The following is a 144179-nucleotide window of genomic DNA, read 5'->3' as shown; positions in this document are numbered from 1 at the left end:
CGGTCCGAGGTGGAGCATGTGGCTGGCAGGATGAGGATGCCTTTGGCATTTGATCACCTTACCATTAATAGCACCAGGTTTACATGGGAGGATGGAAAGCTAATGGAAGGACAAAGAGTCGGCGCTGATCAGTTAAAGCTTTATCGACTACCTGGATGGACTGAGAGAGCGGGCTCCAAGACAACAGCGACAGGCGGGAGCTCCAAGACCGGAGAGGTGCGAGTACGGCAACGACGACTGTGAGAGCAGGTGCCGCGGACCCAGCAGCCGCAGGGACGGGGACGAGCATTGGACCGGCTGCGAACACCACCGAGGGCTAAGGGGAATTTGCCGATCCTGCATCCGGGGGGGGGGGGGGGCTGCCGAGCGTGAGGGAAAAGAGTACTGGTTATGGAAAGTATAATTTAAGAATAGTCTGCTACAATGTGTCTGGTCTAAAACTTAAGGCAAGTGATGTTTCCTTTATACATTTTATTAGTGGTTCTGAACAGGATATCGAATTTATTGTAATCAAATTTAGAGATTTCAAAATTCAGGTCAGTACGGCAACAATATTGGCTAGCTTTGGTACATTTATTGGTGGGCCTGTATTTTTAATAAAATTAAAATCAACTTGTGCAAAAAAAAAATACAATTTATATCAGTAGAATCTTTTACATTAATCCAGATAAATGACAGCAAAAAAAAAAAAACTCAATTTATTGCCGGTTTATTTAACTTACGAGGGAACAGGGATTATACTAGTCTATTGATTTTTTTCCGAACCTAATCAATTTAACGTAAACAATTTAGTAATTTTAGGTGATGTCAGTGGAACAGTTGGTTTTGAGCAGAGTATAACGAAACTAATGTTAAATGAATTAAATAGTGACCTTAGTGTTATTAAAAAATCGAAGGATTCAATTTTGAATGGGAAAGGGAAACGAATATTGGAACTATTCGATCATTTAGTATTAATTATTTTAAACGGACGATCTCCAGGAGATCAAAAAGGAGAATACACTTTTTAGGTGCTATGGGCTGCTCTGTTATTAGCTTAGTGGCAGTGTCAATAGACTGTTTACACCTCGTCCGTGACTTTCAAGTGGTTTCTCACCCCGGTTCTGACCATTTGCCAATCGAAGTAACTTTTGAAGTGAGTCACTTGCCGTTGAGGGAAGGGGGAGAGGGAAAGACCGCTACCATTGTTACCTAAATTGAAATGGACAGATAACAATAGTAGAACTTGTGTTAATAAAATAAATAGTATATTTATAGATTTTGAGTTGAGTAATGACAACCAAGAAAATGTATGTAGGATAACCGAAAGCATAATTAATGCAGCAAGTTTAAAATTAATACATAATCGATAGAATTATTTAAAGAACAAACAGCCTTGGTTTGATTATCAATTTTTAACATTAAGAAAACGCGTATTTAAGTTACTTAATATTTTTTGCAGAACAAACTCTAACAGAGCGTCATAAAGAAATATTTGAAATCAAAATAAACTTAAGCAAATAAATATGTGTAGGGACAAAAAATTGGATATCATAATAAAGTCGTTCAAAATATAAACCTAGTCAGAGATACAAGGAACTATTGGCGGGCGATCAATAATTTTAAAAGACATTCTAATAAGCATATATGGAATATTACACCTGAAGAATGGATAAAGCACTTCGAAAATCTATTGAACCATCCACTACTAGCCAGTGATGTCAGCTATGCGGAGTCGGCAGTAGCAGATTATTATTTGGACGTGGAATCCTCTGAAATTGAATTAAAAACTGTATTATTTAAAGCTAAGTCTGGTAAAGCCCCAGGCTTTGACAGAGTTCCCTATGATTTTTTCAAAAATGATCCACATTCGTTACTTACCACTTTACTAAAAATTTATAACCAAATTTATAAAGATGGCATTATACCAGGAAAGTTTCAAAAAATCCATAATATACCCGTTACATAAAAAAGAAAGCCCAAATGTGCCAACAAATTACGGTGGTCTCTCGTTTATTGATTGTATTGCTAAATTGTTTACTGGTATGTTGAATAACAGGTTATGTAATTGGATTGAGGAAAAAAAGGTTATTACCGAATTTCAAGCTGGTTTTAGAAAGGGTTATTCCACAATTGACAACATATTTTATTTAACACGTATGACAACTTTAAGTTTATCGATGGATTCAGGAAAGTTGTATTGTTGCTTTGTGGACTTCACCTCTGCGTTCGATTTTATCGATAAAAAGTCGTTAATATACAAGTTATCGTGTTTTGGAGTATCGACGCGGATGTTACAGACTATAAAACACCTGAACAATGGCATGTCTGCTAGTGTGTGGTGCAGGGAGGGGCTGACCCGTAGTTTTGCCGCACAGATGGGCCTCAGACAGGGCTGCATTTTGAGTCCGTTATTATTTTCTCTTTTTATTAACAATTTACCGGATGTTTTGGGAGGAGGATGCAGCTTTGGAGGCAAGTGAGTTAATGTGTTAATGGTCGCAGACGATATTGTACTGATAGCGCCTACAGCCGCGGGCCTCCAGCACATGATCTGCAGATTGGAAACTTATTGCGAAAAATTGGAATTTACAGGTAAATTTGAATAAATCAAAAGTTGTTGTTTTTAGGAAAGGGGGTAAACTGGGAGCCAATGACAAATGGTTATACAAAGGTAAAAGGGTGGAGGTGGTGAATGAGTATAAATATTTAGGAATTAGTCTTAATACAACTTTATCCTGGAAATTACATTTCGAAGAAAAATCAAAATCGGCAAAATTTGCAATCAGTTCAATTTGGGGGGGGGGATTATTAAAAAATAACAAAGTTCCATTGAGTGGTAAATACACGTGCTACAATACAATAATACGGTCTATTTTGTGTTTATGGCGCTCAGGTGTGGGAATGCTTTGAAAACAAGAAGATTGAGTCGGTTCAAAAATATTTCATTAAAAAATTACTCTCTCTCCCTACTAATAAGCCAAATTATGTTTTATATTTAGAAATAAAATTGGAAAAGTTGATCTTCAGTACATTAAACTATAATCTTGATTATATTTCTAAACTTTTTTCATTAGCTCAAGATCGGCTACCTGTAATTCTCGCGGAAGAAATAATCAATAAACGCATTTATTGGTACCGGGAAAGGATAAAGTTGGGCCGCAAGTGTGGTATCACTGTAGACCTAAGGATAGAGGTGAGGGAGAGAGTAGCGGATCAGCTGAGGAGCATGGTGGAGGGGTTGCGAACCGCGTGGCGCGCTGACTGTGTAGGCAGAGCGAGGACCTCTCTGTACCACTCACAGTACCTGACCCTCAATATCGACCTTGGCGACAGGTCGTTCCTCACTGATAACACAGATATCAGTATTATATCTTGGGCAATAAAAGTCAGAGCCGAACTTGTGCAACCGAAGCTATGGTTGCAGGAAGGAAACTTTACTTGTTCATTGTGCAACATGCATGAAAATGAGAACGTGTTTCACTAAGTTGCAGTCTGCCCGATTTTATCGCATATTAGAAAATATAATCTCAGATAATGTACATTATCAAAACATGAATATAACTGCTATTTAAACGGAATGGATTGGCAAAGTTTAGGGAAATACATGAAATTAGCTTGGAAGTATAGGTGGGAGCTCATTAATGAATTTAATTTTTAGATTCAATGAAATTTAATTATATTTTATTTTATTGTTTCATTTAGTTATTTTTTACATAACATTATATTACTACGTGGAAAACATACGTGTCTAAAAAAGTCTCTATATTTGCAAACATTCCAATTATTTTTGTTAATTATTTTATTTTTTTGCCATTATTAACATATTTGCTATTTATAAGTATGCATTGTAAATATAGAAGATCAACAGTTTATTTTACACACAGTTTATTCGTTTGTCCTACTTTATATATATATATATATATATATATATATATATATATATATATATATATATATATATATATGTATATATAAGGCCTATAAGAAAATGTGACAGGATTTACACACCAAGGGAGGTATGTGAACTAATAGCTAATGCTGGAAAAAACACTCAGGAACTATTACTCCTGTAGATACAAACATGATTGTTGGTTATTCATCTTGGTGGCCAACTACTTGACTATATTAAATGGTATAAATGGCAATAGCCTTATTTAATTTCAATAAACATTGAATCACAAAAAGTACTTGCTCCGCCAGGAGTCGAACCCGGATCTCTCACTTGCCGGGTGAATGTGTTACCATTACACCACAGAGCGCTAACTTTTTTCCGATTCAATTATTTTGTATTTAGCCATATCTGTCACATATGCGTTTTAAACAAGCAAACTAACATATGATCGGAAGACCAAATACCAGTCAAAACGACTTTTATTTACATTAAATTGTATAAATGGCAATAGCTTTATTTAATTTCAATAAACATTGAATCACAATAAGTACTTGCTCCGTAGAGAGTCGAAGCCGGATCTCTCACTTGCCGGGTGAATGTGCTACCATTACACCACAGAGCGCTCACTTTTTCCGATTCAATTATTTTGTGTTTGGTCATATCTGTCACATATGCGTTTAAATAACCAGACTAACATATGATCGGAAGGCCAAATACCTGTCAAACGACTTTTATTTACATTAAATTGTATAAATGGCAATAGCCTTATTTAATTTCAATAAACATTGAATCACATAAAGTACTTGCTCCGCCGGGAGTCGAAGCCGGATCTCTCACTTGCCGGGTGAATGTGTTACCATTACACCACAGAGCGCTAACTTTTTCCGATTCAATTATTAAATGTAAACCCGAATTACCGAGTGTCGGAGCCGTGTCAGAGAATATAACCGAATTAAGGACCCTCTCACAAGCCCTAGACACTCACTGCCGGATCAGTGTCTCAGAGGAAATAAAGTTTAATCCACAATAATGGTTTTTAACGGTTTTTATTATCTTAACACTAGAGAGAGTAATTTATTTTTGAAGTTTTGTTAGTACTATATCTTAAGTTTTGATTTATAGGTTGCAGACAATAAATTTATAGATTTCAAAACAGATTTTTACAATGTGGCTGGTTTTTCTCTTCTTTGTAATTTAGAGAACCATTTATTTGAAATTAAATTCGAAGAATTACTTCCTTATCAACCTAAATTTATAGGTCATAATAGACGGCTAAGGTGTAGTCATTTGAATGTGCAACATTGTGAACTTTTCTGAAAACAATTGTTGAAGGATAAAGATTATACAATACGATTAGTGGATGTGAGAACATCTTTTGGAGGTTTCATAGCATTTAGTTCATAGGTTTCATTTTCTGTTTTGACGAGGTAAAGTGGTTGAATGAATCACGAATTATTAGGATAACGTTTGAGGGAGTGTTAGGTTAATGAATTGTTTAGGAGTTTATTCTCTAGATTTGGGGGTCGCCTACATTTGTGTGGAGCACATTAAGTTTTAGCAGCCGAGAGGTCTTGAGAGTTCTGGGTAATGTACAGCGTGACAGTACTTCAGACAATGGTCATACTGATATCTTGTCTGGAACCATTCTCTGAATGAGTAACCAAGGCGCCTTGCGTGCGTAGTTACAAATAACGTTATATGATTTTTTTGCAAAACTGAAGAATGTCGTTGTTTCTTAGGATTGGTTAATTGCTAACGATGCTGAAATTTACGTAGAACTTCCCTTTATGCAGTATGCGTAAACCAGGAAACAAACATACGACCTATAGAAATTGTTGAACTGGTACATGAACCAGACCATGTAGAACTGTATATTGCGGGACTCGTTTCTGATACCAAAATTTTGTTATGAGTATATTTTAATATTTGTAAATCATCATTTGAGATGGGTAGAATCAGAAACGTTGAAAGATCAAAGAGCGGATTACGGTAGCTAAGGCATTTCGTACTCTCGTAAGAGCGCACCGAGGAGTACCATTAAAGTTATTAACTGATAAAGGTACTAATTCTGTAAATAACTTGTTCAGAACAAAATGTAAATTATTGGCTATTCTTAAGCTGCAGAGCATTCTTTTTAATCCATTAGCTAACGGTTTGTTATAAAGTCTATATTCCGTTATTTCCGGCATGCTGTAAAATTATGTGGAGGAACATAGTTCATATTGGGAGTAACCTTTAGTGCTAGTGGTCTTTGCTACGGAAGCGTCGTCATTCTACTTATTGCATGGAAGGGAGGTCAATGTACCCAATGATGATGATCTGGGTCGTACATTGCCGGAAGAAACTCCTTGTGTTGATTTGGAAGACAATTTCAAGAATTCTTTCACAAAGGTCACGAGCTTATCCAAAAGTCACAGAAAAATCTAGGCAGTATTATGACAAAGGTACAAAGATTATACACTTTGAAGTGGGCGGCGATAACGTTTTTGAATACCATGATGCAATAAAAAATGCACCAGAATCAAAATTTAAAATTGTTTGGTCTTGCAGACGGAAAATATCGTAAGTTGTTAATGAAATACAATAATGGAAGGCATAATTGTCGAAATGAATGTTAAAAAATTAGTGTCTTAGAATGTTAAGATCTAAGAAATCAAATAACAGAGAATTATGGAAAAATAGCGCAATGGGCAGAAAAATCAAGTGTTTCTAAGTAAAGCGGACACAGGAAGCCACACAGAGGATACTGTGGTGGAAGAGCTGTGTGGTTGCCCAAACCACTTTTCATTAGGGACCGTATGGGCGGTTTTTTTTTTAAATAAAGATGATCATCGAGATGTATTAAATGAATCTACTAGTAGTATTTAGGCACTAGCTGAGAGTTTACGACCAGTTCAGATTTTGCAACTCTGAGTTCTACCTCCTCAAAGTAAGGTATTTGCCGATGCTAAATGATCCCTGGGGTGAAGATTGGTCCCCGCAAGTTCCAGAAAGACGAAATGAGGAAGAGAGAGAAGAAGAGCACGTGAAAACGCAGCCGGAATCATATCATAGTTATTCTAGATAAAAAAAGAAGAATTAGTGCAATAATTAAATGTTTCGTTATTAAATTATTCAGACATTGCAGGTAATTCAGGATGTGATTATCAATCCATTTGAGCTAAAATAATATAGTATAAGTGTTATTGTTTTCATATGAGTTTTATTATGTTATTGTTACGCACAATTTTCAGAGTATAAACATATTAAACAATTTGTTATCATAATAAAGTCAAATTGCACCTATATAATTGAGATAATAAATCAAATCTGTATTTTTCAAACATATTCTTTAAAATATCAGTAAGTAATGAACAAATATTGTTAGTTTTTGGGGTAATTTTTTAGTATATTTTGAACGTTTACTTGTATTCTGCTTTCATAATTTCAGATTCTTATGAGTCACGACCATTCCATGTAGTAAAAGTCACAACAAACACAGTAGAGTTTCGGTGGGAAGAAGTGTGGAAAATTCCATCTGCATGTGCCAGAGAATTCGTTTTGTCAACTTTCAGCACAAATGGTTCTTTTATTGCGAAGAAGGAACTCGATTACAGTCATAGGAAGTACACTGTCGTAGATTTAAAGCCTTGCCAAAGCTATTCTTTTGAACTCAAGGCTTGTGGATGAGCATGGCAATTCTACAGTCGATTACAATGCTGTCAACGTAGTTACAGAAGCTTCAGGTGAGCCTCAACATTTATTCTTGGTTTGAAGGCAAATTTTACACCTTATAATCCAAAAATATGATTCGAAAATCTTACACCCTCTTATAAGTAAATAGGGTAATAACTACCAATACCAATACACTGTTTCAATGCATTTACATGGATTTAGTATCGACTTAATCAAAATTGATGATTTTGCTTTCTTAGTATACCGTATTTTAGTCCTTTATGTTTTGTTTGATAAATAATGAACTGTAGACTTGAAATTTAGTATGTAACCTCAGCAAAACCTGTTACGTGACGCTTGGTGTGCGCACTTTTGCCTCATTTAGCAAAAATTATCTAGAGAAGTGTTTTTTTTTTATTATTTATTTATTTTAATTTAATTTCATCTTTAAAATAATCAAGCTTACAAACACTGCTCTCAGTCTAATTTTTCTTATCTACAGTTAATCATATGTGTCCTATTCATAATATTATGTTGATTGTAATATTATTATTTGGACTGCACCACATGTACATTGACATAAATGTTTATTTACAGATCTTATGAGTGTCAGCAACCTCGAACTGGACCGAGTATCCCTTTACTCACTGTACCTAAAGTGGTTCTTGCCAGAAGAGTCGAGTGCGTGTGTGTCAAACTACACGGTGACGTTTCTCACCACCGACAATAATACTATGGGGACCATTACACCTAACAAATTTATCACCTGGACAGGTGAAAGTACCTGCAGATTGGATTCTGTTTCAGTTCAAATAATGAGTAAAGGACAACTAAGGGGTTTGTGTCCCAGCTAAAATAGACATCAGGCGAACATATGAAGGCTAGTATTGATCATAATCCGTCTTGTTATTTATTTATAGAATGAGACAACTGACATTCCATTCGATAACATTCAAATATTATAAATTTCTTAACTCTTAATCACTCATTATACATGTTTACCAATTATCATATAATCGCTATATAAAAATTATTCTGATGACTATTATTGCAGATGTGAGGTTCTTGTCGTTGAAAGGAAACAAAATATACAACTGGGTGCTCTTGACAAGTAAATCGTTCGTTTGTGTCACAAACTACAAGGTCATATGGTATACCCCTGGTTCTATTGCCATAACCTCTCCATTCACTGACCTCAACCGTAGTGTCTCTACAGGTAATCTGCTACCCTGCACCAACTACACGGCTGTGGTACAACTATGGAACGATCGCTTCAGACTTCAGGATCGCAGGAATTTATATCTTACAAACTGCATATGAAAGGTATTGAGTTTTATATAAGACTTGTCATTGTACAGTTTATACTTTATTCTGTCTCACCAATAACGGGGTTTAACGAATTTGATTATTTAGGACCTATCGTTTGACTTTGATTCCATTTCGTATTTACTTTAAGATCTAAGAGTTTGATGAATTTTCGATCCATGAAATAAAATAATTAGTATTAATATACAAATTTTCTTTGTTTTTTTAAGTGACACTTTGCTGGATAGCATCTCCAAAACAAGTTCAATATAAGTCAACACACACAAAGCTTACAATGATGTTATATTTCTTATGTGAATCAATAGTAAACGTAAAAAATTAACTAATAACACAACTAATGACCCGAGTGAATGTAATAATCGAATTATCGCGCATACAGCCAGATGAACGGAAGGCACTTATACTATTTTTATACAACTATTACAATCTCCGTAAAACTTGAAATAAGAACGACTTTAAGTCTCTTAACCATGGACACTGAAATAATAAGATCCAGCTAAATGTCTACTTATGTTTGAATAATACCACAGGGCTTCATATTACATCACAATAACTTTCATTCAGAAGAATACATCTTTCGATTTCGAAAAGTGTGTGGATAGCTGCTAGTTTTAAATACAATACATACCTTTATAATATAATTGTACAATCGGCTTTTTACTTGACCACAATTCTCTGAAGTTTAAAAAATTGGTTGTTAACGATTGGATTTGTTCATAATGCTGCTATCTTTACAGACCACTCATTTGATTAGGTGTTAGTAACATCACTTATGTGTGTTACATAATTTTAATACACTAGCGAAAATATTGAAAACATAATTATACGTTTTGTCCTCTATATCAAAGCACACGTAACAGTTTTTATGGTGAAAAACTTTAAAATTTCCTACAGCAAAAGTATGCCACAGATTCAGGAGTGAGTATATTTTTGAATTTTAGTATAGAAACAATGTTAGTTGTAGTTTTTATAGTATTGTAATAACTAACATTGTTTCTATACTAACATTCAAAAATTTACTCACTCCTGAATCTGTGGAATACTTTTGCTGTAGCAATTTTTTTAAGTTATTACAATACTATACAACTATAACTTTTATTTCAAACTGATACAAAGGAGTCCCAAAATATATAGAGTTGTTCCATGGACCAAAAGAAGCATATATTCCAGAGCATATTGCTGTCTTTTGATCCGCAAAGCATTAGGCTAATCCTTTAGACCAAGTATGTAGCGTAACTAACGTGATGCTTAACTTAATAAAAGGTAAGATGCCTTGAGTCTTAAAAGTGCTTAACAAAAATCTTAAAGTTCTGAAACCGGAACATTTAGATCAATTTCTCTCTGGACATACATAGGATAATGGTGGTTTCTGAAAAAACTACGATCGTAGAATTGTTGACTTGACCTGAATACAAATGTTATTAATGAGCCACGATCTTCTGGAAATGCCACTGATATGATGCTAATAGCTGATATTATTATTTACCTGAACAGTAATGTAATTGAGAAGATTTTTGTGTGTCAAATAGGTGTCTTAAATTACATTTAGTGACTTATTGTCAACATATAATACAGCTAGTGGTTATATTTTCAAACTCTTTGTAAAAGACCTACTTGTAACGACATTGGAACATATACGTAGCAAACATTTAAGGATTTTTAAGTTTAAGTTTTGTAAAAACAAATTCTTACTGAAACACACACACACACACACACACACACACACACAGAGAGAGAGAGAGAGAGAGAGAGTGAGAGAGAGAGAGAGAGACAATTTGACAATTTGACAATTTGTTTATTTTGCCTGCCGTGGATTGGACCAATGGTCCACTCTACCCCCACGACAGGTTAAGGATTATACATATAACAAGTTACAAAAATTGTTGTTGTGACAAAGCAATTTACCTTAAACAGTCCATTCTCTTCTTACACTTTCCACTGTCGTTCTCACTGTTTACACCAGATACTTTAACCAAAACACATGTTTTATAGTTTGATATTTTTCCTTTAATTTTATGTGTATCAACTAGTAATACAGTACTACTACTAATATCTTTGCAATAATGAATCTTTTAGCTTATTTTTAAAGCTAAATTCGGTTCTGGCCTCCTTGACAAAACCATTCAGTTGATTCATTAACCTTATAGAAGTTACATGAAATGACTTTGTATAGATTACTGTGCGATGTATTGGAAATTGCAGAATTATATTACTAAATCTAGTGCTTCTTAAATGTACATCATACATGCTTGTATATCTCTCAAACAAGTATTGCTGGCTCTTTATGCTTTACAATTTTATACATAAGTGACAATATGTTATATTCTTTTCTTTTCTTTCATTTTTAGCCAACCAAGTTCTTTATAGTACATGGTTACATTGATCATCTAGTCTTAAGTTATATATGTATCTTACACAGGCATTTTGGGCTCTCTGTAGTTTATTTAGGTGTTCCAAATTCAGATCACAATATGCTGCTGTTGCATAGTCTAAACAATGGGAAAATCAAAGATGATACTAACAACTTTTTGACATGTATAGGGGGCTTGAAACATAAATTTTTAAACTGGTATAGACATTGGTATATTCTTTTATGTACATAATTTACTTGATCTACCCAAGACAGCGTGTTTCTCATTCTAAGGCCAAGATTTATTATGTCTGTCTCAAATTTCAATATCTCACCATTAATCATAACAGGAAATAAATCATTATAAACTTACTTTGCTTATCAAACGTGGAGTACCAAAAATTACTGGCTTACACTTTGAGATATTAAGACTCAATCCATGGTCCTTACACCATCGATAAACATTACACAAATCTGCATTTAATAAATTGATAGTATTATTCAAATTGTTAACATCACACTTTATGTACAATTGGAGGTCATCCTGCCATACAGCATTGGAGCTACAAAACATTATGCTATCACTAATTCTATTAATTGGGGGGTGGGGGGGGGGGGGGGTGGGGGGGGGGGGGGGTGGGGGGGGGGGGGGGTGGGGGGGGGGGGGGGTGGGGGGGGGGGGGGGTGGGGGGGGGGGGAAATGTTTGCAAAACATCTAGTGCATGTTCTTTCATCTGTTGCAGATTGTATCCTACCCGACTTTGGCCGATTACGTACACTCCCTGTCATTTCAAAACGCTCAATAGTTTTTGATATTGTTGAAACACTTATGGGATTCCTTTCTGGGAAAGTGTCATTAAACAAATTACAAACTTCCCGATAAGATCTTTGGACGATCGCCATATCCTCGCATCATCAACAGAGTAATTCGTTCTCTTTCAGAAAATTCCATTAAAATGCCAAAATAAAAACTGAACTACTGTAATTAGATAAACTTGTTGACAGCAATGCTTCAGAGACACTGATTAACTCGACAGGAATGATATGAACCTTTGTCCATTTGTAATTCCCAAGCTTAGACCTGTCTAGTGAAAGCTCCATGCTCAACAAACTGAAACCTGTAGACCAGATGATTAATAACACAATAATGTTTCTCATAGGCTAGTGACCTTTGTCTCTTTAAACCTTCCTGCTGACTGGAAAACCCCAAGTACAGATTCATAAGTAATCAGAGAAAGTGACTCATAAGTTTTATTCATTGTAATAAAAACTGGTAAATTTGTACTAATGAAACCAGCTTAAAAATAAATTGTTTATTTTATTTTAATTGAACATTTAAAAAATGCTAAAAAAATTAGTGTAACACATTTTGTGGCAAGAACCATGTTAAAAATTACATTGTTGAACATCAGTAAATTTTCAATACTAAAAATGCTCTATTTTCTGATAGAATACTTCCTTTGAGATGCGGTTTGTGGCATTCAATTCAGTAAGCTATTACCTTTAAAATTATGTATCACAAGGTATAGGCTTCCATTAAGAATATTCACGATACCCTCGGCAGGACGTCCCCCGTTGGTGTGACATAACAAAACATTGTTCCAAAAAGTAGATGCCCAATCTCTATCACGATTGTAAGAGGTTTCAAATTTATATTTAAATTATTAAAGGATATATTTGGGTGTTTCCAGACATAATATACACCCTGTATTTACATATTTACAGGAAAACCTATTTACATCGACGAGGAGTTTTGTTTTGGCAGACCCTCTAGCCTACTGCCTTAGGAATCAGAACGGGGAGTTTTCCTGTCGCCATGAACATTACCATGAGTAGCTCGACTTGTTACCTGGAACTCCAAATGAGCGTTTACCGATGGCTCATTACCTAATCGCCGGAAATCACCGATGAAAGGATTGATCGAATCCAAGTAATTGGCAATGGTGTCAATAGTTCCAACATCAAGTGATCTACCCATGGCAATGTTCCTGCGCTCTTCGCCGTCGTCAATGTATAGGCGGCACCGGTTAACAAATTGGACGTCTCCCACCTTAGTAGCAAACCGTTGGCCGGGAGCGTCCAAACTGTGCACCTGATGGTACATTCTTCCTTCGATCTTGAAGAAAGAAAGTCCACTAGGGTGCCGATACCCACCAGAAATTTCGAGGGCGCAAAAAGAAAATAGGTCGTTGTAGGCGCGCGCTCTATTGAGGAAATGTCGATTTGAATAAAATGGTGCACTGAGAGGGGGCAAACGTGTTTACGTTGTACGCACCTTCACCACAACACCATTTTTTCCTATCCTTTTCTTCCTCGAACAGACGTGCTTCGCAGTGTGAACATACAAATATATCATCTTCAAAAAGGCAGGTTTTTTTTTCAATTTGTATGCATTTATGTCGCATAACAACTTTCCGCTCCAGTGTGCCATAGGCCCTTGTGCAACAATGTTTCGAGCAAGTGAGTTAGGTAAATGTCGAAATTCGCTGATCTTTGGTTTCATCAGACGAAATACCTGAACCCTGTCCTGACCTGCGCCGGCATGTCGATCTTCGTAGCGCCGAACTGCGGCTCTGTTAACCTCGGGATGTTTCTCGGTATAACGACGAACAGCGTCACGATTGGTTTCAGGATTTTTGCTGAGAGTATCGCTTTTTCGCCTCTCTCACTTGCTCTTCTCTAGTAGTTTTCAGTATTTTCGGGCGTCCAGGTTTTATTTTCTTGGGTCTTCCAAAATCTTTAGGTTTTATTGCGGAATTGTTAGCGGTTTCGTGCATTGTGAGGTTTTGTTATATTTTCACTGAATGTTGATGATCTAAATGTGAGTCTAGTAATAGAGTACTGTCTTACAGATCCATCAAGAGCAGCGTTGGACAACAACAACGAGGCCAAAGCAGGAAAAGTATCACACTGAAAGAGCCGTGCCAGGTTGTTGATATCATTTTCCAAATCATGTGTTCGATTTTCGTTTACTGGATGTGGATCAAATAGGTACAGTTGTTCCTGAGAGCGCCAAAAAGCAACTGTCACTGTTTGTCCAGTAAACAAAAATCCAATGTTTTGACTTTCCACGGCCATCAGAGATTCTAAAACATTGGACAGAGAGATAACACTTTCGCTTATATCCTCCTCTGTCACAGGATATAAGGCATCGTGCACAAATACATTTTCTTCAACGGCTACGGTTTGGCCCTGGATGGAGAATTCGGCTGGAAGTTCATCAGTGCACAAGTACCGATTTCCACCCACACGATTCTGATCTCTTAATGTTCTGTAAATACAGTCACCAGCGATGAGAATCGTATCGATGGCCGTTGAAGAAAACTCAAAACCAAGCGCCTTCCATACAAGGGCACAAGCAGAATTCGAAGTGCACTGAGCGTTTTTGCTCGTAGGAAATAACTGTTCGTCTCCCTGATGGAAGGAGCCCTTCACAACACAAGAGAAAGACATTGTTATGTTAAATAAACTGTAATACAAAATATAAAAGGAACTGTAGAGTTTGTAAAAAGCGAGAAAAGAAAACGGAAAGGAGAGCAAATTCGTATATGAATAGGTAAACCAAGAGGTTACTGTCAAGTGAAAAGAGATTAAATCTGAAACCAATAAGAAAGCGAGAAAATTTAAACAAAAAACGATGTTCACTCTTTCCCTATCTACTAATGTTGCTGGCACCCACCTTTTGCAACTGAAACCGTTCAAGGTAGGATAAAAAACTAATCGTGATTACTATCAACTTAGTATAGAATAACAACCAATAAATAAACGAATCAAAAACATATGAAATAATATAAAGGTTTTCCTAACAAGAGCCTGCCTATCTTGCCTTGTTACGTACCGTACAGAGCTAGCTACTCTAAAATAAACTTAAACTAGTAAGACAAAAATGAAGAGGAACTGTAGTGTTTTGTAAAAAGTGAGAAAAGAAATCGGAAAGGAAAGGAAAAATCGTATATGAATAGGGAGACCAGGATATTAACTGTCAACTAAGAAGAGATTGAATCTGAAACCAGTAAAAATGTCAGACAATTTAAACCAAAGGCGATGTTAACTATGTCCCTATCTGCCAATCTGATGTTGCTGACTGCGACTAAACCGTTCAAAGTAGAATAAAAGACCAATCGCGATAGTTATCAACGTTGGATAGAATAACCACCAAGAAATGAAAAGAATCAAAGAGAGGTGAAATAATATAAAACGTTTACTGTTCATAATCTGCCTATTTTGCTCTGTTGAGTACCGTACAGAACTCGGTGCTCCATCCCTTACTACCATCTTCTGTCCCTAACTATTGGTCAATTTTAACGTGTTTTCGACTCATTTTGAGGGGTTTAAAACAAAAAAATTCCGGTTTTCAGACTTTTCCCGGTGGTTTCACGGCAAAAGCCAACTACGTGCCAAATTTCGTGTGTTTCCAGCACTTCTAGAAGTACGTTAGAATTTGTATACGTGAGTGAGTTACACATGCGGCTGTATAGTATATTAGATGCAATAAAACCTTGCGGAATTTTTATAACTTTTTCATTAATTTTACCAACATCGTCTACTGATCTTTTACTTCTTTCTTCAAGTTTTTCATAATCTTCTTTTGTAAAATCTTTAAAATGTTGTTTATGATTCTCATAATTTTGGTTCAGTTCAACAAACATTTTAATATGATCATCTAATTGCTCTATTACGATAACATCAAACGGATAAATTCCCTTACTAACGCTGTTAAGTCTTTTTCCTTTAAAATCTAAGGAATCTTTATGATTCGGGCCATGTAAATCAACAATATCGATGTTTTCTCATAATTTTAGAGGTTTTAAAATTTGTTCTTTAACAACAACATCATGTTTGTGAATACCAGGTCGAACACCGACAATTCTTTTTTTTTATTAGCCAAACTAACATAATTCTTTTAGACTTTGAACGCTTCAGTAATTTTATCAGCTTTTTCGATATGAGACATTAAATTGGTAAATATTGTTTTGCACCACCTTAAAAAACTTTTTTTTATGTTTTTTATTTTATCAGCAACTTCATTTGAACTCATGTAATTTGCAAGTTTGTTATCATATTCTGCTTTAAAATCTTCAATCTCGACAGCAAACATATCTGAATCTTGAAGGTTTTGCAACAAATTTTCTAACTTGTTATCAAAAACTCATTTCTCAAACTACCAAAATTCAAACTATTATCTACATTTTGAACACTTTCTGTTTTAATTTGTGTTCCAAATACATCAAAAATATTTTGTGAATCCATATTTATTAAGCAATAATTTGTTGACAACTTCTTTAAAATCTTTACCATCAGTCAACTCATTCAAAACAAAAACACATAAATGACCACAAATTGGTGGATCTCTATAGTCTTGAATTTGCGAGTCAATAGTAGTAGTAGGGCGTTTGATTTTTTCAAATATTTAATCAATTTTATAGGTGGTTTGTCCTCAATTCTTCCATATGAATCAAAATAAAATGCATTTTTTTAATTTTTATAATAACAAACCCAATGTGTTCCACTCCCCATAATCGAGTCTAAATTCACAATTCCACATTCAAATTTCTTAACTTTTTCAGGTAATGTATCACGCATAAAAATTCCTCTAAAATGTTTAATGTTTTTGCAGATTTCTTCCAATTCTCCGAATGTTATTGGTTTGATTTCAATTTTTTTTTTACGTTTGATTTAACATAATTCAAAGTTTTTTTCATTTAATCCAGATCCTGTAACATCTTCCAACTCTTTATGTAACCAATTTAAAATATTTCTAACAATAGGAATCACATTTTTTTACAATTGGAGCAGCTTTTCTAACATATGTAAACAACATTTTTAACAACTGGAATATCTTCTCCAAGATCTAATACATTTTTCAAAAGTCCACCATTTTTAAGTTCTTTCAACTGGATATAAGGAAATTCTATTCTGGTTCCTTTATTATTTTTCTTATGTTTTTCGAGTTTATTGTATTGTCTACTTGTTAAAAATATCTTATCTTCGCCATTTTTTAGTTGATCTATTTTAAATTGAATACTAAAGAAGAAAATACCTGTTCTTCTTAATAGTGGATTTTATTTTCTCTTTCTGAGCTTTACTGAAATTTACGTTCACCTCCATTTATATAGCTAAAATTTCAAGTTCTCTTCGATAACCCCATTCCTAATTTTCTCTTCAAAAACATTGCTCCAGCTGTTGGAAGTGCAACAAATCTTTCACCTAAACTAGCATCTTTAGACAAAAATCTATCCATTGCTTCATGCTGCAAAATTTTATCTGCTATATGTCTGGAATTTGTGTCTATGATTTGCATAAAATATATCGTGTTCTATTGCAGCCTTATCTAATTTATTAATACCAGAATCTCCTCTTTTCATTCTTTTAACAAGCTTCGTGCCTGGTCCCAGATATTGATAGCCTGGTACGTGTAATTCGAGAGGTAAATTATTGATAAAATCACTCAAAAGTCCACTACCTTCAATCAAACTTGGAGAACTTATTTGAGGCAAAATTCGTTTTAAATATTTAATTCCATCAGGGTTTTCAATAATATTATTTCATCAAGTTTGTTCGAAATAAAATCTTTAATTGCTTTCTTTTCGTTCAAAAAATTGTTATTTCCAGCTTTTTTTGAGCATAAATTTAATATAATTAATAATTCCATCAAGTTTTGTCAAATCGTCGATATATCTGTATTCAATCTTATTATAACTGTATTTTCTCACACCTGATCCTTCGATTTGATCTTTATTTTCCCAAATTCCTTTAATTAAATTCATTTATTTTTTACCTCTACTTGACTTAGGTTTTTTAGTGGATGGATCATTATTTTTGTAAATTGAATCAAACTTCCATAAAATGTCTGTATACTTTTTCAAATTTTCTTCAGAATATAAATCATCTTTTCGAACATAATCTCCATAAACCCTGAGTTCCTTTATATGTTTTATCTTCAATAATTATATCATTATGTTCAAAATTAACGGGTAAATTTCCAATCATAAAACTTTTCTTTTTTCTATCCCAATACAAACCAAATTTATCATCTTTGCTCTAGGAAGGAATTTTTTACCAATTTCACCAATTATTATATCCGTTGTCCCAGGACCTATTGGTTCAACTATTCTAGAATCTTCAATGATTCGGGGTCTAAAATGGTGTAGAAGAAGGTAGTTTTGGTAATTAAAATTCATCTGGATTCTGGAATCGAAATATCAGCAAGTTGTCGTACAACTGGAACCTAATCCATCATATTTTTATTGTGATTTAAAACATGTGCAATTTTACCCATAACATTTTTTATTGCAGATGTTACAGGTTGATTAATTTTTTGAATAAATTCTTGTTCTTTTTCGTCAATTCTAATCTGTTTTTTAAATTCTTTGATTAATTTCTTTTCGATTTGATTATTTTGTTTTTGCTTCTTCAGAAGTTAAGTTCGCCATTTAATTAGAAAAATTTTGAAACGTGAACGTGGAACGTAAAAACGTGAACGTGGAACGTGAATACGTACGAGATTATTACACGTTTATATTAGAAAATTTATTCAAGTATTTACCATTTTTAGGCTTCAAAGTTAGATTAATAGTTAAAAAATCCATAGTCTTCTTTCCAAATTTTATCACATAACTCATTAAATTGATCAAAACGCATATCAGAACCAACACAATTATTGTAAATCTTTTTAGTGTAGTGATCATCTTGTTTAAAAATACAAATCATATTTAAATTATTTCTTATAACTTGTTTATCAACCTTTGAAAAACATTGAGAAAAAAATAAATGCAAGAGATATTTTTATGATGAAACATTAAAAATATTCCTCAATAACGTCTTGATTTTCTAAAATACAATCATCGAAAACGATTAAAGAATTTGGTTTACATTCGCTTAATGGAACTATGTCCTCAAAAGCATTATAAAAATGTGATATTTTTTTGCTTAAGTTTTTCTCAATATTTTCAAATCTTTGTTGTAATTTTTTATACGCATCTTGTTCTAAAGATTTACTAAAAACATATAAATTTGAATAGGGAATTAATCTATTGTAAATGAAATTCAATAATAAAGTTATTTTTCCACATCCACTTGAACCAACAATTAACAATCTGATCTGGTTGATCTTTCTTATTTTCTTCAAACGTTTAAAGTTTTATCTGATCTTTTTGCTTTAAAAATTTCTCCATTTAAATAACGAAAATGAAACTGTTCAAATTGACTTCAGAAAGCTCTAAATTAGTTTTAAACTTAGAACACCCTATTCGTTTAGGCGAAGAATCAAATTATTTTATCGGTTTAAGTGGTTTTTATTCTGATAATTTTGCAATAAATATTAGTGAAAGTTCTCCTTATTGTATAGGATTTAGTGAGAAGAACATAATAAAATGGTTTAAACAAAGGATATTATACCTTCGATTAAATAAAAAAATTCTTTTAAAAATTATCTGAAAACATTCAAACAATCAGATAAATCTTTAAACTTTGACGAAAACAAGTTTGAAATGCAAAAACATTATCTGTTTAACAAAATTGAAATAAAATCACTAGTAAGAATAATGTTTTCAGCAATTATAGTAGATTTATTACGGTTTGTTCAAGAAACTATTGAACCAATTCAGGTATATTTAGGAAATAAAACGCCATAATTTAGTAGACCGTTCGATGTAATTGAAGTACATTGTAATCCCGTTGAACCTAGTTTCGAAAATCATTCGAACATCTACACAAAGAATTGGAAATATTGTACACATTTTACCCAAATGTTGCTTATGGATAAAAAATCAGTGAAAAACCGAATGAAATCGATTATATTCCAATTAGAAAAAATATTAAAAGAATTCAAAAAATCGTTCTAACTATTCAAGGCTCTGAAGGAAATTTATTGAATAATGAGAGTACAACAACAATTTATTTAAGATTACAAGTTACTAATTAAACTATAAAACTTTCGAATTGTGATAGATTGTTTGTAAATCTCTTTTAAGATTATAGAATTGTTGAATTTCTCTTCCGCATACGCAATGAACTGGTCTAGCAAAGATTTCTCTAATACATTCTTTACAATATGCTTGTTTTGTATCTTAACTATAATGCCAATTGTTAAATTCAGAAATATTCTTAACTATTTTACAACGTGTGCATTCTTTCTCTTCCAAGGATAATTTTCCCATTTTATCATATAATTCTTTTCTATATTTCTTATTACAATCCTTACAATAATAGTATAATCCATCTTTGGTATTCTTATTTTCAGAAAATTCTTCAAAAACCAAATTATTGACATATTTGACATTTCTTTTGAGACTCCATTTATATAGATAACATTTTTTATAGCTTTGACTTTCTCAATTCATATTCGTAAAAACTTTCCAGTTACTTCTTCATTATTTAAATCTTTTATACTAAAAGTTACTGGATCTGTGTTATCAATCTGATAAATCACAAAGATTTCTCTTGACCAATTGTTCTTATATTTGTTCGAAAATGTTTGTTTTTACTAACAATTCTTACATGATCATTGACTTTAAATTTAGTTTTCGCGTGAATTTCTGGTGGAATATACTTGAAAACAGTTTCCAATACATCTTTGAGTTTCATTTTTATAGTGCTATGAAAAGTATTATTATAATCTTTTACTATATATTTAAGAATATCAATCCATTTAAAATTCTTATTAGTCTCGAAAATTACTTTCATTCTCTCATTTTGTGTTCTGTTATATCATTCAATAATGAGATTTTTCTTCATTCTCAGTATGATAAAGTTTTATATTATATTTTCTTAAAACATCATTAAATTCTTTATTCTTAAACTCTAATCCCTTATCTGTATGGAGAAGATTTGGAGCTTTGTGAATGATTTTAATTGCATCTTGGATTATATCTTCAAATGCTTTAGAAACATCTTTTCAATTTTTTCTCCTGATAGGTCTTGACCAAACATATTTTGAAAAAGTATCTATAATATTTAACATATACTTGAATCCATCATTTTGATCCGAATAATTAGACATTATAACTAAATCTGCTGCCCATAAATCATCAATTCCTAATGTTATAATTTTTCTCTTTATAAATTTCTCCCTAACAGGTGCATGGATTTCTTTAGCTTCAATCTCAATTTCTTTTTTATCTTTTAATTCTTTTTTAACTATAACTGGTTTTTCCTCAGGATTTTTTATAAATTTACTTTTATTAGTTTTGCATTTTGAACATTTTGCTGCAATTCTATATAATCCATTTTGAGTTTGAACAATTTTAGAATCTATATTTTTAGTTTTTTTCTTACACTTGTGACAATGTATTAAATTATCTTCCATTTATATATCAAAGTTTCCATCTTTGTTTAACTCTTCTAAAATATCTGTTTTAATTTCACCTTTATATCCATATGGTACTGTTTCGATCTTATTTTCTAGAACAATTCGTTTGTCATCTTTCGAGCTCAGTGCTAGTTTGTTGATTGTTATCATATATAATTGATGATTATAACTTCTAATGCACGTCATTTCTCTCAATTCTACTTGATCTTCAAATAGGCATCTCTTAAATTTATCCATATTTATTGTTTTATTTACAACACTTCTGTTAATTCCTTTACATCTAACTGGATTCTTATCTTGATATTTATATGAATAAATTTTTGCCCTTAAGCCACAAAATTCTTCTTACATTTCTCCATTAAGCTCATCTGTGAACTTACCAATAACTTTCTTATTTTTACCATCAAAACATTCATGATTTTTAGGATAATCACTTGTATCGAACTCATTTATATTCTCTTTAATAATTTTGTAAGGATCACGTTTCATTCTAGAAAATATGAATCAGTATCCATATAACATAGATTCAAATCTGGATTATATTTCTTTAATTTATCATAATAGAACTCATACATTAATAATTTCGAAAGATCAAAAACTGAAAAGCCAATGTAAATTGGTTTATTAAACTTTACTTTCTGCTTGTACATATGACTAGCAATAAAGTCTTTATCAAATATTTTAAAAGATTTACAATTAGTCTGCTTAGATTGTTTCATCGAAAATTTCTCGTTTCCTAATTTAATGTCGCATCTATTTCCATTGGCTTTCCAAAAACAGAATTATTCATTAATTTATGAAAATCTTTTTTAAAGTCACTTGTAGCTTTAGTTCTCATATTTGTATTAAAATCTATGTATTCTTTCATGAAAGGCTTCTGATCAAATGCAATAACTCTGTTCACATGTTTTAAAATAATTTCTTGTTCTAAATAGTAATTTAAATTTCTGGAATGAATAAAATATTCAGTTTTATTAATAAGAGTAGTACATAATTTATTTTTATAATGTTCTGGAGTAAGATGCAAATCCTTATGATATTCGTGTAAATTCTCATGATATTCGAGATCAACTTCTAAAATATATCCATAATCTTCTTCTCCTGTTAATTCTAAAATTGCTTCCTTCCATTCATTAGTTGAATATGTTTTTGGATCCATCCATTTGATTTCATTATAAGGTAATTTTTGAGAGAATGCCCAACCATATAAGTTATTTGCATCAACATATAATAAGAAGAGTTAAGGTTTCGATTCATCAAAATCTTTTAAATATTTGTTATTTGCTTTCACTTATCTTTTAATACATTGAGAAATGCCTCCAAGAATACCTTTTTCAGTAATCAAATACATATCATATTCGTGGATTAATTGAAGCTATATTTTTGTTATTTTTAACATAGCATCCCAAGCAAGACTTGGAGCAGTTAGATAATGAGCAGGGTCTAACTTATAACAATTTAAGTATATTTTCCGAAAATTTTCAAATATATCAGCGAGTAATAAAACGTCTTGAATATTATATAAATCTAAATAATTTCCAAGATTTTTAACTTTTAATTTATTCCAAACTTTTAAATAATGTTGATAATATTTATCAGCAATGTTCTCATCTGTTAATAATGTATAGAAATCTTGAATTTTTAATTCTTCTGTATAATCAAGTTTTTCAATATTATCAATGAATTCATATGGAAATATACCTTTTCCTGATAAGACTTTCAAATATTTCGTCTTCATCATTTGAATGTCTTTCTAAAATTTCATTCAATATTTTACCATCTTTTATAAAATTATTAGTATGTTTGAAATAATCTTTTTTAAGATTTTTTGCTAATTTTTCAATAGAAGAAGCCATGAATCTAAATGTATCAACAAATGAGAATTTTATGAATTTTCTAGGTTTATTACCATTGTCAAATTCAAATCAATAACCAGAATTTACAGAATAATTTATATATATATATTTTCATCAGTATTTGCAATTAAATCTACTACATTCCCATATTGTTTAGCTAATTCTTTTATATATTATAAATGAGTATCATAATAACTCATATTATGACAGAAAACTGGAATATTTGGAGGAAATTTAAGATTTAGATTATAAATACTATGCTCCTCTATATTTTCCTGTTAAATGACAGTGATCTCTTACTTTTATTCTTTTTTTAACCATTAAAATCCTCAGTTTCACAAATATGACAAATGTTTGTTGTTTGAAAAGAATTTTCTTCTTCTTCGGTTAAATTCATTTGTTTTTGTTTTTAGAATTATAATTTTTAGCTGTATATTTTGACAATTTATTAAGTCCTTCGAACAATTTCATAGGAACATTTACTAAATCATCGTCATTTTTGACTCAATAACATATTGGTTTATATTTTTTATTTGTTACATTTGAAAGTATATATAATGTGATTCCATATGGAATATGTTTTTGAATCTTCGTAGTTGTTGATTTTAAAGGACTATTTTTACATGACTCAAAATCCATATAGATTACATAAGGACGTGAAATTATATTTTTATGATTAAAGAATTTTTTAGTTTGACCTGGAAAAGGCATTATTGGTTTACATACTTCATGTTGTTTACAAATTTCTAAGTGATATTTTGAATCTCCAGAATTATAAAAATGTGTTAAACATCTTCTGCATATGAACTTTTTATGATGATTTTTTGATGCTTGAGAATTTACTAATTTATTTAAATCTGTTATTAAAAAATAATTAGATCTATCTTCATTCTTAACATACAATAAATCAATATTTAATTCAGCATCATAAATTTCTTATATCTGTAACGGAAGTATATTTATTTGTTAATCATAACTAAAGATATTTATTGACATATTTGGATACCTGAACTTAGGATTAAAACTTCTTTTTTCAAAAGCTTTTATATCTTTTAATGACATTGTATAGTCAAATCCATAAAATATTTCATCTCTTAAATAAATCTGATATTGTTTAATTCTTTCAAGATGAGCACATCTACAGCACACAGGTCTTTCTACAGCACATCTAATTGCATAAATAAAACAAAATTGATCATTATCATTTTTAAAATTAACACAAGCTTTTTTATTTTGTATTTCTCTAGGTAACTCAATATAAGAACCAGCATTTAAAGAATTATGTTTATTAAGTCTTAAAATAGTTTGTTTACATCTTTTTGAAGTCCATCCAGATCCTGCATTTGGTTGATTATTCTGTTCACGTTATGTAATTTTTCCGAATTGCCTTGAAATAAAATCATCAACACTAAAAATATCTTCTGTCTTTAATTGAAAATATATTGATGTTGATTGATGATTACCGTCTACTAAATCTCTTTCATATTCACATTCTAAACATATTTGACCTTTAATATTTTTATTTTCTTGCAACATATTTTCAATTAATCTCTTCAATTCGTCTCTTTGGGATTCTAAATACGGAGAAAGATCAACAATATTTTCATCTGAATTAGAAAGAATAAATTCTTTAAAATGTCCTTTCTTATGATATTGTTTGAATATCAATAATATTTTCTTTTGAATCTGGAAAATGTTTTTGTAATTCAAAGTGTTCATTTAATTCTTTAATTAATTCTCTTCTAGTTTTTGTACTAATCATTAATCCATTCTTCCTTGCTAAATCTTGAAGATATCTAGTATTTCTTAAACCTAATCGATTTGGACGTTTTTGAACTTTTTTAATATTATGTATTAAAGTTTCTCGTGATAGATCATCAATCTTTCTAAGATATAATTTTATTGCTATATCTTTTAATTTCTCAATATTAAAGAGATTTATATTATCCTGATTTTCTTTATATGAATTTTTTAATTCTTTTAATTTATCTGAATTTAGTTTTTCATAATTATAAATTTGATTATCCCTTGCCCATTCTTTCAAATAATTAAATTCATTATCTTTTAATTTTTTGTTTTCTAAGTGCTTCTTGGAGCTATAATGTCTATCAAAATGTTTTCGTTAGCCATTTAATACTAAAAAAAGTCTAAGTCAAATTTTACTATTTAGTAAAACACCTTTTTTATTTAAGAAAAATAATTTGCTAAATTCATATTATTCTCTTTCATTCCTTCTAATACTTCAAAATATACTCTTTTGAAATTGAAAAATCTCGATTTCTTACACAATAATCTTTATAATCATAAACATAATATCCTAAATAATTATACAATAATATAAATTTTCTATAATCATGAAACATCGGACATTGGTTTTTGGTTATCTCAGTTGTTGAAGTATAAACAAATACATTAATGCCAAAGTACTTTCTTGGAATAAATAATTATATTAAATAACTCTCCATTTAAATGGAAGAAATAATTATTTCAAAATGTTATCAATGTGGTAATAGAGGAGAAATTCTTGATAAAATATTTCTAGTTTGTAAAAATTGTAACTTAATAGTATATGAGAAAAAGATTAAGCAATGTAAAAATAAATTAACACATTTGAATAATCTGCTTAGAACATTGCAATATGGAGATAAAAAAGAAACAAAATTTATTAAGGACTTTAGATCTAGGAATAAGTCTTTTATATTATCTTATGAAGAAAATGAGAATGGCAATGCGTTATTTAAAGAATATGTTAGGTTTGTTGGTATAAATAAACATATTTATTATGATACGATATTACCATTACTCCTTAATTACTTGGGTATTGAATTTGATTTTAGTTTTGAACCTGAACTGTTGATGAATTTATATTACATTTAGAGAAAAGAAATAAAGAAATTGGTGTTAAAAATGATCTGTTCCTTTTAAATTAAATTCTCAAAATAAAGTTTGTATATATTCTTTTTTTCTTTTTGATTTAAGTAAAATATGATATTAATTCTTACATAAAACCATGACTATACATAATGTATTAAGTATAATCATGATTTTTACGTTTTTTAGGTTTTACTTAATATTATTTTTCCTGAATTATTTTTGTTAGTTAAAATTTATTCTTATTAGATGGAGTACTTGAAAGATTTAAATGATATTGAAGAATGTAAATGTAAAGAGTATAAGAAGTTGAATGAATTAGAAGAAAATAAGAAATATAGAAATTTGAATTTGGAAAGAATGAAAGATAAATATGGTTGGACTATTATTGCAGATTTAGAAGATTATAAAGTACATTTGCCTAATTGATTTTTAAATGTTTTAGATGATAAAAAGATAAAAGAAATGAATAAAAGAGATAATATATATTTAATAGTTATTGGTAAAAAAATTATAAAAGATAAAGAATGTGTTATGATTAAATTTGTTGAATAAGTTAAGAATAATAATTATCGAGTTTTTAGATAGTACAAATCATTGTTATATGAATATGATTATTTATGACGCTTTTTTAATTTTTTATTACAATTTCTTTTGTTATTTCAAATTCAAAAGGTGAATAAAAAAATTATTTACTATCTACTCCATCCATAGAAGTTATGCTATAATGATTCAAAATTGCAATTAGAAGGTATATTTTTATTTGATTTCTAAAAGTCCCCAAAACTGATTTACTGTTTATTTTCATAGATCTATTTATTGACCTTAGACCGTATTTTTATTTGAAGTTGTATTGTCCCGAAAAGTGTCCTAAGAGTGAAATATTACTATCTACTTATATAATATATATACAGGGTGAGTTTTTTAAAGTGATCCAATAGCTAATTTTTTAATTACATGACTTAGCACCACACTTTAAATTTATTTGGAACTTGCCCAATTTTAAGTTTCACTCAGGAAAACACTTTCAAATATTTTTGAAGATGGCCGCCATTTTCCAATATGGTGGCCAACTTTAAAATCTTTTATGGAACACCCTGTATTTTATGTTGTTATTATACTCTAAAAAATAAAACCTTTTTGTATTTAAGAGTTTTTCCATATCTCTAATGGTTCAGGAGCTACGTGAACTGGAAGTTTTCATCATCAGTCCGAAAAAATCCGAAAACTTGCAGTCCTCGTAGCTCCTGAACCATTAGAGATAAAGAAAAACTCTAAAATGCAAAAATGTCTTATTTTGTAGTGTAGAATATAAAAACAACATAAAATACAGGGTGTTCCATAAAAGATTTTAAAGTTGACCGCCATATTGGAAAATGGCGGCTATCTTCAAAAAATTTGAAAGTGTATCCCTGAGTGAAACTTAAAATTGAGCAAGTTCCAAATTTAAAATGTGGTGCTAAGACGTGTAATTAAAAAGTTAGCTATTGGATGACTTAAAAAAATATAATATATATATATATATATATATTTAAATGTAGCGACCAACCAAACAGACGGTTTAATACCATTGTTTTTTTAAAGTGCAAATGTTATCAGATTATTATCATGTTACGTTATTTGTAATTGTTTAAATAAAGCACTTTTTCTTCTTCTTCTTCTAAGAACTCTTACCAAGTAATTTTAGAGGAATTTTGAATTGAAAACATTCGTTCTATACAGTTTGTGACATATTTTAGTCTGTTTGTCTTGTGCTCTTCATTAAAAATATTTTCTCTAAAAATTTCAGAACATAAATACATAGCAGAGCATAACATAACATTTTGAACTGATCATCAAGACGACGATCGTTTAAATACGTTAATCAAAAATATTTTAATAAATATGAATTAAAAAATATGTTACAAGTACGACTTATTTCAGTACCTTTTAATAAAATCCACTGACGTTTTGTTCAAAGATAGCGTAAATAATAGATAATTTGGTGCCCACGCATGATCGCACGCACGCACACACTCGCTAGTTTCAAGAGCTAACCCTAAGCACAACAGTTTATTAATGCTACAACCTGAATTCATTACTTCGGGCACACAATTAAACATTAAGCGCAATGCCAATGCTCAAACAATAATAAAAAGAAAAAAATATAAATTAAATTGATCTTGTTGATCGTTAAACCAAATACAAGGTCTTCATTTTGCGTTGTATGGGATTTGCTTAATATCGTATCGTACTGTAATATTGGTTTGTTTTATAAATGCCAATTAAATGGTTCTCTCATCTTAATCATCTCCTCATTCATCAGACATAAGCAATTAGATTTCTCTCAAATCGTAAATGTAACAGTTTTTTTTCTAAATGAGAGTCATTAAACATACAATTAATTAACAACTCGTACTTATTACCTGCCTTATGTACCTTATACTCAGTGGCTAATATGATGTAACTCACACTTGTCTCAATAATATTGTTACCATAATGATTGAATACTCAATACTGTGGTGTCCTGTAAATGTACTGGTGGGATAATGTTGGTCAAATCTACTGTGGGATATCGACCGTCAAGGCGGTTGTATTTAGCCGCGTACTGCACACCGAGTTTGTTAAATAAGCTTTACAGAGTACATAACCGACTGAGTACATCTAGACAGTCAAGGATAGTTGTTAGTGTTGGTTATGAGAAACATAGGTGGCAAGCTGAGAACAAAAAAGTTTGGTGTGTCAGATAATTCTAGAGCTACTATCGTGTGGTGGACCTTCATGACTTCCTTTTGTACGTATAAGTCTATACGTCCTTACAAAATGTTTACGGGAAAATATTAAACTGTGCCCGGTGGTTTCTTTTGACAGAAGGTTTGTTTTAGTTATGCGTTATATTGTACAAGAATGGAATAAATAATTCCAAATTGGTATCTGAGCGATTTAAATAAATATTACTTATACGAGTAATACTTAGGCTGATGTATAATCCACAACGACTGTCGAGCAGTGTATGTTCTGAAATCATCTGTATTCCATTGTGCATCGTGTCTGAGGGATTCGTGTACTGTCACAGCCTCCGGCATGATGATACCCTTTCATTTTTGTAACATTGCTAAGACATTCTTAGATGCCACTCAAGAATGTCATGGATTGATTGTTCAAATGCTTTTCTCCTTTATCTGAATAAACAAACCTCTTGAACTTCATCTGTTGGTGCAGACTGACGGAGCATGTCCTTAGCGTAACTCTGGTGGTACTCATGAAGAGTGAAATTTGGATAAATTAACAGTTTTTTATTGTAATGGGAAAACTTACAGGCAATTGATCGGGCATCATTTTGAATACAAACTAATAGCTTAAAATTATACTACTAGTAGCCTGTAATGATACATTTCAAAACACAAGTCAGACGTCCGGACACAATAGTAGTTACAGAAAACCAAAAATGCCGAGGGAGACCATTTATTTACATAAAATTAGATAAGTTCAATGCATTGTTCTTATTACATATTGCTATTAAATATAACACTTGATTGAGTTTTTGTCTGATTTAAGAGTTTCTCCTAGAGTTAGCTTGTAGAAAATATAGCAAGTGCGGTGGAATAGTATAATACATTTGCTATTTTGCTTTGAAATTTGTCGTTGGATTTATTTGAACTTACTAAAATAGATTGTTTCTGTGAAGTATTTACAAAATCTTCAGCTATTAAAATGTTGGCACTGTACAATGTACAGTATATAAGTGAAATTATGCTGTGAAATTATACACCAATAAGAAAATAAATCCAACATTTTGTTTTATCATGGCCTTCAGTTCTAGAAAAATATACATTAGTGTAAGTAAAGTAAACATAAGTTACAGTTTATAAATTAAAGCATCTTAGGTAAATTATTTCCAGAATACCAATGATTATCTATTATTAATTCCGAGATTTTTATTTTAAATTGTCATTGTCTTTACTGTGTAAATATTTCGAATATTGTAGCGTCTTATAAATAACCTTTTTCTGTGAATATCTATACCCAAACTATGATACTTATTCAGGAAATGTTTATTTACTCTGCTGATAAAATTGTAATACACTATCTTATATCGATATCTTATACAGTTTCAGGTCTAGAAATAAGATGCGCATCGTCCCTCTCAATTAAATTTCAGTGGAAAGCACAACATACAACATGGAAAACCCAATGTAAACAATTTTATAGAATATCGACTATCGGCACAAAGGAAACTATATTCCTGAAAAATGGGCACGTCTTAGGGACGAAGAATGCACTGTCAACGGATTGAAAAAAGGCCAGAATTATACATTTGAATTCAATCATTTTCTAATGCAAAGTACAGGATCACCAATTGAGGGACTTCGCAGGGAAATACACGGATCAACTCATGAAGCAGGTGTGTATGCATGTCAACATGCTACGTTACGATCAAACTGACATTTCCTTAGCAATATACTCATAATAAAACAATGTTACAAGTTTACTACAAAACACATATTATTTAGTTTTAACTGACAGTATGATTACAAACTTAAAAAAAGAAATAAATAAATAAAAAATCAAAAAACAATTACAGTTAATCTAAATCTACAATAATTAGAATATTTAAGAAACAAAATAAACTGGAATAAATAGTCTGGACGGAGAATCGCATTACTTAAAATTGAGGGAATGTAAAACATTTTATTGCACATATAACGATAAGGCAAATAAAAGTTTTTGTTATTGTATTTTCGGAAGAAACACAGCAAAAACTTTAATTTGTAACAATTATTTGTAAAAGTATGATCACTATATTACAATTTTTAATGTTTATGTTTTTGTATTGCGTTTTGTAGGCAAAAGTATATTTCAGTTAACATATATTTTAATAGTTTGGGAATTATATAGAATTTTATGTAAAATAAAACTCAAAAAGTTTCTACTCCGGCTTTCAATTATCACCGACATTCGTTAGTCAGGAATGAAGTGAACTACAAAAAAGGTCCAGTGACTTAACTCCATCTCGATCAGTGTGGCCACAAATCAGAACTATGTGGAAAATGTTCGTAACTTTTACGTTAACAATTAGCTTCCGGGCTCAATAGCCGTTGGCCGTAGCTCAAAATAACTTGTGATCAGGATGTTATAAAACAATTTAATCTACAAAAAGTCTAGTAACTTTTTGCCCTACGTTTAATTGTTTGGCCACAAAACACGCTTAAATGTAATACTTTTGTAGTTTTTACGTGAAAATTTCGATTTCTGCGCTCGGTTGCAGCGAATCATTAATTGTGCCTTAAAACATAAATTTTATTTAAATACAAAATAATATGAACTACAAAAGAGGTCCAGTGACTTCTTAGTCTATCTCCATTGGTTTGCCTGCAAAACGCGATTATGTGCCAAATTCTTGCAGTTTTCACTTGGGAATTCAGATTCCGAACCCAATAGCGGTCAAAACAATTAGTTTTGATTTTAAATAAATTTTAAAAACTATCAGAAAACGAGATCTACAAAAACGGTCCGGTAAAAATTTGCTCTAACCTTAATGGTTTGACCGGAATATGCATTTATATGCATTGCCTTTTTTAGTTTTGCTTAAGATTTTTGTTTCTGGGCTTTATATCAGCCGAACCTTCGATTTTAGGTTGAAATAAAAAACGGATTTTAATACAAATCAACGCGACCTACAAAAAAGGTTCAGTGAATTTTTGCTATATATCCATTGGTTTGGCTAATAAGAATTAATATTTTGTAATTTTGACGTGTGAATTTTGTTTCTGGAGTCGGTAGTGGTCGAACCGTTGTTGGTCCTAGCTTAAATCTAAAAATACTTTTTTAAACCACTGATTGGATCTACAAAAAAGGTCAAGTAGCTTTGTGTCGTATATCTGTCCGTAAGCCTTATAAACACTCTCAATGGCAAAATCTTTGTCTTTAATTGGCAATTTAAGGCGTTTTTATTTGTTTTCCGTCTTCAATTTTGGTCTTCCGTCTTTCGTTCATTCCGGTTCAAGATTCAGCGTACATTACTACGTAAACTAGTGACTTTTATACGTTTTGCTGTGTCGATATGATCTAAAATGGTCAATAAATGTTCCTCAAAAAAGAACCACGTAATCTTTTAACACCCGATAACATTAACCCTCCCTCCCGGGAATTTCCTGGTATGAGTAGATTAACTCCTGAGTAAAATAAACCCCCTGATCAACTTAATAATCTGATAAATATAATTTAATTAGAGTCGGTGTTTATTTTATCTACACTATATAATTCATAATAGGTGACCGGTGCAATCTTTTCTCCCAAGCTCTGTACCGGCTAAACCAAAGAAAGGTCTAGTAATTTTTTTTCGTATCTCCAACGAACGGTTCTGCCATAAAACGTCCTTGAAGTCAAAACTTTGGTTAAGTCTGAAAAATTCAATAAAGTAGTTCTACTTTAAACTTCCAGATCCCTAATGTAATGCTCGGACTTAACCTGTCCCCGATTTCCACTTATCCCCGAATTTTGAAATAACCCCATTTAGTAGGTGACTCGGGGCGTAGTCCCAGTGAGCCGGACTAAATTTTTCTTTATACGACTTAAAAACTCATTCATATTATCTCTAAGGAAGTTTTACTGCAGTAGTTTCGTTTAAATATCTGTATTTTACTGTGTGTTTTACCAATTTTCCTTAATATTTTTGAATTAATTGCAGGAATTAAATATTTTTTTGAACTTGTATTAAACACTTGGGATTAATAACCTTGATACCTCATCCCCCCATGCACAAGTCTGGTGACTCCTCTGTGTGCAGAACTACAGGCCCATAGCATATTCCAATAATAAAATGGTACCACATCTGGTACCATATCTGTATTAACCATGTTAAGCAGTTTTGTATTGCTTTTAGTTGTTAGTTTTAATGCTTGCCAATGTGATAAAGCAGTAAAACTTAACAAATCACTGTTAAAGTTAATTAACTCCTTTTGAAGAGTCAAAGAAAAATATTAAATGAGAGTAAATATCTAATAGTGCCCTATACAGTTACTTAGGAATACTTGTAAAGTTGAAAGTCTTGTTTTAGTGAATGTTAAATTGTACAAAGGATTGTTGATCATCTAAGCAGTAAGATATGTCTTAAATCCTCTCTTGGTGAGGCACCTCAATTCTTCGGGGAGAAGGTTGTGTAGCTTCGTGCCTATCTAGGAGTGTTCTTTTCATACCTGGAGAGATGATGAGCTGTTACGTGGTAACGAGTGTCTTGTCAGGTATTGTAGTTATGGAAGTGGCTTTTCTGCAGCAGTGGATGTTCAACAGTATATAAGATTACTTCCTTCATTTTTACTATTGTCATAATGTTCAGGGTCCTAAAAACTTTTCTATAGCTTTCTCTGAAACTCATAAGGCTCTTATGGCCTTTTTTCGAATATCAATACTCTCCAAAGATTTCTTGCCGAGGTTCCTCTCTAAACCGCTAGATCATATCTGAGGTGAGCTTCTAACAAAGGAAGGTAGGCGAGTTTGTTGCAGTTTGTATACATGCCACTTATAGTATTTGAGCGTTTCATCACGTAAAGTTAAGCATTTTGTTCAAAGAGGAGATTGTCTAGATGCTGCGATCAGGAAAGATACTCATTAACAACCACTAGATACTTAGCCTGGAACTTCTTGACATATTCTTCCAAAAGGTAGCCTTTTTGTTTTATCTGGATTTACAAACAAGTTATTTGAAAGGAAGTATTGATAAGCCATGTTCAGAGCAATAGTAAAATTATGTATTTTATAATTGGTTAGTGTATTAAGATTGATGTAAAATATAGGCTTTGGCTGGAGTGTTTGTAGGTTTATAGATGTTGTTAACTGTTTTTTCGGCTGTACTGGCGATGAAGTGATACATATGATTTGCAATTCTGCATGGATGTATAAGTTCTGGATGTTTGTTGACCTACAGTTTTGCTTGTCTTTCATAGTTTATTACCTTTTACAAGACCTTAGATTTATTCTATTCAACATTTACAATACTGATCGATGCTTTTTGTCTTATTTTTATAAGCCTCATAGCATATCTTTCCTTATATTTAGCTAGGTCAAGTTTATTACATATAAGGATATGTAAATATACTATAACCGGCACTTTATTGTAAGGAAACGCAACATCATGAGCATTCCTTTGAGGTAAACTTGTATGTATATTGTCAAATACGTTATTAATATCATTTTATTTGGAATCGTCTTACTTTCAGGCAAAGCTCAAAATCTAACAGTGTCACTAATATCGCCTACATCAGTCGATATTACCTGGGATTCCAATTCCCAAGACAAAGATTGTCTGGACAGGTACGAACTTGATGTTTGCTTAACGTTGGAAAAGGAAAGATGCATCCACCGTAAGTCAAGTACGTACGATACCTTGAACAAGTCGTATTATACAGAGTTTCTCCAGAACGTAAATAGTCTGGAGCCTTGTTCCAATTATACGGCAACTGTAACGGCAGTGGACATGGATGACATGGCGTCATCTCAGGTCACTTCCAGGTCTTTCACCACAGAATATCAAGGTATTGTATGAGTTAGATTTCTTAATTTAATATTTAGATTTAATTATAAATTAATTTTATTTTTGATAAATACAGTACATATATGAATATAATCAATACAAATATTTAATTAATTTATATATTAATACGTATACAACTATTTTTCATAAATTTTAATGAACATTAAAGATTTGATTAGTTTACTTTAGACTAGATTTAATAAAATACAGAATAGATGTTATAAAGTACTAGAATAGTCAAATTCTAATGACCAGTTCTTCAATTTTACCAATTCATTAAATAATTTGACCAATATTCTAATAATGAGTTATTAAAATGCAACTGTATTTAAGTGGGCTCAGAGCAAATAAGTAGCCAAGCTTTACAGAAGTGATAATTTTCACACTCCAAAGTCCTGTTCACACCAGTTGTCTATATATGCTTTTAGCTTTTAAGATAAATCATGCAGCTCATTCTGGCATGAGTTTACAGCCAGTTTGTTTACATGGCTATCAACTTTACATTTTTGTTATCAGTGTGACGTAATTCTCAGTAGTAATGAATAAATCCCTAAAAATAGTCACAAATTTATTTCTTGAGAAACTACGGAAATCTCCGTGAAGTGTTTTAGGTAAAAAAAAAACAGGTTTCGAGTAAAATTAACTTCGCCGAAGCGTTTAGTTATCACTGTCATCAGCGTTTAGTTGTGAAAGAAAAGGAGTTGATGTATTTACCTATATAGTAAGCCCTCCCAAATATGTGCACACGTTCCAGACTCTCGGAGGAGTTGTGGAGGAAATGGCTTTAACGATTAAATCAGATAAACCACTTTCACGGATCCCCCTGACGTATAACTACAATAAAACATAAGTAAAAGCTTATTTAAAATAAAAAAAATTATAACTAGAGATTTTACTCTCCCATAAAATGAATCAATGATATGAACTACTGACATTTAAACAAATAGCCTCTACTCACCCTAGCAACTATGTAACACTGAAGCGAGGGCCAGCATATGCCGGAACATGAAGACCCGGCATAAAAGTTAGATGCAGCATCGTTCGATTTCGATTCGCGAAGCCAAATATACTTAAACAGTACTTGCGTCGTCAAAGCAGAAGGTGCCAATTATTATTTTATTTATGGTAATATGTTGTATCGTTATACACTCCTCTTAATTTTAAATGCAAGAAAGAAAACACTTTGTCATTTCAATCAATGTCTGAATAAACTCACCACCTGATAACATTTGCGCTTTTTAAACATTTGAAATATAAATTGATTTGCATACAAATGATCAAACCTATGCTTTGAATTCAAAAAGTCCTACGATCGAAAACATGCGAAAGTTTCTTCTTCCAAAGCAAATGAAACCCAGAATATTGTTTCTGGCAAACGAAAACAAAAAACTTTCGCTTATGGTAAAAAACATGAACTTATGTACACAGTTTTGTATTTCCCTTTCGTAATCTCCAACGTATGTATATTAAATGTCGCACCCGACGTTTTGAATGTTTCAGTAACATTCCAAGCCGTTGATATGAACTTTCGGGCACCAACAATAATGAGAGAAGGGGTAATTGATAGTTGCTCCGCTCTCGGAAATAGCTCTCATATGCTCCGCCTGCACTATCGTGTCATCCAGGGTAGACATGTCCATTCCAGCCATTGTCAACTTATATTCACGGCTCGTATTCGTATATATTATGTCAAGGTTATCTGACTACAAAACTCCTAAACGACTTGTTTCCCATTGCGTTTGGTGCCGGCTTGCTTGATCTAAAACTCGGTGGTTCCTGGTGTCTGACACTGAGTTTCCATTCTTCGAACGAACCTTAAATATTACGACAGTATTTCTTTTACTGTTCCTATACCATAACAATGCCTCCCCTGAATAACCTTAGGAAGGGTCATTTGGTCAATGGTCATTACGAATGCCTTAAGCCTCGATTAAATCTTTAAGCGATTTTAAAAATGCAACGGGATCCTCATTATTGTATTACATATAGGAGAAGCATCACCATCATTGCATGGAAGGTTATATCGCAGATAATATCTTAAATGTAAACCCGAATTACCGACTGTCTCACGTCACCCATGCGCACCAGACACTGTCGGAGCCGTGTCAGAGAATATAACCGAGTTAAGGACCGTCTCACAAGCCCTAGACACTCACTGCCGGATCAGTGTCTCAGAGGAAATAAATTTTCATCCACAATAATGGTTTTTAACGGTTTTTTTTATCTTAACACTAGAGAGAGTAATTTATTTTTGAAGTTTTGGTAGTACTATATCTTAAGTTTTGATTTATAGGTTGCAGACAATAATTTTATAGATTTCAAAACAGATTTTTACAATGTGGCTGGTTGTTCTCTTCTTTGTAAGTTAGAGAACCATTTATTTGAAATTAAATTCTAAGAATTACTTCCTTATCAACCAAAATTTATAGGTCATAATAGACGGCTAAGGTGTAGTCATTTGAATGTACAACATTGTGAACTTTTCTGAAACAATTGTTGAAGGATAAAGATTATACAATACGATTAGTGGATGTGAGAGCATCTTTTGGAGGTTTCAGAGCATTTAGTTTATTGGTTTAAATTTCTGTTTTGACGAGGTAAAGTGGTTGAATGGACCACGAATTATTAAGATAATGTTTGAGGAGTGTTTAGTGAATGAGTTGTTTGGGTGTTTATTCTCTAGTTTTGGGGGTCGACTACATTTGAGGGAGCAGTTCTTTGAAACATTTGTGTGGAGCACATTATATTTTAGTAACCAAGAGGTCTTGAGAGTTCTGGGTAATGTACAGGCTGACAGTACTTCAGACAATGGTCATACTGATATCTTGTCTGGAACCATTGTCTGAATGAGCAACCAGTCGTTTGAGGGCGCCTTGCGTGTGTGATTATGTATCAAGTTACAGATAACGTTATCTCTATCCTATTATATGAATATATAATATTTTTGCAAAATTGAAGAATGTCGTTGTGTGTTAGGATTGGTTAATTGTTATCGTGGGTGTATTCCAAATTTTAGTTATAAAGCTGAGCATTTTACTAAGTTGACTAGAAATGTTGTAGATTTTGAGTGGGGGATAGAACAACAGGAAGCGTTTGACGTTTTGAAACAAGCCTTTGTAACTGAGCCAGTATTGCGATATCCTAAGACCAATGAGCCATTTATTGACAAGAGTGATTCATCTAAAACTGGTATTGAGAATGTATTATCTCAGAAATTCGATGAGGAAGAACATAAAATTGCTTATTTTTTGGAAGATGTAAAAACTAATCCAAATTCAAACTTTCTATAGTTGATCGCGATTGCATTTATATATTGATCTCAATTTACTAAAGGTAATACTAAAGGAATGGTGTTTGAAGTTTTGCGTAAAAGTCACGATGCAATTTTTATTGCTCATTTATGAATTATTAAAACTGAGGAATTGGTTAAAAGTAAGTATTATTGGCCTTCTTTAGCTAAAGATACTGAAAATTACGTAGAATTTCTCTTCATGCACTATGCGTAAACCAGGAAACGGACATACGACCTTTAGAAATTTTTGAACTGGTACATAAACACATCATGTAGAAGTTTATATTGCGGGACTCGATCCTGATGTAAAATTGGTGATGAGTATGTTTTAATATTTGTAAATCATCATTTGAGATGGTTAGAAGCAGTAGCGTTGAAATATCAAAGAGTGGATACGGTAGCTAAGGCCTTTCGTACTCTCGTAAGGGCTCGCCGAGGAATAAAATTAAAGTTATTAACTGATAAAGGTACTAATTCTGTAAGTAACTAAAAAAGTTAACTAAAAAAAAAAACTAAATGTAAATTATTGGGTATTCTTAACCTGAAAACTGTTGTTTTTAATCTATTAACTAACGGTTTGTTAGAAAGTCTATATTCCGTTATTGCCGGCATGCTGTAACATTATGTGGAGGAACATAGTTCATATTGGGAGTAACATATTTACCTTTAGTGCTATTGGTCTTAAGAGATACGCTGCTACGGGAGCGTCGCCATTCTATTTATTGCATGGAAGGGAGGTCAATGTATCCTAATGATGATGATCTGGGTCGTACATTGCCGAAAGAAACTCCTTGTGTTGATTTGGAAGAAAATTTCAAGAATTCTTTCACAAAGCTCACGAGCTTATCCAAAAGCCACAGAAAACTCTAGGCAGTATTATGACAAAGGTACAAAGCTTATACGCTTTGAAGCGGGCGATAACGTTTTTGTATACCATGATGCAATAAAAAATGCACCAGAATCAAAATTTAAAATTGTTTTGTCTTGCAGACGGAAAATATCGTAAGTTGTTAATGAAATACAATAATGGAATGCATAATTGTCGAAATGAATGTTAAAAAATTAGTGTCTTAGAATGTTAAGATTTAAGAAATCAAATAACAGAGAATTATGGAAAAATAGCGCAATGGGCAGAAAATCAAATGTGTCTAGGTATAGCGGACACAGGAAGCCACACAGAGGATACTGTGGTGGAAGAGCTGTGTGGTTGCCCAAACCACTTTTCATTAGGGACCGTATGGGCGGTTTGTTTAATAAAGATGATCATCATGATGTATTAAATGAAGCTACTAGTAGTAGTTCGGCACTAGCTGAGAGTTTACGACCAGTTCTGATTTTGTAACTCCGAGTTCTACCTCCACAAAGTAAGGTTTTTGCCGATGCTAAATGATCCCCGGGGTGAAGATTGGTCCCCGGAGGTTCCAGAAAGACCAAATGAGGGCGAGGGAGAAAAAGAAGAGCACGTGCAATCGCAGCCGGAATCATATCATAGTTATAATACTAGATAAAAAAGAAGAATTCGTGTAATATTAAATGTTTCGTTATTGAATTATTCAGAAGATTAATGTAAAGTTAGGTTATGGGGTTCTTGTGTGGTGATGGCAGGGTGATTGTTTTATGTACTACAATCGCGTGGGTTGTTTAATGGAGGGTTAATGGCTGGGAATTCTAGGTACAAAGCATGTGTTGAAATGTGACGAAAGATGTTATCAGTTATAACTGCCACTCTCTATTAAAGAGAATGACATAACGATTTAAGGGGATTTTTTGAACTCTAGCTAGTCCACAGAGCATTCAAATTTACAAGTATTTGGCATTTTCCTTAACTGATCTCATTGATACGCTTCAGCAAAAAAATTTATCGCAACGAAATATTAACATTCCTATGGAGGAGTTTTAATAAAGCAAGAAGAGGTTGCTTCTCAATTGCGAATAATGCTAGATCAATTTGGTCTGTAATGAATAAAAATAGAAGTTATAGTTTAGTAGTTAAAGGGATCACATGGATTCAGTCGGGACAGTTTTAAAGTATTTATTTGGAACTCTGGATGATGATGACTTTAGTTAGTAAAATCTAAAATTGGTATGTTAGCAAAAGTATAGGAGGGTTACTGTTAATTTAAATGGGGGATTGCTGAATTACATGCGAGAAATGCAAGATGGCATGAAAGTAACGCAACATGATGTCCATAACCTTGACAAAATTATGAATAAAAATTTAAACAAACATTATGAATACAAATTTAAACAAAATAACCAACAGTGTTACTAGCTTACAGGATACATTTAAACAGACCTTATACCACATGCAGAGTAGTGGATATTGAGTGCACTCCACGTCGGAGGAAGTGATTCTTACTCTGGGCTGTGCCAATAAACTAGACTACAACTTTTAGAGTAAAAGGTGTTTAAATCTAACTTGATAATCTCGCATTTGTATATTTTTATTGAACGAAGTTTTGTTTTATTTCCATTTCGGAGGGGTTATGGTGAATTCTGAATCTTGAATATTTTGTAAAAATGCAACTTACTTATTAAAACAAAACCAAGCCGTCAGTGTTTACTACAATTTATTGTGTTTACGTATTTATTTAATTTGTGATATGAATAAAATGAAGTTACTTCTATGAAACACTAGACCTGAGTTTAAGAATATTAGTTTATTTCGAGGTGAATCAACAAGTGAGCGACTCATGACTAGATGGATGAAGAAGTATCAGAAAACAGTATTAGTATTGCTCAGCAAACGGTGTTATTATTAAATTAAAATAAGATAATTGCATGAAAATTCACAAGTTGGAGAAATAACATTATTTTATTGAATCACCCGATATGAAACTCATGCTACTTATTTTCATTCATGTATAAAAACAACCAGGTTATATAATTTTTTATTTATTAAGCCTGACCGTTATTTTCCAGCAATGCAATATCTAGTTTTAGTTTTATACGTTGGAATTTGTGGTAAAAGAGGAATAGATGTAAACGAAAGTAAACACTAACTGTGATGTGTGTGAACTGTAGATTTTTAAAAATCAAGCAAAGAGTGTAATAATACAATAATACTGTACAAAAGTAAATAAAAAGATTACATATTATAAAAGCTCTTGATTTTCAAATATTGAGAATTTTCGTATCAGGTTTTGTTTCGATATTTTGAACATTGTATATTTCAGACTAATAAAGTTAGATTTTACTTAATATTAATGTATCAACAAAAATTAACTCCAGTAGGTTAATTTAAAGAAATGCTAATATTGTTTTTTTATGATCAAATATCAAGTAGAATATAGTTTCTTTCACTGGCAAAAAACTGCTAAAATTAGTACATTGAATATTAAAATCGTAATATGAATCACAGATCCTCATGGACCATTGGCCTATGCAAGGATCTTATGAAACAGGTGAGTATCTTATGAAATACAATACCCACACTCTGTGATTTAAAATCTGACCACAGTATGTCTTACCGTTTGAAAAATAGGAGGAAGCTATTGTTGTTTAATTATGGCGATAGTTAGCGTGATCAGTAAGTTAATAATTGGAAGGCATTATTTAGGCCGGGGTTGTGAAGATTGATTTGGAATGTATGGTTTGATGTGGGTAAATTTGTAAACAAAAAATTTAAGATAATAAATAAGAAATGTATACAAATAATGACGGTAAACTGCACAATATCAGTAATTAGATATGCAATGGTATTAAAATCTAACGTCTTAGTGTAGACATAAGGTAAAAAAGAGCAGTGTGAATTACCGTTCGAGGAAAACGAAATTTTTGGAAATACCAATCAATACCTTACCCGTTCAAATCTTTTTGGCTTCTCTAAGGGTTTTTTACTGTCAATCACACTCTATTGATTACAAGATTGAAATTCTTGAGATTTTATGCTCAGGATATTTCGTGATGGGATCTCATCTGAATGGGATGCAGCAGTGTGTTGTGGTTGATGACAACAAATCTGAGTGGAAACCCTGCCACATGTTGTGTTCCTCAAGGGTATATTCTTGGTCCCTCACTGTTTACACTGAACATGAATGATATATAGCCAGCCACTTATGCTTGACAATCTACAGATAAACGCTCTTTTATTTTGAGTTTGTGTTGAAAAAACATTAGCACTGAGAACTTGAAGGACACAATTATTGATGCTTTGATTGATTTTTTAATCTTAAGGCTGGACATGTGAACATTTGATGGGTTATAAATAAGAAATAATTGAGAATTAAAAATTTAAAAAGATAGCTTGGCGTTGCTGTATTATTAATTTTTAAAATTTTATTAAAATTACTATTAATTCATATACTGAGTTTAATTATTGAATTCCATTGGAACTTGTGCATTCTTAAAATAAAGGATTATTAGTTTAGAAAACCCAATTGACCGCTCTTATACTAAAAAAAAAATAGTTGTAATTGGTTTATAGAAGTTAACCTTACTATAGACACGTTTACAAATTCATCAATGGCTGCTAGCTCATTATAGGCTATTATTTCTTTCTTATGTTATATACATATATATAATCCCTCCAAGGTAGCAAATAAAAATTAGAAGCCCCGATATAGAGCATTGAGGAGCTCCGTACTCGATCGTTTGCTGAGGTATTGACTGTTTGGGAAGGTGAGTGTTATGGCCGAGCAAGCCTCAAGGACTTGTTTTGAAAATCTTCACCATCCCTTTTCCACACATTGTGAGAAATACCTTAACCTGTAGTGAGTAGAAGTAGATTAATTTTCCACATGGTCGATCAGATTGTGCCAGTAGAATTTCTGAATCTTTAAATTTATAACAAAAAGTTATTACTATTTCTGAAGCAACCGCGAACCAAATTTAAATTTTACATATGGATTGAAGAGAATATTGACTAGTCTCAATTATAGTGTAGTGTAGTGTAGTGTAGTGTAGTGTAGTGTAGTGTGTGTGTGTGTGTGTGTGTGTGTGTGTGTGTGTGTGTGTGTGTGTGTGGTGTGTGTGTGTGTGTGTGTGTGTGTGGTGTGTGTGTGTGTGTGTGTGTGTGTGTGTGTGTGTGTGTGTGTGTGTGTGTGTGTGTGTGTGTGTGTGTGTGTGTGTGTGTGTGTGTGTGTGTGTGTGTAGTATAGTGTAGTAGTGTGTGTTGTGGACAACAAATAGCTCTTTTCGGTCCAGCACATGTTAACCTCAAGTCTGAGTTGGAACTTGGGTTAGCTCCACTAGGGCCTTCGTAGCCAACAATACGAACTCAACTTGGCAGTCTAAGTAGAGGAACTGAAGCCATCGGTGGGTGCTTCTGATCCATGCTGGAGCTATCCGAAGTATAAAACCTCAGGACAGCCCAAAAACGCTATATCTTGCTAACTATCGGTATCTCTCTGTCTAAGCCTCTAGATCTTTAGCACTTCGCTAATTTGCTCCTAAGTCGGACTTTGGAGACGATTTCCCCTCATGGTTGCTATCGTGGTGCTTGGCTGGGCGCAACTGCTGACTGACAGTTAAATTAATTTTCTCCCCAGTAATAATAAAATTTGTAAATAAATTAAATTCATGATTATAAGATTCAATTTTTTGTAAATTTAAAATAAAGTGTCGTTAAGAATAAAGAATTCTTAAGTTATTTTGCCATCCTGGCACCAGAAGAAGTATTTTAAAGATAAGATCTATCACTAACGGTCAGACCAATCCTATAGAGTGACATGCAGCATCATCGACATCCGATGTTGCCTATATAAAAATGAAGCTTGATGTAAAATTTCAAGTGAGAGAGAAGAGAGAAATTAAATCTTTCCACACTCTCAAGTGGTAGGCTTCGCTAATGCTCAAACAATAAAGGGGAAGTAAGTTAATTGTCCAGGTACTTCATTGTATATGTTACATTAAAATTGTAATCATTTTTATTGATGTAATAACCATATTATGTTAACTAAGCTCCAGGAGTTGGTGACATAACAGTGACGAAGGTGACTCCTGACTCGCTGACAGTGGTGTGGCAGGAGCCTACCTCAGCGCCCCGCTGCACTCAAGGATACAAACTTGTGCTGAGCTCGGATAGACAGTTCAAGCAGCAGATAAACGAGACAACAGTTGGTATATCAGAGAGCAGGACCTACACTTTCACTGGGCTCTACCAGTGCACTCTCTACTACATCTCTGTTCAAGCTATGCCAAATCAACAAATTAAATACACATCCTCGTTTACTTCTGTTATAAGTAAGTGTTATTTATATACGGATTTTTTTTTAGTGAATTGAAACCATAACATTTCAATATTAGGTTAGTAGTACGTGAAACTAATCTAGAAAGAATGTATGGAGATCTATACTAATATACTAATCTATACTAATAGATTATATTGGAGACTATTTTTGCTGTGTAAGAGTCGAGTGTCAGTTTGCATCTCATAAGCACAGAATCCCTATTTTCTTTATTATATCTGTATTACATCGAAATATGTAAATAATAAATGCATCGCTTCAGCCAACGATTTAAAGAGACAGAAAGCTCTCCCTATGATTGGGTGTTTTATCGGTCACAGGAGTAAGGAAACATAATATTGTATGACTCTAATGAGTTAAATTGTATTGCTTATTTATTTTTTTGTTAATGATATATCTAAAATTATTTCTAACTTCCAAGCCATTCGCCTATTAAAATGGTGGCCTTTTGTCATTACGGAAATTTGCACTCGAAACTAACAAAAGTTTTACTCAGATAGTTGTCAAAAAACTTATAAATGTAATAAGTCAACAATTTTGAATTTTCTAACCATAACACTTTAAATACAGAATAAAGAGAAATAGCGTTGTCAAGTGCGCCACCGGTGGTAGTCTTCGCATTTTAGGAAAGTGCTCATGTACCATCGATGTTGCACTGCGCAGTTTTGTGTGTGTGTGTGTGTGTGTGTGTGTGTGTGTGTGTGTGTGTGTGTGTGTGTGTGTGTGTGTGTGTGTGTGTGTGCGTGTGTGTGATGTCAAAATTCCTAATATACCTCGAGGGTCTTCAGTTGCCAGTGGGGACTCAAGTGTGAAATTGTGTGCATTGCGTGTTTGTGTAATATGCGTTTTAATCTTAGATTTTTACTTTTACTTTTAGGAGTATAATGATTATTTAATAAAAGATTATTACATTATGACAAACACCATGAACTAAAACATTTGTTTTATACATTTGTTGTTATATAATTACTAAAAAATAGTAATTACAATAGCCTATTTTTATGAAAATAAAAATAAAGTAATACATGCTTATTTTTACAGGTAATGCGACAGTTAAGGATCTGACCACTGACAACGTTTATGAAGACCGAATAAAAGTTTCTTGGATACCTTTTGATCCTTGGCTTAGCTGCGTTTTAGAGTATAAGGTGGAGGTAATATCAGGGCCATTCTATTACAACATTCCGACTAATAACACGGACTTGGAAATCTCCGGGTTAGAGCCTTGTACAACTTACGGCATTCACGTGACGGTTCTGTTTTGGGGAGGCTGGCCGTCGCAACAGTCAGCTGGTATAACAGCACGCACACTCCCAGGAGGTATTCACTCATTAATTATTTATATTGTAACATCGACCGATACGTTAACACGTTCACATCTCACAGTTTACGAACTCTTTATTCATTATAATATGAGATCACAAATCATTGTCTCAGTGCTCCCTGTAAGGGTATAAAATTATTGTTATACTATGTATTATGAGCTGTTATAGCATGAATATTAACGTATTAGCGATAACACCGTATATTTTTTTTCCAAATAAATGTACCTCTTAAAGACAAATATATAATCTCCGTATTTGTTTTAGGAAAGCATTTGAATGAAACAGTACAACAAATACAAGTACAAAACAAAAGTGACAGATCCCTGACTATCTCTTGGCAAGGTCCAAAGTCCGGAATGAATTGTGTGGATGGTTATATAGTTTACATTCAAGATTCAAAACGTTATAGGGTTTCTTCTGAGCTGACCAACCATACCGTTTTTGAGTTCACCAACCTCAAACAATGTGAGGTTTACTATGTCCATGTCAGGCCTCACTACTATGGTACTACCAGCACTGCTTCTACATTACATCAGCCCAAAGACTCATTCATAGTGACAAATACTACAGCTCCAGGTAAATACTACATGCGTATTCATGAATTATTTGGTAATGGCTTATTCATAAATAAATTATAGACATATGTCTATAGTTTAATGATAGTGTGACATGTTATTTACACATTAAGAAAATAGCTCTAGAACAAAAAGTTTATTGTTACGGCTATGATGAGTTCTATATTATGAATAGTTTGTGTGGAAATCCTGTTAAGGGGACCTAAGTAGTACCTCCAAATATCAGAACAGTGAATAAAGAGTAATCAGTGGTGTGATAATACTTTGTACATAAACCTTACGAAATTATACTACATCTCATTGGTTGTTTCATAAAGAGTGAGCACCAAATTGTTGTAAAATATTGTGATCAATGTTTGTTCTAGTTTGAAATCTTTGCTCATGTTCCTATCAAGATCAAATAAACATGTATAACCAAATGTATAAACATGTATAAACAGGTCAAAAACTAGATAGAACTAATGTAGTAAAATTGTTGACCTATTGTTGATATTAGTTGATGATTTACTTAAGTTCCAACTATGTTCAAAATAAGAATTCTCGACAGCTTTTGCACTACCTCCTTAATACCTTATTTCTTCTACAAAGTAGTCATTTAATTCATGCAGAAAGTTGTAGTTGTATGTATGTTTTAAGAGTTGAAAACTTTGCAGACAATGTTGTGGTGGATTTACGAATGAAGGCTGGGTGGAACAGCCTGCAGCTGGACTGGACGCTACGAGACTTATATCGCAACTGTGTGAGTGAGTATGTTGTGCAAGTTTGTTCAACGGACTGTCTGGATAAGGTGACGGTACACGGTATGACGTACTCTGTCTCCAACCTGAGTGTCTGCACAGTGTACTCGGGCTCAGTAGTGGTCAAGCTCTCCGAGACCAGGTCGTCCACCAGGAAGGCGACCTTCTCTCAGCTGACCAGGTCTGCAGGTAATTCAGGATATGATTATCAATCCATTTGAGCTAAAATAATATAGTATAAGTGTTATTGTTTCATCTGAGTTTTATGTTATTGTTACGCACATTTTCAGAGTATAAACATCTTAACAAATTGTTATCATAATAAAGTCAAATTGCATCTATATAATTGAGATAATAAATCAAACCTGTATTTTCAAACATATTCTTTAAAATATCCGTAAGTAATGAACAAATATTGTTAGTTTATAGGGCAATTTTGTAGTATTTTGAACGTTAACTTGTATTCTACTTTCATTATTTCAGATCCTTATAAGTCACGATCGTTCCATGTAGTAAAAGTCACAACAAACACAGTAGAGTTTCGATGGGAAGTGTGGAAAATGCCATCTGCATGTGCCAGAGAATTCGTTTTGTCAACTTTCAGCACAAATGGTTCTATTATTGCGAAGAAGGAACTCGATTACAGTCATAGGAATTACACTGTCGTAGATTTAAAGCCTTGCCAAAGCTACTCTTTTGAACTCAAGCTTGTGGATGAGAATGGCACTTCTACAGTCGATTACAAAGCTGTCAACGTAATTACAGAAGCTTCAGGTGAGCCTCAACATTTATTCTTCGTTTTAAGGCAAATTTTACACCATATAATCCAAAAATATGATTCGAAATCTTACAACCTCTTATAAGTAAATAATAACTACCAAAAACAATACATTGTATTAATGCATTTACATGGATTTAGTATCGACTTAATCATAATTGATGATTTTGCTTTCTAGTATATGTAGTCCTTTATGTGTTGTGTGATAAATAATGAACTATAGACTTGAAATTTTGCATGTAACCTCAGCAAAACCTGTTATGTGACACTTGGTGTGCTCACTTTTGCCTCATTTAGCAAAAGTTATGCTAAGGAAGTGTTTTTTTTTATTATTTATTTATTTTAAATTTAATTTCATCTTTATAATAATCAAGCTTACAAACACTGCTCTCAGTCTAATTTTTCTTATCTACAGTTAATCATATGTGTCCTATTCATAATATTATGTTGATTGTAAGATTATTATTTGGACTGCACCACATGTACATTGACATCAATGTTTATTTACAGATCTTATGAGTGTCAGCAACCTCGAACTGGACCGAGTATCCCTTTACTCACTGTACCTAAAGTGGTTCTTGCCAGAAGAGTCGAGTGCGTGTGTGTCAAACTACACGGTGACGTTTCTCACCACCGACAATAATACTATGGGGACCATTACACCTAACAAATATATCACCTGGACAGGTGAAAGTACCTGCAGATTGGATTCTGTTTCAGTTCAAATAATGAGTAAAGGACAACTAAGGGGTGTCCCAGCTAAAATAGACATCAGGCGAACATATGAAGGCTAGTATTGATCATAATCCGTCTTGTTATTTATTTATAGAATGAGACAACTGACATTCCATTCGATAACATTCAAATATTATAAATTTCTTAACTCTTAATCACTCATTATACATGTTTACCAATTATCATATAATCATTATATAAAAATTATTCTGATGACTATTATTGCAGATGTGAAGCTCGTGTCGTTCAAAGGGAACAAAAGAGCCAACTTGGTGCTCTTGACAAGTAAATCGTTCGTTTGTGTCACAAACTACAAGGTCACATGGTATACCCCTGGTTCTATTGCCATAACCTCTCCAATCACTGACTTCAACCGTAGTGTCTCTACAGGTAATCTGCTACCCTGCACCAAGTACACGGCTGTGGTACAACTATGGAACGATCGCTTCAGACTTCAGGATCTCACTTATATCTTACAAACTGCATATGAAGGTATTGAGTTTTATATAAGACTTGTCATTGTACAGTTTATACTTTATTCTGTCTCACCAATAACGGGGTTTACGAATTTGATTATTTAGGACCTATCGTTTGACTTTGATTCCATTTCGTATTTACTTTAAGATCTAAGAGTTTGATGAATTTTCGATCCATGAAATAAAATAATTAGTATTAATATACAAATTTTCTTTGTTTTTTAAGTGACACTTTTGCTGGATAGCATCTCCAAAACAAGTTCAATATAAGTCAACACACACAAAGCTTACAATGATGTTATATTTCTTATGTGAATCAATAGTAAACGTAAAAAATTAACTAATAACACAACTAATGACCCGAGTGAATGTAATAATCGAATTATCGCGCATACAGCCAGATGAACGGAAGGCACTTATACTATTTTTATACAACTATTACAATCTCCGTAAAACTTGAAATAAGAACGACTTTAAGTCTCTTAACCATGGACACTGAAATAATAAGATCCAGCTAAATGCCTACTTATGTTTGAATAATACCACAGGGCTTCATATTACATCACAATAGCTTTCATTCAGAAGAATACATCTTTCGATTTCGAAAAGTGTGTGGATAGCTGCTAGTTTTAAATACAATACATACCTTTATAATATAATTGTACAATCGGCTTTTTACTTGACCACAATTCTCTGAAGTTTAAAAAATTGGTTGTTAACGATTGGATTTGTTCATAATGCTGCTATCTTTACAGACCACTCATTTGATTAGGTGTTAGTAACATCACTTATGTGTGTTACATAATTTTAATACACTAGCGAAAATATTGAAAACATAATTATACGTTTTGTCCTCTATATCAAAGCCCACGTAACAGTTTTTATGGTGAAAAACTTTAAAATTTCCTACAGCAAAAGTATGCCACAGATTCAGGAGTGAGTATATTTTTGAATTTTAGTATAGAAACAATGTTAGTTGTAGTTTTATAGTATTGTAATAACTAACATTGTTTCTATACTAACATTCAAAAATTTACTCACTCCTGAATCTGTGGAATACTTTTGCTGTAGCAATTTTTTTAAGTTATTACAATACTATACAACTATAACTTTTATTTCAAACTGATACAAAGGAGTCCCAAAATATATAGAGTTGTTCCATGGACCAAAAGAAGCATATATTCCAGAGCATATTGCTGTCTTTTGATCTTTTGATCCGCAAAGCATTAGGCTAATCCTTTAGACCAAGTATGTAGCGTAACTAACGTGATGCTTAACTTAATAAAAGGTAAGATGCCTTGAGTCTTAAAAGTGCTTAACAAAATCTTAAAATTCTGAAACCGGAACATTTAGATCAATTTCTCTCTGGACATACATAGGATAATGGTGGTTTCTGAAAAACTACGATCGTAGAATTGTTGACTTGACCTGAATACAAATGTTATAATGAGCCACGATCTTCTGGAAATGCCACTGATATGATGCTAATAGCTGATATTATTATTATTTACCTGAACAGTAATGTAATTGAGAAGATTTTTGTGTGTCAAATAGGTGTCTTAAATTACATTTAGTGACTTATTGTCAACATATAATACAGCTAGTGGTGGTATATTTTCAACTCTTTGTAAAAGACCTACTTGTAACGACATTGGAACATATACGTAGCAACATTTAAGGATTTTTAAGTTTAAGTTTTGTAAAACAAATTCTTACTGAAACACACACACACACACACACACACACAACACACACACAGAGAGAGAGAGAGAGAGAGAGAGAGAGAGAGAGAGAGAGAGAGAGAGAGAGAGAGAGAGAGAGAGAGAGAGAGAGAGAGAGAGAGAGAGAGAGAGAGAGAGAGAGAGAGAGAGAGAGAGAGAGATGCCGTGTACTTTAAGTTGCTACAATCCACCAACGTTTTTACTTTTAAACATCACATGTTTGAACGTTTTAGAACAAACCGAACGCTACGGAAACGATAATAATAATTTGTGTATTTTTATTATCATCGTCTATTTGTATAATTGATTTTGTATAACACATATTTACCCTCTGAGGGTTGTTACGTGTAGTAGTAAACTTACTGGTGAAGTTATCTGAGCCTGTATCAATGTAGTTGATACGACTGTTTGTTTTTAGTGTGTATTTATGAAGCTATTTATAGCGTTTTCGCTGAGGATGAAAAATCAACGATAACGCACTCCTATACACTCATCATGACATTACCGGCTCCCCACACAGCACCGTCTTGTGAGTCCATTATAATCAAGAGCATTATTTCTTGAGTGTATATTCATAAAGCTCATAGTGGTTAGGCTGAGGATTACAAATCAACGATAACTTGCTAGCTACTCACATGGCAGTTGCGCACACTTACCCACTCATCATGACATTACCGGCTCCCCACACACCTCGTTCTGGTGAGTCCATTATAATCAAGAGCATTATTTCTTGAGTGTATATTCATAAAGCTCACAGTGGTTAGGCTGAGGATTACAAATCAACGATAACTTGCTTAGCTACTCACATGGCAGTTGCGCACACTTACCCACTCATCATGACATTACCGGCTCCCCACACAGCTCGGTCTGGTGAGTCCATTGTAATCAAGAGCATTATTTCTTGAGTGTATATTCATAAAGTTCATAGTGGTTAGGCTGAGGATTACAAATCAACGATAACTTGCTAGCTACTCACATGGCAGTTGCGCACACTTACCCACTCATCATGATATAATCGACTCCCCACACAGCACGGTCTGGTGATTCCTTTATAATCAAGAGTATTATTTGTTGAGTGTATATTTATGAAGCTCATAGTGGTTAGGCTGAGGATGAAAAATCAACGATAACTTGCTAGCTACTCACAATGGCAGTTGCGCACACTTACCCACTCATCATGACATTACCGGCTCCCCACACAGCTCGGTCTGGTCATTCCTTTATAATAAAGAGTATTATTTGTTGAGTGTATATTTATGAAGCTCTTTTTCTTAAAATTAAAATGTTTTATACGGCACTTAAACAACATCATGTACTAAATGATTCATGTCATGTGTTTTAGAACCGAAGTTGAGACAACAAATCAGTGCTATACCACGAGGATTTAACGTTTCCTGGCAATTAACGAAAGAAACATCTAAAAAATGTTTGCATTATATCAATATCATGATATCCCCAAGATCCAAAGGCAGTCTCCATGAGGTACGTACTTAGTAATTTTATAACGTTCATTATGATACGCTTTTGGTATGAAAGCATTTCCTCCGTCATCCACACTTCGACAAGAATGTTAAATTTAATATTCCATATCATATGAAATCTTTTTTTCCTTTATTCTCTATAAATACAACAGAACCGCCCATGGCTGGTACTTAAATCCTTTCTTGAGAATATATAAATTTATTTTCCTAAGACATTGAAAAAATAATATATTTGAGATATTTATGGACTGAGTAAAATATTTGGTTATTTAGAAATTTGAAATTTGAGACAGTTTTTTTTTAATATTGATGCTGTAAGGAAATTTCTTATATCTAAAGTGACATGTTAAAAATAATTGCTGTCCAAAAAGATTCCCTATAGCGATTAAGATATTATTTTAGCTTAACCAGACCACATACTGGTTTCCTCAACATAAAGAATATTATTACAAATATACAAATAAACCACAGTATGAAGTTTTAACAATTTGACTTACTGTCAGTCACATTTTTAAAAGCTCTAGTTGCTTATTTTTCTCAAATAAAAACATTATATGCCTGGATTGAACTTCCTCATCACTTCCTTTTGGGGCCAGAATACAAGAACCGATCGTCATAATGATATGCGGTTTTCAAAATAAGTAAATTCTCTTCTTTCTAACAATGTAAATTTTAGGTTTCCGGTAAGAATACTTTTCACAAAAATAGTGCCCTCCAGATAATACCAAAATACCCAATAATGTTACATTCACGCCAGGATTTTACACCTAGCAAGCTGACATTGTGTAAATTTCAAAATTCATTATTTGATCAGATTAGAATTATCATACTTGAAGCATTAATCTGCAAGAAGCAGGAACACTGCATAAAAATTAATTAACAAAAATTTATTTAAAAAAATGTTTGAGCACGAAACCTTTGAGGTACTCCTGCAACAAACTTTTTACGTGAAGAATTATAGTTACTTACAAACAAAATTTAAGTCCGTTAAAATTTATGCTCTCATAACATTGTTTTTAAAGCTTTTTGAGGTATAATAAACTATTGCTTAAATAAATATTATAGTATTGAGTTTAGGTCAGAAATCTAACTAATGAGAGCACAATAAATTTATGAAGTAGTGAATGTCGCTGAACAAAACTCTATGGTTATAACATAACATTGGCATACTCGCCATAGTTTTGTGACATTAGTTCTGCCTCTCTATAAACAGGGATAAATTTAGTTAGTTTAAATTATTCAGCAAAACTATACTCTGTGTAAATAATAATAATAAAAATGTTAGGAAATATAATGTTCTTCATTTAATGAATCTCTAATGATTTATCAGATCTTACAATCTTTGTTGAAATGGTAAAAATAGATTCAGGTATAGGGTTTTCAAACTTCAAAAGCAAATTAGAATAACTTGTATCCGAATTACAGTTATAGTTAATACACTAAACAACTTCTCGGATGGCACAGGAATTATCGTGTAACTAAACGGCCCAAATACCTCCCAGGTTGAGGTTCCTAGTATTGCCCAGTGAGTTTTACGGCTAATTAGTGCTGCTATCATGGGGAAAACCTATAAACTACTTTATCCTCTCTCATGGTAGTCCATTGTGTTGATTTGGTGGAATTTTCTTTATACAATTAATTTGCTGTATTTTGTATTATGGTTCTAGAGTCTCTGTTTCTACTTATTCAATAATCATAAGGAGGATCATCGCAATAGTGTAAAAAGAAGTATTCTAATGATAATCTCTGGCTATTTAGTTAGAAGTAGCCAGTTGGCTTGTAGTCTCCGTCGTAAGTTAGGCTGGAAAGTTCCTAAGGCTGCTTGGCATTTATTATTGGCACTATTAACGAAATTATAATTTGGATCTTTTCTCGATTTAACAGTATTGAGATTATACTATTTGCATAAATATTTATCTAATTATTTTATAAATTATTAGGGATAAACTGACTCTAGAAGCCTGATCTAGTTTTACGCAGTTCCACATTTTCCTTTTATTCATCGACAACATCTATGAAAAAACACAAAGGTAAAGTAATAACAAACACAAAAAGACCAAACTTTTCATCAACATCTTTATACAACTCTACAAATCACCATTAGAAAAATATTGTTTAAAACAATCTAGTTATACGTCAGATATTAAACGTTTGACTGTCACGAGATTGATTTTTCCAATCAGAATAAAATTTCCCACAATGATAAGGTTATAAGTTATCTAAGAAGAGAAACCACCAAATAACTAAAACAAATATTTTATACGTTTGTATACCTATGTACTGCTTAAATATTAGTATACATAAAATTAATCATAACATGTCCAAATAATCTGTACAAGTAAATATATACAAATAAATAATTGTCGTAATTATGAGGATAGTGTAATAAATTCGAATTGTCACCTTATCATATTAGTGTGCGCTTTACAGGTGAATGTTTCTTCTTCTTCTTCAAGTGTAGAAATAGATAATTTGGTACCATGCAGGACTTACACTATAACAACTCAAGTAGTGGGGATTGGTGACAAACGTAGTAAGAAGTTATCTGAGAGTAAATCAGTCAGCCCACAAGGTATGTACACATATATATATATATATATGTACTGTTCTTGTTTTCAAGAACAGTTTCCACAACTTCGATGCAGTTATTTTACTTTTTCATAGAGTATCTATTTTTGTTCATTAATTGAATTTTCACGTACGTTATTCTGTTAAAATCAAAACGAAACTGTGCCATATCTTTAAATAATTACATCTGCGTGCTTAAGTCTGAATAATGCTAAGTGTGGAAACTAAAATTTAAAATTTGATATAAATTATATTAGAATGTTTTGCATAGCATAATCTTATGTAAACTATTGCTTAGAACTCCTTTTCACAGCGTACCGCAAGGTTCTTGTCTTCAGGAGAGAGAGCCCTCCACAAATCTCAATGATGCTAGCTGCACTTCCAGCTCCATGAAAGTTTCCAAGATGTTGTTTTTTTGCACTTAGTTTTCTACTGGTCCTTTAAAGTTAGTTCGTCCTATTTGGTAAGTGGTTTGAGAATAAAATTGTTGCCCTAAACCCGTTCCCAAATGTGGTTTGCTGGGTTATATTACACGGGCACCATTATATTGTTGATTGCGAGGTGAATCAGGTAGTGGTGGGAGAATCGAATACTTAAAAGAATCGGTGTATTCAAAAACACCTTTGAATTCAAATACTGACTGCGCTGAGTATTTCTAAGAGAAAAGTTAAGTCATGTCTTACTTCCTTCCAACAACCTATTGTTTGTTGATTATTTGAAATTTCCGATGACAAAAACACGGGAAAATCCTTTGCTTTATTTTGTTACAAACATGTCATACATAAGGTTTATGAACTTCAGAAAAAATATATTTGTTTAGTTGCTACTTCAGTCTTGTATAAAAGATTCCTTTCTACCGCAGGTTCTTTACTTGTCACCAGTGATCATAGAAATAGATTAAAGCCAAAACCTCAATAAATGTTCTGTACACAACAGCATTTATGTTTTTCTATTTTATTTACAAATGCATTCTTCAATTGAATATTTGTACTGTTACACATTTTGTCAAGTTTGTAAATTTATACTTAATTATTCCAAATTATAATTAGAATTAAAATCGTCTTTAAACACAATTTGTGAAATAGACAACGGCAATATTATATTGTATTATAATAATATACAATCAGGAATCTAATGTATAAATATAAAATATTCAACAATATTAACAATTCTATTTCAGTAAAAATAAATAAAAATCAATTGTGGAATTCAATTCTTTGATGAAAATAGTATTCATTTCATAAGTATTCGAATTCATTTTCTGGCATTCGAATACGTGAATACCCGGGCTGTATTCGAATACTATTCGATTTTGTAATCGATTATCTCATCAATAATAAGCCGGGATACCGATTCTGAGAATTCTTGATGAACTTTCATGTTTTTCTATCTACGCTCTTCCAAAGATCGGACAGCTTAGGGACAAGGTTCAAGCAACAAATGGGCCAGTATAAAACTAAGTGGAGAAAAGACGAACATCCTGGGACACTGACCTGGAGTTGGAAATTGAGATTGCAGCTTTGAGATTTGTGAGAGACGCTTTTTTTCTTGCAAACGACAACTGTACAGGACATTCTAAAAAGAAATTCATGGAATCAAGGTTTGTATACAGAATTGCAGAAACTTAATGTTGCAATATTCAAATTTCAAATACAGTTTTAAATTTGTGCTAAGTATTATTTATTTGAAGATAATGTTTTGCACTGTATTTTAAATATTTATATACTTCCAAATTAAGATTTCATACTTTAAATTATTTGGATTTAAACAGACAGATGTAATCTAATTCTGATAAAGTTCAATTATTTTCTTGACAGAATAATGTTTTCACGTATTAAATATATGAAAGCCCATAAAATGCTAAAGTTGCGCAATGCCACTGTAGCCACGCAGTATACTATGGATTGAATTTAATATTTATGCATAATGTAAGCTTGTATATTTACACTCGAAGGCAAATGGTATAAAGGCTTGTATAAAGGAAATTTTCAAATAGCCTAATTTACATAAATCAAGAAAAATAACGAAGATTCTTGCTCCAGTCATTTATAAATATGCCATGAGTAGAGGGCGAGATATAACAGTAGACAATCCGTGTGGAGAAAGCATCCTTATTCGATATACTGTAGTTAGGTGACGTAAGACATTAAGAAATACATAAAAACTAGTGCACGCTCTCATAGCATCTAACATGTAAATATTTACCACTAGAGCAGTCTGCACACAAATTTTCCGATAGTGGCTGGTGCGTCTGAGTACACCTCTAGCACCGCTACCAACATTCATGCCACTTTTACGTGTATGGGAAATTACCGAATCGTCTCAACTGTTGATTCAGTAAACACCATCAGCTGTTACCTTAAACATATATACGTACGTATCCTTTCATTAATCTGTTTATTGATAACAAATGAAATGGACAGTATGAGATCTTGATCTACTCATAGTGGGGACAGATGATTGTCAGCAGCGATATGGCAACAATGCTCCAAATGTCATCGGACTATTTTCGTGCAGGATGTACCAAATACTTCCACCCACGTTTAGTGTTCACTATATTGCATTTAAAGGTGCATAGAAAGCTCCTAATGCAGTCCAATGGGGTTGTGCAAATGTTACATTTCTATTTTTTCCAGTATTGCCAGCTCCAGGGGAAGCAACTATATTACAAATTACAAAAAGGAATGCAGTGGTGAAGTGGAAAATCGATACGTCAGGCTCGGACTGCGGATTCACTGAATTTAGGGTGAGCTGCGAGCCTTCGGCAGGAGACGTGTCCTTCTCCTCACTTACCTCACCAATAACAGTCACCATCAATGGGTTGGTGCCCTTCATGCAATACAAATGTAAAGGTGTAGTCGTCAACAATGCAGGATCATCCAATTTCTCAGAAGTTACCTTCAGTACATCGGAGGGTGGTGAGTACATCTAAATAACCCCAGTTCACATCTAAATAACCTACGCAAATTAATTTTATTTCCTGTATTAAATATATATTAAATGGATGTAAAATATATTTGTGATGTAGATTGAATTTTATAAATTGAGACAGAACTTAAGTTCGTAGATCAAAGACCACAACGAAACATATAAACGAAAGTCGGCAATGTTCTGTAGGCCATTACATAATTGCACATATGAATATGTTGTTGAACGTAGCAAACTGATTAATCATCGATTTGGGAAAATAATTTCATCTGTGTGTAATAGCTACAACCACAAAAAAATGTAATATAAAATAATTATGATGGGATTTTGAAATATTTATAAATCCTATGAAGTCCAGTTTCACCTGTAAGAAAATAACGAACAGCAATTCTTTTTTTCTATTTTTATTTTGAATCTCTAAAATTATACGTTTTACTTAATGTCAAGTTATTACCCCTTTTTTCATTATTTTAATATTTTTCTCTAATTCTTTTTAAACGTATTACACAAAATTTCTTTACATAATGAAATTCTTCTACCGCTTTCAACCATACTATAAATTCTAAAAAGGGAAGAATGTTATAACCACCGTTATAACCAAAATGTGACATTATTATCAACTGATTAGAGCAACTAAAATTAAAACAGTTGATTTATGTAGATCGTAAACAGTGCTGTTACACATGATATAGTTTAATACTCGGTATTACAAGCGCATTCTCTTTCTTATTAATTAACCAACTTTTTAAAACTTGGTATCGTTGGGTTTTTAATTAAGTTTTCAAACTAAAATGAAATAACAATGACTTTTTATGATATGCCGTTTTAAAAACAATTTACTCTTAAAGATTTTAGGAAGCCGCCATTAAAAAAAAAACTAAAAAATTAAAATCTTTTTTTAGTTAGTACTTTAGGTGTATACTACATTTCAAAAATGTATATCATGTTTATCTGAAATGTAATATAGTTAAGATAATAAAAACTGCTTATATAAATATCCCTTATATCCATAAATCTCAGTATTAAACAAACAAATACGTTTCTTCAGTTCCTAGCCAACCGAAAAATGTGACAGTGACTGCCATCTCGAGCTCTGAAGTGCGAGTCCAATGGGATCCTCCAGACCAGATGTGTGGAATACTCAACAACTACACTGTTGTACTACAGAACCGCACATTGAGGTACAAGGTAGCACCAGGCTGCCAGCTGCCAACCCTCCAGCCTCTACAGGTGGTGGTGAACGGAACTACGACGACTGCGGTGATCACAGAACTGCCAGCCGACATGCAGTTCCAGGCGACTGTAGCGGCCGCGACTAAGAACGGTGGCTCCGGACCTCCCAGTGCGCCTGTTACCTCTGAAACTCTTACTGCAGGTGAGTTGACTATTTGCTCTCAGAATGAACGATAAAACTATTTCAAGTTGTTCAACTATTTATGTTTAACAAAGCGTTTTTCCTCACATAAATGTAGATCTCTAACACGAAGTTCCATTCTATCACTATTCAACGAATAAACGGACCATTGTATGTTGTTTCCGTTTCATACCTTTAGTCTTGGTCTTAAGGTTAACAAGCACTATTATTTATTACAAAATGCATTTATATAGTACCATTATTAGTTATTTTGTTTAATTTAAATTTGTAGGTGAAAATTTTTAAGATGTTGTGGTGCAACTGTGGTGTATCAAATTATGTCAAAGCCAAATGTGTGTGCTATATTTCGTAAAATTATAGTGTTCAGAAAAGCTAAAGTGCCTCTCATTCACTCACGACGAAAGGTATATTTTAATGAAGTGTTGTTTTTGATTCAAGAAAGATGAAAATAAGATGACAGAAATAAATATTTTACTTGAGTTCTCTGAGAACTTTAAAAGGCATATCTGTAGGATTCTACACCAAATGATGTAAAAATAAGTGGCTGCTATATTTAAATTTAGCAATAATCTTTCTGGGTTATAATATTGTCTAAAACCTGTGTTATTACAATTTACTTTGTTTCACTCACGTTTGTTTCTAGAACTAATCAAGATTTATTGTTATGTTAGCTACCTTTTGTTCACATATAAAACTGATAACGTATTTTATACATCTAAAATTTTAAATAGCCGCCATCTTGATACTTGATATTATATTGCTTTGCTTTTCAGTGACGTTCAGTTGCAAAATTCTAGAAAAAAAATTATAAGAACAAAGTATTGTAGCTTGTAAAAAATAGACGATAGTAACAAATTTAATTTTAAATTTAAATTTAAGTGAGAATGAACAAGACACACAATTCTTATTTTGTTCTTAAAACCTTTATGTTTGCGTTTTCATTTTATGAACATTTCATTTTGCTTCTAGTTCCTTGTTTCTCACCAAATATAACGTTTTATATAGTAACATTATTAACACATATATTGTCTAGTGTCCGATCCAGTCCGCAACATGAGTGTAACAGTGACACAGAACTCCACAAAACTGTGGTGGCTCCCTCCCTGCAACACAGGTGGACCGCTCAGTCAGTTCTTGGTTCAGTTAAATGGTTCAACAACTCTTCATCATAACCTACAACAGGGAAGGGTGAGGTGTTTTAATTATTTTTATCATAAGAGATTGTAGTCACTAATTTACAAATGTTATAGTTTGCTACAATGCAATATAAAAAACTGTTTAGGACGAAGCCCGAAATAGACTGCACCGACACGGTCAAGAGGATTTAGTAGTATTGTCCAATTTGTGCAGTATTTAACCCCCCCTAACTGCCCCAAGTTCCCCTGACTGGCATGTGGCTCATAAAATATATAGACTACCAAAACAGACCACATCCTCTACTATAAAAAGTGAAAACAATACAGAGTGGCGCATATGTCAGTTTCCCCAGAAGAGAGATTTAAAGGCTTTAGTCTATATGTTATTGGAATAAAACGTTTTTAGTCAAGAAATCAAATTCATGATATGAAACTACTTACAGTACATATTACAAAACAATGTTATAGCAGTGTTCAAAATGTCCACCTTGAATTTGTATACACTTAATACAATGACTGAGAAAAAAATCACAAGTTTTAGCAATAAAGTTTATCGTTATCAACAAGTTTAAATGCATGCCTAATTAATTAGGTTTCTGAGTTCATCAAGATTTTGCGGTTTTCAAGCATACACAGTCTTCTTCATAATACCCCCACAGTGAAAAATCACATGGGCTCAGATCTGGCGAGCGTGCAGGCCAATCGATTGTACCACAGCAACCAATCTATTCATTAAATGTGTTATTTAAAAAAAATCTCGAACTTGGATACCGAAATGTGCTGGGGCACCATCGTGTTGCCAGATGAGCTAATGCATATTGAAAACAAGATTGTTTCTTAGTTCGAGAACTACTACTTCTTGCAACAACCGAAAATAACTTTCTGCGGTAATATTTCCTTGAAGGAAATAAGGACCAATCAGTGCAGTACCGGTACTCGAAATACTTTTCCATACCATAACACCAGGCACATTGAGTTCTGCTTGGATTACGTTATGAGGATTTACATCCGACCAGTACACGCAGTTATGCCGATTAACGCGTCCATTTAGTGTGAAACATGCCTCATCACACCACAAAATTGATCGCAAGAAATTTGGATCAGCCTCTGAGCGGATAATTATTGTCTCACAGAATTCCAATCGCCTATAGGAATCATCCTCGTGTAGCGCTTGGAGTAAAGATAAACGGTATGGGCGTACGGCTTAAACTTGAAGTACTTTAACATTCTTAGCACGCTTCTTCTTGATAATTTTAGTTTAACAGATGTCTTACGAGTCGATTTAACGGAACTAGCTACAAAAGCTTGAGCAACTGTCTGCAGGTTTTCTTCGTTGCAAATTGATCGTGGACGACCACACTTCGTCAGCATTCACTTCAAAGCATTTAAAACGCTTCTTGTGTTTTAAAATTTCTTATTTTACTTCCGCATACACTGTCGAGTAAGTATCGCGACACCTGGATATTTCCCACTAAATTCTTCAATTATTACAGCGGTATTTGTATTATGCTTCGACCAAAACTGAAGGACGTAAACTCGTTGTTGGGTTGTAAACATAAAAAACACTCACACACACACACACACACACACACACACACACACACACACACAAATAACTGATGCAAAGAGCGTCACTTTACACTAGCCACTGGAACAGACAACAATGAACTCACTCCGTGTTGCTGCCAACTTAAGATTGTTACCAACCTTTCGAAACAAAATATCCCAATTTATGGGGAAACTAACATATGTGCCACTATGTAGTTTATATGTTTGGTCTGGAATAAAGATTCTATTTAAAGTATAAAAAATAGATTTAAAATATTCTAATTGTTATATTACATTATTCAAGCATCAATATCTATTTAGTTTTATATATTTGGGGACACTGGCTACGAGGTTAAGATAAAATTCCATCAACCTTTAGAGAAGCCTGTTTGAGGACTACAACGCGTCTCAGAGAAAAATTGATATTATAATGTGCTGTACTTCTGAGAACCCTTATATCATCTAGTTCTATTGGACCCTTAAGACACCCAGATTCTAAATCCAATAGACGACTCAGAAAAGACACTCATGAACTATTTAGTGTTAACTATAATTTGTTCGACAGACTTTCCAAGCAAATTTAGTTAACATTGAGTAGACGTCCATGCGGAGAAGATAAAATCGTTCCACAGCATATCTTAGAGTTAAGCTTAACAATCAGTAACTGTATAGGATGATTAAATAAGCCCCACCCCTCATAAGTTCAAAAAATGCTCAATGTTGACTATACTTTTCTGTAGAATAATTACAACAATTTTATTTAAATAAAAAAACCCACAAGTTTTGGGTAGTAATAGTATCGTTCTGGTCCTAGAGAACTCGACCTAAACTACAACCTTGAATTTACAAAAATATTGACCTAAACTTAACGAAATTGGAGTTTAATGAAGGTAGTCGCAAAATATGAAAGTAATAAATGTGGTAGCCCTAATAATATTACAAATTCGAAAATGCCTTTATTTGTTTTTCGTTTTTTTTTCACGCGTAAACTATTCAATGGATTGTACTGAAATTTTACATGGCCACTAGCAGGTACATGCAGGCCACAGGCTTCGCATGTAGTTTAGAATGTTGCACCTGTGTGAGCACTTTTGGTTCGCATGAATTATATTTCTAACACCAATGTTGAATTAGACTTGTTGCTGCGATCAAGAAAATACTTCAAAAAGTTTTATATTTATGCCTATTCTGAATTACTTTGTTCTTTTTATGTTTTGTTACATACTTGAATTTGCCTTGTTTCTTGATCAATACATATACATATAGAAACACACACACACACACACACACACACACACACACACACAAGTGGCGCGCAGGTGCGTGCGTGTCCGTGTGTGTTTGGTTTGTGTTTGCGTGTGTGTCACAGATAAGACAGATAAGAGAAGCCTAATTCTGTTAAACGTGATCTAAGATAGGGTTTTATATCAGTAAAACGTTTTTATTAAAATTCAGGTAGTAAACATTGTTTTTTAGATCTGATACCAAATATTTGGTTAGAAATTAAACAGTTTTGAAGGTACATTAACAACGGCACTACGCGTATGTTTTTCTTCATAAACGTAAACATATTGAGATAAATGAGAAATTTACATTATCGCTGGAATAAAAAACCGTATAAAAAATATTTGTCATTCCTTATAAAATTTACTCACTATAGGTGTAAAAAAAATTTAAAGTATTAAACAATGTTCACTACAGAAAAGTTTATTTCATCAGCTCTTTCAATTAATATTTAACACCTTTGGAACAAAGGTGGACTTTTCGAAATAAGAATAGGCCTATATTCATCCCAGAGGTCGTAATGTCTATGTAAAATTATATTGCAATCAGTTGAATATTTTACGTGTGAAAACAAAAGAAACAATCAAAGGCACTTTTGCATTTATAACATTATTAGAATTTTTAGATAAAGTTTTGAGTAATTGTAAACAAATATATACAAATCAATTTGTTGTGACAGTTCTGATATGAAAGGCGTGGCAAAAAATAAAGTTAATTTTATAAACAAACAATAATTAAAGTTAACGATTAATAAATAATGAAAATCGCTTCACCTTTTATTTTTACTGTTCACATTCATAAGTTGAATTATGGACGATTTTAATTTTTTTGTAGACTCGGGTGTCCTGCGAACCACAGTGAAGTTATAAAAGTAACATGCTACACGTACATAAACTTTGTTATAAAGTGGTCAAACACACAAGCTTAGAGTTCAACCAGAAATTTATTTTAATGGCAAATATACATCATAACATGGCACCTTCAAACTAATGTTTGCCTATTGATGTACGATACAGTATCGTAATTGCAGTTTATAATGTGCAGGCGCGCTTTGAAAACTGTTATCTTAGCTTCAATGTCACTGAATTTATAACTGCTTGAATTTGTAAATCGAAACCATGCTCGAATCCATATATATGTAAGGGAAGATACAATCTTTGTCTCTAGATTAGTGAAAATTAAGAAAGAGCATGTGAAGTGTAATTCAACTGTTCTGTATAAACATTGTATATTATTTTCAGTTTGTTTACTTAAAATAATTATGTAAAGAATAAGCATTATTTTGACGCTGATTTAGACTTCAGTGATTAGCTAAGTACTAATCAACTCATCTACATTAGAAAATGTCCTTAAACATAAGATGGATAGAATATGATTCCCATTAAAAGCAGTCGACAAGAACTATGCTAGATTGAGGTTTTTCTGAACTGGCCTTTTTAACTAAATATGTATCAAGTGTTCTAAATGTTCTAGGATATTTAAAATATTGTTCAGTTTGAAAAAGAAACGAAAGCGTTGTATCATTGTTAATGTACTTTTAACTGTACATTTTTATCAAATATTGAGTATTAGATATAAAAGACAAAGTGACTATCTAACTTTTTACTATAAATTTCAATACTGATATAAAACCCATCTTACCCTCTCTTTTGACAGAAGTAGGCTTCTCTGATCTGTGATATATATATATTTGTTTCATCGGGAAACAAGACATAATCAAATATGTAATTAAAATAATAAGAAACGAAACAAATTACAATGGCCATAGTTATAAACCTTTTGACGTATTTTCTTGGCCATAACAACAAGACCATTTCAAAATGAGCGTCAGAAATACAAGGTAATTCACTTGAACCGGCAGCGGGTCATATACTTGCAACGGCCTATTAAACTGCATGCAAATCAGACGGTTAACTGGTAGCAGTGCATATATAAGAGAGACAATGTAGTATAACTTTTACTATACATATAAATACTGTTAAGAAACCTAGTATCTTAGTTGTCTTTTGACAAATATAGGCTTCTCAGAGCTGTGTATGTATATATGTTCTCTATTGGGAAAGAGGCAAAATCAGGTGTAGAATAAATAATAATAAGATCTAAGTAAATTACGATGACCATAAATATACACTTTTATAACATATTTTCTTGATCTTGGGAAGAAGGAAAACTCAACATTGGCGTCGGAAATTTAATTTACTCATACCACGTAAGTGTTTCATACATGTGTTAAAACGTATGAAAAGTTGCGTGCGACGAAGCGGGTAACTGCTAGTGGAAATATAAAATTTAATCTCAATGCACATTGACGGGACATTATTCAACAGCAGACCCTCCGGAATTTGGGGGATGTTGCAAGCTATGTGGAAGACCCTACGAAGGTGTTCAGCAAAATTTTGTTAAATCATAACTAATTGGATGCCATATTTTAGGATGCTCTGGATCAGTTTAGATTGACTTTTGAATACTGAGTATGTTTATTGTATTTTTAATACTAGTAATTAACCAGTTTGTGTCCGTAAGTAAATCATATAAGTAGTTATTAAATTACATATGAACTGTATATTCTAGCAATTCATAATCAGTTTTTTGGTTCAAATGTCACCAAAACCATTACTTAATAACGAATAACACGTTTGTGTGTCCTGAAAATGCTTTAAGATAGTATTGTTTACCTTACATATTTATATTCAACAGGTTAAAACTTGTGTGTCATTAATATTTGCTATTTAATTTGTCCTAAAACGGTAATATAACGTTCCTAAACACAAAATAATATTTTCAAACCCATTAAATTTGGTGAAAGAAAGTACAGACGGACTAAAAAAGCATGCGGAAAGAGCATCATATCCATTCATTTGAATAAAAAACCTTGTATATATCATATAAACCAAAATTATAGAAAAAAGTTGATGGTTTTATATATATATATATATATATATATATATACCAAAGTAAATAAGAATGGCCATAATTAAAAACTGTTTAACGTATTTTCTTGATCGTAGCAACAAGGCGAACTCAACATTGTTGTTGGAAATATAATTCATGCGTACCAACAGTGGCCAGTGGCCACACACTTGCAACGTCTATTAAATTGGGTGCAAAGGAGCGGGTAACTGCTACCAGTGCAGATATAAGAGACAATGTTCCAGTATTAAGAGACACGTTCCAAATGTCGTATTCTTAAATAAAAGTCTTACGTTTGCGGGCAAGAACAGAGCTAAATATTTACAAGAGTTCTAGGACTGATCTAATCTGGAGAACACTTTGGAATACTGGTCAAAGGTAGTGTATGATATCTCGCAGGAAGCTCTTTCGTAAGTTACAGCACTTCGTTAAGCTTCTTAAACAGACTGGTATGTACTGAACCTCTGTTTTTACTCGATAGGGAGCGTAAAAACCCCTTGTTTTTGACTGACATGCTTAGGTTTTAGGACTGCCCCTTTGGTTAATGAATGAATGGAGTACCCCATTCGCTTGTTGTTTTTGACTGTTATCTCAATGATAGCCAATATACCCATGAAACACGGTCCTTGTCAAATGGAAATTGTTTTACTACATCTATAGTAAGAGTTCAATACAAGAAATGTACCAATGAGTTTAGGGAGTCAGTTTTTCAGATTTGTTATGTAGAAATGGTATTTATCACTATTTGAAATATTTTTTGTAATATTTTTCAGGACCTAAATGAAAGTTACAGTGATATATACAACAATTCCCTTCTGAAAGCAGAGACTTCTTATGAAGTAACGATTATACCAGTTGGTTATAATGAAACATATGGCCAACCTAAATCTGAAATCTTTACTGTCCCTCCAAGAAGTAAGTACTACACGTCATTCTTCCCCCATTTATTTTGTAAAGCTGACGGTAAATCCAATGTTTAACAATATCAACTACGCTTGATGAACTATTTATTTAATATGGTGTGCAAAGTAAAAATAACTTAACATAAAATACATTATGTATTGTCAGGAATAAATATTATATTTTAAACTATTAATATATTAAATATATCAGGAATAGAAAGTCTGGTCTTATGCAGATTTATTCAGCGAAACAATGTTAGCGGTCTGTAAGTGACATAGTTACGATTAAGGGAAATTATAAATTTTCTCTTTCATATAATTTTGTTAAATCTGGTATGCATTTAAAAAATAAGTGTCAAAAAGTGTTTGCGCTTTTCCTTGTCGACTTATTTTCCAAATAAGTTATAGTAAAAAATCGTTTTTCTTGATTCCAAATTACTGTTTCTTGTTACAATGTTTTACGTGTTTGTTTAAAAGTTACAATTCTGAAATGATACAAGAGGGTTTGCAAAAAAATTCATTACTTTAGGCTAGAACTCTAAGTAAGCCCAGTATTGTATCGCCTTCTTGAATTACAACTTCCCTTTCATCTATTTCTCCAGCCTATATGCGTGAAATACAGTCCATGTAAGTGTTTGGATAGCTTTGTTGTAGTATAATATTAAAATGTTTAAATAAAAGTTGCAGATAACTGTTAAGAGTCTTTAACTGAATTTAAAAATGAGGAGGTTATACAATTTGCCAGTTTCAATTAATATATTTTATACAAAACTTGTATTTTATGAAACTGGAAAAGTAATATTGAAAAAATGTTTTTAACATGAAATATGACGTGTGTTTAGATTTGTAATTGTACATGATGTGGAAATTAATTTGGAAGTCGCACATATGAAACCACATAGAAAAGCCAGACAAAATTTCAGATGCAATTTTTTTCAGATCACTAAAATTTAACTCAGTAATGATACGAAACATCACTTTTTGTATTTCATTTCGGGATGAAGTCTCTATTGACACAAAATAATTCGTCTTAAAACACCGAGATTGGAGAGAGTCTAGAGAATATAGGTTTTCAAATAATCGTAAGTTAGCTACGATTAACCGACTTTACATATCTTTAAAAATTATATCAATAAACCATAAAATTAAAAAGCTATTTTGATTAAAAAATCACCAAATGCAATTTGAAAGTAAACCCCTGTTATGTGAAACAAGTTTGAAAGAATATTATTCTCTACCACGCGTTCTATATCAGTACTTTTGGCGTGTACTTTCATAGAGAGCACAAAATTTTATATATATATATATATATATATATATATATATATATATATATATATATAAATTAGAATTACGTACGAGGTATATATATAAGGTATAAGGTATTCACTAATTAGCGGACAGTATAGTGTACCTAGAGATATGTAACTTTCGCATTATATACTGCTATGTTTAAAATGCTAAACCACTAAACTGTTTCTTTTTCCATTTATTGCTCATTAATAATTGTACACATTGTACTTAGAATAACTGAAAATAAGTGTAAAATGCCTTTATAAGGTTCGAGTTAATTTTTTCTATATCTAGCTTTTTTTATAAGTTGTTGTGCCGCATTAAAAAAATTGTATGGTATTGACTTTGAATAACTTAACAGTAAGTTATTCAAAGGTCTCAGAAGACAAAAGATTTTTTCAAATAAACATTATGCTTTATTCTTAGTTCTCGATTTATCCAAATCTTGAACTGAGAAACTCCTCAGAAATGTTTTCCACTTTATTCTAGTTCCTGCTGAACCTGATGAAGAGAAGTTCAAGTCCTTACCGCCAGTTGAATCGTCCAGTCGGTCCGGAGTGGTCACCATCCACAGAGACACATTCCCTGATACTGAGGGCACTGTCCGCTACTTCTTTATTATCATGGCTAGAGTGTCTACATTAGAGTTTTATCAATTTATTCTAGTACCTGCCGAACACGATGAAGAGAAGTTCAAGTCCTTGCCACTAGTTGATTCCAGGCGGTCCGCAGTGGTCACCATCCACAGAGACACTTTCCCTGATACTGAGGGCACTGTCCGCTACTTCTTTATTCTCATGGCTAGAGTGTCTACATTAGAGTTTTATAATTTATTCTAGTACCTGCCGAACACGATGAAGAGAAGTTCAAGTCCTTGCCACTAGTTGATTTTTCCAGGCGGTCCGCAGTGGTCACCATCAACTGAGACACATTCCCTGATACTGAGGGCACTGTCCGCTACTTCTTTATTATCGTGGCTAGAGTGTCTACATTAGAGTTTTATCATTTATTCTAGTACCTGCCGAACACGATGAAGAGAAGTTCAAGTCCTTGCCACTAGTTGATTTTTCCAGGCGGTCCGCAGTGATCACCATCAACTGAGACACATTCCCCTATATTGAGGGCACTGTCCGCTACTTCTTTATTCTTGTGGCTAGAGTGTGTACATTAGAGTTTTATAATTTATTCTAGTACCTGCTGAACCTGATGAAGAGAAGTTCAAGTCCTTGCCTCCAGTTGAATCTTCAAGTCGTTCCGCAGTGGTCACCATCCACAGAGACACTTTCCCCAACACTGAAGGCACTGTCCGCTACTTCACTATTCTCGTGGCTGAGAGTTTCCCACATGGACCATGTCACGGTTGGCTGACAAACGGAACACAGTCTACACTCAACACTTGGGCTAAGGCTCGCCAGTCCAGGCCAACACCTCCCTATCAGGCTCGTCCACCCTGGCCAAACCCTTTTCAGTGTAATTATTACGTACACTAACACATCTACAATATTCTTTGTTTTGTACTTCTGGCGTTACAACAGATCTAAAAAAAAAAAAACAGAGATCTGCCACGAATGTAACAGTGGAATATTGACAGTTACTTCGACATAAATATGCATTTTTTTATTCTTAACTTGTATTCTTTTATATTTTGTTGTTTTTTTGTAATGGTATGCTTGTCTACAAACACATTAAGCCATTTCAAATAATAGAACTTAAAAATGTTATAATTTTTATTTTTTGTGTGATATGCTACTAAATAATATATAACGCATTGTTGGCAATTTGATTAATTTATAATATGGATACTTAATTTTGTAATAAGACCAACTGATTAAACCTGTATATTGCTTTCATGAAAATAACTATTTAAAATGCATTTTTATAAAGGTTTCTGCAAAGGTAGAACCTTATAAAAAGTGAATAGCGGAAATGTATTACATTATATGGGTTCATGCTGGCAATGCTGTTGGTTTTATTTAAATAACACGTATTTTATGTTTTAAAGCAAATTTACCCATTTTGTAACTAGAATTCAATGTTTAATGAATCAATAAACCAATGAATCAATCATCCGTTTTTGTCATTGACATGTTACATGTGTGGCAAAAGTTCAATTACTATAATACATTACTGTACAATAGATTTTCAATTAAGGAAACAGGATTTTTCCGGACATTTGCTATCGTTTGGTTTGTAATTATGTATTAGGTTAGTTATTTACCTGAAGAAGTAATCAGATTTCAGATCTCGAAACGTAGTGTTACTGATTTTTTGATTCACTGAACAATGGCAAATGTCCGGAAAAATCCTTTTTCCTACACAATCCTTCCACCGTAGAAAATAAACTTCAAAACAGATTTTCAATAATGGTATAAAATAAAATATTAACATTATATTAATAAAAATACACAACTTAACAATAGTATAAAAATCAAACACATCTCACAAATAACAAAATATAACATTGAATTGTAAATCAGGTCAAGTACTCCTCAGATGAGTAGAACCATCCTGAGCTAAATGCTACATTTATATCTTTTTAAAAGAACTTTCTATTTAGATTTTTTTTAATTAGTAGAGAGTTTCTAAAGCAATAGGGCCCCGAAGCCCAAACTTGAAGACCAAATCTTAACCTTGACTCAAGAAATATGAACTAAATTAGTTTTAGTAATTAACCCTTTAAGGTACTCGTATTTCGCTAGCGAGGCATGAAGTGACAGGACGAAACACAAACATTGTTAATATGAGATCGCCCCAAACCAGTATCAACTGGTCAAATGAATGTTATCTTTTTTCTTTGTCTATTGAAATACAGGTGAGCTAAATGTAGCGATAAATTTGAAAAATCTATAGATTTATTTTTAGTGAAATTAAAGTGTAAATTAAGAATGTTTGAGTCTGACTGTCTTAAACTGTTCAGATTGGCTAGAAATGATACAAGTAAAACTCTTGTGCACACCTCTTTCTTATATCTTTTCATATTCATAGGTTTTTGTTTGTAAAATCCTAAGACTCGTGTTATAAACAAATTCTCAATTAGTATATTATTACAATTGTTTTCTGTTACTTTTGATCATTCAATGTTCAAATCTGAACCTTGGGTATGTTACGAGGTTGGTGTCTGAAACGGTGCATTTATCAGTAATGAAATTTGTCTTATATTTGTATATAAAATTTGTTAAAAACTAATTTAACTGTCCATTTTATCTCAATTTATTAAATGTAAAACTGTTTCACTTTTAGATTAATACCATTGATTCCAAAAGTTTTGTACTTTCATATTATATGAAGCTAAATAGTAACCGTGTATTGTAACGTAATGCCAATAGCGTCATCCCTGGAAGAGGTCGAGGTGGAAGTGGGGTCGCAGAAGTGTTCTGAGACAGACTACGCAACTTACTGCGACGGTCCCTTGGAGTCTGGCACTGCCTACGAGCTGCGGATCAGAGCGTTCACTGCTACAGGATACCGGGACTCCCAGTCTATCAAGTTTCAGACAGGTCAACTGAACCTGACAGGTCATCTTAATTGATAATCAATTAGATGTTATTTTATAGTTTTCATTAAAAACTCTAAGTTGCAGCTAATGCAGCAGCATATATTACATTTGAAAGTAGCTGCTTGTTAAATAAAAGAATTGAATGCACTACAAGCCTCTTTGCTTTGGTTATATTACTAATATGTTATATAATTTACCAAGGGTTGATCTAATGGCTGGAATGATACAGACACGTGAAATTATATGATAAAACCGTACAAAAATCAAAATTTGTAGTTTTTTAGAACTGGAAAATGTGACATATGATGAAATAATAGTTAATCTAAAACAAATCTGGAACATATAACTAGAATTATGTAGAATTTTATATAAAGGCATAAAGAGTTTAACAGGACAATCGAAATGCTTTCCAAACGTGGAAATATTTACATTACATAGGGCCGATTCGTCTATAGACAATCGTTGATGCTTGATGGCGCCCCTAAATTAGTATTGAATAAAACATTAAAACATAACATTTAATTATTTTGTATTAATATGTCCATGACAATTCAAAACCTAGTTGTTTTCATGATGTTCAGTATTATAGTGTATAAAGTTTTATTTAGTCTTATTCAAGTGAAATATCTGAAAAAAGGAAATACATTAATACAAATAGCTACAAGTAAATAGTTTACTATAAAAGTTTTCACATATTTTCAATATATGTTGAGACTCCGACTCAACGCAAATACTGAAAAATACATAAGTTTTTATATCATGATCACACACAGACACCCAGCATTATCTTTCTCTCCTGCTAGTCAATAACCAGAAAGAAAAAAAGGAATATGGTATGTCTCTTACAATATTGCCATCCTTCTGCCCGAAGTATCAAATTAAATTTGATTCATGAAATAAGATGGCAAAATAAAAATTGTTTGATTTTACATACTCATATTATTTGTGTTACAGAATACCCAACTGCTTTTGGTATTGTGATACTTATTGTCTTGGCAATTGCAATTACAAGTGCGGGTAGTTTTATTGTCTGGAGAAGATGCAGGTGAGTATTTAACTATTATTAATTGTTTTATATATATATATATATTTTCACCGAAATATAGTGCCAATGTTTTAAAAACACTTTGTTTTACTTGTAAAGTAATTTACTACAGATAATATATATATATATATATATATAAAACAATTATATATATATATATGTGTGTATGATATTTATTAATATTTCTTGCCATGATGAAAAATTGATTCACCAAATTCAAATAGGTGAGATAAAATTAGTCAAATGGACTGTGGAGACTCTTAATGTTGGAGAATTCTGGCGACCATCTTACTATAACATCATTATATGAAAACTCGGATAACAGCTCAGCGATACAACTAAAGCTAACTTTAATGTAAGAAATATCCTTCATGTTGTAGTATGTAAATGAGTGTAGACACTGGCTAGTGTTGGGTAGTTATCGAACATTGTCAGTGCTTTTGTTCAAGGCATCGCGTTCTTTTATTCTACCTAAAGTAATTAAATTTACTATGGAGAAAATTGTAAAATGATTTAAAATACTTGGCAACAATGGTTTTTGGCAAGTAAAATTTTAGTTATCATACATAAAATATACACATTTAAGTTTTAAAGTTAAAAATTTATATTTGTACTTAAAATATCGTAACAATAATTGTATTTATGAGCATTATAGTTTTTAGATGATTCAAAAAGATAATAGTTTTAAGTATTATAATATGCTTGAATTTGCATAACGCAATATGCTATAAAATGGTATGGAGGTAATTTAAAATATAATGTTAACAATCTGAGGTTTGGCCCATATCCCTTAACAAAAAACTAACAGAAAATAGAAACAAAACGTTTATTGACGTGACAACGTCTTAAATTAGGTTGCGGCTCGGAGTCACTCATGAAAAAGTGTAACGCCCGGTAACGTTACGATGCCCGTCCAGTGGGTCCGCCGCACGGGATCCGCACGGGATAAAGCAGATAACTTGGGTCCGCCGCACGGGATAAAGCAGATAACTATGTTTATTCGTGAAAATGTGGAGTGCTTAGATTCGTCATTTACAACAACTACAACAATAAAGGTAAATAATTGTACACTGATATTTCATTATCGTAAACTATGATTGATTGATTAATTGTTAGATTGACACAAAAGTTGAGAAACTGAGTTTATAGGTTATGTCATACTATTGACAAATGTTGATAGTGTTAAGTAAATTATTAGTTTAAATCACTCTGCAATCAATCGTAATTCAGTCGATTGAGAAGAAACAGCGCGTATTGCTAGTCAAACATTTAAAATAACAAATTATAACCTCTAACCTGTCATAACAGTGCGACCAAACAAACGAACTAAACCGACCAATCACCACGCGCGGAGTTAGAATTTAACTGTGTTTAGCAAGAATTTCAAATTCCAATTTTAGTAAATGTTTTATTCAACTTTACCATTTACAATAACAAATTTTAATTAATTTCAAATTATGTACAATGTTTTAGTAAACAAAATATATTTCTATAGTTAAAATTTGTGCAATTCTTATTTTCATTCAATTCCTTGTTCCTATTGTGCAATTTAATAATATTCATATCAATAAATATTCTACCGAGAAAAAGACGTTGTCACGTAAAATCTTCGCCCGTAAAACCGACTTTACAGGCAACCATAATTTTTTTTAATTATTTTGCCAATTCAAAATATTACCAAATGAAATACTTTTCTTTACAATCGGCGTTGGATATTTTACATTAGAAGTGGTAATTTTGGTACCAATAATCTTGTTTTTAGTTTACCAGAAGTTTAACATGAAAAGTCTTTAGAACAGATAACGTATTTAAATATATTTTCCAACAATCGTTTAAATACATTGGGCCAAAAACTTTTAAACAGCTACCATTATTCATATTTTTAAATTGGTAATTTAGATCTGTTTAGTTCAACCATAACACATTGAAAATTATTTTTGTATGCAACTGTTAAATTTATAAATAATATTGGTTTTTTTCTCGATTTTGTGTGCGTGAGTTTGAATAGCATTTAATTAAGTAATATGTGCTTATATTTACAATATAATATGCACGTATTAAGGAAATGTATGCAGAAATAGAGGGCATTAAAATAGAGAAGCTGACAATAAAAGGGGCGTTGATCTGGATATGTATTTGTTGTTATGTATTTTGTTCCCCTGCCACATTACTTATAGTAGAGAAAATTATCACAAAACTGCATCTACTCTGATTTTATTTTTTTAAATTGTTGGAATTAAAGAAATATTATCAGTTAATATTAATTATCTAATACACAAGCGTGGTGGCGGAAATTATCACGCTAAGTGTAGAACCAAGAACGTAGCCAGGAAAAGGGGGCGGGGTAAGTCAAGGCAACTGATATTTTCCCAAAGTGGACAGAAAGTAAGGCCCAATTTTGTTCCTTAAAAAAGTGTTTGACCCATATCTGTGTTGAGAACGATCCTTCAGCAGTACATGACAGTGATACTGAATTATTTAAATAACAATAATAGTTTACTAAAAAAGTAATTGAAACAATTAAAAAGTTGGAGTGGGGATCCGGACCCCTAGGATCCCCTCGTTGGCTACGTTCTTCTGTAGAACAGCGATCTGTGAACCTATTTTTATCTTTTCATGATAAAATGGCTACATCTGTTGCAGTGACAAAAAAAAGTACACAATAAAGAAGAAACCAAAACTGAAGATAACTGAAATTTCTGACTTGTGTGAGAGTCTAACCATCGAACAGTTTTTGCAATACACTGAAAATGTCTTGTCATCACCAGGTCTGTTAAAGACAGAGTTTAATACTTTAGAAAATGAAAATATCCAGTATCCTCAAGTAATTGCAAAGTTGGAACATAACAAGGCGAAAAACAGACATTACAATATTTTGCCATGTAAGTACTAAAACAAATGTAGAAATTAATAATCCAATTCTCAGAAAAATGTTTATAATAGTTTAAACTATTTTAATAATGAAATCAATGATAAGAAGTTTGTGATCAATAATTGGCTGAGCGTTAGTGAAGCCTATCTCTCAAGGGGCTAGAGAAAATTGAATTTATGTCAGTCCGCATGACATATCAAGAGCGAACTGACCTATAGGCATGACGTTTCGTCTTTAATATTTGAAACACTGAGTTCAATAGGATTTGGCTGAGTGTTAGTGAAAATGGTTATATTGTTCTTATGGGTAACTATGATAGTAACGAGAAAATATTTGATTAAATAAATGTAATCAGTAAATGAAGAAAACCATTAGTGACATTAATAATTTTTCAGGAGAGCACTAAAAATATATATATATAAAACTAAATTTTTATAACACTTGTTGAGTATTAGAAACTTCATTACGGAATCTTTACACACTGTTTTTGGTACTCCATATTATATAAAATAGTAAAAATTATTTTTGACACTGCAAAATACAATTTGGACATAGTACGGGATTTATAAAGATTGAATAAGTATAAAACACCATTAGAAATACCACCGTGAATGAAGTGGATGTTGCACGTTACATGAACGCATTTCTGGGCGGGGGGCGGGGGGATTTCTACGCCTGGCTTTGATAGTGCCTGTGCTGTATCTTCGTGGCAAATATCCAGTTCCTTATGAAACCTTTGTACCATAAAAAATAACTTTAAACTTATTACCTTACTCAGGGTATTTTCCAAGATATTACAACAAATAATTAAAGAACAATTAGTCAATTATGTTGCTCAAAACAACATCTTAAGGGTTCGTAAGCGATAGAAATGTAAAGAGGTCCTATTTAATTTAAATAAGAAAATAAACGATTCTATTTCAAGAGGTAATCGCTCTATACGCGTTTTCTTGATCTCAAGAAAGCATTTGACTCGGTAATAAAAAGAGACAAACTAATAAATAAATTAGACGTTATTGGAGTCCGTGGAATCACCCTTGCGTGGTTCTCAAGCTACCTCACTGATAGTTTGCAATTGGTTTCTCTATGGGTTGTATAGTAGTTCACTGTCAGAGGATTATGGATTTGTTTGAGGAAGTACTCACGGCCAAATGTTATTTTAAAATTTTCAAAAATAAATTTAAACGAAAAACACTTTTTATTTGCAGATGATATTTTAATTATTCTTTAAAGAGTAATGACTGCAGTGAAGTTTTAGAAGTGCAAAAGAAGGGTCAGAGTGTCCTTATGACATTGAAGAAATACTTGATAAAATATATTAATACTTAATATTCCAAAAACGAAATTCTTGCCAATCTCTCTGCGCTCTATTTGTGACTACAATATGCAAAATTTGATAATCCATATATGTGGACACGTTAGTCATTTATTCATTTATAGTGTTGCATACTTGCAGTCTAGCGGATAAAAAATGTAAAAAATATTCTATTGTAGTAACTTCAACAATACAATAACATCCTGACATCGAGCGTTTATTCATGATTGTTTCAAAAGTTCACAACGGAGGTCAACAGAGTTCTTTTATGTTTCATTAGCTGAAATTCATTAGCTCAGAAGATTTCACTATGTCCAACATTATGTTTTATATATCTTAAATCTTTAGAAGTATAAGTACATCACTGTGTTCAAATTATGTTTTATATCTCTTAAATATTTTGAAATATACATCACTGTGTTCAAATTATGTTTTATATCTCTTAAATATTTTGAAGTATACATCACTGTGTTCAAATTATGTTTTATATCTCTTAAATATTTAGAAGTATACAGTATAAAACACAATGTCCCCATGTCATTGTTCCCTACTACAGTACACATAGTGTTATTTCCTACTGCATATTTTCGCTATTAATAAATGACGGACATAGCGTTCTATAGAGTGACAGAGGTACGTCATTGACACAGTGTTAACTCAATTTCATAAAAAAGGACAGTGTTCTTTACCTCCGGAGTACATTAAATTAGTAACTAAACAAAGAACGCTCATATAAGATATTAACGTGACACACTAACACATGTAGTACAACTATCAACATCGTGTCATGGTAAATTTGTGTTTAGACTTTTATTGTACTGTTATGAAGGTCTACGTTTAATAAACAAGAATGTTAATGTATCATATGGCAAGATATGTTGATACAGATTTCATCTGTGGACTTGAAATATCCTATTAAACTCAATTTCTACGTAGACAAGAATGGGTTTTATAAATGTACATGTCCAACAACGGAATTTGGCTGTCAATCAATGAAGCCTATCACTGGGTAGGCTGATACAATTTCTCTTTTGTTTTCATGGTAATCTACTATGTTCTTTCCCGTACGATTATCATTCTATTTAACAGTAGTGAAATGATCTATAGATTTGAAATTTTTATTGACCCTCAGCGAATTTTGACTCGTGGTGTGATGTACTCCTACCTTGTATTATATACAGATTTTATATTACCATTTAGTTTTTAAGCAATTTTATAAATCTTTCATACACTCCATTCTTGTCATTACAATTTTTAATTTGTTAATATGACTATGGTAATAAATATGAGCCAAATTCCACTAGCTGCTCCCAAACCACAGTTTTGTTTATATAATGCTATTTAATAGCGCTAAAACGATTTCATATATTATTCTACATTTGTAACAACTACTGAGAACCAGTTTTAATGCCCCTGTTGTGGCGGCCAAAGTACAAAGTACCATCTACCAAAGTACAGTAGATGGAGGGACAATTACTGGCCGCCACAACTGTCCGTGTATGCAGGTGAATATATCCTGATCTTATGACTATTAAGATAAGGGGTTAGCATCTGATCTGCCGAACTTGGAACTCCAACTGTTTTATAGAAGTAAATATATTTAATTATAATGTACGTTTGTTCAAATATAAACTACCAAATACTCCTACAGCATTAATTGAACAAAATATCTGAGTAAGTAATATATTATTATGCTTACAAATTAGCTAATTACAAAAATAATGTTATTTTGTAGATGATGAAACTCGGGTAATACTGGAAGGACATCATGAAAACGATTATATCAACGCTTCTCATGTCATGGTTCGTATTATCCTTTTAAGTTACGTAACCAATGTAAAATTTTCAAAAGGAACCTTATAGTTATAAGCCCAAAGAAATTACTTGCATTGAGTTAGTATTTAGAAAATGACTACAAGTACTTAAATAAATATTAATGTTTATATAAAAATAAATTAAAATAAATTTACTTACCTAAATAGACTTTTTTTAGTTCTTGTGTTTAATTAACAAAAAATTAAATATTATTTTACTATGTATCGGTAAATCCGTCTTTCTGTGTGATAACTTTTCACAGAAGGTCCTTGAGACTTGAAACTTGGTACATAAGTTCATTCCTCTTGGTCTAAGGAAGAATTCTTTTGATTATGGGACCAAACATTGCCGTTAAATCCATAAATATTTATTGATTCTTTGATTCTTGAAATGCCTAATTACATTTGGGTCCTTGGGACTTAATACTTTGTTGTATCGCTATATTTTTTCTTGTTATTAAATAAACGTAAAGCTCATTGTACTATTACTTATAGCTGGATTCTGTATTACGCTATTCACGTCATAGATACGTATTGCCCCGGTAATGATGTAACCCTGTGTTATGTTAGTCTTCTGTACAAAACAGATACATTTTTCCTTGCATTCATAGTTTCTTCACTCATCTTCATTTAATTCTTACTAGCAATGAACCTTATCTAAAACTTTTGCAAGAGATTATACATTTTTTCTCATCTTATTTCTCCGGTTTGACTATCCTCATCTTCCCATCTTATTCTCTCGTATAGCCTTGCACAGTATTTTTATATTCCTCTCTTATTCTCTAAGGCCTATGCGATTAAAACATTTAAATGATTGAAATGCATTATTAAATTATGAATATAGCCGTGTGTATAAGTTAGTATTGTGTAGGATTTACTACCCTGGTTCACCAGTACTTGCAAAGTACCATTGATACCTCGTCTACACACCATCTCCTAATTTATCTCCATCTTGCATTCTTTATCCTACTTCACGGTGTACTCAGATGCTTGTACACCTGGTCCTACCACCTTAGCTTTAGTCATTCAAGAGGTTTTCTAATAACAGTACTTACTAGTCATAGATTCTCAGTTTGTCGTTCTTGTTGGACATTTTATAGCAAACTTTAAATACCTTTTTACAACAACAAAGAAGAAATTAAATATAATTAACGATCTTACACAACTTACTGTAATACTCAATTTGCTTTTTGCCCATAGTTACAAGAAGCCAAGTCAGTAAATTACATAGCTTGTCAGGCACCTAAAGCCAACAGCTGTGGAGACTTTTGGAAAATGATTTTCCAGTTTCGTGTGAAAATAATTGTAATGCTTTGTACGCAGGCTGAACTAGAAAAGGTAAGTTTTATTATTAGTGTTAAAACTTTTGTAATCTTGTAATAAAAATCATACTACGGATTTTAAAACAAAATTTGTCTATTAATGATATAGTTTTGTAAAATACACAAACGATTACAAATAATAAATTTCGTAATTAAAAATTATACGTGGAAACAATGTAGAGTACTTAAGTAGTACAGAAAATAACTGAAAGTAACTATTCTCAACACAATAGGTTTACTAAACCCATCCTGCCATTTGCAAGTGTAATTGATTAAATAGAAAATAATGTTTTGGCTCTGGACTGGAACATTTAAAATTGTAATTTAGGTTTACATTACCAATCTAAAAGTTTGTTTGTATCAGCGATTGGTTTTGCCTCTTTCCAGGCCTTTTTCAGGCTAAAATTAACCTGTAATTAATTCGATGCTAATCGTTAACCAGTATCTAAATTATCTGATTAATTCATTCAACGTACTAATAATATTGTGAGGCGCATGAATATACACAATTAATAAACATTAAAATTCAATTTAAAATATTTTGGTGTCTATTGAAATGGAATATTTAAGGGATATTATATATGGGGGTTATAATGTATGTAGAAATTAATGTTTACAAAACTCCGAGTGGGTGACTACCCTTCCCGATATTTAATGAACTAAATATTATTTTGGATGAGTCAAAAAAGCAAAATAAGGTTAAATGGGAATTAAGCCTCACAAGAAAAAAAAATTCTACTGGAATGACATATATAAAGTATTATACAGTTTATCTTACATCATTTAAACTTAAAATAAATTCTCTCTGTTTATAGACAAAAGGCTTTATATACTATCCTCGTCCGAGAGAAGTTGTCATGTACGATGATATTGTTATCGCCTGTCGTAAGGAAGAAGAGTTTTCAAGTTACATTGTCAGACACATTGTTGCCGATAAGGTAAATATGACATGGACATTACAAGTTGGAAAGGATATATGTAAGATTGATACTAGATGGATGTAGTTTTTTGTATTATAGCTCATGTTGTACAGCTCAATTGTTGGAATCGGCGTACAGAGCGGTGGAATTACTTGATAAAGAGTCTTCAGGTAGGATTGATAAACTATTCTCGAATTACCTTCAGCACAACTCAAAATTTCGTCAAAATCGGTCCATTCATTTAGGAGGACTTCAGTGACATACATACGCACACAATAAATTTATAATATGAATATCGGAAAAGGCTCCAACAATTTTTATGAAATCCAGTATGCAGGGGGCGATAAATAAAATTAGCTTTCATTTTTAGAAAACGTTGTTTTATCCATGTTTTCAAGCAATGAAAACCCGCTACTGGTGACAGAACAATAAATAGCAGTGACATTTATAGTTTTATCGTTTGCGGATAAGTATATCATAAAATGAATCCCAAAACACGATTTTCTAGAAAAAATACCGAGCAAAGCTCTGTTTCCTGATATCAATAGTAAAACACGTTTAATTTTCTTAAAATATATTTAATAATGATGTATTTTTTGTCAAATTAGAAATAAATCAAATAGCCTACCTGTCACTCTCTGAAGCTATAGCTCAGAATTACTGTGGAAGATTCACATTCAAACCTGCAGACATTCTTGTTTGGGCTTGATTATAAAAGTGCTTAAATGTAATAATTTAAATGCGTGTTGGACTGTTAAAACTTTCCAAATTTTCCTATAAGTTTTTTTACAGACCTATGAATATGAAGTAAAAAGTATCTTTACAATTGAAATAAATTGCATTATCTTAATTGATAGAATACTCGCACTTGAGAGAGATACACGGATTACCTGTCCAGAACAGTCACTGCGTCTCTCGCGGCCTAGTACGAATGCCGTTTGGTGAGATGTGCTACTTTCTGTGGCACTTCTGTGTCAAGTGAGTTGACGACTTTTCGTTACTGAATGTCTGAAAGCTTTCCTTTTGTCGTGTGTTGGAAATACAATCAAGACAATTTGTTGCAGTCTACTGGTGCTGAAAGTACAAAACTTTCCTGCTATCACGCGGTGGTAATACAATCAAGACAATTTGTTGCAGTCGACTGGTGTTGAAAGTACAAAACTTTCCCGGTATCATGCGTTGGAAATACAATCAAGACAATTTGTTGCAGTCGACTGGTGCTGAAAGTCCAAAACTTTCCCGGTATCATGTGTTGGAAATACAATCAAGACAATTTGTTGCAGTCGACTGGTGCTGAAAGTCCAAAACTTTCCCGGTATCATGCGTTGGAAATACAATCAAGACAATTTGTTGCAGTCGACTGGTGCTGAAAGTCCAAAACTTTCCCGGTATCATGCGTTGGAAATACAATCAAGACAATTTGTTGCAGTCGACTGGTGCTGAAAGTCCAAAACTTTCCCGGTATCATGTGTTGGAAATACAATCAAGACAATTTGTTGCAGTCGACTGGTGCTGAACGTCCAAAACTTTCCCGGTATCATGCGTTGGAAATACAATCAAGACAATTTGTTGCAGTCGACTGGTGCTGAAAGTCCAAAACTTTCCCGGTATCATGTGTTGGAAATACAATCAAGACAATTTGTTGCAGTCGACTGGTGCTGAAAGTCCAAAACTTTCCCGGTATCATGCGTTGGAAATACAATCAAGACAATTTGTTGCAGTCGACTGGTGCTGAAAGTCCAAAACTTTCCCGGTATCATGCGTTGGAAATACAATCAAGACAATTTGTTGCAGTCGACTGGTGCTGAAAGTCCAAAACTTTCCCGGTATCATGTGTTGGAAATACAATCAAGACAATTTGTTGCAGTCGACTGGTGCTGAAAGTCCAAAACTTTCCCGGTATCATGTGTTGGAAATACAATCAAGACAATTTGTTGCAGTCGACTGGTGCTGAAAGTCCAAAACTTTCCCGGTAACCTTTCCCGGTATCATGCGTTGGAAATACAATCAAGACAATTTGTTGCAGTCGACTGGTGCTGAAAGTCAAAAACTTTCCAGGTATCATGTGTTGGAAATACAATCAAGACAATTTGTTGCAGTCGACTGGTGTTGAACGTCCAAAACTTTCCCGGTATCATGCGTTGGAAATACAATCAAGACAATTTGTTGCAGTCGACTGGTGCTGAAAGTCCAAAACTTTCCCGGTATCATGTGTTGGAAATACAATCAATCAAGACAATTTGTTGCAGTCGACTGGTGCTGAAAGTCCAAAACTTTCCCCCGGTATCATGCGTTGGATACAAAATACAATCAAGACAATTTGTTGCAGTCGACTGGTGCTGAAAGTCCAAAACTTTCCCGGTATCATTTGTTGGAAATACAATGAAGACAATTTGTTGCAGTCAACTGGTGCTGAAAGTCCAAAACTTTCCCGGTATCATGTGTTGGAAATACAATCAAGACAATGTGTTGCAGTCGACTGGTGTTGAACGTCCAAAACTTTCCCGGTATCATGCGTTGGAAATACAATCAAGACAATTTGTTGCAGTCGACTGGTGCTGAAAGTCTAAAACTTTCCCGGTATTATGTGTTGGAAATACAATCAAGACAATTTGTTGCAGTCGACTGGTGCTGAAAGTCCAAAACTTTCCCGGTATCATGCGTTGGAAATACAATCAAGACAATTTGTTGCAGTCGACTGGTGCTGAAAGTCCAAAACTTTCCCGGTATCATTTGTTGGAAATACAATGAAGACAATTTGTTGCAGTCAACTGGTGCTGAAAGTCCAAAACTTTCCCGGTATCATGTGTTGGAAAATACAATCAAGACAATGTGTTGCAGTCGACTGGTGCTGAAAGTCCAAAACTTTCCCGGTATCATGTGTTGGAAATACAATCAAGACAATTTGTTGCAGTCGACTGGTGCTGAAAGTCCAAAACTTTCCCGGTATCATGCGTTGGAAATACAATCAAGACAATTTGTTGCAGTCGACTGGTGCTGAAAGTCCAAAACTTTCCCGGTATCATGTGTTGGAAATACAATCAAGACAATTTGTTGCAGTCGACTGGTGTTGAACGTCCAAAACTTTCCCGGTATCATGTGTTGGAAATACAATCAAGACAATTTGTTGGACTGGTGCTAAAAGTCCAAAAGCTTCCTCGTATCATGCGATAGAAGTTGCATCACTTCTGGCTGATTTATTGGATATTTCTCAAAAGGTTGATAACAGGAATTATTCTGCCACTGCTAGCATTGTGAAAGAGTCTTCATTCTGGCATTGATTTTAGTGCACATGACGAAAATATATTAAAAGCTTATAAACAAAACTCACCTTAAAATATATTCTGCTGGAAAATGACGTCTCTTGTTGTTTGATTTCATTGTGATGATAGTTAGTGACATCTCCATCATGGCCGCAAAAAGAGTTTATTGATTCCCCGGCACTCTTTGATGTTCATGTTCACACACCAAAATTTCGTGCTTTGAAATCTCACACCAGAAAAGGTTATATTTGAGGATTACTCTGTTTGTGCTTCATTTCACCAAATATAACTAGTGTAGAAGATGTAATTAAAACAACATTTTCCTCGCCACAGTGAGAAATTCTGGAACAAATCTCTCTTACTCTCTTGATTTCATCGCCCCAGAGAATTTTTTATAAGGTGGTGATATTTTACCAACTATATTTTTATTAAGTTTTCCATTCCAAGATGATAGAAAGAATTGTTGGAATGCACTGCTCGTGATGGTGAAAGAATGCTTATGTATTAGTATCTGCGGGTGAGGTGGTGAGACGAACCACATCACTTCCACGTACTGTTTGAACCAATAGGTAATCTAAATTTAACGGACTCAACTAAATATGTAAAACTAAAAGCAAAGATTTCTTTGCTATTCATGTAGAAGTCCTTGCGTAGGCAACCTGCATGCACTGAGGCGACATGTTGTTGGATTGCTGGGGGCTGCTGCTTTTATTCCTGTAATTAATTATTATATTTGTCTTTATTTTCAATGTTTAAGTGTTATTAATTTTAATTTTTAACTTAGGACGAAGTGTATTTTAATCTTTTAATAACATATAGAGATTAAAAAAATAGGATACCCAAACCTGAAACTCGAGTTATCAAGTGTGGCAATTGTAAGGTACTGTGACTATTTATAGCACCTAGCTACTTAAAGCAAAAAATACTAAAGTTATATCCATTTAAGCTATATACCGATTCAGTAATAAGAGGAACTAATTCAAACGCCAGCACTCATGTCTGCAACAGTGAACGTGATGAAGACAAAATATTTAAACAATCTTTGGGTCCGATGCATTTAACATATTACTGATTTTCAAACATGTTGTAGGGAGGTGTTGTATTGAAGATGAAACAGTTTAACTTCATTGGATGGCAACAATTTAGAGTTCCAGACTCACCAGACTTAATGGTGAAGTTCATCAATGCTGTGCAACACGTAAGCAAAGGCAAAGAACACTATATGGTCGTACACTGTTGGTAAGTAATCTTTGTAAATTTAAACTATGTATAAAATGATAAACATGAAACAGCTACACATATGTAGTTATATGTAGTTAGCATTTTGAATAAATGATTCTAGTGCAGGTGTTGGCAGAACTGGTACATTTATAGCCATTGACGCCCTAATGAGGTTGATACGCCAAAAGTGGAACTGCACCTTCAACATATTTGACCTAGTTCACAAAATGAGGCAACAGAGGTGTAAAATGGTGCAGACAGAGGTTAGTAAAACTATACAATGGATATGTATTGAATTTTATATGAATATGAAAGTTTAATATGATATTCAAGTTCAAGTTTTATATTAACTCTTTATTAAGGTAAATGTCTTCATAATTTCGTTTTACCAGTATAATTGCGTGTTTATTCAACCTTTTTCCATCCAAAGTAAAAACACGAACACCCACACGTAGTGATTTAATTTTTAACTTTAATTGTTAATTTATTTTGTACCGTTTTACTGGCACATGAGGGGTTAGCTTTGAAATTTAAATTTTTGTGAAGGTTCAAATAGGAAAAGAAAATCTTCTGAAATAAATAAAGTTCAAACTAAAATAAAACTTCTTCTTGAAAATAATTACTGGATTTAAAATTAAAATAAAAACTTCTTGATGACTTTTAAATTCAAACTTGTAATATATTCGTCACTCAAAAATGTACAAAGTTCTTACAGCTTGTCTTTTATTCAATTTTCAAATTCAAAACTTTCACACTCTAATCTGACCTGGCAATTCTTCACTTTAATTTATCTTCAAAATACAATTTTATTTTGTTACTAGTTTTCTTTACTTTACTTTAAAAATCACTTCTTTTCAGTGTTAGAGAAATAAAAAATTCTTCAGTGTTAGAGAATTAAACAATTCTTCAGTGTTAGAAAATTAAAATTTTACTTCTTTTCAGTGTTAGAGAATTCAAATTGCTGAAAGCATCTGTAACAACCACAAAACTCTTTTAGTATTTTTAAATAAAATTTTATGTACATGTGCTCACTGCACCAACAAGTTTTATATTGCACAGATCAAAATGACTAGTTCCTAAATTCCCAATAAATGTAATTTTTACAATATTTCTTTCCCCAAAACTATTCAAAATAACTAAGAATAAATATTGACTGCACTTCAGTTAAAAAGTTCACTTAGCCGCAGGTTCGATGACGATTAGCAAAAATAACTCTAAGCACTTTCAAAGACTTTACTCGTTACTGCTACTACTCATCAACTGAGACGGGAGGTACGGCACGTCTACCTCACCCCACCACTCAATTTCGTTATCAAACACTCCCATCTGCGATGCGCGCTTCGCTGATAGAAGCCTCTTTTGTACTGTCAAGTCCTTATCATTCTTCTGGGCCTACCCCTTCCACCGGTAATCCAGTAACACCAGAATTATTATTTAATACAATCGGTACAATTTTATAATGCATTGATAAAATACTGGGTTGTATTTCTTAATATAGTCTAGAGGAATACAGAGGTAGCAGTGGTACAACATGAGACATCGTTATAGTCCAGCACTATACATAGTCCGTATACTGTACATAGTTTTATTAAACAGTATACCGCGTTATATCTCTCAAGTGCACATGTTCAGAAAAAACATGGAAGTGTTAGAACTTATCTGCAGTCTTCTACATTTTAAGTTAAACAGATTTCACCAGTTGCAGTATTTTCACACACACACACACACACACACACACACACACACACACACACACACACACACACACACACACACACACACACACACACACACACACACACACACACACACACACACACACACACACACACACGAAACAAACAGTCTGTATTGTTTATTTATTAACATCTTTTATATCAGCACTTGATCTTCAAACAGTTTTATCAACACAAACGTTATACCGTATATTGAGAACACATTCCTACCTTCAGTTGCTATTTGTTCTGGTTAGTACAACATACAAGGAAATACAAAAGGAATTGTTATAGATTCAATTTGGAATGGATTTTATTCAATCGTATTTTGGTAGTAATAATATCAAACTAGTTATAATAATATACAAAGTATTTTAATAACCAAAGGATCACAGCCTCCCAACTGCTTTCGATACAAACGTAAATGTCTGACGAATTCATAGAATTTGATGTAGATTAGTATGAGCTGTTAATAGGACAAATTTTAGACTTGATTGCTTTTGGTCAAATTGTATGCAATTTAGGAACAGCGGTTTCCCATATAACAAATGCCCTACAAAACAACAAAAATGGTACAATATCCTTTGTGCCAAATGTTGCACTTATATGTATAAAATCGTTGGTTGTACTATGAAATAATTAAATTTAACGTAATATGTTAGAAACCATTAGGATGTTCCACGAGCTGAGGGTAGTGGCAATAGAAATTCAAATACCTACTGGAGCCAGAAAATGTTAGAGTTCAAGGACCCGGTGGATTCAGACTAAAACTACATTGATGCTTCACAGAGACCACAGATTCTATAGAATAAAGAGGATCTCAGTTCATAGATCAAGGCGGCCTGAGAGACCTTAAATCTTAAGGCTTAAGAGTTAACGCATAGAAATCTCAATTATTGACTTGAGAAGAATTCACCTTCAATTCCAGTCCTTGAGCTTTATTTCCATAATCGAAGAATTGATACTGGAAGAGATAGTAGCATCCAGGATCCAAAGTAGATTTATATTAATAAATATTTTAATATATCCTGTATTAAATTATTTTGTCATATTAAAATGTTTGAAAATAAAATTGAGGTATATTCCGATTATTAATGAAGTTTAGTTAAATACCAGTATTTTCTCCGAGCAAGATGTAATCTTTCAAGTCACCAGCCAAGTTATGATTTTCAATATGGTGAATTAGAGGGATTTCCAAAATGGCCGCTGGTCCACAACATTAAGAATAGTGTGACCCCAGTGACAAGTTTAGTTTTGAATGGTAAACGTGACAAGAGTGATGATCACCTGCTAATGCCAGTTTGAACTGACTACCGTAAAAAGTCCAACACAACATGCTTCAAGATTGCTGTACTGCTTATCATATTGATATGACTCTTGATCATCTTGCCAAAACCTGACATAGTTATATAATCCCTTTATTATATAATAAATTTATACAATTTTTACAAAATTTCACAACACTTATCAGTAATATTAACAACCTGTACAATCAGCCAAACAGAGACAGCCTGTCAAAGTCTGCTCCCTAAAAACAGTCCTGACTATTCTATTTGCTCTGACAATCAATCTAATCGTATTATCCGATCAGAGAAGACGGCCAAATCTCTTCACAGTTAGATTACAGACTACTATTATTACTTACTAAGAGGACTAAGCTAATCAAAATTTAACATCTATCAGGGCCTGCAGAATTAATAATGCAACCAGACGTAGACCTGTGTATAGCAATGATAGATTGCCGAAACTGAAGGCAACCGACTCAATCCTCTCATATTTCTTATAATCTTTATAAAGGCTACATTTCTTATTGTGGCTGCTTCAATAAAACTGATAAAAGTCTGAAAAAACTGACAAAGGATGAAGTAAATGCCTGGATATGTAACACTTGTAAGGACTCAGGACCCTGCAATACTATTTGTAGCAGCCCTCTACCAGAAACAATGTTTGTGGCCTTAGGGAAGTGACACTATTACTGCATACCGTACTTTGTTAGATCAGTCAACCGTGAAGCCATGCAAAATGAATCATTACAAAACAAGGTTCTTAAATAATTCCCTTAATCACAAAAGAAATCCAGACAGCTTTAAATCCGCACCAAAATATAAACCACCACCAAAGCAACACAAATAATTAACAATTACTGGAGTTAACAATTTACTGTAATAAAAAGACCAGCTTAGTTTTATTGACGAAACACGGGAATAAAAGGCAAAGCTGCAAACTGGTTTCAAGCTATCTGGCAGGAAGAAGACAAATGGTTGAACTAACATACACCAAATACCACACTACCCATATAGCAAAGTCACCTATACTCGGAATCAATAAAGGTGTATCCCAGGGCTCAGTGCAAGGACCAAACATTTCACCCTGCTGACCTATCACTTCTGAAGGTATCTTCAAAAATATGGGAAAGCAATGATGTGCGCAGATGAAACTGCACTCCTAGTTGCTGACAAACATTTTCATCCTTTATTACATACAACATGGCTAAGCAGTATTGTCAAAAAAGTATCTTGTACTTAAATGGGAAAAAACTAAATAATTGAAATTCGGAAACAGGACCACTGATCTGCCAGGGATAACAGGAATCTAACTAGAAACTGAAGCAAACTACATCGGAATTATAATTTATAGCGAACTCACTTAGGTATCATATGTAGACAATATTTTGTAGATAATTAAATACTAGCTTGTACTCACTCAAAAGGACAGCTTTTGACCTCTTCACTCAATAGATTCCTGTGACCTTGAAACAGCAAAAATAGCATACCACTCGCTATTTGAGTCTCATATTCGGTATAGACTTATAGTATGGGGAAACTCCTCTGCAAGGAATGTAAGTCAAGTCTTGGTATTACAGAAGAAAGCAGTGAGAACTTTAATAAGTCTAAATCAGTGTGACTCTTATCAGAGTGTCTTCCAAGAACTTATAATAACAAACAATACTGACTGTCACATCACTTTACATTCTTGAAGTGGTCAAACATGCATTAGACAGTATTAACATAGACTAGGAGATGCTTACCAATATAGCACTAGAACAACACAAACTTAAAAAAAAGTTGTGTACTAATTCTATTCCTTTTTAGGGCCAATACAGATACATCTACGAGTGTATAAAATACGCTTTGGAAAATCACAGATCACCTTTTCTGAAAGGTAAGTCATCATCTTGAGTGCCCAAAATTATCATACAAATAAATACACATTTATTTTCATAGATCACTTTAAGCTTATTTATACTTTAGGTTACATAACTTACTTACATACAAACCTGCTAATACAGATACATCTATGAGTGTATGAAATACGCTTTGGAAAATCACAGATCACCTTTTCTGAAAGGTAAGTCATCATCTTGAGTGCCCAAAATTATCATACAAATAAATACACATTTATTTTCATAGATCACTTTAAGCTTATTTATACTTTAGGTTACATAACATACTTACATACAAACCTGCTAAGTTACATGATTATTGTTTAAATCTATCTACTGTTTAACAGAAAAAGTAAGGAAACAAAAGTAATATTTAAAAATGTGGGATTATCTTGTTAGGCTATGCACCACAAAAAAAGAAACCTTAAGTTTAATGTAAAACGTTAAAATTACAAATATTAAAATCACGATAGCCACAATAAGTAAATATAACTATATTTTTATTGATACGGACTTGATATCACGCTTTTCGTATAGGGTGTAAACATTAATTAACGTAGTATTACTTTCGTTAAAACCTATGCAGTGAAAATCCTGAACCATAAATTTTAATCACTTTTCCAATTGTCTCTTAACAATTAAAGACTTCCCCATTTTACATGCAGTACTGCTCAAATTAATGTTTCGTCAAAATGAGTGTGCAAATACTGCTAGAAGACATTTGATATGTTGAGTAAATAGACAGACATTGTTTGTTAAACTTTTTGCACGAAACGTGTTACAACTGTTGCAGTGTATTCAAACAGAAAATGAATAATACATGTTATTGCGAATGTTGAGTATAGTACGAGGATTAACAACCATTTATTAATAATAGTTTAATTAAACAAATGTGCTCAAAATAAATGCTAAACTTTTTTATGTTAACTAATGACAAAATGACGTCATATGTGTAACTTACTGGAAGCGTAAACAGAAAGTTATATAACCATTTGTATGTCTACATATTATTGCAGTACACTCGGCATGTTTCTATTGTGATTATTCCACGTATTTTCTATTTGGAACCACTTTCATCAATAAATTGAATTTTTCATTTAGTTCTATCATTAACAAAACACACTTCTTAAAGTAAAGAGCCACGGTGGTTTTCCACTTCTCTTGTTTTAGAGATCCATGTTCCCAGAACTAATATTATAGTGTATAATGTAAAGTTGAGATATGTTGAAAATGCTATTGTTGACAATATATGAAAGTGGATGATGAATAGTTAATTTGTTTAAATTAATTACATACGTGTTGTGCATTGAAACTTACAAATACTATTACATTTGTGATTTTTAAATTAATCAATGCTTTCCTACCAACTCCAATAAAATAAGTCATCTCTCTTTTATCCTAGATAGCGTAGTCCTTTGAATGTTTGAAATGTTCAATGTTGACGTTTTAAGTAGTATGTGATGATAAATTGAACATTTTACGTAATTTATCTATATGGACAAATAAACTGGAAAAAAAATGTTGTAATGAGGTTTGGAGTGGGAGTAAACCAAAATAAAACTAGAAGAATCCGTTAATAAAAAACATATCTTGTGAAATAGTAATTGTTATATGTGTTTCAGTGAGAATGTATTTATTCAAGAGATCCCAGAAAGGTATGTAAAATATATTGTTAACGTCATACATACCATGTAGAGATAGACTAAGGAAAATGCTTATATCATAAACTTTAAAAGTGGTTATTATCAGTATACCAGCGTTTAATTGAATTTAAATTGCAAAAATGTGATAAAGATGTGTGAACGTTCTTATAATATTGCGCTTTTTATCACAATGCTAGAAATCTCTAGATATGATTACGACCTTCCTCAGCTGTTGGAGGTCTACGAAGAGTATTTTATTTAAGAGAGAGTCAAGTTATGTATCCTTTTAAGAAAAGTGTGGTCTGTAATTACAGTAATCAGGAACCAAGAGATGTTATAAGAGAGAACTCTCATAACTATCAGATGAACAAAAAACAAGGGACTTTGAGAGAAAACAGATCTGTCTTCCTGTTTTTATCCAATTATTATCGTAGTATTATTTTACAAAGTTTTCCCATTCAAGTTTCAATTAAATATGAGTTATAAATTAGTATGTTCTGAAATTTTACCACAAAAATAAAAGTATAAACAATAAACAGGTGCAAAGGTGAAATACGAAGGCTTAACTTGCATCTACACGTAACATTTTCTTGATTTGTTGTTTAGAGTTTCCTGTTGTGTTTTGTAGATGGCTCTTATAAAAGTGAAAACCCCTGAAGAATGACTTTTTTCCCACTATGATTAGATCTTATAGCGTTTGAAACAAAGTCAAGTTATAAAATTATCAGCAAAAATGGGTTTTTACAAATGTTATGTTACATGTTACAGTAATAGTTACTTACAGATACTCTACTGTTCTACAATTAACCTGTTATTGTATACAGGGTGACAATTAAGTTTGGAACCTCTTTTTTAATTTTTGAACCACAATAGAAAGAAATACCAAAGTTCACAAGTGCTTACTGGTGATAGTAACGCACACATCTGCCCAACTACCGACCAGATAATCCCTTTGGGGGACGGTCCACAAGGAGTCAGACAAAATTCCTTAATAGCAGCATTGGTCAAGTTTGGTATCAAATTAAAGGTCTTAATTAGCAGAGTACAATGCCGCAAACCGGACTTCAAAAGGTGGATTCATTCAGTAGTTATAGCTATTTGAATTTTAAAACAATTGAACAATGTAAATTATTAAGTATTACAAGTAAACACCAATTTTTAAGTACCCGTGATCAAAGTAAGTGTTCAAAATGTTCCCCTCCCATCATCTGACAATGTAGTAATCAAAGCCAGGAATCAATAATTATTACCAATAACACAACTACTGTTAGAATGTGAAAGTGGCAGATTGAGTCATACACAGCATCCACAGAAACTTAACATTTGGGCAGGTATTATAGGAAATCAAATTATGGGCCCATTATTTATCAGTGGTAATTTAAATGGTGACTCGTATCTAGCAATGCTCCAAAATGAGATAATTCCTGCACTACAAGCTGCTCTTGGTCGACAATTTCAAAGAATTTATTTCCAACAAGATGGCGCGCAACCACACTTTGCTCTCCTTGTTAGAGAATACTTGGATACAATATTCCTTCACAGATGGATTGGAAGACGTGGTGCAGTAGAGTGGCCTGCTCGTTCCCCTGATTTATCTCCGATGGATTTTTTTCTTTGGGGATACCTCAAAGATAAAGTTTATCGTACTAAGCCTCGAGATTTGGCGCACCTAAGAAATCCCATAGTCCAAGAAGCTCAAGATATTCCTCGTGACTACCTTCAAAATGCAGTGGATGGCTTTTACAACCGCCTAGGACATTGCCAGACGATGGGAGGGGAACATTTTGAACACTTACTTTGATCACAGGTACTTAAAAATTGGTGTTTACTTGTAATACTTAATAATTTACATCGTTCAACTGTTTTAAAATTCAAATAGCTATAACTACTGAATGAATCCACCTTTTGAAGACCGGTTTGCGGCATTGTACTCTGCTAAGTAAGACCTTTAATTTGATACCAAACTTGACCTATGCTGCTATTTAAGAATTTTGTCTGACTCCTTGTAGACCGTCCCCCAAAGGGATTATCTGGTCGGTAATTGGGCAGATGTGTGCGTTACTATCACCAGTAAGCACGTGTGAACTTTGGTATTTCTTTCTATTGTTGTTCAAAAATTAAAAAAGAGGTTCCAGACTTAATTGTCACCCTGTATATTATGTATTCAGACAATCTACTATATACCTTTTGAGTTTTAAAAGATGGATGACAACTAATATAAGACTCATAATACTCCCATAACTGTAAATAAATAACATTGTATTATAAAATTATACGCTTTACATAACGATCTATGGTAGAAAGGGTTGACTCAATTTGAATGCTGAACTTACTCCAGTTTACCTTCCTTTTATTTGCAGCGTCTCGTATCTGACGCTGTCTCAGACTCGACTCCTGGAATATGGAGTCACGTTCGCCTGAAGAGATTCAAACAAAGACGGCAACGAAGAAGCTCAAAACGAGACTTTACATAATTTCGACATCAGATACACCTAAACTACAAGATACAAAGCATAGTGTAATCTAGGTGAAGTGCTAGTCTCATTGTCTCATCAGGTGTACACTTGAGTGAACTACGATGTTTCTGAGACGATTTCTAAGCATGGTGGAACAAGCAGGTTTTCTACACATAACGTAGCTATGGTTGGAAGGATGGATTCAATTTCATTGTTTTATTTATTTATTTGTTTGCACCCTTTGGTATCTGACGGAACCTGAGGTGCACTACCATTGAATGAATATACGTGACTGACTACAGATAAAAGGTCAGAAGTATCAGAGAGTAAGGAGCTGTTACAGTTGGAGCATGAAGCTTGTCCTCAAAACCCTTGTGGACATATGTGATTGATTATTGCGAGGAAGTCAAAAATATCAGATCAGTTACATCTGGATGATCTGTCTAGTCCTCACTGTGTAGCAACTTAAGTACATTACTACTGACACTTAATTGTTTGCAGCGAGGAGGTCAGGAGGATCACATAGTAATAAGCTGATGCAGCTGGAGGATATGTCTTGTCCTCAAACTCTGCAGTAACATGAGTTGAACCACACTGATATATTATGTAATTGATTGCAGCGAGGAGGCCAGGAGGATCACATAGTAATAAGCTGATGCAGCTGGAGGATATGTCTTGTCCTCAAACTCTGCAGTAACATGAGTTGAACCACACTGACATATGTAATTGATTGCAGGAAGGAGGTCAGGAGGATCAGATAATAATGAGGTGATGCAGCTGGAGGATATGTCTTGTCCTCAAACTCTGCAGTAACATGAGTCGAACCACACTGATATATTATGTAATTGATTGCAGCGAGGAGGCCAGGAGGATCAGATAGTAATAAGCTGATGCAGCTGGAGGATATGTCTTGTCCTCAAACTCTGCAGTAACATGAGTCGAACCACACTGATATATTATGTAATTGATTGCAGCGAGGAGGCCAGGAGGATCACATAGTAATAAGCTGATGCAGCTGGAGGATATGTCTTGTCCTCAAACTCTGCAGTAACATGAGTTGAACTACACTGACATATGTAATTGATTGCAGGAAGTAGGTCAGGAGGATCAGATAATAATGAGCTGATGCAACTGGAGGATATGACTTGTCCTTAAACTCTGCAGTAACGTGAGTTGAACCACACTGACATATGCAATTGGTTGCAGGAAGGAGGTCAGGAGGATCAGATAGTAATAAGCTGATGCAGCTGGAGGATATGTCTTGTCCACTCTGCAGTAACGTGAGTTGAACCCCACTGACATATGCAATTGATTGCAGGAAGGAAGTCAGGAGGATCAGATAGTAATAAGCGGATGCAGCTCGAGGATATGTCTTGTCCTCAAACTCTGCAGCAACGTGAGTTTAACCACACTGACATATGCAATTATTGCAGGAAGGAGATCAGGAGAAACAGATGATAATGAGCTGATGCAGCTGGAGGATATATCTTGTCCTTAAACTCTGCAGTAATGTGAGTTGAACCACACTGACATATGCAATTGAATGCAGGAAGGAGGTCAGGAGGATCAGATAATAATGGGCTGATACAGCTGGAGGATATGTCCTGTTCTCAAAACCCACTAAGCAAACCATAAAGACATGGTGAAACAGCACTGAAGTTACTTACAACGCTGATGGTACATGATCTGTTTAAAGGAAGAAGATAATGTTATAAACGTCTATATTATAGCATGATATTTAATAATAGGCTGTAAACAGTTACCCCCAAAACATATACACTGTGAAAGACATTTTCCTGTATACATTTAAATGCATATGCTGAAGTAGACCCATTATATACATAATTTTAATTTAATTTTAAAATACAACACTAGAACTATAGTAAATTCACAAACGGTTTATCAAATTACACAGGAATATAAATATTGTTAACAATTATGTAGAATATTAATATCAAGTGTTCACACAATATCATATGAACAATAGGTTTAATATATTTACTTATTATTTACTATTTTTAGGATTACTTTATGAATATATAAGTTTTAATATGTGACTGTGTTCCATTAATATTTAGAGGTAACTTAATGTTTGAGTAACAGCATGCTCAATATACTTTTCTTGATTGGTGCTTCAACACTTTCTTGCCATTCATTTTATACTGCAAATCTTTAAAAAAATTACAAATCCATGTACATAACACTTTTGATTTGGTATCTCGTGACATGTTATTCTCCATAAAGTAAAACATTAACTTTCTTGAAAGGAAATTTCAACATCTACAATGCTGCTATGCATCATCTGTAAAAGAATAGCAACCACAATTTATCTAATTGGCACTGGCTTAACGTTGCTACTGAAAGTAATGTATGTAAAAATAATTAAAGACTCACATAAATAAAATTTAGTCTTCTTTTATTTTGTTGTACTGTAGTAAAATAGTGAAAAGTAAAACAAAACTCTACAGGAATGAAAGTAATAATCTTGATTGGCTGTCTAAAGAAACTATTGACATTACATGGAATAAAACCCGTGTACTAATACTAATGAATAATGTGCTTACAGGTAAAATTGCCCAAATGTTGTATCAAAACCATTTGGCTTTTGAGAGGGCAAGGACAATGTAATAGTTTAAAGTTACAAAAGATGGAATAATTTGCCCCTTTTATACATGTGAAAAATTGTAACTATAGGGTACAATGTATAAATATTGCTTATGTTCTTTTAGTTAACATTATTAGTGGGATCTTAAAAATAGGTACCGTAATTAATTATTGTTTTATCATGGAATACTATAGCTATATCAATTTCCACACATAACATGTACGCTACCAAAGGTTACGCGAACATTAAGTGGTGTGTCCAGCCTTAGACAATACCCCGCTAAATGAAGTAAAAGTATTAAATAAGGAAACATATTTCATAAGTTTTACATTAAAAACTTGATATTTCCGTACTATTCAATTGCTAGGAATATAAAATTACACGAATTTGGCTAAAATGTAATTACAAAATTTCATATACATTAATCATTGATATTCAGGCAATTTAATGTAACAAACAAGGCAACTTTATCTGCGGAAACTACTTTTTATCATTATAACTTCATATTATAATTCGAACACAATTTTTAATATTCTGTTCACTATGCTTTCTAATAAAGTTTTTTTCGTTGGAGATTGTGTGGAAGCTAAGACCTGCATTCATATTAATTTTATTGCTAGGAATATAATCGAATTTGTCTCCTCATTATGTATGTGGCAGTTGGTTTATTATACTATCCGAGAGTTTCTCATTTAAAATATTACAATTTGAGTCTTGATGTTTAAAATGTTTATATGTTTAATGTTCTCCTGAGTACGGAGTGTACGGCCTTTTTTAACATTTAAAAACATTTTCTAAATTATCATTAATTTTTCTCAGGGCGTTGCTGTTTTCAATAAGTTGCTGGGCAAAAGTTGACTTTATTTAACCATGAGTTGGACGATAATCTTTAAATCTGGTTTTAAGAGTCCGCTCAGATTGCCCGATGTGTATGTTGTTACAGTCACTAAATTTTTACATGTAGACACCAGTTCATTGTTTAGCTCGTGGTGATTGTTGTTATTCCTGTTCAGTATGTTACGTTGTTTTAAATGTCAAATGCATATGTACATAATGTGTATTAGGACTAATCAAACCCATATTTTTGTTAGTTGTAATTTAATTTTAAAGTACATTAGTATACATAAATTGTAATTATCATGACGTAGGTACGTTATTATTTGAGATTTTATCCTTTTTGTTTCAATAAATAGCTGATCATTTTTGCAAAGCTGTGCATTGTTGAACAGCTGAACGAATGTAAGCAGTTCTTGCGAGTGCAATATTTGATAATGTGTTGTCACAAGACAATTACTATTTAATATTCGAAACACATTTCGAAGGTGTATTGCATAACATTCGTTACCAGTTAATAATTCTTGTTTATTGAAGTCTTTGGTTTAGGAACGACGATAATCATAATGATACCGGAAAATCAATATCTTCAATTTCTCTTCGAGCACCTTGCATAAGCAGTAATGCTTTTGTTTCAAAAATTTCAAAATTTCATATTAACTATGCTCAAAGGATTGAATTAGCATTACCAAAAATACTTTGTTTCCTTTAAATACATGGAGGATAAACAAAACCGCCCTGTTCATCGATTCACACTGTACAAATGTTCACCATTGTTTCTGCGTGGATAGAATACGAACTTGCTTACCAGTATGGCTTATAAGTACAATTATAACTATATGTAGGAATATTATGTGTCATAGCCTCTTAGTCCTTACATAGGAAATGTATATAACATATTATTGCGATATTGAGTTGTAATAATTGGTACTAATCGTAAATATAATAAAATGTCTAATATAAACAAGTAGTAAAAAACAGTAACAAATAATAAAGTGCTATAAGTAAATAGCAAGCAAATTTTGTTGATGTGTATAAATATTCACCATTGTTTCTGTGTGGATAGAATACGAACTTGCTTACCAGTATGGCTTATAAGTACAATTATAACTATATGTAAGAATATCATGTATCATAGCCTCTTAGTCCTTACATAAGAAATGTATATAACATATTATTGCAATATTGAGTTGTAATAATTGGTACTAATCGTAAATATAATAAATGCATAATGTAAACAAGTAGTAAAAACAGTAACAAATAATAAAAGTGCTATATGTAACTAGCAAGCAAATTTGTTTGTTTTATCCTTGGTTTCTAGCCTGAAGAAGATATTCTGATACATAAAATATCAGCCAATTGAACATAATCTGTTCCCAATCACTGAATAATTAATTCTGGCTTGTAAAAAAACCTTAAAATTTTGTGTACATCAAAATGGATGTTTTATAAAAGTTTGAGTGTAAATCCAACAGGAGAGATAAGACTAAAGATAAACTAAATATGTAAATTATATATTTAAATGCTTATAATTATGATAAACCAGAATATTATCTTTACCTTTCTACAATAACCATCAAATAAAAGGGCTAGAAAACTAGCTCTTTCCATAATAGTAAAATGAAATGATATCAGAAGTTTAAAAATCAATCATTTGATTTGCTAAGCTTTATCAAAGGTTATCACTGGAGAACCTGGAAAATTGTCGTTTCTCTCTGTCCGTCCACACGGTATCTCGAAAATCAAATACCCTACAGACTTGAAACTTTTCTTGAAGCTTTAGTTCTATATGAGGAATACTGAGTTCAATTGTGTTGCATATTACTCGAAGGGATAGGTTTACACTATAATATTATGTATATATGAATTTTTATCAGTTGTTTATCCCTACATACTGGCAGGAATCAGGCTCAATCATACTACATATTTTATCACATTCAATTACTGCTTGGACTGAATTAAACATGGGATATTACACTTACTGGGAGACAGACAACTGTGTTATTTTATTCGGTAGTCCCTAAAGTAGGCTATGGCCAGGATGTCAATCTCCACTTAACATGGGTATTAGACCATATATTTCTTTCTATTAATGCTTAAAAGAACATTTCTGTAGGAAAACTTATAGATATCTCTTAAAAGTAGCACCTACTATAATAATTACACTTGTGTAATTTAATATCTAAGTTGCATATTGCTAATGTTACGTAACATGCGTCTTGCTATACCCACTATAACAAACAAGAAAATTTAAAAACCAATACAATACAAAATAAAAAAAATATTTTTGTGATACATTTCTATAACATCTGTATCTTATAAATTTTTCAAAATGTCCAAAAGTAACTTGGACCGGAGGAAATGGCCAGTCATAGTAATAAATACAATGACTCTACTTTTGCACGTGTTATAAAAATATTGTTTATTCTACGTTACCATTTAGGATACCCTATTTGTATTTGTTATCCAAGGTCAAGTTTATATTTCAATCGGTAATTTTTATTCTACTATTGTACAGTTATAAGAACACAATACGGACACATCTCATTCACAGATAGTTTCACATTATGTGTTTATTATTATACTATAAACTTAGATATAAACTTTTAATTCAAAGATTTTATCCTGTATGTTTTATTAATGTTTCTTCTATAGCTTAGTTTTGTTGCGAAATTGTCAGCAATTTGCACAATAAATAATTTCTTTTAATTTATTATTTTATTTTTATACTCCTGTAAAGCATGAAACCTGTTAACTGGCCTCCTGAGAGTTGACATTTTAAAATCACAGTATCAGATACTATTCACTGCCCACTAGGCCCGGACCTGCCGGAAAGTCACATTGACAATAGTCAGATGGCGATGACTGGCAAGTGTATGCTACCTTCACTACCCGTTCTCGTGTTGCTTTCTACAGGTGCACAGTTGCCGGAGTCTCTATCCGCCACATCGATATTCTGGCACCTTTCTCGTGTCACTCAGTTACAGGGATTTACTGTGTTTCCGGAGCCAGCTCCGAAGTGTCCTGACGGAGATGTAGTGACTTATGGGCAATAACGCCATCGTGACAATTTAGATGGTTCATGGGTTTCATATTCTCCGCATATTATATTTTTGCATAGACCATTTAGCTGTTGGCCGTGTCTGGTAAATAACCAATGTCCACAATAGGTACTCTTTCTTGTTTCATTATTTTTCAATTTTCATTATTTATTCTTATTTCTCTATTAATTAGTATAATAATGTCGGTGAAATAAATTCACCACTACGAAATTTGTATGTCTATTCGTCTTCACTAACCGAGTGACTTTCTCCACCACGGAAGACGCTGGTGATCTGTTAGTTTGGTTGATGGTACTGACATCATTAGAACTCGCCATTATTACTGCAATATCCTTATCTCCACGCGTTGTTCCATCTCTATGGAGTTGTTTAGAAAACACTGAAGAGGAGCGCCAGCGTTTGCACAAACAAACACATCTGAATTTTCAGATATTAGCACAATTTTTTTGACAAACGTTTTGCAAGGTACATACTAAATGTAATGTTTGCTGTCTTAACATATATCTAAAAGTTGAAACGTCAAATCAAATCAAACAAATCTTTAATTGGTCGCAACAATTTCTTCACATTGTATGGGAAACGTGATAATTATTTCTAAATTTTAAACTTTCATACCACACTACTACCACATTTAAACTTACATAATTTTTCATACATTCCAGTCTCATTCATCCTTCGCCAATCTCAACCCACTTCCAGCGCTGGAGTCAGTTATCGAATTGGGCGGTCTCCCAGTTAAACGCCAGAAACTCGTCAACGCTGTAGAATGCCTTTGACACCAGAAAGCGCTTAAGACGAGCTTTTGACGCCTTGGGCGTTTTGGCGTTTTTCATAGAATTTGGCAATCTGTTGATGAAATGAACAGATGCCTGCGAAGGCAAGTGCTCATAAACCAGCGTTCTGTGTCTTCCAGTTCGGTAGTTATTTTTGCCTCTAGTCTCATACCCGTGTATGTCACGTCCCCTGGTAAGCGCACATTTAGACAAACAGAACAAAGATGATTCTAAAGTGTAGAGACTGGGCAAAGTCAACAGTTGCAAAGTTTTGAATGCTGTCCTGCACGACTCTCTGAAATTCAACTTTGCGATAATACAAATCGCTTTTTTTATAATTTGGACACCCTCAGGAAATTATTGCCTGCACAGGCCCCCCAAAACACCATCCCATAGGAAAGGTGAGAGTGAATTATTAGCCCATAATATGCCGCAATCAATACCTGAGTGGGGCAATACCGGGCCAAGGATCTCAAAACATATATTCCTGAGGACAGTTTTGTACACACATGGTCAACGTGGTTATTCCATGTCAATCCTCGATCGAGGAGTATTCCAAGGAATTTTGCGGAGTAGACTTCTTCCAACATGGAATCTGCCAACATGACAGCTGACCCACATTGGGAGTCCACTGGGCGCAGTGCGAAATTTAGCACGTCGGATTTCGAAGAATTCGTTTAAGGTTGAGGCTGTTAAAATATTGAACACAATTGTTGATATCGACAAAGGTTTGTAGTTCCAAACCTTCTTGTTAGTTACCTCTGAAACAGAGAGTCGCGTCATCAGCATACTGCACGATTTTCCCATGCAGCAGCGATATATGTACGTCGTTCACATAAAACAGGAAAAGGATTGGGCTGAGTATAGAGCCTGGGGAACTCCATAACTCAGTTGCATTGGTTTAGAAAATTGGTTTGAGATCTGAACCACTTGAGCTCTCTGACTTAAAAATGATTTAAGCCATACGAGCGGCACGCCTCTGATGCCATGAGATTGTAGTCTGTCAAGCAGTCGAATGCTTTAGAAAGGTCAAGGAACACACTTAATGTGTGATCCTGACGTTCTAGCCCCTCTACAACCATATCAACCAGACTCACCACTGCGTCTATTGTCGATTTATTTTTCCTGAATCCAAATTGGTGTTCAAAAAACTGGTTGTTTTTATTGAAGAAGTAAAGCATTCTCGCTAAAGGTCAGTGAGTAACGCTTCGAATTTTGAAAAAAAAAACTGATCTTCATTTCAACTGGGGGACCTGTAAATCCCTATCACAATTAATGTTGACCTCTTAGTTTGTACTTTGATCTCAACTACTTCGAAATGTTTCGCGGTCGTTACTTTGATTGAAAATTTTGTGAAAACTAAATTTTGGCTCAGAAAAATTGCTACACCACCTCCTTTGGAGGCCTGGCGACAGTACGCTTCTGCCAATTTGTAATTTGGAATTTTGGAATTTTGCATTTGGAATTTTTGAGTGGGCTTCATAAAAAAACTGAATTTTCTTTTAAGTTTTCAGAGCATCCTTTGATCTGCAGAATGTCAGGACTGGGGGAGCGTCTCACGGCATCCGCGTAGGTGACATCCTGTACGCTAGCTGGCCGTTGACGGGTGGTCGCCGACTCTCCTCGGGCAGCAGCGGGCGTTGGCATGTTGGCGGTGGTTGCAGCCGTTGTACGATGATTCCCCTGGAATCGCGGCTGCACAGTCATCCCTGGTCCTTGAGTGGCTGGTGTCATTGCTGCCACGATCATCCCAGCCAGTAACAGTTTGCCCCGCCAGGAGTTTGTTTCAGGTGTCTCGTGAAATACCTACGCCCGATGTCATCAAAGTTTAGCACTCTAAGATTGTGTCTAGCAGCCAGTTCCTCTATGTAGGCATTCACGAGCACGGTTTGATAGTTGATAGGGTGGCTGGGGTCCAGATCGTGGCGGTGCGGCAGTGTGGTGAAGATGATCTCGGTGTTGGAGGATCCAGCAGCGATGTACCCCTCCAGATGGCGGTAAATATTCCGCTGCTCGCCGACTGCCAGGTCGTTAGTTCCGGCGATCAGCACCTCGCAGCAGGGCCGGGGCTCGGATGACGTTCGAGCTGGACTCACGACATCCAGGAACCGGGCGCCGAGCACACAGACGCCGTTCACCGCGGTTGTAGGGCCGATCAGTTTTTTAACGAGCCCAGCGATGTGGCGGGCATGACTGTCGCCTCGAACAGTTATGTATTTGAACTGAACGTTGTTTGTAATTTTTTTTGGAGCTTGCCACGTTTTGTTTGCGGTATCTCAACGTATCTTTCTTCGTTGAACTGAATGGCCTTGACTCATTTCTTTTTTAAATACTACCGAGACTGACTGATGTTTGTATTGTGTTTTTATGGAATCACTCTTTCCGTTAATATTCCTCTCTGTGGGTTTAATGGGAAGAACTCACTCAATGATTCGTTCTCTTCTTCTTCGAACATAACATTAAATCTTTTTTTTAAAAAAAGCTCAAGGAGATGTTTTTTAGTATCTAGAGCTCATCATCCATTTTTCAGATATTAGAAATAAAGTGTTCTGTTTGCTCTTGAAGTATTTTGCGTTTAACACAGTTGTGTTCTGTTTAGGAGGACTTAGACTCGCTCTAATTGACATTAGACTTCTCTAGCGTTTAAACATCCACAACCTCAACTCTGTGGCTGTGTAACCTTTGCGTCCTCAAGCTCTCTGGTCACCTCCTGTATCTTATCCACCAAACTTGCTTGTCTACTAGTTGGTTCATTAATCCATTGGGTTCGTCCCCTACCCATTCGTAGATTTTAAATGCATGTCATCGGCCTGCTCTCAAGCTGTACGTGTTTTAGCACATATCAGTTGCGATATTAGTGGGCAGGATGGCATATTGACTGACATATGTCGTTAAAATATTACCAGGAGTCATTAGGATGAAGAGCTATGTCCTCATCGTAAATCTGTTATTCCCAGAATGTTTTTCATTGCAGATAGCTATTAGTTTTTTCGTCTAAACCGTTCTCAACGACGCTCCACAGGTACGACCAAGACAACACAAGTAAATATCAACCATCACATATCTCTTCTTTTTCTGTATTTATTATTTTTGAAAACAATACAATCTTTGCCACTTTTTGGTGGTCAAACGTGATGTCTTTTGTATGTAATAAACTCTCTACAATTAATTAATAGATAGAGATTGTCTACAAACGCTCCAGATGTTACAATATTTGAGCCTTCAACTTATTAAAGACTTTTACAATACATTTATGTAGTGCAGGAATAATATCTACTGCATCGTAGGTGAATCTGACCGACTGTCAGTGCGTGGTTATAAATTATCGTTTTTATCAGTTTGTCCTGCCGATCATGGATGGTAAGGGCGTTTACTCCAGAAACGAAGATAACGGAGCGCGTGCGCCAATCTCATTGCATATATCGCACACTGGCTGCAAGTAGGCCCGAACCTGACCGGAAAGTCGCATTGAACAATAGTCAGATGGCGATGACTGGCAAGGTAGGCCACCTTCACTTGTCTGCCGCGGAGTTTCTCTTCTCAGCAATACAAGGACGTAGCTAGCGAGGGGATCCAAGGAGTCCGGACCCTCCAAACTTTCTATTTTCAATTCATTTTTTAGTACACGATTATTATTATCAAATTATTTCCTGGCTACGTTCTTTCAGCAGTACCATCGGCAATCTCACATTGATGTTATTTTATTGGATATATCGCACACGCATTTTCACACAGCAAAAAAACATTAAGATTTGCCGCTGTTTGTGATATATAATTTTCTTAAAATACTTGTATTTTTGTTAAGAAATAAACAGCTAGGTAGTGTGTGAAATTTGACAGGGACTTGGTGCTATAGTGTTAAACTTTGCTTTAACATTTAGTGTTACAATGAATTATTATTATTAATACGTTTTTGATTAAGTAGATATATGTATCACATGATGGCCTTCGTTTACATTTTCTGTAGAGATGTGTTTGCTTATACAGCTCTTTCTTCAAATATTTCAAGTTTATTAAATTCTTTAAATTGTTATTGAATATTATTATTTGTGAAATTCCATTTCCCAACATTTTCGGATATCTGGTGTATAACTATGTCTGCTATACCCCAGGTCTTGGACTATTATGCTTTAATATTATCGTTACTATGTATATTATGTAATTTAATCTATAAACCTCAATAGATCAACATTTTAAAACCCAGTACCGGTACGTAATTAATTAGAATTCAGCTGAACTTCAATCAAGTTCAGCCATCATAACTTAGTTTTAAAAAGTGACAAAGAGTGATGTTATAAACACCATGTTCTTAATTCGTTCTTATCAGCTTATGTTTCTTCTCTAATTATCGATACAGTTTTAATAACAGAAAGTGTGAATGTTTTTGAGACAGTAGCAGCAATGTGTGAAATATATGCTCATTTTATAAATCTGGTACTTTTACTACGTATGAAAATAAGGTGTTTTCTTAACTTTTAACGTTTTCCGTAATTACTAATCCACTGTACTCAACATAAAAATTACTTGAGTAAAGTCCTCTCTGAATCGAATGAACATTCATTTAGTAGAATTTCCCGTCATAAGAACTTTGACAATTTTACTATTCACAGTAGAAACTTGTTTTATTTTATCAAGCACTAGAATATTCCATATGCGACTTAGCAACGTAAAGTTACATGTACATGCGAAACTAAAATATAGTTGGCGTAAATAATTTGGTAAGTAAGTTGTTATCCATGCTAAGAAGAACTGCAGCTGTAGCTACTCTCTCAAAATGTACGTTTAACACACAATATAACGAGAGCTCCATCTGGATATGACGTCATAACTGTCTAACGTTAACGGACTGTGAACATTTAAGACGTCTTGCTCCTAACAGAGACATTTTGTAAGTAATCTTTGAACTCGATCAGAGACATCAGGATTTTAATGTGTTTGTAAATATACAGGTGGTTTACGTATCCGTCACTAATGAGAGGGATACTGAGCACAGAGGTATGAATTTTAGGATCTACAAATGTGATTTTGGAGACACCCCCATTAAATTGAATCCGTATAAATCACCACGGTCAATGTAAACCCAATTTACACTGAACAACTGTAACCCTCGATAACTATTTTCCCAGAACTATACTGATTAAATTAAAAAGTTAAATTAAGATATGTTAGAGCTTGGAAGCTCTCTTCAGCATTTAACCGGTGGACCAATGGTTTTTAAAGGTGTGTTGAGAAACTCTACAACATTCGGACAGGTGGGTTGAAACTTGGAGGATAACAGAATAGTTAAAAATAACACAGTTATCTGTTTTCTTATTGATTAAAAATTTTCAATTATGTCTGTCTGTCACTGTGTTTGTTGAACGATATTTCAAATACAAAACTGACATATACAGTTTGAAATATTTTCCTCTGTTCTTCAATGGGATTTGGCAGAGAGTTAGCGAAAACTTTAACATTGGTCTTATGTGTCACCGCGCGAAACAAGAATCGCAGAATCAATAAATAACAATACTGAAGACGATCATTTTCAAATGTGGTAAAAGTATCACATTTAACCCAAATACAAGATAGAATTCTGTTTTTAATACACAATAATTAGGCCTGGACATGGTTGGTACATTTTCCAAGTTTATGTTTTATGTCATTCTATTTTTATTATTTTCTTCATAGTTTGAATATCAAAAAAACAAGAATTTTACTCGCAATATCGCATTGAACGAAGCACAAGCTCATACCATTGCCACTTGCAGACAAAAATAGGTAAGACCAACAAAAGACCAAACAGCTTGTTGTGAAGGAATGTGTTCTGCGGAGTCATTGTCCCGATAAAGACGGCTGTGCTATTAAACCCAGAAGAGAGCACAAGAAGCGTGCAATTGCTTGGTCACGGTCACCTCTCCCGAGCTCTCTCTCTGCGCTCCCGTCAGTTCCGAGCCGTGGCAGCATACTCTGTTGGACTACAGAACACCACAACATACTCGAAGTTGCTTGGTCACGGTCACATCTCCCAAGCGCTCTCTCTCTGCACTTCCGTCAGTTCCATGCCGTAGCAACATACTATGATGGCCTACAGAATACCACAACATACGCACAATTGCTTGGTCACGTCTCATTACCCGAGCTCTTTCTTTGCGTTCCCGACAGTTCCGGGCCGTGGCAGCATACTCTAATGGACTACAGAACACCACAACATACTCGCAATTGCTTGGTCACGGTCACATCTCCCGAGCGCTCTCTCTCTCTCTCCTTCTCTCTCTGCGCTCCCGTCAGTTCCGGGCCGTAGCAACATACTCTGATGGCCTACAGAACATCATAACATACGCACAATTGCTTGGTCACGTCACCTTTCCCGAGCTATTCCTCTGCGCTCCTGTCAGTTCCGGGCCGTGAAAGCATACTATGATGGACAACTGGATGCCACAACATACGCACAATTGCTTGGTTACGTCACCTTTCCCCATTTCTTCCTCTGCGGTCCCGTCAGTTCCGGGCCGTGGCAACATACTCTGATTGACTACAGAATACCAAAACATACGCACAATTGCTTGGTCACGTCACCTCTCCCGAGCTCTCTCTGTCTGCGGTCCCGTCAGTTCTGGGCCGTGGCAACATACTCTGATTGACTACAGAACACCATAACATACGCACAATTGCTTGGTCACGTCACCTTTCCCGATTTCTTCCTCTGCAGTCCCGTCAGTTCCGGGCCGTGGCAACATACTCTGATTGACTAAAGAACACCATAACATACGCACAATTGCTTGGTCACGTCACCTTTCCCGATTTCTTCCTCTGCGCTCCCGTCAGTTCCGGGCCGTGGCAACATACTCTGATTGACTAAAGAACGCCATAACATACGCACAATTGCTTGGTCACGTCACCTTTCCCGAGCTATTCCTCTGCGCTCCTGTCAGTTCCGGGCCGTGACAGCATACTCTGATGGACAACTGGATGCCACAACATACGCACAATTGCTTGGTCACGTCACCTTTCCCGAGCTCTCTCTCTCTCTCTCTGCGCTCCTGTCAGTTCCGGGCCGTGGCAACATACTCTGATTGACTACAGAATACCAAAACATACGCACAATTGCTTGGTCACGGTCACCTCTCCCGAGCTCTCTCTGTCTGTGGTCCCGTCAGTTCCGGGCCGTGGCAACATACTCTGATTGACTACAGAACACCATAACATACGCACAATTGCTTGGTCACGTCACCTTTCCCGATTTCTTCCTCTGCAGTCCCGTCAGTTCCGGGCCGTGGCAACATACTCTGATTGACTAAAGAACGCCATAACATACGCACAATTGCTTGGTCACGTCACCTCTCCCGAGCTCTCTCCTCTGCGGTCCCGTCAGTTCCGGGCCGTGGCAACATACTCTGATTGACTACAGAACACCATAACATACGCACAATTGCTTGGTCACGTCACCTTTCCCGATTTCTTCCTCTGCAGTTCCTGTCAGTTCCGGGCCGTTGCAACATACTCTGATTGACTACAGAACACCATAACATACGCACAATTGCTTGGTCACGTCACCTTTCCCGAGCTATTCCTCTGCGCTCCTGTCAGTTCCGGGCCGTGACAACATACTATGATGGACTACTGGATGCCACAACATACGCACAATTGCTTGGTCACGTCACCTTTCCCGAGCTCTTCCTCTGCGGTCCCGTCAGTTCCGGGCCGTGGCAACATACTCTGATTGACTACAGAATACCACAACATACGCACAATTGCTTGGTCACGTCACCTCTCCCGAGCTCTCTCTCTCTCTCTCTCTGCGGTCCCGTCAGTTCCGGGCCGTGGCAACATACTCTGATTGACTACAGAACACCATAACATACGCACAATTGCTTGGTCACGTCACCTTTCCCGATTTCTTCCTCTGCAGTCCCGTCAGTTCCGGGCCGTGGCAACATACTCTGATTGACTAAAGAACACCATAACATACGCACAATTGCTTGGTCACGTCACCTTTCCCGATTTCTTCCTCTGCAGTCCCGTCAGTTCCGGGCCGTGGCAACATACTCTGATTGACTAAAGAACGCCATAACATACGCATAATTGCTTGGTCACGTCACCTTTCCCGAGCTATTCCTCTGCGCTCCTGTCAGTTCCGGGCCGTAGCAACATACTCTGATGGACTACAGAATTCCACAACATACGCACACTTGCTTGGTCACGTCACCTCTCCCGAGCTCTCTCTCTCTCTCTCTCTGCGCTCCTGTCAGTTCCGAGCCGTAGCAGCATACTCTGTTGGACTACAGAACACCACAACATACTCGCAATTGCTTGGTCACGGTCACATCTCCCAAGCGCTCTCTCTCTCTCTGCACTTCCGTCAGTTCCATGCCGTAGCAGCATACTCTGATGGACTACAGGATACCACAACATACGCACAATTGCTTGGTCACGTCACCTTTCCCGAGCTATTCCTCTGCAATCCTGTCAGTTCCGGGCTGTGGCAGCATACTATGATTGACAACAGGATGCCACAACATACGCACAATTGCTTGGTCACGTCACCTTTCCCGATTTCTTCATCTGCGGTCCCGTCAGTTCCGGGCCGTGGCAACATACTCTGATTGACTACAGGATGCCACAACATACGCACAATTGCTTGGTCACGTCACCTCTGCCGAGCTCTCTCTGCGGTCCCGTCAGTTCCGGGCCGTGGCAACATACTCTGATTGACTACAGGATGCCACAACATACGCACAATTGCTTGGTCACGGTCACTTCTCCCTCCCGAGCTCTCTACCTCTCTCTCTCTCTGCGCTCTTGTCAGTTCCGGCCCGTGGCAGCATAGCAACGAATGTATTCTAACCTTGAGTGTGTCCTTATGTGTGGTCGATAATGGTTATCATCAGGCAAATTATACCTAGAATCGATTTAAAACGACGTAGTATTAAATACAATCTGAATGTTCCTTATGGTCCTAGACGACAGTGATGGTCCTATAAAAGGAGAAATCGGCGTGAGATTGACGATAAAACCCACAGGAATTTTAAATTATTCTACAATTTATTAAAAACAGTCTGTATGCATGATTATGAGAGTAAAACATACTTTCTTTAATGAGTAAATGGAGAGTCTTTTCCACTTTAGACAAGAAGCCAGATAAACCCCACATTACACTTACTCTTAAAAGGGCCTTTGCGCTTTCTTCTGGAGTGATGATTTTAAGGATGGTGTTTGATGGTAGGGGTTGCTTCTTGTCGAGATCATATGAGGAGTGATAACAGACTCTACATTTCTGTTATCACCATGGTAGAAGGGAAGTCTAGCTCTCTGCCAGTCAAAACAAGTAGGAGGCATGTATTCACTCCTAACACCAGCCACTCAGTCTTCCTATGCAGTAGACTGGGCCTATTTATCCACGGGAGATGTCCGAATATCTCGACATTTACGGGTAGTGATATGCTCTTGAACACATGGGGTCCCCTAATAAGATTGTCACGTCAGTTTTTACTGTGCCCAGTTTAGGTTCAACTGAGGGGTATTAGCAAGCCAGAAGAGAACTCTCCTAGAGTAGTGGAGAAATTTATATTAAGTATAAAAGTTCAATAATAAAATATAAGAATAAATGCATAATTTCTATTCAGCAGAAAAGTTCCCTTTAGGAAAAGAAAATTAACTGGTTATGCTCTGATTGAATAGTATAAGAAGAACTCATTGGTACTGTTGTTATCGTGTTCAACTAATGTTACTTCTCAACTTAAAGGTCCTGGCATGATTAAAATAAGGAGAAACGTTTGATTTGAACTTAGTTCAGATATTGTTTTCTTGTATTATCTCGATTATGAAATAAAAAGCAAAAGCGGGTAGCTTATGAGGGTACAAAATAATAAGTATTTTTGCATTGTTTTTAATGCATCATAGAACCACATACCCGTGTAACGAATCTAGTTGCAAACACACAAACAGTAATGAATTTATACTTTTTTAAGTTGTATTATATTTTGGTGACCAGTTGCGAAAAACTACGTAACTATGAAACAGTTATACGTATAAAATAATTAAATGTGTTTTATCGTTATTAATATCAAATAAATTAAATGACAGGAAATGTGGAATTCAACATGATTTTCCATAAATAACAGAAATAAAAAAACTTTTTGGTTGATATAATTTTTTAGAGAATTAGGAACCAACACTTAACAGAAAAATGCTCGTTAACTCGTATGTGCAATAATCTCAACAAACTGGAAAATAAAAAAAAGACAAATAAATCTCTCAGTATTTATGGCTGAACTAGTTATGATATTAGAGAATAAAATTAACCAATAATAATTGAAAAAGTACATAATCATATGAGTATAGTCAAAATTATATATGTTATTGTTTATTTACATATGTTACCCAATTTGCTATTAATGTTTAATAATAACACTATAATATCAAGGAAGAATTTAGAAACTATGGGAATATAATGATTTGTCATTCCTCTCTTTTTTATTTTGTACAAAACATTTATTTAATGTATTTTCAAGTTTGATTTCCAATTTAAGTCGGAACTCGTTTCCTGATGTATATGAAATGTGTTTCACAGACAATAAATATAATTAGAAGCCTTAAAGCCATAATTTGTAATACGCTCTTAGTTAGCAAGAGGAAACAACCGAACTACTTTTCTCCCAACAACATTTACCTGATGACGAGGAGTACCTGAATCTCCACCAGTTCCAGCGCGCTCTCTCCTCTCCACTCTCTAGCCTTCTCCCAGTTCGTCTGTCGCCACTGGCCATCATGGACATCGCTCGGCTCCTGCGGGCATGGGTCGTCCCGGGCATCATGTTCACCATCCTCTACTCCATCTCCGTCTTCTACGGTGTTCTGTTTCTGCTACGCTTCCTCTACCGATGGGTGCGCAATCCTTCGGAGCGCTTCTGGCGAGTAAGCAAAAGGGAGGTTCCTCCAGCCTGCCTCAATGATCCTTCTCTAGGCAATCACGCTTACGTACAACTGAAGGTATGTGAAGATCCTAGGAATTGTTACAATTGTTACAGTTCCTATAGATACAATCCGTAAAGCATGATAAAACAGTTAAAGCCTCCTTTCTCGAAGGGAGGATTCCTGACAATTCTTTAAGGGTGCAGAGTATTGTAATATACAATGCTGTTAACATTATTCTATCAGTCATTCAATCAAATATAATTGATTCGCCATAATGGGATATTTAATATGTGCATATAGGGGTGAAGATCATTCAACCAGATTGTATTGTTGAAAGGTAATCGAGTATCAAACTGTTGTTTAAACTTTTTGCTAATGTAATGAATTGTTGTTCAGTTTCATCTAATTAATTACCCACAAGACCAGTAATATAAACTGATTATATAGTCTCCCTCTTTGCTAAGTTATTAGCAGTACCAGAAAGAAATATAAAACTTAGGGAATGTCTTTAGGTCAGTTGGTGCGACTTTCTTACGTATTAAACTTTTTCTGGCTTTCCCTTTGTGACACATTTTTGGAAATAGAATAGAAAAATAACGATTTTGACTCATACCAAATGTTTATTTTTTATTTTAGGTGTTTCGGTTTAAAGTTAAAACTATCCCCTTTTACAAGGCCTATTTAAATTATTTGTTGTAAAAGCTCAACTTTCCAAAATTTCAAACAAAAATACTTATTCCTAAGAAGAAAATTGACTGCTATCAGTCATCAAGTTACATTTAGTGAATAACCTAGTTATCTGTACATTTATCAAAAACATCAGAAAAGTCTTTCCATTTTGTCTCATATTGTCTATCCAAGTATAACAATTCAAATTTAGTTAAGATTGAAATTCTTTACTAGTACAAAATACATTAATAAAGTATGAACAAGGTAATTAATATAATGATACCATATTTGTCAAAATCTCTAAAGATTACTGAGAGTTTTGTGTAATACAAAATATTACGGAGACTGAGATTCTTTATTAATACAAAATACATTAATAAAGTTTGAACTAATCTAATGGTACAACATTTATCAAAGTCTCTAAAGGATTACTGAGTTTTTAATTGTTTCCAAATTTATCTTATTACTATGCATGAAATATCAGAAGACTTAACTCAGATTAACATTGCCTGATTGCTTAAATAAAGTAAAACCTATACACCAAATCCAAGCCTCTAGAAAAAGTTCTATCTAGCAAAAGTTATCCCACAGATGAGCAGAGGACAAACATATAGACGGACGGACGGGCAACGACACGATTTTTAAGAAAACCCAGCGATCACATAAGACCATTGGTCTTATGTGATCGCTGAGAAAACCCTAAAGGGCTTTTAATAAAGTTCTTTTTAAATTAACATTTTTCTGTAAGGTAATACAAACAAATATTTGAATAACTGGTGACAGAACACATTTAACTATTGTGGCCTAGTTACAATCTCAGTCGTTAAGTCAGTTTCTGGAACTGTAATACCAATGCTATGACTATGATATTTACACGAAAAATCTTTAATAACTTCCTTTGCTATGACAGAAGGGAGTCGTATAAACTAGGACCCTCTATTTATTATTATACTGTTGGGATTGACAAGAAACATAAGATAAATGTTGCGGGTGTAAAAACATGGAATAGAAAACAACATTTTATGACGGTCGTTATGGCTTTGTTGGTGAGACCACATAACGCTCCAAATGGTCAGAAAAGTGGCTATTAGGTAATGTGGGCCATAAAACAGGCTGTTCAACGTTTGTGATTATTTCTAGGTAAGGGTCCTTTCGTTTTTTACATTTCATTTATTACAGATTTTGTCTGCTTGCAAACAAATTACCAGTAAGCTGGAAAGAATAAATCTTATATTTGTATGCTCGCTACAAGTTAATACAAGCTCTACATAACAGTTATAGCTCTACCACAAATAGTGGTGGGTGACATACCCAAAATACTTTTAAATAAATAAAACCAAGGTTTCCTTCTTATACTCATAATACTCATAATATTGTGGAATCAGTATAAAAGCTTGGAGCAAAAGTTAACATGTAAGAATTAAAAGTAATAAAAATATTGATTTCCCCTCATTATATTATGAATATATACAATATCTTCATATTGTGAAGAAATGTAAATTTCTCGTTTATATTATTTTTCTGCCTCAGATTATTATATATAGATATTATTGTGGTTTTTTCTTCTCTAATCAAACCAACTATTTTACAACAGTAATACGAGTGGATATTATGCAAGCATAACATTTCGTACACTAAAATATAATATTCCCTACAATATAGTTCATAAGAAATAGATCAATTGATAATGTCTATGATACTGATTGAATGAAGATCCAAACGCTATTTATTACAGTCAAAGTTTGTTGGTGCACAACTACGTTTTGATGTAATTGACAGTTATAATTAAGCATAAAACTTATCGTGTCTTACAGATTCTTGGTACTTGCAGCTGATCTATTCTTGTCACTTCGGTTTTCTATGATATCTTAAAATAATTGTCGAGAGACTAATAGAACTCGGTGCGCTGGATCTGTTGCGTTATGGGATATGAGGTACTGTAAAATATCTGACTGACCATCGTCTTTAATACCAATACACCTATAAAAAGTATATTCAGCGTCCGTCACAGTTTCTTCTTATAACTTAATTTCACTCTTCAGAAATCTTATATTTAATTCAATTTGTAACGTATGTCTATTACGTTACTGGCAAAAGCAGAGCTAATATTTACATAAGATATAGTTATGGATTAATAGTTACTAGTAAATATAGTGTAAAGTTGATTATTATATATAATAATAAAATCCATAAAATCAATAAATAACATGATATTATGTTGTGATATTACATATAACAGTAGCTATAAAATGGTTGAAATTAGACTATCTAATTGATAACAGTGATATTAACAAGAGCAATAAAATTTTATAGCTTAATAAAACCATTTAATAAATCTAAAATATATTAAATAATAATAAAACAGCATAATGGGATATAAATAGCTAGTAACAAAGACGAACATAACAAATGGGTGCAAAGTAGATATCAATAAGTGTGCTTCTATAGCTGCGTCTTAAAATGTTCTATTTGGGCATGAGAAGATAATATTCATAAACTGTTTCCAGACATCTAACGCTTCAATGCTGCACCCTCTAAGTTAGTGTCTGAAGGTCAGCGACGAGAGGCCAAAGAAGTCCCGATGGTCCAAAAATGGTTGCCACTTTGATGCTGTATCTTCAACAAAATGCTGTTGGTTGCATTTGCTGTTGATACTGAGGGTCTTGCAAACAATTCTTTAGACCAGGTACCACTAGGGATGCGTTGCTGTACTGACTAAGAAGATCGGCGCAGTCTATTTCAGCATTCACCGGTGGGAAGAGGAAGAGAACATCCCTGGATGTAACGCATAATCTCCAAAGTTTGTAATGTGAGAAAATTAGTTACTAAGTCTCTTGGAACATCAAGATATTTATACACAAGTAGGCGCAGACCCGCTAGTAGCAGAAACAGTGTGATTCCTCTAAATGTCCTCCCTAAGGAAATACTGATGCGGATACCAGTGCGGGCGAACCAGAGAACAATACAAGATCTTCAGCGTGTGAAGGTCGTAAAATCGTTTAGATATTCTTCGTATTAGGCGAAGATTTCGGACATCCTTATTCCAGGTGTTAAACACTTGAGAGTCTCATGATAGCGAAGTAGTAGAGGTACCTCCGAAATCTTTCAGTTTATTATGTCTGGAGGGAGTATTGCAACCTGTAGAATAATTATAAAGCGGTGGAGAAATCTTATGGTGAAAAATTATCCAAACGCTCTTTTCTAAGTTGATGAACATAGAATTATCACAGCACCACCCATCGCTGAATGCATAAAACTTAGTTTTTCAGGAAATCTCTAAAGATAATTTCTTTAAACAAAAAGGAAAACAATCATGATCAACGATAATTTTGTAGCTGGTCGAAATTAGATGGTATCGGAAGGAGACTTTACAATACGAAGAGGTAATTTTTTCTCGGTGTGGATTTTTTAGTTTGATACTCAAACTATCAGCATACTGCAGTTAGAAAATGATCAGTCCATTAAAAATAGAGACTGCAAATGGCACAACTTTAGAAACTTCACTAGCTGTATATTGATACAGAAAATGAAACAAGCAAAAACGATGTGTTATATAAACATAGAAAACACACACACAAGCACGCACACACGCGCTTGCAGTATTTTATGCTTCTTGGTTTGTGACAATCACGTTTTTTTTCAGCATGTTAAGCTACATTATGTTGAAAATGGAGACAAATCCAAGCCCTTGATGTTGTTCTTGCACGGGTTTCCTGAGTTCTGGTATTCCTGGAGGCACCAGCTGAAGGAGTTCTCTAAGGACTATTGGTAAGTCTTCTGAATTTACGAATCGACTCTCTTCCAACATAATGTTGTATTACATACCTCAAGCACAGAGCTATTTAATATTTTTCAACCATAATCATTTAAGCTTTGAATTTGCTAGTACTATGGTATTCAAAATATAAAATAAACTTGAGTTCGGTAAGGCACTATCAACAGTGTGTCAATATTATTTATATGTAACATTTACTAAAACATACATTGTTAATGGTGTAGTCTAGTGGAATGAAAGATTATATCAAAAGACTTGTGCTTGTTTCTTAAATGGGTGACAATGGAGACACCATGATCTTAAAAGGATGCCATCGGTAGTTCCAAGATCATCTTTAAACCACTATTAAGGTGTTGGGGAAAGTTTAGTAGCTATAATTTTATCTGATATAACAAGTAATTATAATATTTTTGTGTAAAATTTGAACCCCATTTATAAATTTGTTTTTGATTTAAAGTACTAAAAGCTGGTAAGAAACAATATTAATTTAAGTGATTAATATTCAAATATCCCATTTTATCAATGACTATATTTATGAATACGGTTATGTGGTATCGAATCACGTACAAAAAAGATAGTAAAAAATTATTGCAGCGATACCTTTATCCTGGAGATTTGCATAAACTTCATGAAACATTATTTATTTTATGTGAACAGCAGGTTAGTTTTAATAAATAAATAATAAAACTGAGAACGTACTCATTACATATCTTTCATGTTAACGTCTGTGCTTAACAACACATAAATATTTGTTTACGTATAAATTCCCTTGGGACAGCATAATTCATCCTCATTACAGAACACTGTTTCAGTGTCCACTGTATTCGTTGTTGTATAACATAATGTCACAATAGGACGATGTCCCAATTCACTGAAGAGTACGTAATAAGCAGCTATGGTCGTCTGCGGGACTCAGCAATAAACTTTTCCAACATCGCTGGACTGCGTCATCACGGGGAAAGCTGAGTTATCATGTTACACAATACAATTCAATTCTATAAATATAGCCTGAACAGATTGAATCATCCAAAATAGCATTCAGGCAATTTCTTAGATAGTCTGTTACATTCTAACACTAATATCATATACATTTTGAAAATGAGAGATATCAAATAAGTAAGAAATTAATCTAATTCAGTTTCTTATATAAGAACAATTCAAGAGGGGTTGCAGTTTTTGAGTTCAGTGAAACAATGCAACTACATTTTTAAAACTCAGTTTATATTCTTTTAATTTTAATTTAAGTGCCTATACTTTTACTTTATTTCATGTGAATATATGGATAAACTTACACATAATTGTGCTTTAAACCTAATAGAGTGCATGCCCTTAAACAACAAACTAAATTGAAAAATATAATTATTCATCTCCTTAGTCAGCCTCCTTAGCATTATACCTTTCTTGGTTAAGATAAGTTATACAATATGCCGGTTCGGAACCAGAGGTGTATGATGTATTGCCAATTTCATCATTATAACAATGATAAGTATTATTTATAACTTTATGTAAATATAACTTTTTAATATAACATTTTTAAATGGTGATAATGAGGTCACTATATAATTAATATTAGAGTGGCTGCTAAAAAAGACTCACAAAATATACAATACAAAATATCACAATACATCTACCAATGGCTACAGGCTAAACTGAGTTCGATGATTATGCGTTACCATCGAACCTCCACGTTGAGCGTAACCATCCGCAGGACAATTGAGCTATGGACTATGGAGAAATGTTTGTATGAAACTTAATTTCTACATGGACAAACTAGAGTTCAATGGTGGTGCATGTTCACCCATAGGAATTGGCTGAACGTCAGTGAAGCCAATAACTTAGGAAGATATATTGAGAACTAATTGAACCATAGGCAAAATCGTGGTAGATATAGGCGCAGTTTTTTCATAGAATTTGTCTCGAAAGCGTCAGCAAAGCCTAACTATCCTCATGATACCTCGAGAACGGTATAACTCGAAACTATACCTATTTTACTAAGCATAGGTTTGGGTAATGCCTGTTATGCTTTTTACGCGTTTCTCTGTATATTTTGCAAGATATCTCGCTAACTAATTGATATATAGATTAGAAAGTTTGTACGAAACTTCATTTTTACGAAGGCAACATGAAGTTTGATAATGTCTATCAGTCTGTCTGTGGATATATGAAGAACGAAACAAGGTATAGATTTGAAATTTAGCATGAACAATAGCTAAGCCTGTTACGCGACAGTTGGTCTGAAGTACGCATACCTTGTTTAATGTAGCGTATAGTAGAAAACGTTTTGTTTTTAGCAGATATTAAATTTATCTACACTCACACCACATCGTTAAATAATCCAAATGTAAGCTGTAACATTTACAATGGTTTTCACAAAATTCAAAATGGAAATAGTTCAAATAATGGTATAAAGAAGAGAGTTAAAATTACTGGTTAAATGAAATTTTCAATATTACTTTCCCAGACTTTAATTAATTTAGAGTTTGAGATGAATTACAAACAGCCTTTTCATTATTTACTTGTCGAATTTTGTAGAGATTTTCTATTTGAAACAGTTTAACTATGATTGGGAGAAGATAATTTCTGAAAGTACTGGTAATATAGTTTGATTTAGAATATTGCTGATTAAGAGCTGACCGTACTGAACACTTCTTGTTAAATTTGTCGTAATAATTTAAAAAAACGAATTAAGAAAATAAAGCTTTAAATAAGTTTACTCCATTGAATCTGGGTTTAAAACAGTCTAAAATTTATAATTTTAAAAGTACAGTTAATATGATTTTAGTTATTATTTAAATATATTTTTAAATAATTGAGAATCTAAATACCGTCCAATCGTATTTTTAAAAACAATTAGAATAACTAACAGTTACCAAAATACGTACGAATCGCACCTCTAAAGTTTAACTCTCGGAAACGTCAATACGTAAATTAGAGAGTTAGATTGCTTACAATTTAACATTGATTGCTATGGGACAATACTACGGTTCCACCCGTTTAGCAACTACGGTAATCAAACCAAAGTTTCAGTTCAGTTATTCACGAGATGGTCAAGCTCATGTTCCACGATATACAAACAAGATATACTCACATTTGTAACCTCAGTAACTCGTACTTGTACAAAATTAAATTTCTTACAGTGTTGTAATGTGTCCCGGTACAGGGTGGTGGCGGTAGATATGAGAGGCTATGGAGACTCTGAGAAACCGGAAGGCATCAGATTCTATCGGCTCAAGTATCTGGTGGAAGATGTCAAAAACCTCATCGAGGCTCTGGGTAAGTACTCTGAATTCGAGTCCAAACATAGTGATCAAGAAGTCACCCTTGATAATTTTTGCTTGCTATTGATTACAAAATAAAATAAATCGGATATAACTTTGCCTAAGGCCTGGCTTACAACTTTTTTAGTGAAAGTGAATAGAATAAAAATGTTTTCCTCTTAAAATGTTCAAATATATTTTCACCTTTAGTTGTAAATGAAGTAAGGACATTTGAGATGAAGATTCCAAGAAATTCTTTCTTACTAATCTTAACCGTAGTCAGAAATTCCAGGAAAGGTGAAATTATTGGTGCAAAATAATAACTGCACGAAAATTGTATTCCTTATTTGCAAAGGGCGATGATTCATTAATAATTAAACTTGTTGCAAGAAGACTGCACAACCTTATCTGTTGGCTACTCTAGTGAGGAATAAAACCCCATTTTTATATTACTAAAAACGTACTCATTGCACAATAAATATTATAAATATTAAAAAACTAAAAGTCTATATAGAAGTTTTTGTACTATTTCCTTCATTGTAATATTCTTGCTTCTTATGTCGGAAAGCAATCGCCTGGGATTTCAAACAGTATAGAGTATTCATCTGAAAAAAATCTCCTCATTCATTTTAATTGTTTATATCTTACCGTTGCAAAAATTCGAAGTATTTAAATCACCATATAAGTGAAATTATTAAATAGTAATTACTTGTAAAGTTTGGAATATGATGTCACAACTATAATAATGTTACAGTATGCTGAAGTTTATTACCGCGTAGTTGACCCGAAAATGGCAGACATGACCAATATTACGAAGTTTGCAGATCTCGTAAGCTGAATGACATGACACATGTTATCTAAATACATTGAAAATCTTATGATCAAGTTAACAATTCCATTGGATAAAAGTTTGTTGATTATAATATTAGTTTCTTTGAATATTTAGATTTTCATAGAACTGTTTTCCATTATAATATTGAAACTAAAATCTTTAGTAAAAAAATACTATCCTAAATTACGGTTTTACAACGCATTTAATTGTTATGAATGATCGAAGGTCGAGAACAGTGTACACTGGTCGCACACGATTGGGGTGGTATGGTGGCCTGGTATTTCCTCATGATCTACCCCAAGTGGGTCGACACTTACATCATCATGAATGCTCCTCACCCTGTCGTCTTCAGGAAAATGATGATTAAAAGTTTCAGTCAGTTCAGAAAATCATGGTGAGTGAAACATAATATTACAGTTATCAAATATGTATGAGTGTTTTTAAAAGATAATATTGATATCGTGATTATAACAACGATGATTAAGTGTGCATTTTTGTGCATTAAGTTGTAGATGGGACCTGTAATGATGAGCGTTTGAATCTTATAACTATAAGACTTACGAACGCTAAGAAACGTTCTTTTAATTTAAAGAGTAACTTATCAATATACAATGTAACTTCACATATCATAAAGATTCGTGCAATAAATATTTAATAGTTTACAATTTATGCAGTTATAATTTAATAGTTGCATTTTTGTTGCAAGCAAAAATTAAATACATAATTATACCTGTACAGTAACAATTTAATTTATCGTATAAATACTGTATTTCTGTAAATAGTACCCAGAAAATAATAAAAAAAAGAATTAACGTAAAATATATACAGAAAGAAAGGTTTTTTTCTCTTTTCAGGTACATATTTTTCTTCCAGCTACCATACCTACCAGAGATGTACATGAGAATCAAAGACATGTCTAAGATCAATAAGCTCTTTACGTCCAAAAAGTCTCCGTCACCGTACACTGCCGAAGATATCGAAGCCTACAAGTTCACGTTTGGAAAACCAGGTAAAAACGTCATGTGTCAGAGCGAATTTTCCTATTAGGCTTAGAAGTATTATTTTTAATTTGTTTCAAACCAGGCACACTTCACCCACAATCTCCCTGCAACATACGATATTTTACTGCATGGCTCTTAAGATTTCAGTAATTCTTGAACCATTAAAGAAGGAAGAACCATTCACACATTGAATGTAGTGAATTTACTTATGATGTAATATGGTGGATTGCTATGATTTATTATTATTATTATTGTTTTTTTTAATAAAAAAAAAAATGATATCCGATCTCCTTTTATGCCTTATTCTGTCCGTCCTCATGGGCCACTGGCCTGTGCGAGGATCTTATCAAACAGTATATGGGGGAGAGTCGATACAGTACAAGGTCGATGGTACTGATAAAAAGTGCAACGGTCACAGACAGGATTTGAACCTGCTCTATCTCTAACTCAGACTCAAAACAAAGTCTAATGTCTTAGACCACTCGGCCATCGGCACTCCAACACTTCACACATTTCTTCACTTCGGCACTTCTTTGATATTTTTGAAATGCATGAAGAGGACAGAGGTTAAGCGAAATAGCGAGTAATTCTTATTTCAGAATTTGCGCTTGTAGGAGTACTTCTAACTTGAATAAATTATATTCTCCCACACGGGTTCAGGACTAGGAGAACTAGGTGCCTGCTAGTGAGTTGGCATGTGGCAGTCTAGCGGTCCGGTCGTATTTACCAGTTACTCCGTGTTCCTAATCTATATCCAGCATGAGTGAGTGTTCGATTTGTGCCGATCCACTACTGTTACCTAATGAATATGCTAAGTGTAAAAAGTATGATTCTAATTTACATTTTATTTGTGCTTATATTTTGGAAAGTACCTGGAATCGTATGGGACAGTCTTGAGAAACTTATCGCAGGTGGTCATAAGTAATTTTAAGTATTTAACGTCGTTTGTATTTTTCTCACCAAATAATAGTAATATTGGTCAACACCTTAGAAGGAAAATTTAACATTTTAAATGTAAATATTCGAAGTCTGCGGAGACATATGAACTGTGCATATATCTTAACGGACTTTCATCAACGTACAATATAATAGTATTAACGGAGGTGTGGATCAAGAGCGGGGAAGAAGACAAGTACCAGATACCGGGATACGACATGATACTACAGCCAAGGACAGAGAATCAATCAGGTGGTGTCGTTACCTACGTGGACTCTAACCTCCAATACTCGCACCGGCTCATCTCTTGTTCTATTGATTTATATAGTTCATATTGATTTTAACGCTACCATCAACAATAATTCTTTAAGTATAAACTTTTTGGGGTTTATCGAAATTATAAATATACATTTAAGGAATTTAAAAATTATTTTATAAATATATTACAGACAACAAACGACCATACTATAATTATAGGAGACATGAATATATGTTAAATGAAAGAATAGGGGGTTCAGCTATGGATTATTTAAACTTAATTTCATCATATGGATTTCAAAGCTTGGTGAATGTACCAACTAGAGTTTTTAATAATACTGAAACATGTATTGACCATTTGCTGTTAAGAAATTAAAAAAATGTAAACTATGAAAGTAATATTGTGAAATTGGAAATAACCGATCACTTTGCTCTCAGTCTCACTTTGTTTGTGAATAGTAATACATTAAAAGAATTAAAGTTCATTAAGGCCCTGGATTGGAAGCTTTTTTGTAGACAGTTAAATTTAGCTACCTGGAATCTGGTGTACAATGAAATTAATGTAAATAAGTATGTACAAAATTTGTATAAGATAATAACTGTTATAGTAATTCTTGTTTTCTGAATAGTAAGAGTAGAAAAAGAAAGGAGTGGATTTCAGATTGCCTTATTTGTTTAATAAACAGAAAGAATAACTTGTTTGTTATGTACAATAACGATAGAAGTAATTTGGTTTTAAGGTCAGAGTACAAGAGGTATGCAAAAAATGTAACAAAGCAAATTAAAAAGGAATCACTGTGTTTGCCTATGCGGATGACACAACACTTGTATGCTCTGCCTATAATAGGCAATTACTGCAATATAAAGTAAACGGTGATCTAGAAAAAAATATCTCATTGGCTAATTAGCAATAAATTATTGATAAATACCAGTAAATCAAAGTGTACTCGTATAATGTTTTTGACTACTGTGAGACTAAGGAAAATCCTACAAATATTTTCAAACTGTTTTTCCACGTGCATGATTGCAGTATTGAGGTAGTTGAGTTTGTAAGATATGTGGGGATTTACATTGATCAATTTTTAAAGTGGAGACAGCATGTGAATATTTTATCAAAAAGATTGAGGAAAATAATTTATGCTCTATATCATTTAAAATTATCAATATCCTTAAGAATATTGATTTATATTGATGTTGGGATTTAAAGAAGATCAATTAAAGTAGATTTATATGTCTTGGTTCGAGAGTGTATTGAGATATGGAATTGTACATTCTGGAGTTTCCTACCCAACCATTTTAAAGCCAGTTGTGATGAATCAAAGGCGCGCCTTACGAATTGTATATAATTTAAAACATAATGATAGATAAAGCTATATATTCACTGAGAAAAATATTTTGACATTTGAACAGTTATATAAGTATTTGATGGTTATGTACATTCAGAAATATTTACTAAACTTTGAGTTTAAACAGCAAAATAGATTTACTAGATCAGGTCAGTTTATGTCAATATCAATTCCGTTTTTAGTCAAAGAAGTTAGCAGGCATCAATTTTATAACATGGGTTCGACCAATTATAACCAGTCTATAATATTTTGTAGGAATGATATTATTTTTGAGAAACAACAGAAAGTAAAAATGAAATTTTTATTTATTGTTATTTATATTAAGTTTAATGTTTTTGTTATATTTTTTTATATTTATTGTTTTGTTCTTATTTGATTTGTTTATGGTTCAGGTGGTAAATTAAAAAAGAAAATATTTAAATGATAATAGTTTATGTTTATGATTATAAAAATAAACTATGAAATATTTAGTGACTAAAGACTGCTGTTAAAAGACAATTAGCATAAAATAAAATTAATATGGCCAATTGTATTCCTCCACGCGCCGTACATGGTGCATTGGGAATGATTAATGTAAACTTTGTTCTGTATTACAATGAATAAAGGATTTTTGAACTTGAACTTGAATACAGTAGGTGTTGGAGGCGTGGATGGAAGCTAGTTGACTCAGGCGTAGCGTGATGCGTTAGGAGAAGTTTATATGCACTTTGACTTTTATAAATGGGTACTGAGATTTTCAACACTTGAGGGTGATGATGAAAAAGAAGTATTCAAGTTTACATCTAGTATATGATGATTCCGTAAAGTTTTGTCAGAAATGTGTATTTGAGCTGTTGAGTTTGAGATAACGAATCAAACAATATTGTTATTCAAAAATATTTTGTTCTACAATTTATTTACTATAGGAAGAGTTCTCGAAGAACTCGGTATGAATTTTCTGATTTACTTCTTACACAAAATTAACTCTAAATAAAGTATTCGTAGAGTAATCATTTTAGAGTAGAGTTTACGTTTATCTTTTTAGAGTCCAATTCACGAATAATATGTTTGGAGACGAATAATAACAATAATAGTAATCAGTTATCAATATAAATTATTTAGTTTATTTCAAATCTATCAATATGGTATTTTTATAAGAATATATTTACAAGAGTTGTTTCGGATGAGCTAATAGAAATTGAAGGACAGTGCGCCACGATATCTCTTCTACCCAAATTTGAATCCTATTCAATTTATTTGAGCGGATGTGATCAGATTAATAACAAGTTACAGCAATACCTTTATTATAACTATTATTGTCGATGGACATTCCATAGAAAAATGATTTTGAAGACAATGACTGCATCTCAGGAATCGAAGAATTGTACTGGCAGTGATATTAACTGAAATATTTCTAGGATAACGTATTATTGAGGACTGCTACTAAGCTTATGTCATAAAGTAAAATATATATACAGTTCCGTTTCCAAACAATTTAAAAGCAACTTTGGTTTTGAAAATAACGGATAATTTATTCATAACTACTAGGTTATTATTACTCCAAAAATAAACTTTATAGACACTCCTTCGGTAAAAATTAATGTTCAAGTCTTAAACATATATTACATTTTGAGTTACTAATTTTTTACTTATTATCAGTAACATTTCATAAACCACATAGTTTATTTTAATATCGAACACAATTTATATTATTTATTCTTTCATAGAGGTTGGACAGGAATGTAGATTAGAAAACAAACTGTAGGCGAGTACAATAATTCGTATAGCGAAAGTCGAGTCAAACACGCCCTTTTTTCTCTCTATCACTCTTAGCTAGTCACTTTGTAAATTCAAAATTATTTCCATTTCTGTCTGTCTGTTTGTCCGTGCGAAATCAGGAGAACTTCCTGAATTGAAGGATTCCATGAAACTTCATTTTTATATAAGCAACATTGAGTTCAATGTTGGTGCACGTGATTCCTTGATATTCGGAGAAAGATTGCATCTTTAAATTTGAATGGTATATGGACCGGAATGAGTTCTATGATGGTGAACATGATTCCATGATATTCAGATAAAGATTGCATATTTAATCTTTAATTTTGAATGCTATATGGACCAGAATGAGTTCTGTGATGGTGCACATGATTCCATGATATTCGGAGAAAGCTTGCATATTTGATCTTTAAATTTGAATGCTATATGGACCAGAATGAGTTCAATGTTGGTGCACGTGATTCCATGATATTCAGATAAAGATTGCATATTTAATCTTTAATTTTGAATGCTATATGGACCAGAATGATTTCTGTGATGGTGCATGTCACTCAGTAAGCTGGTACAATTTCTCTTTGTTTGCCTGGGAATGTACGCATTTCTTTACCATATGGTTGCCTGTCTATCGGTCAATCCACAGTAAATCTCAATCATAAAATTACCTATAGACCTAAAATAAGCATACAACCTCAGCGAAGTCTGTTACATGACACGTGCTGATTGTTAAATAATACAATTACGTCAACAAAATTCTACAAACATTTTTTGGAATAGTGAGTCCGATCTCCTTTTAAGATTTTACAACGTTTCTTTCATGTTATAAAAGAAATTATTACTTCCTTTATATTTGGGCAGAGATATTTGATCTTGACCACAGAATTAAGTAAGAAATTAAACGTATTCAGTTTTTGACTTCCCAAGATTAAGCCAAAAAATGGAATTACAATGCAAATTTTAAGGTTCAGTGTACACTTTTTAAATTTTAACCTATGTGAATACATAGAATAAACACAAAAAGTACAAAATAATTTATATATCTAATTCTGTATAACAACAATAAATTCTCTGCTGACATCCTAGACTTCTCAGTCAAAGTTTTTTAAGACAGTCATGTGAACTAACTCTGTTACCATTAATACGGTTAGTATCGAACAGTATTTAGAAAAGATAAATATCAGTGTGCTATAATTAATTTATTATTTTAAATGGCGTCAGTAGGATATCATTGGAATATCCGCTCACGTTTCATTCAATGGTCATAATCATAACGTCAAGCATACAAAGGATTTTACTAATTCATGAAAACGTTTTCTTCAAACCGATTAATGTATAAATGAATGTTTGTGTGTTTGTCCTTTATAGACTCAGAAACTATTTGACCGATCATTATGAAAATTTGTATGTATTTTTTCACGTAGAAGTATGTATTTTTTATGCTATGCCCATTGATGTAACTCACCACCAGGAGGCGCTGCAAAATATGTAAGTTATCAAAGCGCCTGCACATTGTAAACTACAATTACGAGATAGTTGTGTATAAGAACCACACACTATGTGAAGGCGCTAAGTTTTTATGGATATTTGTCTTTCAAAAGGAATTTCTGTTTGGCCTTATAGCTTGAATTTTATACCACTTTATTATTAAGTACATGTACATGTACAATGGCTATAACCATACACTTTGGCAGAATTTCTTGATAGTGTCAACAAGGTAAACTCTACATCGGCGTTGACAATAAAATTCACTTAAACCAGAAGTGCTCATACACGAGCAGAGCTTACAAAAAGCGTGCAAAGCCGCGGGTAACAGCTAGTATGTTATAAAATGCTATATTTACATATTACACATCATATTTAATCAATTTCATGAATTCGGGAAGGGGGGTAAAGGTTATAAGAAGAAATTCTTATTAAGTTCATGCAAGGTTCTAAAATAATCGTTTATAAGGTTTTGCATGTGAAGTCTTGTTGTTTTTCGGATTGTAGTCTGGGAAAGAATGGATCGTTAAGGCATGTTAGTGTTAATGTCTCTGTTTTTCCATAAGCCACTGTAAAAATGCCATATCACAATGTAAGGTAGCCTATCGGTTTGGAATACCGTACGTGAAAAAAATCACAGCTTTCTTCATTAAGATTCGTTTAAAAGGTGTGTTTTAATAAGATTCTATCATAATACTTTGATAGAAACAGTTTAATCGTGTAATATTTGTAAAACATTTTCTAAAACACAAATTTCCTCGTCAGTCCACACACTTTGCAAGTGATTAGTAATGATGGTGCATCTGAGCATGTCGGGTTAATTAAACTGACCCAATTAAATATTAAGAATTCATATAGATGCTTAACTCAAAGTGACTAAGTGGAATTAATGAAGTAACAATTGATCGCGAATAGTAGTTAATACAATACATCGTATAGAATTCGAAATGCCTAATGAAACATTTGCTCGTATGACAACGTATGGCAAATACGTAATTAAAAATGTTTCTCAAAAATAAAAACGGAAGATGCCATTTGATCCTTTAGCTGAACCTCACAAGGCCAGTGGAGGTTCAGAGAAGAACAGAGAAGGTGATAACAATCGAGATGTTTTTACTAAACGATGAGTATATGAAGCCCGTACTATATTCAGCTGTGGCCCCCTGTAGGAATTGAATTTTCAGTCTGTCTTCATAGTTTGACGTAGTAAATATTTTAGATTTCAGTGTAAATAAACCTACAATTTAAGCGAAAATTACTTTGATTGTAAATAGTTTTTATTAGTTTTACATTAAAGAAGTTATGTCAATCATAATCAGTGATACTGTTATAAATATTCAGCGATCAGTAAGGACATTCCTATTGTTTACAGGTGCACTGACTCCACCTATAAACTACTACAGAGCGACAATCACCCCTGATCGGGAACTTTTGAGGAGACGAGCGGAGAACTTCAAGATGCCCAGAGGTCTGTTTGTGTTTGGGGAGGACGACTCGGCGATTAACATCGAGGTCGTGGAGAAGACTCGCAGGATGGTGCACAACTTGACGACTGAAGTGATAAAAGGGGCGAGTCACTTCGTGCAGCAGGACGATCCCGAGGCGGTCAACAAGGTGATGAGAGAGTTCCTCAAGAGTGGGTATGAGGAAGAAGTGAAAAGTGATTAGTGATCCTGCCGCTACGGCCTCTGCAGCGCCTCAGTCGCGAGGAGTATATCGGGCGTTCTTCTCGGGCTGCGGACGGGCTCTGTGTTTTCACTGTGAGAGAAGGAGGCATTCTTGTGACTAAACAAGATTTGAACTACGTTAGATCTGAAATGAAACGAAGTTTACGCCCATATGTATTTCCAATTTTACGCCCACAGTATTTTAATATAAATTGTAAGACATTAATTTTGAAGTAGTTGTATTTAGTATTAGCAAATATGGATTACGGATAGGCCAGGTGTAAATACACACACACACGAGCGCGCGTGACCCCCAAACACATAAGTGCAGTGGACTAGAAACAGCAGCATTTCCACCTAGTGCACTTCCCCAGTCAAACCCAGAGTTTGATATTTGATATGATATCCAGAAGTGTTTAGTACATATAGATATTACAAATTATAACGAGAAATAAAACCAATGACTCTGCCACTGAATGACTCTGGATGGAAACAGTAAGTCAGGCTGGCCCCAACCTTCACGCTCGTGAGTATGGAGGGTGCGAGGCTACTACCTGGCCCTTCAGCCGCAAACACTATCTGCTAATATGTTTGTAAGCCTTGCAGTATAATCCATACTGGACCACTATTTTACAGTCCAAGAGTTCTACGACTTAAATAGCTGCATTTACTTTTATTTATAGTAAATATGAAACAAATGCTTCGTATTATAAATGCGTAGTATATAAATATAAAATAATATAAATAAAGTAAGTATTTATAGTAAATTCCTCTGTATTATTCTTACTTTTTGTAAGCCCTGGTTTTGAAGTGCTTTCATCCAGTATTTCCTAAACACCCTGTTGATTTGTAGTATTAGAATTTAACGTAACACTTACAGTTATAGATTGTATATTTGAGGGGTACAGTGTAGAGAATTATTATAAAGAAAGAAATATATTTAGCCTAAATTTTATACATCAAAGTTCAAAGTTCTAGATGGGAATTTAAAAAAAGTAGTGCGTAAAGACTAATGATAACTGCACACAGTTATGCAATATTAATTTACATTAATATAACAGTTGTACAGTCAAAACCATTACATTCATTTTATTTATATGTTACATGTTATTCATTTTATCGACAACAAACATTCTTATTATGTTATCAGAGGATATGTTATCAGAGTTTTAAGATTCATAATGTTCATCTGAACTTGGTATGAAATATTTATTAAACAAAAACTTGTAGCTTTATTACCTATCAAAGAATTTTCATTAATAGCCCATAATATATGATGTATCATTTTAAGTTATCTCCAAGTTTATAGCTCGATGGCTATTTATTTGTTATTTCAATATCAGAGATTTAATGCAATTCCCACTTTCACCTTACAATGTTGTGTTTTTGTTTGCGGATTTTACATTTAGAAGATTTATCATCTGGTAATCCATATTTTCGCTGGAATCTAATGAAAACATTTGATACACCCCGATACATGTTATATAATTACTATTTTGCAATCAGTACCATTGAATTTTGAAATTTGAAAATCCTAATTTGATCATTATTTTTCACCTATGTTGCTGTTACGTGTGTTTGTGCACTTGGCTTCTCGGGCTCGTGACTTGCATTCTTTGTAGTGACAATGCCTGGACTCCAAGCAGCTTTCGGGTGCGTTTAATTTATTTTCTTTCTTTTTTAGTAACAGTCCATTGCTACATGTCATAGGTACATTTGTTTACTAAATGTCTTCGCACCTGACGAAGTGGAAAGACTTCAATTCTTGAAACGTTTGTTATAAATTAACGATGAAAAATGTTTGTAATCCTATTATCCTTTCAATCTTTCCACCGTCAATAACGAACGTTAAACAAAGGTATATAATGATTACTTCAGCACAGAGTTAAATAATGTTTAGATCACCAAAACTGTCGCGGATGTTGTCCCAATGCCTGTGAACTGTTTGTAGTCAATATTGAAATTGCTTTAAATGTAGAGTGTATTTTCAAAAGTACACAAGATTTACCCCTCTCCCACAATTTTACGTCACTATTGAGATTTTACACACGTGCTTCACCGACAACTGATTGTAAAAAATCAGCCTCCCTCGTGAGGGTTTAAACACTCGCGCCTCATATGGCTTTGTAAATCTGGTTAATTCCCCGACTAGAGTAGTTAAGGAAGTGAGTTCTTGTCTGGATCACGCTTTACGTAACTCCAAGGCAATAAATTTTAAGTGTGATGTCAGGGAATTGAGCATAACCGACCACTATGCCTTAAGTGTTTGTATTTCGGGTGAAATGACCAAAACAAATAATGACAACTTTGTACGGGTATCAGATGGTAGTTTGTTAAAAAGACAATTGTTGTGGGCCGATTGGAGTCCAGTAATTAACAGCCCAAACGTAAATAGTGGCATTTCAAAATTTCTTAGTATTTATAATAAATGTTTTACCGTGTCGTGTACCTTAAAAAAAAAATTAACAGAAACAGAAAGAGGAGTGAATCGATAACAAATAATTTAATTCGATTAATTAATCGTAAAAATAGTCTGTATAAAGAATATGCAAAAAACAGAAATAATATAGTTCTTAAATATACATTTAAACAGCTGTTGAAAATGGTAACTAAGCAGATAAAACAAGAAAAAAAGAATTACTATTCCAACCTTATATATAGGTGTAATGGGGATTCAAAAAAATACTGGAATTTTGTAAAAAAAATTACTACAGTAATAGAGTGAAGAAATGCATAGATAGAATTGTAATTGATGATGATTAAGTGAAAGTGGTGGGGAATGAGCGATTGGTTGGAAATACTTTTAATGAGTATTTTAATAGCATAGTTTCTAGATTAAGGAATGAAGAGTTCGGCCAGGATCTATTTCTGAAGGATCAAACCCAATATAATATCTTGATTACTGATTTTAAAGTGCAATACGTGGACGTAGTGAATAAGATAAATTGTATAAAAACCTATTGTATAATTTTGTATTTTTATTGAGCTACTGAAGTATATTGTTAAGTATACTTAAAATACTCTATTTTAGTGACTTTTAAAGTTCACAGTGAAAAAGGTTATGGAAATATAGTGGTTCACGTAGGTATTAATATGTAGATAATCCTGTGGATTAAAGTAAACATAAAATGTTTTATTCTAGCGGTTCACTATTAACATATTGCTATATATAGATTTCTGTAGATAATCTCGTATTTTTTCTATAGTTCCTGGAGTAAATTACTTGTTACCAACTTTTCCAAGTATATTATTAAAGTATACTTAACACATTCGCTACCAACCGGCACATATATGTGCCGGTAGGTCCATTAAAATAGACCACCATTGTATGAGTTGGGCACTTCTCACAGACCAGCTCAAAGTAGTGTGGTCATTACCGTAGCCCAGAGTACAACTTTGTTCAAATCAATTTATATATCATTTTATAACCTTATGTAAACGTATAATTTGATTCCACATCGTTTTTTTACGTTGTATACATTTTGGCTAGTGGCACATATATGTGCCGGTCGGTCAGTAGCAAAAAATTAGGCTTAGGCTTAACCTCAAATATAATTATTTTCTAGTTGAAAATCAAGTAAAAATTGCCATAACTGTGTTAGGACACATTGGGAAAATAATAAAAACGAGTGTTGACATGGTAGTTATGTGTATTGTACAAACTAAAACAAGATCTTTGGATAAACACTTTGGAAATAGCAGAATATGTTATAAAAAAAAACACACACACACAAATGTCTCTTATTTATAAACTTCATTTAGGTGAGCTACATTTTTATCTTTGACATAAAACAGTTAGGAAATAAAAATGTCTTAGGTAACAGACTTTTTGTTTTAGTTTTTCACTTGTGCCATTCACTGAAACACTCTGGCATGCAGAGTCCGAATTTATTGTCCTTTTCATCTGTGCAGCTGGAATGTGAAGAAAGTTGTTTTCCGCTTCTTCTGTCTTATTCTACAAACATGACACCATAGCCTCTTGTTCAATTTGACTGGGTCATGGCTTTTTTGACCTGAGACCTTGAACTGCACCAAGGAAGAAATTGTGAACATACCGAGAGACCAAGTGGCACAAATATGTGCCAGACATCCCTGTAGACCGATATGAAAGAATGAAGTCGAAAGAATAGACCGATCGTTACCACAGCCTTTTATTTAATAAGACTACACTGGCACAAATATGTGCCGTCGGTCCACTGGAACTGTACCAAGCGGCACAAATATGTGCCATCGGTCTATGAGAATCAACTAGCCGGCACATATGTGTGCCAGCCGGTCCATATTAACGAAAAAGTTTTTACATTTTGGTAGCGAACGTGTTAAAATACTCTATTTTAGTGAGTTTTAAAGTTCACAGTGAAAAAGGCTATGAAAATATAGTGGTTCACGTATTAATATGTAGATAATCCTGCGGATTAAAGTAAACATAACATTTTTATTCTAGTGGCTCTATAAACCCATTGATTGGATTTTAATCCTTTCAAATATTGTAAATTCTGTATGAAGATTTTGAGTCAGTTGTCTCCATTTTTATAAAATAACTAAATTTACATAATTTTTCATAAATAGTGATTTTTAATTTATTTTTTACTTTTTTATGATAATGAATTAACTATGTAAAATTTTTTCTACTATAGACTACTATATTTTAACGATATCTGTCAGATAACACCTTAGATAAACTTGAGAGGCTTACGAAATGGCAGGACATTTCTTTCTGGGTCAGACTACTGTTATGAGTGCAGTGGGACAGTATGAAGCAGCAAAAAAAGGGTCAAATAAAAAAACCGATTACAAAGGGTCAAATAAGAAAACAGATTGCTCTGCTAACTTCAGATCAGTCAAAATAACTCTAAAAGAGATCAGCGCATAGTAAATGTTCGCTTCCCTGTAAAATTGTACGCTGATTTCTATCATAGTCGACAATATAATTTTAAACAAATCAGTAGACATCTACAACACTTGTCGACACATCTTTCTGCAACATACTTACTAAGCTTACCTTGCCAAAAGTTTTGAAATATGCGTGCACTTGTGATGCCATTAAACCCCGCTCCTAAATAATTTCCCTCTTCAACACCAAAGTTCCCTACGCGAACCAGGCCTTCCCCTCCAACGCCTTACTGTGGGACTCTTCGTTAAAACATTCCTCGCTATGTAATTCCTTGTAAAAAAGATTCTTTGCTGTAGTAAAATTCAATATTCAAAGTTATGAGACTGTTCCACGATTATACTGCTGTGTGTCACAGCAAGGAAACCCACAACGAAGAATTAAACATAAAATATTCCTACAACTAGGTGCCTTGTGTGGGATTCTTCGTTGTGGGATTCCTCGCTATGGGTCAAAGCCTATTTAAGGTTTAGTAAAAATGATTCCTAAGTCACCTTCTAGATTACTTAAACAAAATAATATTTTATCACTTTGTTTTCATGAAAAAGTTATTACTTATATAGTCTACTTATTCATTGATCCAGTAGTTATATGATTGGAGAAATATAATCATATAGCCAATACATTAGTATTTTTAGACCTATTCAAGGACACATAAACACTGTATTTTACTTAACAAGTAATAAAATTAAATAAATACGAAATTAGAGATTTACCCATTTGCATGGTTGCATACTATTTTAGTAGTATCTCGGTACCAGTATACTGACGTTTTAGAAAATGTGTCACAAGCAGCTAAGTTAAAATATGGAGTGTCTCAGGGATCAAATCAAAACTAGGGCCCATTTCTTTTACTCTATATAAATGATTTGTATAAAACATTAGACAATTACATGTAACAAGCAAGCGAATGTAAACAATACCTGATACAAGGTATGTGTCTGATTATAAATTTATAATTAGTCTTAGTTATATGATTTTTAGTATTATGGTGGACCTAAGTGTTGAATAAGTATTTTGTACATAAAGAATAAATTAATTTTCATAAATCTCGGATGATACAGGAAATATAATACAAAATAAAATTAATGGTACTTAAAATTTTGATAAGGAAAAGTACATGTTAATATTAAAACTTTAACAACACATCTTACTTTTATCACTTTGTACATTTTAAAATTTACAGAAAAGAACAAAAGTTTTTTACAAAATAAATTCCTTAAAACAAAACAGGATAGGACAATAAGTACCTTGACCACTGTAGTATCCTACAAGTAATGCAAGCCTACATCTACAATAAAATAACTAATGATCAATAATTGGCCAGCTGACGCCTTGGGTTGCTTGTGTTGAGCTTACTTGCAGTTAGTTACCTGTTTACTCAGTTTTAAATCAACGAGGTAAATTGATATCAGCCTGTCTGACATTGACTATTAATCTCATATCTTTTATCTTTAATTATACTCCAGCACAAATCTCTTAAACCACTTTGATTGATATTCGCATTTCCTTAGAAAGCAATTAATAGATAAATGGAAAAAGAAAATTAATTAGTATAATATTTTAAATGAAATTCTATAATAAAATCCCAGTACAAATTATAAATAATAATAAAATTAATGTGAACTAAAAAATATTTGCCACAGATCATGGTTACCCCTCCTTGACCTGCTGTAATTTATAAAATCCTTATATTTTCATGTAACCTTCTTTGAGACCAAATAAATATCAAAAGGAGCTCCAGTAATGTGTGTTTATATAAAATATAGAAATATAAACATCAAAACTCTTGAGAAAATAATACTAAATTATATGTAGCCTTAAAATAAGTACAATAATAAGCTGAACACGGTGAGTAAGTTACTTCTATAATTATTATTTATTTCTTAAAAGTTACACAAAACTGGACAAAGTCTATAAAAAAAATTCTAAAATCAGTATTTAAAAGTATATATGTTTCACAAAGTTTCTTAGTTAGCCAGACTAAAAATATGATAGAATAACAAGACTCCAAGAAACAAAATAGCTTATCTATAATGAATATTGCAGATCCTTAATCAAATCTGACTAGGTCACACATGGTATTGTGCAAATCTATTTTGATATAATAAACTACATTCTTGACATAAAATTAGAAATTATTTGATACATTTCTGTACTCACTGATGTAATTAAAATTCAACCTCTCAAATTTTAGTAAATTACATTCTTCTTCCATTAAACCTCAAGAGAAAAACTGTGTACTTTATGCTATCTGTGATTCTCCACAGTTTCAGTGTAAAGGACCAGGTACAGATCACACTGGAGTTTATTGCTAGAGAAAATAAACCAAATAAATTCATTTACTCGATTAGAGACTATAACTATGAGCATGCCAAGAAGGTCTCAGATATATATATATATATATATATATATATATGAATTTCTTGAACTCATCATCAGATTCCTCAATAATTAAAGTAAAATTGCTACAGCAGACAAACAATGCTGATTGGGAAATCTGCATAAATGCCAATATAAGCATGATCCTCGCAACAAATTTAGAAAGCAAACCTCCACTTATTGGTAAATTTGAAGAAACCTTACAACCCTCACAGAAACTGATGTCTTAACCAAAGGAGTCAGTTGCTATTATTTATTTACAAGAGACTGTATTTTAACTTTAAAAGGGAGACCCTTTAATATCTTTTACTCTCATGTAATCTAGAGGTACAATTAAAAACAAAATAGTTAAGATTTTTTGGTGAAAAGAAATAATGAGTGTATTTGACAACTAAAAGAATCACTAAAAATTACCACTGAAATGAATGTCATGTCACTGGTAAAAACTAAAAAAGTTAACTCAGAAACTAAAGAAGAACAAAAACCACAATAAAAAATACTAAGAATCATGGAAGTGGAAATATATGATTTTGAAATTTCTACTTTGTATATTTCTAGAAGAACAACTACCTACTTTGATGAAATGTTATGTATCAGTGACAGAAGAGGGATGAAATATATACAGTGTGTGTTAAAAGTATGGATATACTCTGTTTTGTATTTTTGATGGATAAATATGGAGAGATGGAACTCTGGAAATATTTCTATGAAATAGACCTGAACTTTTTTAGTCACTGATACAACTTTGCCCATTTCCCCAAAACGGGATGGGGGCTCAATATTTTAAATGTGACCCATTAAGCGACACCTTGTTTGAAAGGTCTTGATGAAAGTGGAAACTGGAGCTTTCTTTCTCAACCCAGTAGAAAATGGCAGCTCATTGAAATTAATTAAGTTAAAAGCATGGATGGATCCTGCTCAACCTTCAATGGACAAAGATAGAAAAATTAAAATCAGAACACCTCTCTAGGAAACAAAAGCAAATCATTTCCCCAAAATGGGCTTTTTGTGGGGCAGTAGTACTTGCTGAAACCTAATTTCCTTCTGAAAATGTTTTCCAATTACCAATTTTTCCTGGGTACCAGAGGAATGAGATTGTCAGGAAGATTACACAGGACATCTCACATATAATTAAGTAATTATGATCATTTAGCCTGGATAGAACAATGTACAATCCTATCAATCAATTATATGAACCATAATAGCTTAAACATTTATAGAGATTGTTTTCTCAAAATTATGTACATCTGAACCTTTGTAATCTTCTTCCATCTGCATGTGGCTATTTCTTGTGTGAAAAATAAACTTTCTGGAGCACTGTGTATGTGTGTCTTAGCATGGTCGTCTACATTTGATCATTAAGAACAGCTAGACATGGTCACTTCTTATGTGCGCTTCATTAAAATTAAAAGTTTTTTTTATTTTATACTATTCAGAAAGATCCAGGGAAAATAAATTACTATTAACTCCCCTGATTTTCCTTTTATTGTACAGTATGCATTGAATGGTCCAACTCAATGGTGCTGTTTCAAAGTATTTTTTTTCTACCAAGTGGTTTTATTATGCATATATAACCAATGGTTCCTATTTCAGAAATAATGCTTAGGGTATCATCTACCATCACACAAAAATTTTATTTTATTTTGAAATACTTTGTATATGCCTCAGGAACTACTTTAATCTTCTTTGATGTTCGGGTTTTAGTTTTATTACCTGTAGCTACAGAAAAACTAGGTTCCATTTTTACCTCATTTTTATATTCTTATGTCTTATTTCTGCTTTTTATCACTCCTGAAAACTATTAATTAACTGCTGTTTCATTCATGCAGTTTTGATGGGATTTACTTGTACTGACCATTTTTGTCTTGAAGGCTTTCCTATAACCTATACCTTAAAACAGAAATGTGATGTCTCCATTTATAAACACAAAACTGTAACCAATTATATAGAGGACTGGCATCATTCATCTCAGCCCAGAGTTGATCTGTGAAATGGCTGCTGTATAAATGGGGATGGGAAAGAGTAACCTGTATATTTTAGGTATCGGCCTCGTAATACTCCACTTGATGGAGCACTGACTGATTGCTAATGCTCTGAAAATAGTTGTGGAATCTGTCTGGTTAATGACCTGAATGTAGGCAGTCTAGAAAAGACTAATGAGAAATTCATTTTACATGATCTTTTGGCTTACTTCAATATAACAAGACTTATCTGCTACCTACAAGAATTACCAATATGTTTATCTCATCTATTGATGCTGTGTGACATGTAAACAAATATGGACTGCTCTACAATCAATGTAGATGTTGCTGACACTGAATATTGGATCAGCAGCACAATCATGTATCATCAAGATTCTTGTAGATCCAAAAACTCCAATCTCTAGAAACAGAATCTTCACCTCTCGAATGTAGTGCATTTCAAAGAATAAGTGGCACGTCAATCCTGGAAAAGGGTTTACAATGCAATAGGTACAGACACTGCTTACGATAACTTCATTGGAGCTCTAGAAATTATGCTGGATATAACTTGTCCTTATAGAAACTCAAGACACAATGTTCTGTGTTCTAAGTGAACTGTACCCAACTCATAAGCAAAATATTTAAGATAATAACGTCCCAAGAACTTGTTTGGACATTATTCAGCAAAATTCAAGGAACAAACTTGTCACTTTCTTTGTTTTTTCACTGTTGAAAAAACTCTTCTTAGATCAGACGACCGAGAATGAACATGGGCGTAAGCGGGCAGAATGAATGTGTAAGTGAATTGGTTTTAAGATATATTTTCTTAGTAATATAATATATGTTATTATTCAAAATAATGTTAGTTTTAGCTTTTATTTAAATCTTTAAATAATTTAAAAAGATTATAAACAGATTTAAGTTGATTAATTTTTATATTGGAGTTATGGGTTTGTTTTTGTTGAGGTTACATGTAAGAAAGGGCCATGTGGCACTAATTTTGGTTCTGTAATTAGGTACTAATAAAGACTCTCAAGCTTACATCAATTGAGGAGATTAAGACTATCATTAATATAGTCTTTAATGTCGGATTGGTGTGTTATCTTTTTTAGACTGCTGAAGCTCTGGAATTAAGATGTGATTGATGAACATAATACAAAATTATTTCCGAAAGGAATCTTTTCAGATTCTCAAAACTTCCAAAGTTTAATCTTTGCTGAAACAAGATCAAAAACATGAGTTACAAAGTTTTATATCATATCTCTAATATTAACAGTTTCAAACTACATTGAAAAAGTCATGGTAACAAGACTAATACAACATGTGCAGTTTAACAAAACCCGTCCTAAGAGGCAACACGGTTTTATATCTGGGAAATCTACTACAACTGGGCTTGCTGACCTAATAGTGTTTGTAAAAGGCAACTTTGAAACAGGAAACTCTGTTTTTGGCACCTCCCTTGACCTGAGTAGGATTTTTGTTTGCCTTGGGCACGGACTATAATTAAGCAAGCTTGACATTCTGGAGATTTGGAGAACACCTTTCAAGTGATTCAGGAGTTACTTGGATAACACAAGACAAAGTGCCTAAGTCACACACGTTATCCAAGGATCAGGAAACCAAGTGGCTTCATCTTCCATGCAAGTAATACAACGCATGCCACAAGGAACGGTCCTAAGGCCAGTTTTATTTAAAGTGTTCGTCTCGGATTCCCCAAAGTATTGAAAAGCATACTGTTGACCTATTATATATTCAAGGACACTGCATTTCTCACCACTGGCAGGTCTGCAAAAGAACTTGAAATGGAAACATGAAACTGCATTTGTATCAGTAAATATGGCACAGTAATATTATATTATATTTATATGTATTTTGGTATTTTATTATAGTATTATTATCTTGAATGTTGTTCTGTTAGTAACACATTTTCTTTTAAAGTACAAACAAATTTTTTATTTACATACTTAAAAAAGTACATGCGGGTATTTGCTCACACACAATCGCCCCGCAAAGTGTAAATTTCATGACAAATTGTACAGTCCTTGAAATATGTTTTTCATTAACACAGTTTTATTTGGAAATAATTTAAAGTAGCATATTCTAAGTCATAGTGAGTGAAAATAATAACATGATCCTTTTGATTTCATATTGAAGGCAAATAACAAATAATAAAAAGAAAGTGTCAGCAAATTATCTTCACGCAACATCTTGTGTCCAGGAGGAGGTGATATCTTTCAAATTTTAACATTGAATTTCAACTCTGTTTTTTCTTTTTTTATATATGGTATGAATCCTGCAGTTATATACCAAAGTACTGACTCCGGGACTATTTCCTAAAGTAACTCAATTTACAATATGCTCTCTTGTTAGAAGTTTTTCGTTTCTAGTCGTAAATGAATGTATAACAGACATCTTGTTATTTTTTATGGAAGCATTTGGTATAATATCCAGAACATTCCTCATGTTCTATTGTAATGTCAGAATTCAACATTATAATTTACTTTATTAAATTTTATTATTAAGTTGCAAAAATAAATAACATGTTTATAAAAATATACTGAGCACAATTGTAACTAAAAATTTACAATATTTAAGTAAATATAAAATTTAATTTCTTTTCAGTTTTGTGTAAATACTATGTAAAAGTATTCTCTGTTCTCAAATTGTGGGGTTAATGCCTAACTATACATAAATAATCATTGAATAAATATTGACCTTTAAAAATTTATCAATAAGATACTTTTGGATCGTGGAAATTTTTGGGACAATTTTCGATAACACAGAAGACACACTAGATAACACTCTTTGCTCATGAGTGTAGTCTATTATCACTGTCTACCTTCATAGTTGAACGCAAAATAGTCCCAAGAAAACGTTTTGTTACATTTAGAGCAGTGACATATTTTTTTACATTTTAATGTTTGTACTTTAATATAAAATCCCAAAGCTATTAAATTTTAGTGATTAGCATCTGAGATTTAGTGACTCCAATTAGTAGATATGTTATTTGTTAAGGAACATGACACATTTTACATGGGTTATTAATTTATTAACGGTAAGGAACTTGACCAACTGTGTTAGACCGTTAAAAGTTATTTTTATTGTTATTATAACAGGGGCAAAGGCTGTCTAAATGGGAGCCTATAATTATTTAAACTTGCTTATTCTCCTCAAGGTTACATTTTTACAGGTAAAAGAAAATATGTAAACAAAATTTATATAATTGGAGGATTATTTTTATTAGCACATCTATCAAATATAAAATAACAAGTTTATGTTATACATGTATACAGTATAACATGTATATTGTAATATATTGTAAGTGTTTCATGTGCTTCTCTATACATTCATCCACCCACACAATCCAGTTGATAAACCACATATACGAGTAAAAAGTATAAAATAAGATGGTCTCATTCAGCATCAGTCAAGTCATTCACATTTGAAGCTTTTACACTCTTATTAAATGAATCTTTTCAGTTCCCTTACCTTTTTATCCCAAAGATTTCATTATTGTCTACATCAGTTAATACATATGCATTTTCTCATTTTACAGCTAGCAACCACATAAGGTCCTTCATACAGAAAGAAATATTTCGTCATTTGTTTTTCTAATGCATTTGATAAAATATGATTTTGTTACCAATATTTTATCACCCACCTTGTATTTAATTGGATTTAATTTATCATCATGTTTTTATTTCTTTTTCTGCTTTGCTCATCTGCTTTTCTCTTAAAACTTTAATTTTATGCAAATAGCCAAATTTATGCTTAACAGGAAAATGTAGGAAATTAAATTTATTTATTATGAAAGTTGCCAAATTTTCAACCAAACACTATTTCATATGGTATGGCTTAGAAGCCATAAATGGTATCCTGTACATGTTCAGTAAATGATAAAATATTTGGCCATTGAGTATACTTTTTTGACAATATATTCTACAAATTTTATTAACTTCTTTGTTTGTTCTTTCTACTATTGAACTTTGTGGGTAATAAAGTATAAATGAATGAATGAATTAGTTTATTTCTGTCAGATTTACAATATACAAAGGAATAGAAAAGATACATGTAATAATTATTATTAATCTAAAAGAACAAAAATAGTAACTAAACAGGTTTCTTACAATAAATTGTTATCTCATCTGCCTGAGGAAAGGTTGCTCTAAGGAAATGGGTCTACATAGGCAACGTGGCCTGTGCGTAGACGCGAGTTGGTCAAGTAAAAACAATAATTGCAACAATGAGTTCGAACTATTATTGTTTGGTTTAACTGATGAAAGCCACAACCCCAACTATATGCAGCCAATGCCAATGTATGTCTTGAGTCAATGTGACAATGAGACGGAGTGTGTCCAGGGGAGGGGGGGGGTGGAAAAGTAGTGGTCAAAACCGTCTATAGTTGGTTGCTATAAGTGACTCGGCCTCTGATACAGTTATATTAAAAATGTTTATGCGTTTTTTTTTATTTAAACTGAAGGTGCAGAAAAAATATTAGTGTTGTTTAAATTTGAAGAAATATTTCAATATCAAATTTAAGAGATGTAGTAGCAATTAGTAGTTCCCAGTACTATTATTATGTAAATGTGAAACTGGAGAAAAGAGGTTACTGGAATTTTTGTAAATATAAAGTAGGAGATTCTTGATATAAAGTTGTCTTATGGTAAATATTTCTGTTTCTCTGCATAGAGTGTCAGTAGGGAATCGCCGAGGTTTTTTAAATCCTATTTTTAAGATAGCTTTTTAAACAACATTGAATGGTTCAAGTATTGTTTTGTATGCACCACCCCAAGCAATTATTCCAAAAGAGAGCAGAAATTGGACATACGCGTAGTACACCAATCTTACCTCTTGTCTACCTAGAACATCACTCAGCTGATGAAATGAAACTCAGCTGATATACTATGTTACTTCATATAGTAACAGGTCCAACTTCTTTTACAAAGTTAAAAATATACAAGGTGTTACTTACCCTACCTATCAAGCAGCTTGCAAAGCTATAGGTCTCTCGAAGGATAACTCTCGTTAAGAAAATACATTATTGAAATCTACTACTTGCAGTTCAGCTAGGTCAATGAAGTATTTATTTGCCATTTTAGTAGTGTTTTATTAATTATCCTACTATGTTGATCTATGGAATCAATTTCTATAAAGTGTGGCAGAATATATTTCAATTAGATGACAACAAGAGTTAATATCAAATTTAATTCAATACGTCCAAATTATATTTGACAAAGCGTTATTTGTTTCCAAGATTTTGAATTGCCGATACCAAATCATATGGCAAACACGAATTTGACCAATGCCGAGTATACAACAGAAACTTCATATGATCAGTCAGAATTGTTACAAGTTGTAGTCCAAGATGACTATCACATGAACGTGGATCAACAAAAAGTTTATGATGCATTATTAAAATCAATTTGTAGGAAACAAAGGAAAAATATTTTTTATTGATGCTTCAGGAGGTATGATAAAAACATTTCTAATAAATTTACTCTTAGCCAAGATTTACTCTCAACTGGAAAAATTGCATTGACCATGACATCGT

The 144179-nt window shown here is 33.3% G+C and overlaps 2 protein-coding genes across 2 annotated transcripts; both read left to right on the top strand.

Annotated features, from left to right (window-relative positions):
- The first annotated feature begins 34633 nt into the window (after nucleotides 1-34633).
- On the top strand, nucleotides 34634-100401 carry LOC124358332 (receptor-type tyrosine-protein phosphatase H-like). Its single transcript, XM_046810633.1, has 24 exons — nucleotides 34634-34753; nucleotides 43946-44227; nucleotides 45274-45552; nucleotides 45822-46133; nucleotides 46786-47058; nucleotides 47353-47643; nucleotides 51922-52061; nucleotides 54491-54632; nucleotides 57265-57546; nucleotides 58605-58931; nucleotides 59965-60119; nucleotides 66583-66724; nucleotides 69196-69474; nucleotides 71331-71519; nucleotides 72455-72545; nucleotides 75189-75427; nucleotides 78468-78535; nucleotides 79747-79884; nucleotides 80684-80806; nucleotides 85142-85290; nucleotides 85394-85535; nucleotides 90080-90149; nucleotides 91773-91805; nucleotides 95683-100401. The coding sequence occupies exons 1-24, from the start codon at nucleotides 34696-34698 to the stop codon at nucleotides 95745-95747; spliced, it is 4269 nt and encodes a 1422-aa protein (XP_046666589.1). The 5' UTR covers nucleotides 34634-34695; the 3' UTR covers nucleotides 95748-100401.
- An 11667-nt stretch (nucleotides 100402-112068) lies between these two features.
- Nucleotides 112069-130636, top strand: LOC124357447 (epoxide hydrolase 4-like). Its single transcript, XM_046809268.1, has 6 exons — nucleotides 112069-112494; nucleotides 116732-116856; nucleotides 120024-120136; nucleotides 121178-121346; nucleotides 121807-121961; nucleotides 129100-130636. The coding sequence occupies exons 1-6, from the start codon at nucleotides 112273-112275 to the stop codon at nucleotides 129393-129395; spliced, it is 1080 nt and encodes a 359-aa protein (XP_046665224.1). The 5' UTR covers nucleotides 112069-112272; the 3' UTR covers nucleotides 129396-130636.
- The last annotated feature ends 13543 nt before the right edge of the window (nucleotides 130637-144179 follow it).

This window comes from Homalodisca vitripennis, chromosome 3 (assembly GCF_021130785.1).
Source record: "Homalodisca vitripennis isolate AUS2020 chromosome 3, UT_GWSS_2.1, whole genome shotgun sequence".
Classification (NCBI taxonomy): domain Eukaryota; kingdom Metazoa; phylum Arthropoda; class Insecta; order Hemiptera; family Cicadellidae; genus Homalodisca; species Homalodisca vitripennis.
Note: the sequence above shows the minus strand (reverse complement) of the source record. Positions and strands in the feature narration are given on the sequence as shown.

Excerpts from the sequence above, each read along its gene's own strand:
- LOC124358332 (XM_046810633.1), top strand. The coding sequence starts at position 34,696 with ATGGATGACATGGCGTCATCTCAGGTCACTTCCAGGTCTTTCACCACA. Across the intron at positions 57,547-58,604 it reads CTTCAGTACATCGGAGGGTG|TTCCTAGCCAACCGAAAAAT; the intron begins GTGAGTACATCT and ends ACGTTTCTTCAG. Across the intron at positions 60,120-66,582 it reads ATAACCTACAACAGGGAAGG|GACCTAAATGAAAGTTACAG; the intron begins GTGAGGTGTTTT and ends AATATTTTTCAG.
- LOC124357447 (XM_046809268.1), top strand. The coding sequence starts at position 112,273 with ATGGACATCGCTCGGCTCCTGCGGGCATGGGTCGTCCCGGGCATCATG. Across the intron at positions 116,857-120,023 it reads GAGTTCTCTAAGGACTATTG|GGTGGTGGCGGTAGATATGA; the intron begins GTAAGTCTTCTG and ends GTCCCGGTACAG. Across the intron at positions 121,347-121,806 it reads AGTCAGTTCAGAAAATCATG|GTACATATTTTTCTTCCAGC; the intron begins GTGAGTGAAACA and ends TTCTCTTTTCAG.